This window comes from Lynx canadensis, chromosome B1 (assembly GCF_007474595.2).
Source record: "Lynx canadensis isolate LIC74 chromosome B1, mLynCan4.pri.v2, whole genome shotgun sequence".
NCBI classification, from domain to species: domain Eukaryota; kingdom Metazoa; phylum Chordata; class Mammalia; order Carnivora; family Felidae; genus Lynx; species Lynx canadensis.
Window position 1 is genome coordinate 87,925,993 of NC_044306.2, and position 144,179 is coordinate 88,070,171.

The 144,179-nt window shown below is 37.3% G+C and overlaps 1 protein-coding gene across 1 annotated transcript; it reads left to right on the forward strand.

Annotated features, from left to right (window-relative positions):
• Nucleotides 1-7,875: 7,875 nt before the first annotated feature.
• Nucleotides 7,876-94,371, forward strand: SLC7A11 (solute carrier family 7 member 11). The gene is given in 21 exon segments (XM_030314478.1): nucleotides 7,876-7,948; nucleotides 11,320-11,435; nucleotides 17,600-17,720; nucleotides 18,861-18,985; nucleotides 19,071-19,365; nucleotides 19,368-19,388; nucleotides 19,391-19,420; nucleotides 19,423-19,473; nucleotides 19,476-19,505; nucleotides 23,277-23,403; nucleotides 28,180-28,295; nucleotides 36,483-36,608; nucleotides 40,093-40,155; nucleotides 40,158-40,191; nucleotides 47,738-47,782; nucleotides 75,802-75,925; nucleotides 77,822-77,925; nucleotides 78,812-78,908; nucleotides 80,417-80,566; nucleotides 81,822-81,999; nucleotides 93,952-94,371. Coding segments are annotated over 21 exon segments (2,094 nt in total). The 3' UTR covers nucleotides 94,020-94,371.
• The last annotated feature ends 49,808 nt before the right edge of the window (nucleotides 94,372-144,179 follow it).

Sequence of the window (144,179 nt, forward strand, 5' to 3'; positions counted from 1 at the left end):
AGGATGACTAAAGGATGCCAGCAATAATTTTTTCCCAATTTATCATTTTCCTAAGTGTGCCACTGGAGCTGTTCTCTCAGGAAGGCTCTGTATGCCACAGATTGCCTGTCCTTCATCTTTGAAACCAGCAAAAGTATTTTGATACTGCCAAAATAATAAAAATGGTTGATTACAATTTCTTTCCCTCTTATACTTAAAATGTGTCAGAGGAAAATGAGTTCTTGTAATTGGACACTTTCCTCGTGTGGCATTCTCAGTTCAAATGACCACAAAACACGCAGTCATGTGTATATTTTTAAAAGGATGAGTTTCGGGGCGCCTGGGTGGCGCAGTCGGTTGAGCGTCCGACTTCAGCCAGGTCACGATCTCGCGGTCCGTGAGTTCGAGCCCCGCGTCAGGCTCTGGGCTGATGGCTCAGAGCCTGGAGCCTGTTTCCGATTCTGTGTCTCCCTCTCTCTCTGCCCCTGCCCCGTTCATGCTCTGTCTCTCTTTGTCCCCAAAATAAATAAACGTTGAAACAAAAAATTAAAAAAAAATAAAATAAAAAAAAATAAAAGGATGAGTTTCTTCTTTCTTCCCTCCCTTCTTCCTCTTCTTCCTTTCCTTTCCTTCCCTTTCTTCCTTTCTGCTTTCCTAAAATGCAAACTAGTGTTGACTCAGTTTATTCGAAAATGATATTTGACACCAACAGGAACAGCTTGAACCCTTATTTCTTTGGCATGTTGAATACCAAAACTTCGAAGCTATAATTGCTCAAATTTCTACCATTCTTATCAAGAAATCTAAATGACCAAGATGTGGTCAAATAATCAGTTATGACAAATGCACTGAATGTTGCAGACATTCACTAAAATGGCTTCACTAAAATGGCTACATTTTGACTTGACGTTCGTGGAACGAAATGGTCTCTTTGCCAAATTAAAAACTTGCTTCCAATTTAGAGCTTTGCAAATTTAAGTTATTGTCAATCATGCTGCATTTGAGTGTGTAATCCTAAGCGTAGCGTAGCTACCTGCATTATTTCAAAATTTCAAACATGCTCTGAGTCAGCTTTACTCTCTCATCTTCCCTTCCTTTTCAGCCTTCTCATGAACACCTGTAGAGTCTTGATACTTTTTCCTGTAATTTTTTTTTTTTTTTCAAAAAGTGTTGGTTCTGATTTCATTGACACTTTCCTAGGACAGGATATATGCTTTTGGTTAGCTCTAGCCTGGCTTTCTTTCTTGGTTCTTCCACAAGACATTATGCATTTGATCATTGTAGGGTTGGATGGGACAGACTGCTAGGTTGCAGTTTGCTCATTAACTTGGCCAATAATCAATCAAATTTCTCTTAGACTTTCCATGAAGGCAAAACGAGTGCACCACATTGATATGTTTTGCATGATTGTCGCTCAAGTGGCTACTTCAGCAGTTCTCATGTTTACTATCCTTGCCTTTTCAACCAAAACTTCCCTACCCCTCCACACATAGACTTACACAATATATTTAACTCTCAGGGGTCATATCTATGCCTGTATTCCTGAAGGTTTCTGCTTATGTGTTCCTGTTAGCCAAAGACTTACCATTCTTTTTTCTTTGTCCTCACATTGTGTTCTGCCATATATTAGACTTTTATTACTATTTTAGAAACTGATTGGTACACACACACGTATACTGTTATCTATAAATTTGTATTTGTTGGAGAGAATTCCATTATAATTATTTTAATAAAGCACTGTTACTATAAGGTACTGGTCAGAACTTTTAAGCATATTTATGACAGCACCTTTCACCTTTCAACATTACTCCTTTAAAATTGATTTGTTCTGTTTGTTTTTGCTTTATTTTTTATTTACAATAATGCTTTCCAAATTATAGTTAGGAGGAAAAAATAAACTGTTAGCTTAAGAATTCCTCTTCAGGGAAACAAATGAATTTCTTAAGTGTTGTGAGGAGACATTTGGTTTGTGGAATGACGTCTCTCGGTGTAAGAGTAGGCTGGGCTAGGAGTAAGGCAAAAGCAAACTAGTTGCTCTGAATGGCAAATTAAGAAGTTGAATTTCTCCAGGCAGCCTGACAATGAGAGAGAAGATGAAACTAAGTGAGGGGAGACAAGGCAGTTAGCAACTTCCTACACAGAAGGAAGGTAGCCAGGCAAATTCTCCAGTGTCAAGAATGGCTAAGAGATTTTAAAAACAGGTATATCTAATGTTTAATTTCAAGTTGTTTTCTATGTTGCCCTGATAGGTAACCCCCACCTCCAAGTCTGATTGCACCAAAATTCACTCTGGTCTGCTAGACACATGTAAAATATACAAGTTTGAGAGGTTGCCATTTGGGTGTGTGTGAAAGGGTAGGGCAGAGCCCAAATGGGATGAGGTGAAGAGGGGAGGAGAATCAAAATAAATAATAAGCAAAAGAAGGACAGTAATATAAAATTCAGAAGAATAAACAGTGCTGATGACAGTTGGCAGAAACATAAACGCTTCCTTCGTCTCATTCCAAATCTGTAACATACAGGAAATGAGAGGTTTGGTCGGTTTTTTTTTAATTTTTTTTTTTTTTCAGCGTTTATTATTTTTGGGACAGAGAGAGACAGAGCATGAACGGGGGAGGGGCAGAGAGAGAGGGAGACACAGAATCGGAAACAGGCTCCAGGCTCTGAGCCATCAGCCCAGAGCCTGACGCGGGGCTCGAACTCCCGGACCGCGAGATCGTGACCTGGCTGAAGTCGGACGCTTAACCGACTGCGCCACCCAGGCGCCCCGGTCGGTTTTACTTAAGGGACCAGATGACCTCAATACCATGAAGCACTTACTACATCTGGGGGCTGACTATTGCATTGCTGTGCAATCTATGGAGGAAGGATCTCTGATGATATTAATACCATGATATAAGTTTAAAATTTTTCATGTATGTTTACTGAAAGCCACAGGAGATAAAGACGAACATGGGGAAAAGGTGAAAGGAAGAAGGGAAAGACGAACAATGAGAGCGAGGAAAGGAATGTCAAAGTTCTCCTACGCTTTTAAAATTGATCATGAGCTTCCTGGTGATGTTCTTCTCCTTTTCTTTCTTTTTTTCTTTCTCTTCTTTCATTCCCTCTTCCTCTGTGCCCTTCTGCTCTCATTTTCTTCTTTGAAATCAAAGAACACATTGACAGGTCAGAGTTACATGTAAGAATGTGGGGGAAGAAAGGTAGCTTGCCATTGGCAATTACTGCATTGTCTTTGGTTTTACTTATATGACAGAAAAGAACAGCACGAGTGCCCATTATGAGTCTTTGTATATTAAGTGGATGAAGTATATTTGCCAAAATTTGGAGCTGGAGGCCAAGTATGGGCTCACCTGTAGAACAGATTAGGATGTGGGAAAGAAAGGGGTAAGAGGGAAGAAAGGGCTGAGTAAAGTCTGTAGGGGAACAGCATTGGCTTCCAGAGACAAGAAGTATTACACAACTGGAACAAGATAAGGTGATTAGTGGAAACTAGGAGTGTTCCTGTGCCTTCTCAGGGACATCATCCCTGAATCTCAGATCATCTCCCTGTCATTTTGACTCTAATGGGATTCCTTTTTAGTATTTATTATCATTATAATCAATTTATTAGTTGTTTCTCCCCTACTAGTTGTAAACTTCATGAAGGTAGGGATTGTAAAGTGCTTATACAGTGCCTGGCACATAACACATCATCATCACCATCACCATCATCATCATCATCATCATCATCCACTAAATATTCTCACCTAATATAATGTGCAGCACATGGTAAATATTTACCAAATATTTGCTGAAGGAAGAAATGAATGGACAGAGGCATGGGAGAAAAGCATAGACTGAAGAGGTCAGTGAGTTGTATTGGGTCTTCCAAAGTGGCTGTATACAGTCAGGACATGACTTTGTATTTCATTTATATGCCTCCAATGATGTTCAAGTGGAAAAAAGTACTTGTTTTGCAAAATTAATTAAAAATTTACTAACAGAAACAGATTTGAAAAGTAATTCAATTTTAGCAAAAGAATTTCATGTTTTTTTGATTTGACAATTTATTTATTGTTGTGACACCTGCTATAGTGAGTCAGCCATTTTATTGAACTTGTTTTGGTAACTTCTGGCCCTGAATCTTACATTGAGATTTTCATACAACTCATAACTGAATGAACTAGGTTTGAATTCAGTTTGTTAGTTGTTTTGTTTAATAGGTAAAGTATGTGAATTTATTTATGTTAGAGACAGGATTCCACCCTTTCCTCCTTTCAGGAAAGCTTTTATTTTATTTGCAACTATTCTCTGGCAAATTCCTTTAATAAGCCTTTTTTTTCACCCCAGTAAAAAGTATGAGATACGGGGCCTCTAACAAGTTATTCTCATGAATGTTGACATAAGTCATATTACAGAGATGCTGTCAGTAGTAATGAAGGGTGTATCCTTTTCAGAGATTATAAGATTTCCTGCTTCTTAAAAGGACAAGGAGTGGAAATCCAAGTTGAGACTTGCCTGTAGCTATGTTGTGATGACTCATTATCATGATGGAAATCAAGGCACATGATTTTTTTTTTTTTATAGTGTCAATTCTTGAAATGGAAATACCATAAGAATCATGGTGGTTCAGTTGTACATCTGACCCATATTTAGATGTATACGTTATATTTATAATTTTCCTTCATTGCTTCTGAAATTTTCTCTGGAGCTCAAACATTCTCAAAAAAATTGCAGTACAAAAATCTGAAGATTTAAGTACCCTGGGTGTTTTGGAATTGCTCATATATGAATGAATTTTGTTTGTCAACCGTCTGTTACAAAAGAGTACTCTCTGGAATTCCCTGATGATTGATAAGAATTTATATTATAGAACACTAAGTACTCTTCCCCAAATCTCTTTCATGTCACAATTTAGGCTTAGTTGAGTAAAAGAGTTACAGGCAAGACTGGACACATCGTATTATTCCAAAGATTCCAGTGGTTCCCTTATGTGTGTGCTATGAATTCTTACTGGAGTTGGTGGTGCTCACTGGACTTTAGGTAGAGTCTGAGGTATGAAATTATTTTGTTATATAATTCAATTAAATTTATTGTTGAAATAATTCAAACCTACAGAGAAAGTTAGAAAATATATAAATAAAGATGGGATGGGATGTATGATTTAGATTTAACAGATATTATTTTGCCATGTTTCCTTAAGTTCATACCTTATTTTTATTTGAAAGAGATGAAACATTAAAGATCCCCACAAAACCTCATCCTTGCAACCCTTTTTTCTTTTGCCTCCTCAAAGGTAACCACTCTTCTAGAGTTAGTTATATCCCCACGGTGTTTTCATTCTTTTACTACGCATGGAATAGATTCATAAACAGTATGCAAAATTGTATTGTGTACTTTTAAACTTTACATAAATGGTATCATACTTTGTGTATCTTACTGCAACTGCCTTTTTTCTCATGTGAGCTTGTGTTTTTGAGATATTAATGCATGCAACTTTAGTTCATACTCTTTCCAGTTGTATTACGTTTTATAGGAATAAACTACAACTTATCCATTTCCTTATGATGAATGCAGGAGGCATTTCCACATTTTTGCAGTTGTACACAGTACTGCAGGGAAAAGATCCTTGTACTTGCTTCCTTTGAGCAGTTGCATGGGGAATTTCTTTAGACAGATTTCTGGAATAAAATTCATAACTCATAGGGCAAGTGCAACTTAACTTTTCTAGATATTTCTACATAGTTCTCTGAAGTTGTTGTATAAATTTACACTCTCAGATCAACATGAAGGTTTATTTTCTCTCATATCCTCACCAACATGTGGGTGTTATCCATCTTAAATATTTGCCAGCCTGGAGGGGTGAAACATGAACCCCTCTTTCTCATTTCCCTGCATAAAATAGCTGGTTAAGATTTGTTACTATGACACCAGAAGGTACAGTTACGTTCTCTTATTTCCTTGAGGATCTCAAGCAGAAGGAATACATTTATCATGTCCTAGGTTCATGATACAAAATCATTAATAGTCCATGCATGATCAGATTTTTATTTGCCTGTTTATTTATAAATAATGCCATGGACACCCTTGAACTTTTAAACCTCTCTCTCTTGCATCATATAATCCTGAATTTTATTTTTATTTAAAATATTTTTTTAATGTTTTGTTTATTTTTGAGACACACACACACACACACACACACACACACACACAGAGTGTGTGAGCGGGGGAGGGGCAGAGGGAGAGGGAGACACAGAATCTGAAACAGGCTCCAGGCTCCTAGCTGTCAACACAGAGCTCCACTTGGGGCTCGAACCCACAAACCACGAGATCATGACCTGAGCTGAAGTCGAACTCTTAACCAACTAAGCCACCAAAGCGCCCCGTATAACCCTGAATTTAAAAGTGTTTATCATTTCCTTGCTTTTTTAGGAATTGTGTATTTGTGTGTGTGTGTGTGTGTGTGTGTGTGTGTGCATGTGTGTGTTGTGTGTTTGCTTTTTGAACTTCACGAAGACAGTATCATATTGAGTGATTGTGGAGACTTTATTTTACTTAACATTATGTAAGCTTCATCCATGTTGTTGCAAGCAGTTTATAGTCTCATCATAATCACAGCCCATTGTGTGAAGAAAACATAGTTTTTAAAATATTCTCCAGCGAAAGGAATTTGAATCGTTTGTGATGTTTTGCTTTCTGATTGTTCTTGTGGACATCTCATGGTGCACGTCTGTAAGCCTTTCTCTTAGCTAAATTGCTATGAGTCAAATTGGTGGGTTGTAAGGTGTGCACATTGGCAGCTGTACTAATCTTTGAAAGCTTTTGTAAGACTCACCTGGAAAACCATGTTGATCTGTGTTACTTTGTTATGCTTTTGCAGCTCTCCAATTTCTTTAGCAGTTACAGTGCCATTCAGACATTTTTGTCTTCACAGGTGAGTTTTGTTAAGTTGACTTTCTCGAAAAACTTGTCGCCTAGGTTTTCATTAAGTTTGAATAAAGTTGTTGATAATAGTCACTTATTGTAAAATTTCAATTGCATTGTTAGTATTCTGTCTTCTTTATCGTCCATATTATTTACGTATTCCCTGTCTGTTTTTATGCCTCAGTATTCCTGGAAGTTCGCTTTTATTTTGTCACCCTTCAAAGATCTGACTTTGGGTTTATGGAAGCTCACAATTACATGGTCCTATTCGATTTCATTATTTTAATGATCTTCTTTACTTTCTTTGGGCTTGTTGTTTGTTTCTAATTCTTTATATTAGACACTTTTTAATTTTGTAGTCTTCTTTTCCAACATGAGCTGTTAAGGCCATACATTCTCTTCAGTGAGGCCTTAACCCCTGTGTCTAAATTTAAATACAGCATTTTGATTTTTATTAATCTCTACAAAGTTTAAAATTTCATACCATGCATTTTGTGACCACTGAGTTCTTAATGGGGATTTTATTTTTTCCTGCTTTCAGCTTCTAACTTAATTTTGTTGTGGGCAGAGAACATGACCTGTATGATGCCTTTCATCTGAAAAGTTGTGGGGTTTGTTTTATGGCCTAGTGTGTGGTCAACTGTGGTAACCCTTTCACATGTATTCAAGAATAATGTGTTTTTCTTCTGACTCTATTTTGAATGAGACTATGTTAGCCTAGGGTGGGTGAGAAGTTGGGTGAAGTTTCTTCATGTCTAGGCATAATGTAGGTAAATTGCAATCAAATTGTAGATTGTATACTTCTGAGATTGATGAGATAAACCTGGCCCAGATGTGGTGGTTTTGGCACTTACCCAGATTAGTTTACATGTAGAATTACTCAGGATTATTTAGGTCAGGTGAGGTCTGGAGAGTAGATGTCATGCTAACAGAAAGTCAGGGGGACCTCACTCATTTATATGTTATGTTCTGCACCAGGCAACTAGAACCTCCATGGTGCTGGAGAATATAGCTGAGATCTCTAAGGAATGTCTGAGTATACTTGCTTCCTCCTCTATTGCTTCAGGTAGGTAAACCTCATTTGATTCTTCCAAATGGTGCTGGAAGTGGCAAATTTCTTATTGCCATTTGTCAGTAAAGTAGTCGTGTACCTAAGGTGGTACACATTTTCATGTTTCTTGCCAGTTAGATTTTCTTTTCCATGTATAGTTTGATTAAATCATACCTTTGTTTTCCTTTTCTTATAGATTTGCACATATCTTTATATATTCTGAACTTGAAGTCTTTCTCTGATGGGGAATAGAAAAGATCTTTCAGATATGGCCTATTTCTACATTTGTGAAGACTTTTACAGAAAAATTTCAACTCACTGTGGTAAATTTAGAAATCTTTTTCTTAATTTTTAAATAATTTTTGTAATTCTACAAATGTTATTGAGAGAATACTATGTGCTAGGTACCTGATCTTGGGTAGAGACGAGTGAACACAATAAAGTCCCTACTCACATTTGAGCAGTGGTATAATTTCTATGATGACAAATAAAGCAGGGTAATAATATAGAGAATATCAAGCATCAAGTATGAGGACTAGTACTCCTCTATCTGGTGGACAAAGATGGCCTTACGATAAGGTGACATTAGAGCAGAGAACTTATTAGGTGAGGAAAACAAGTCATGTAGATATCTGTATTGTGTAAGAAATCTGTCACTAACTGGTGATACAAAATTTACTTCTATATATTCTTATAAAAAAGATATATTTTAAATTTGCTTTTCATTATTTAGGGATATATCTGTCTAAAGTGTGTGTGTTTGTGTTTGTGTGTGTGTGTGTGTGTGTGTGTGTGTGTGTGTGTGTGTGTGGTGTGAGGTAGGGGTATCATTTAAACTTTTTCTGCATGGACATCTTTTCCTACACTGTGCCTTAAATAGGCCACTCTGTCTCCGCTCTTCTGTAATGCTGGCTGCCATATGCCAGTAGCTCCTATATATTAATTAAGTCTTTTTTATAAACTCTTTGTTCTCTTCCATTGGTCTACTTATTATTTTTTTTTTTTTGGAACTAACATCACATGAATCGAATTACCTTGTTATTATAATAAGTCATGATTTCAGTTGGTTGAATCCCCTTCTTACTAACACTTTTGGTTGATTGTTCACTAGATGGAAACAATATATTTTTCCATGTATTAGCTTATTTAGTTCTCTGCCACAGAGCCATCATTTAGCAAGTTTCAATTAATGATACTATTTAAAAGAGTATATTTTATAATTCTTTATGCTTAGAAATGTAAACTTTTTATATAATGATTTCCTATACAGCAACCTTACTAAAACATTCGTATTACTTTTAATATATTTATTGGTAGGTTCTCTTGGGCTTTCTATTTACATAATAATGTCATCTGTGAATAACAAAGATTTTTTAAAAAAAATAATTCTTAAACTTTTAATTTCTTTTTCTGTCCTTTTCTGGTTGGTTAGGAAATTCCAATAAAACATTGAATAGAATATGTATGTGTTTATCTTACTATATATGCATATGTAAAAATAACATATATAAGGAAATGAAATTTATATTTTTAGCATCCACTAATTACATAATTTAATAATTGCACTGATTTTTCATTGTTAAACTAACTTTATATTACTGAGATAGCATGGCTTGATTATTATGAATTATTAAATACATTGTTGACTATAGTTAATAATATTTTTTATGATTAATGTGAATACTTTAGCATGCACTTACCTGTTTCAAGTAAAACTGGACTCTCACGTTCTTTATTTTCACTGTCTATTTTTTGATATCAAGACTACACTAACTTATAAGAAGAGTTGAGATTTTTTTTCTCTTTGCTACTTTGGGTAATAGTTTGCTTAAGACAGGAAATGGTTCTTTGAATGTAGATTTTCCTACAAAATTACCTTTATATTTCTATTCATTTCTCATATATGAGTTTTTAAGCTGTTAATTAGATTCTAACTCTTAAAGAGGTCAAAATTTCTATTCCTGAGTCATTTTGGTAATATTATAAATAATATTTGGAAACATAATTCAAGATCATGTGAATATTCTCTTTTTCAACACGATTTCACCCAGTGGTGATCTTTATCTGAATCAATTATTGCATTGAATTGCAAAATAATTGATTTTCTAATTCTTCACTCTTTTTACATATTTTAGCTGTGAGTTATTAAAGAAAAACTTTCCTTTTTTTCTCCTCCCTCTTCTCTCTTTCTTTCCTAGGAAAGCTATACCGTCATTTTTTTTAATGATTTAAACATATTTTAAAATTTATTTTTCCTTGCCATCATTATATTTCCTGATGCTCAAATTATTCCAAGTTGGCAAATAAGAGCTGCTTCAAGAAAGCGTCTCTTTTTGATCAGCTCTACTTATCAATGAATACATCCTTGATTTATGGAACTGCATTCTCTCCAATATGAGTAAGCTTCAGCATCTTTCATATGTATGGAGGGCATTTGTATTTCCTTTTCTGTGAGTAATTTATTAATAGCCTTTGCTAATTTTCTGTTGCATTGCATATCTTATTTCCTATTGATTTGTATAAAATTATTAAGTTTAAAGAGATTAGATCTTTAGCTGTAATATTAAATATATCATCCCCATTTTAGTTTTTGACTTTTTGATTTTTTTGTGACACGGATTTTAAAATTTGTATCTTCTTAATATTATCATTTTATGGCTTCTGAATTCTGTGTCAGTTGGATAAACTTTTTGCACTCTTAGATTCTATAGAAATTATACTATGTTTTGTTACAAGACTTCTGTGATTTCATTTTTACATTCACATACACCCTGGGACTATTAGGATTTTATTTCTGTTTATGGCGTGTAGAACTGATTCAACTTTATGTTTTTCTAAATAGATATCTAGCTTTCTTTGCATCATTATTGAATTGTTCATATTTTCCTCTCTGGTTTGAGATGACATTTTTATCATGTGATAAGCTCTGAATGTATTTAGGACAATTTCTGTGTTTTATATTCTGTTCTATCACTGTATTTTTAAAGTACTGATGCCTCAATTTTTAAAATTTATTTATTTATTTTGAGAGGGACAGAGAGGGAGAGAAAATCTCAATATCTTTTTATTTGATCAAGCTGATTTTTTTTAAATATAGGTTTTACCAATTTCTTGTTAATTTCATTATTTGGTTTTAAACTCGTTATTATAAATGACATAAGTACTTTGGTTATTTTATAAAATTGTTTACATATATACATATATATGAAATCTGCTTTTCTATGGATTTATTTTTGTTCATTACCTTACATGTACTTTGATTATAGTACGGATTTTTCATTGTTGTTGTTAAACATTTTGTTTTTTCCAGTAATTATAAATAGTGAGCAATTTCCTTTTGATTTTTCGTGTTTTTAATGTATAAGTTCTTTTTTCTTATCTAATAGCAGTGGCTAGTACCAAACAGATAATGTTAAATGATAACAGTGACAGTGAATTTCTTTGTTTTATTCCTGACATTAAGGGGAATGCTTCTAGTGTTCTCAAATACCAAAGAGTTTGTGTAAGGCAGTGCATCCCTTTCCAACTGGTTTTATCCCAGTTCATCTCAAATGAAAGTCTTAGTAATTGCAATACAGCAGCCTGATAGGGGCTATTAGGACTCTACTTGATACTAGTCTTGGGGTCCTTACTGCCATTTGACAGGTGAGTGAGTAAACTACAAATCTCTCTCTTAGAGTTTGCATTATAGACTACTTTCAATACCCACCATCTTAGGTCAGATTCTCCATAAAAAATACTGTAAGATAAAGAATCATATGCAAGTGATCTACTAAAGAATGTTTAATGACTACTTGTAAGGGAATACAGAAAGCAGGTCAGAGAGAGAAAAGAAAACAAAGATACAATTTCATGTAAAGTTCCAGCCTGATCCTACAGGAAGAACTCTTAAGACTCTTAAATAACTTCTCTAAGAAAGGATTACTTATTTTTTGAAATTTTGGTAGGTTTTACATGTAAAACAAAGGCCTAGTTTTTTCATTTTTGTTTGTTTTTTGTTTTTTTTTGTTTTTTTATTTTTTGAGTCAAGTATATCCTTGAGTACACTTTTAATTGTTATTCATTTTTTCAATTTTTTTTATTTACTCAATTTTTATATTTTTCTAGTGCCATTTCAGAGTCCAATATTTGTTTTCCAGAAATATGTCCATTTATACTAGGTTTTCATATTATTTGGCACATAGTAATTTATATCTCTTTATTATAAAAAACTCTCTAGCTCTCTAAGATAGTTTCTCTTTTTCATTATAGATTTAATTAATTCCCTAACTTTTCCTTGCTCACTTTTGTTAGACTTTTATCTGTATTAGTCTTTACAAATCATTAAAATTTGCTGGTGGAAATGTTTCCTATTGCCTTTTATTCTTACCTCCCTGCCTCCTAGAATTATCATTTTCTTCTTTGAATATAGTCTTTTTCTCTCAAATTTTGTGTTGGATAATTGGCTTATTTGCCTAAATCTTTCTTTTTAATTAAAAAAAAATTTTTTTTTATTAAAAATTTTTTCATGTTATTTACCGACTTCAGCCAAGTCACGATCTCGCGGTCCGGGGAGTTCGAGCCCCGCATCAGGCTCTGGGTGATGGCTCAGAGCCTGGAGCCTGTTTCCGATTCTGTGTCTCCCTCTCTCTCTGCCCCCCCCCCATTCATGCTCTGTCTCTCTCTGTCCCAAAATAAATAAACGTTGAAAAAAAAATTAAAAAAAATTTTTTTTTTCATGTCTATTTATTTTTGAGAGAGAGAGCGTGAGCAGGGGAGGGGCAGAGAGAGAGGGAGACAAAGAATCCAAAGCAGGCTCCAGGCTCTGAGCTATCAGCATACAGCCTGACATAGGGCTTGAACCCATGAACCGAGAGATCATAACCTGAGCTGAAGTCAGATGCTTAACTGACTGAGCCTCCCAGGCACCCTTAATTTTTAAAAATTTTTAAACATTTTAATTCAAGTATAGTTAACATACAGTATTGTATTACTTGTAGGTATACAATATAGTGATCCAATAATTCCATACATTACTCAGTGCTCATCCTGGTAAGTGTAATCCCTTTCACCTATTTCACCCATCCCCCCTTCCACTTCCCCTATGGTAATAAGTTTGTTCTGTATAGTTAGGAGTCTGGTTTTTGGCCTGTCTCTTTTTTCTTTCTTCCATTGTTTTGTTTCTTAAATTCTGCATATGAGTGAAATCATCTGGTATTTGTTATCTCTTATTTCACATAGCATAATACTCTCCAGATCCATCCCATGGTGTTGCAAATGGCCCAATTTCATTCTTTTTTATGGCTGAATAATATTCCATTGTGTGTACATATTATCTCTTCTTTATCTGTCTGCTGATGGGCACTTGGGTTGCTTCCATAATTTGGTTAATGTAAATAATGCTGCAATAAACATAGAGATCCATATATCTTTTTTGGATTAGTGTTTTCATATTCTTTTTCAAAATTTTTAAAAAAATATTTATTTATTTTTGAGGAGAGAGACAGACACAGTATGAGTAGGGGAGGTGCAGAGAGAGAAGGAGACACAGAATCCAAAGCAGGCTCCAGGCCCTGAGCTGTGGAGCACTGAGCCCAACATGGGGCTCGAACTCATGGACCATGAGATCATGACCTGAACTGAAGTCGGATGCTCAACCGACTGAGCCACCCAGGCGCCCCTAGTGTATTCATATTCTTTGAGTTAATACCCAGTAGTAGAATTACTGGATCATATGGTAATTCTATTTTTAATTTTTTAAGGAACCTCCATACTGTTTTCCACAGTGGCTGTACAAATTTGCATTCCCACTAACAGTGCATGATGGTTTCTTAATATTTTGATTAATGCAACTTACAGCTTTAAATTTTCTTCTTATAATTTTTTACTGAGTCTCACAAATTTGAACATATATCTATTATTTAATTTTAAGTATTTTGTGATTTTTTCTTATGTTTCTTCTTTAATGTAATGATAATTGATAATATATATACACACACACATATAATGTAAAGGTAAATTGATAATATATGTATACACACACACATATAATACACACACATATATGTGTGTGTGTATATATATTTTTTTAATTTCCAGACATACAAGATGTATTTTTTTTTAGTTTTACAATTGTTATTTTTAATTTTGTTGCATTATGGCAGGGTGTATAGTATGCATGTTAATTCTTTGGAACTTATTAGGATTTCCCATGTATCTTAGACATGGTTTTTTTTTTTTTTATGAAAGCTTTATATATACTTCAAATGGTCTGTATTTCTATTTGGTGGACAGGAAGTTCTCTATAGAGCTACTGTCCTAAGGTTGTTAATCATATTCTTCATATTTTCTGTAGTTTTGCTTATTTGTCTGCTTGGTCTGCTTTTGACAGGATATCATAAAATTTCAACTAAATGTTGTTTTAATAAATGAATTTTTTATATAAATAAAGTAAAGTACAAAAATATATGTGTACAGTCCAGTGAATTATCTCAAAGTTAAAAAATGAATGTAATCACTCCACAGGTTGTTTAAGTAGCACATTACCAGGACCCTAGAAACTGCTTTTGTGCCCTCTCTCAATCACTAGAATCCCACTTATCTCCAAAGCAAATCATAAGAGTTCTTACCCATAGAGTCATTTGCTTGTTTTTAAATATGTAATTAAATCATTAGTATGTATCTTATTTTGCATGTCTCCTAACATTATATGAGAGTTATCTATAGTGTTGTACACAGCCATTGTTCCTCTTTTATTGTTGTCTTGTATTTTGCTGAATAAGGGATACATCTATCCATTCTACCCTTTATGGACATTGGTGTTATTTTTATTATTGGCTATTATAAATAAAGCTACTATGAATATTTTCATCTATGTCTTTCATTTATATCATCATGGATATCCTGAATTTGGGAAATGGAATTTATTGGTCAAAGAATACGTGTATGTTTAACTTTAGTAGATTATACTAAACGATTTTGCATAATGAATGCAACAGTTTGTACTCCCACCACCAGAGTATTGCACCACACTCTTAACACTCTGGCTGTTGTCACTCTTTCTTATGTGAGCCACTATGATGATAGGAATTAATATCACATTGTGATTTTAGTTTAATCTGCCTAATGAGTAGTATGGTTTTGCAATTTTTTTAAAACACATTGACCATTTTATCAACTGTCCTGTTCATATTTCTTGCCCATTTTCTATTGGGTGGTCTGTCTTTTCCCTATCAATTTGTAGGAATTTATTATTTATTCTTAACATGAGATCTTTGCCAGTTGCAAATACTTTCTCTATTTTGTGGTTTGCTTTTGTAATCATTAATCATGTCTTTTGATGAGTCTGAATTCTTAATTTTACTATATTTAAATATATCTTCTTTTATGATTAGTACTTTGTATGTTTTCCTTTTTAAGAAATCCCTGCTTACACCCATTGAAGAATATGTTTTATATTTTCTTTTAGATCAGCAGTGTCTATTAGAACCATAATGTGAGCAAGAAATTTCATACCAAATATTATTTTTAATTTTAAGTAGCCACATTAAAAATAGAATGAACAGGTGAAATTACTATGAATAATACAATTATTAAGGAGATTATTTGTTCTTTTTTTTAAAACAAGATTTCAAATTTAGTGGATATTTTACACTTACAGAAATCCCAGTTGGACTAGCCACATTTCCGATGCTGATACCACATGTGTCTAATGACTATCATATATTATATACCAACCCAGTTTAGAAGCTTTAATGATACGCCATTTACATTTAGCTACACCATTCCTGTTTGCTGTGTGTGTGTGTGTGTGTGTGTGATGAAGTAGCTTATCTAACAAGGAAACTATGTAGCTTATAGAATTGAAGGAAGATCTTCAGGATCTAGAGCCAATCTGGGTCCCTGAGGAACTATACCTGGCCTTGATGATTGCTGGGATTTTGTAAGTGTCTCTTATCTCTGCATATTCTCTTTTATGTCATGAGGATTTACTAACATGGCAGGACACATGGCCACCAGTGTTCTGGGTCACATCTTTACAACTTCCAATAGTTGAGAAAGATAAATCTAATTTTGTTTAATAATATCCTGGCTCAGGTCACATTCCTAAACCCTCCAGCCAGGAAGGGTATTTTTTTAACTTTTTTTTTTTTGTACCGTTTATTTATTATTGAGTCACAGAAAGAGGAGAGAGACAGAGCATGAGCATGGGAGGGGCACAGAGAGGAGGAGGCACAGAATCTGAAGTAGGCTCCAGGTTCTGAGCTGTCAGCAACAGAGCCCAATGTGGGGCTCGAAACTCACACACCACGAGATCATGACCTAAGCCAAAGTCGGACGGTTAAGTGACTGAGCCACCCAGGCGCCCCTAGGATTATTTTGGCCAAGTCATTACGTGTCCATATTTATAATCATGAGACAAATTATACCTGAAAAGGGAGCTACCACAGTATATCACATCTGCTCTTATATAAGATAATTTAGAGATCTGGGGTTATCCATTGTATACAAAAAGCACTAAATAAATATTTGTAAATAGGGATAAACCTGGGATAACCTCCTGATTTGACAGGAATGCTTAAAATAAGGACTGACGCAGGTGGAAGAATATAAATGCATTTGCTTGGAATTCGTTTTTATGACACACACATATTTGGAAGACTATAATTTTTAGTTTATAAGTTTGGGACAGTTTGATTATAAGGGTTTGTTAATGTTGAAGATAACTTAAATTTACTGTGTAACCTGAATTTTCTGCCAAATTTGTGGGTGGCTGGATGAGGTATGCTCATGTCTGCAGCTTTGCAGAATTTTTGAATATGACTTTCTTACATGACAGTAATAATCCTTTTGGCCACTAGTCTGACTTCAAGTTTTCTCTGTACATATGTTTAAAATACTGAAAGGAGGAGAATGTTATTTATATCGAAAAAACCATTTTTTCTTCTTTAGAATTGTCTAACTTCCTGTCTCAGTGGGATCTTAGTCTCAGCTTATTAATTCAGTCATTTAGCACAAAATTTAAAATTGAAGTGTGGTTTGGTGTGAGGTACAGATAAAAAGTTATACCCTGGGATTTCCAGTGTTCTACTTTAAGTCCTATTTCTTCAGCACTAATCTATTCTCCTTTTGGGGAAAAAAAAGCCTCTCCGTTCACTTGTGTGAGGGGAAAAAAGGTAGGGAGGAGGAGGAGGAGGAGGAGGAAGAGGAGGAGGAGGAGGAAGAGGAGGAGGAGGAGGAGGAGGAGGAGGAGGAGGAGGAGGAGGAGGAGAATTTAGCTGTCTCTTTTAGGGATATCAGCAAGGGTTAATGAGGGAAAACTACCCATTTTTACTTTATGAAAGGCATAACGACAGGGAACAACTATTTGGGCTGTATAAAAACCCTGACTTGGGCTACCTAGAGCCAAATTATATAGGAATTAGGTGGAAAATATGAAAAGGAATGATACGGCTGCATGTATTTGGATGACAGAGCGCAGACATGGTATAATTTTCTCAGGTGCCAAAGTAACAGAAAATGGTTCTGACCTTCTTTTCTCCACGCTGCTTTCCTAGTGGCTATTTCTTTCTTGCATCCTCTGGACCTCCCACCCACCTCATCCCCCACCTCTTGCACACAAGTTTTTTTGTTTGTTATTCTTGTTCAGACATTTCGAAGTGTATTTAATGGTGTTTGTAAACGTAGCTTCAGGATAATGATAAGGTCAAATTGTTCCCACTGCATCTAAAACCACCTACAACCACAGCCCAAGTGACATCTAGAATGAAATCTGGCCATTTGCAACAGTATGGACAAGAGCTGGAGGGTATTATGCTAAGCAAATTAAGTCGGTCAGAGAAAGACAGATACCACACGATTTCACTCATATGTGGAATTTGATGAACTTGACGGATGATCATAGAGGAAGGTAGAATTCCTTTTCTGTTGGTATTTGTTTTAGGGACACTAGATTCAGAAAATTAGTAGGGTTTTAAAGTGTTTTGCCTTTCTTACCATTTTAAGTAACATTTTAATCTTAGCTTATATTTCCAATTCATTTTAAATTTATAATCATGATATAACAATACTTCATACATGTTAGAAAAAAATCATACCTAATAGCATCACCTTCCCAAACTATTATTCTATGTATTCCTTTTTAAGTTTTTGCTATATGCATAGTTTTATGTCCTTGTAACTACTGCTTAATTTTAAAATTACTTTTTTTTTTGGTAATTCAATTGAAACAACATGCAAATGAAGAATATGTATCTTTTACTTTAGGACAACACCTAGAGCTGATGAGAATCAGAAAACGCTGTTTTCTGGAGTCACTGCGATTTTTTAAATTTGTCACACTCAGGTAGTGACTTTAAATACAAGTTACTACTGGTAGCAAGAAATAATATTATCTTTTAATGTTGAGTAAGTCTCACAGTGGTATGTCTGACAGCAACCATACAGAATCAGTCTCGCTTGACTGTATTGTTCAGAAACCCAAAGTAAAAAAAAAAAAAATAAATAAGCAGAAAACATGAAATCTCAAAATGTTTTGTTATAAAGAATGCAGCTTTGGGTTACGCTCTATTATCAAAACAGCTGTGCGTGACATGTCTTTATACGTAAGTTAAAAAAGAAACTCCTCGCAGAGCAGTGATTCATTTCCTGTTTCATTTTTCATTTTCTTTTCGCGCGAAGAGTCCCTCATTCTTCGCTTTTGTCCCTCACTAGGAGTTGCTTTAAATCTCTGGGAAGGTCTGTTCCGAATTTACTCCTCCTGGATTGGTTAAGATCCCTTTTAAGTGTGTGCTTTGTTCTCTGAAAAGCTGAGGTCAGTTGAGCAACATGCTGTTAATGTTTGGGGGAAAAAAAAAAAGAGCTGAGTAATGCTGGAGCCTTCTCATGTGGCTGATGCAAACCTGGAGAATTTGCATCATCATTAAGCTGGAATAAGTTGGTGTGACAGGCAGGAGCTTAATACCAGCCCATGAGGAAGCTGAGCTGGTCTGTAATGATAGGGCGGCAGCAGCAGCCGCAGCCGCAGAGGTAGAGTCGGAGGTGGTGGAGGAGCGAGAGCACCTGAACACACAGGTTGTTTCTGAGCAGTAATCAGAGAGCTGGGAAGGAGAAAAAGGCACCTTTGAGTTTTTACCTGTGAACACATAGCCCATGAGAGAGACAATCTGAAAGCAAAGAGGAAGAGATTTGGTCAGTCACACCAAGAGAGACCAAAGTGGAAAGTTTTGGGTTTTGTTCTTGTTTTTGTTTGGTTTGTTTGGTTTTGTTGTTGCTTTTTTTTTTCCTGGTGGTTTTCCCTTTTTCCCCCGCGTGTCACTACAATGGTCAGAAAGCTGTTGTGTCCACCATCTCCAGTGGAGGTTACCTGCAGGGGAATGTTAATGGGGAAGCTGCCTTCTTGGGTGGCAAGGAGCCACCTGGGCAGGAGAAAGTGGTGCTGAAGAAGAAAATCACTTGCTGAGGGGCATCTCCATCATCATGGCACGATCATTGGAGCAGGAATCTTCATCTTCCTAAGGGCGTGCTCCAGAACACGGGCAGCGTGGGCATGTCTCTGATTATCGGACAGTCTGTGGGGTCCTGTCTCTGTTTGGTGAGTGCAGCTTCTTCTCTGGGGGGTATGTCTGTGGAGCGGGCAGTTTGCTCTCTGGGGAAAGCAAAGAGTACTTTTTAAGGAGTGAATGAATGGCAAAGGCTACGCCAGAGGCTCTGATTCTTGTTGAAGTATGCGAACTACCCAAACACAGCGTCCATGTTGGCAGGATCCTGCATTCCACCGACTTGCTTCCACAGCCCCTACTCTCTTCCCCTGACTCCGGCAGACTCTTTTCTGACTTTCCCTGTGGCCAGGAGAGCAAAGGCTCACTGTGATGACCGGGAAATAAGATGCGAGCTTTCTGTACCGGGCAGTTGTTCTCAGTGACTTGTGTTTGAGGGATCTTGGCAGCTGGCCCGCCGAATGAACACCTGTGAAGTGAAACCCGGCATGGCCTATTTAGACACAGAGCTTAGTATTCAGCAGAAGTTTGACAGTGTTTTGATTGGCAAAATAAACCGCGGGTGGGGGGGGGGCAGTCTTCTTCTTTTTAATTTTTTAACTTGGCGTGCTTTGTCCATTGCTGCTATTATTTCAAAAAGTCCTTGCCGTGGAAATACGTGTGGTGGCACATAACTCAATTCCTGTGATAAGTGGGAATATTGCAAGGGTCTGAGCGCATTTCAAAGTTTTTTCAATCTCTCGTCTCTCCCTGTCACCCCTAAATGTTTGCAACATGAATAGTAAAACCGGAACTGGGTGCTAGTTTGCTGTGCTTGCCCAGATCTACTTTCTTCATTTATAGTTCAGTGGGTCTCGCGGATGTAGATAACGTGCCCCCTGTTCACTGAGTTAACCTGCACAGAACTAGCAGTAGAAGGATGGACTATTATTTTGCCTTCAAGTTCTAGATCTCTTTTGTTGATTTGATATTGCCAGCAAAGAGGTAATAGATACCTTTCACGGGGTGCGCAAGTTACTAGAAAGCTACCTGAGTTCCTTACAAAGGTGACAAAAGCTGGTGAGTGGTCAAAAAAATTAAATTTTATCTACACTATGGGGGAAAATGTCCAAGATGTATCTGCTCTTTCGTGGCAACCAGTATATTTTAATTCCAAAAGGCCCTGCTCTTTAAAGGCACTAACAGAAAGCTTTGTCCTAACTCTAGGACTAAGTACTAACTCTTGGTCCTACATGTACCAATCCATTCATTCTTAAGGCCTTGTGGTGTTTTAGTGCATTGGTTTGGGTATTCATCTAGAGAAGTCAGATTTCCATCAGGAAGAAGTAAAATTCATTAAAACAACGCTGTGGTATAGAAAGATGTGTAGAAGAATTATTTTAGGTTTTTAAAAAGAGTTGGTGGTATTCTGTATGGTTCTGGCATGTACATTTATAGACAAAGAGAAACCTATTCATTGCTCTTCTTAACTGACTTTGTGCACCCTCAGTCTTTACTCTTCTACAAGTACTTGTAAATTGAGAATAAATCAATGTCTGATAGGAAAAACCATAACCAATTTCCTGGACTTTGCATACTTCTATACATGCAGCTCCCACTATGTGATTCAATTTTTATACATAATAAAAGGTTATTCACATATAGTAAAATGAATTGCTGTGAGGATTGAACTAGTTAAAATGCTATTCCACTAGGAAAATATGGTTCTGCGTAAGTATATCAACTCAAGCAGAAGCTCAGGAAAAAAAAAAAATGTTAAAAGGACTAGTTCAGGTTACATTTGAGTTGATATTCTTTGATTACTAATACCAGGGAGCATGCTCCTGTATTAATCTTCTTATCTGTATTTACATTTTATTTGTCACTTAAGTTCCTAGGAGCTTTTTGACAGGAGTGCCTTCCTAACAGGAAGCAAAGCAAAATGTAAGGAAAACAAATACTTTCTCTTAGAACTCTAGAACTCGGGGACTACGAGTAAAGAATCTGTATATTTGGTTTACAATTTTTTTAAAGCCGGGGTCAATACATGGATTTTTACATCTTGTTTTGAACTTTTTTCATCTGGGTAAAATGGTTATGGAGCTTGAGACTTTTAAATGAAAATCTCATTCCTCCCGAACTCAATTTAAACCTAGGGCAACCATCCTGGAGTTTCAGCAAAGCAGACACAGGTCTAGGTATTGATTGTCTGGCAATAAATTCTGAGGTACTTAAGACTTTCCAATAACATTTTATATGGGAAGCTCTTTTATACAGGCTACCAACATGGCGACTGGTTTCCAACAAAGTGAATTGCAACCAGTTACAATTAGTTACAAATAGGCAAACTATATTAGTGGTCCTTAAATATTAATCTGCAGACTAGGTGTTTTAAAATCATCTGTATAGGGGTGCCTGGGTGGCTCATTTGGTTAAGCATCTGACTCTTGACTTCAGCTCAGGTCATGATCTCACGGTTCATGAGTTCAAGCCCAGCATGGGAGTCTCCTTGGGATTCTGTCTCTCTCTCTGTTTCTCCCTGCTTTCTCTCTCTCTCTCTCTCTCTCTCTCTCTCTCTCTCTCTCAAATAAATAAAAAACTTAAAAAAATAATAAAAATCATCTATACAAAATTTAAAATAATAGACTTGTTTGGCTCTCTCTGTTGGAGAGTTTGGACTGACTTGGTAGTGAACAAATTGTAGGGTATGGCCTTAGATTCTGTTTTCGTGTGTATGCTTTTGTGTGTGTGGAAATTTACTTTCAGGTGATTCTGATACAGAGCTAGGTTTGGGAATAGGATCAACGGTACTAAGATATAACTGAATATCCAAATTTTATACATGTTGACAGTTCTGCATGAAGCTTTACTATAATAATTTCCCACACTTCTAGTCTCTGAAGTAGTTCAAGCAAGAATTTGTGTTACATTTGAGTACTTTGCAGAATGAATAGAATTTTTCACATAGTACCAAGATGTATTTTTCATTTTCTTGGTAGTTAATTGCTCAAATTAATAGGCATATTTCATGAGGTATTCTCAATGTATCAGGCCCAGTACTGTCCTTGGAGCCCAATATTGCATTTATAAACACAACTCCCTTATGAGGTAAGAATTGAGATCTCATTTTATAGATAAAGAAACTTACATTTGGGGAGGTTACATAACTTGCTTAAGCCCATGTGGATTGCATTGCTAAATGTTAAGATGGCTAAATGTTTATAATTAATTTTACCTAATATACATAAGTTATAGCATCTCTTTTTAAACAGTATGTTCTTTTAACTACTCAGAAGTGTACTCTTCAAAAATATCCAAGAAAATCTTTTCTAGAAATAGAATATTGGAGTCAAAATTCATTTTCTTGACAAACCATATCCTACAAATTAAATGAAGTCTTGCAAGGCCAAGAGTCTATACTTTTCTGAAGCACAAATAAATTTTGTTAATTTTGATGTGCAACAGAAATACTATTTATTAAAAGGATTCATATAATAAGGTCAATTTGGGGTAATTCCTTGTCTTGGTGTGTAGTTCCTTTAAAAATAGGTTGGTATTATTGGCATCTATCTTCTCTTTTTCTCAGGTTTGAGATTCATAATTCTTAATAATATGATATTATTTTAGAAGTTTGTCTTTACCATTTCAAATAAAATTACATTGTTTGAACAGGATGAACTAGATCTCAACCATGCGGAACTTAGAAAAGGAATTTGATGGCTCCTAACAATCAGATGACTGTTACTTCTCTTGAAATAAACACCTCACTCAGACCAAAGGATGTAGTAACATGTTACCTAAACATAAATATTGTTGCATCAACTCTACCTTCGGATGACTAATTAATATTTTAATTTTGTACCTTTTTTATTATGAATACTTCACAGGAGCCTTGTCCTATGCTGAATTGGGAACAAGTATAAAGAAATCTGGTGGTCATTATACATACATTCTGGAAGTCTTTGGCCCATTACCAGCTTTCGTACGAGTCTGGGTGGAACTGCTCATAATACGGTGAGAGCATAGATAAGAAAACAGTTAAGGAAAAATAAATCCATTCATTACACCCTTCTTTAAATCATCTTGATTGTTTTTAACTGATTAGAAATATGTGTGTCATGTGACTATGTTGTAAACATGTCTATTTCAGGATGTGAAATCTATGATAAGATACCTCTCTCAATGTTTTGAATGCAGTTTTCTCACTGGCAATAGTTCTCCGTTCCTGCCAAACTTTTAAAGTGTCTGATTTTCTTTAATATTCAATTATCTTCTGACATTTCTAGAAAGTATGTTGACTCGAAAGGATATGAAGCATCAAAATCCACCTTGATAAATCATGCGTTTTGACTGGCCAGACAAAATTAAATGTTATGCTAGTAGGTGGAGTTTTTCTTCTTGTAGATTCCATTGTCTTTTAACTTTCCTCAATTGTCGTGACTAGGAAACTTCTGTGCCTAACAACTTAAGTGTGTCACTGAGTTTTATACTTTGCACACAAAAATGACTTGACATGAATGACTCATTTCCTCTTGTTAAGCAAATCAGCGAACTAGTTGCCAAAAAAAAAAAAAAGTTTTATTGCTGTAAAAATTGTCTTCGTTTAAAATCCAAACAAATATTGCTAAGTCACTCTGAATAGCAAATTTCCTTTCACATTGTGGGAAACCTGTGATGTCATGTGTACAGTTTAGAGTAACACGCTTCCTTAAGGTAACTGCTACCATAAGATGTGACTTACACATCCTGATTGTAGAGCTTAACGGTAATAACTGGAGAAACTTGTTCTTACTGTAAACTTATCAGACATACACAGCTGAGAGCGCCAGTGAGCTTTTATCCTAATATTTGGGGCATAAGTGGCAAATGCAAAGCTAATAAGTATCGATTTAACACTAGCCATGATTTTTATAGTCATAGGCATTTCTTTTTTAACAAAGAGCTTAGGTTGGTATTTACTTGTCTGTTAAGTCTGTTCTCATTTTAGACAATTCTGCATTATTTAAAACCTGTTATAACGAAAATAGTGTTAAAGAAGTATTTTGTTCCTTTTCTAAAGTCTGGGATTTGCTTAGGATGTACCTTCTGCTCTTTTTTGATTTATCTGAATATTACTCTTCAAAGGTTAACCTAAATCTTACCTCTTCCACAGTTAATTTCCTGGTTACCCTAGTTTCTATTTCTTTTCTCTCTTAATTCTTCTGAAAAAAATTCAGTCTCCCATTTTTATTTGGCATTCAACATATCTTGTGTTCTTACTTAATATGTCAGGTGTCTTTTTTTTTAATTTTTTTTAACGTTTATTCATTTTTGAGACAGAGAGAGACAGAGCATGAATGGGGGAGGGTCAGAGAGAGAGGGAGACACAGAATCTGAAACAGGCTCCAGGCTCTGAGCAGTCAGCACAGAGCCCGACGCAGGGCTCGAACTCACAGACCGCAAGATCGTGACCTGAGCGGAAGTCGGACGCTTAACCGACTGAGCCACCCAGGCACCCCAATATGTCAGGTGTCTATGTTCTATTTACCCATTAGAACTACAGGCATTTTAAGTGCATAAGACCAAGGCTCACACTTTTGAAACCATTATACTTCTTAATCAGTGTCCTGAGCATTACAGACAGTAAATTCTTTTTGAACAACAATATTAAATTCTTTTTGAATAATTTAATTCTTTTTGACTGAAAGTTTAAGGTTACAATATTTTGGATTTGACATTCTCAGCATTCAAATGAAGACACTTGGGGCACCTGGGTGGCTCAGTCGGTTGAGCATCTGACTTCAGCTCAGGTCATGATCTCACAGTTCACGAGTTCCAGCACTTTGTTGGGCTCTCTACTCTCAGCGAGGAGCCCACTTCCGATCTTCTGTCTCCCTCTCTCTACCCCCTCCCTTGCTCTCTCTCTCTCTCTCTCAAAAATAAATAAGCATTAAGTGAGGACACTACTTATTCAGGGTGCTGGGCTGTTAGGATGGTGGGCTTTGGAGCCTGATATAGCTGCATCTGAATCCCTCTTCAGCTAGGTATATGTGGCATGGCTTTAGCTAATTACTGGGCATTATGATGAACGTGATCATTGTGTTCACAATAGCACAGATACAGTGTTCATTCACTTATTTATTCATTCCTTAAACAGCTACTGAATGGTGAATGGTAAGTTAAAGAGACTGTAAGTGGAATGACCCACAATTCTTGCTCCCGGGTAGCTCATAATCAAATGTTATTTACATTGCAAGACAGCTGCTTCATGGGGTGTGTGTGTATGTGTGTGTATGTACTGACAGAGGAAATTATCCAGATATACTCTAGAAGCTTTTTTTAAAGGGTTCATATATTCCTTTGTAATAAGAGACTCCCATTGCCTGGTTGGTCTTCTAAATAAACAAAGTAATGAATGACTTGTGGAGTGACAAGATACCTAGGTACTTTAATATTTCTCATCTGCTCATAACACCCAGGATGCCTAAATACTTAAAATTTTGCTTGAGGGTAAGTCACTCTTGTCAGAAATAATCTGTAGAACACAGATTTCAAGAAAATAAATTTCATATATCAGTACATAGCAGGGTCATTAGATGATTGAATTCACACATTAACCATATATTCAATGTTTATTTGGTTTCTACTTATGATAGATACTATACTAAACACTGGCAAATAATAGTGACTAAGATGGACACAGTCTTGAACTCATGATCCTCAGTGTCATGCTAGGGAAAGAGTTATCAATCAAGAAATCACATAGTGAAGATAAAGTCGCTACCGTGATCAGCACTATGAAAGGGAAGCCATTGGCCTTCGTAAGGGAGTATACTCAGAAACCTCTCACCCAACCGGAAGGGTAAAGGAATTTCCCTGGGCCAAGAAAGACTGAACAAAGGTATAGGGTATAAAACACTACCAATGAGTTGTAGGGGCTCCCGGTAAAGGGTGTTCAGCTCCTTCCAGTGAGAAGAAGCAAACTAAGAGGAAGGGAACACTTAGACTAGATGGAGCCTTCACGGAAGGATTTTGCATATTCTGAGCATGTTTTGAAAGCACTAAAATGAGGTGATCAGATTTTAATTTATACATCAAAAATTTACAAATGATGAAGAACAGGAAAAACAGTCTGTTGGGGTAAGGGAGAAGAGGGGGTCCTTGGGAAAAGAAGAAAATGAAAAAAAAAAGTATGGTGCTATTGAGTACAAGCAGGCCAAGTTTGGAACGTAGTTGTGGTTGGTTTTCTGACAATCTAGAGTGTTGGGCAACTATGAGAAGAGAAGCTGAAAGAGAAGAATGGCATGAGAAACTAGATAATTTCATGAACTTGCCTGTGTATTTAAAGAATATATATTCATACATACATTTATTTATTTATTTATTTATATTATTTATTTTTTCAACGTTTATTTATTTTTGGGACAGAGAGAGACAGAGCATGAACGGGGGAGGGGCAGAGAGAGAGGGAGACACAGAATCGGAAACAGGCTCCAGGCTCTGAGCCATCAGCCCAGAGCCTGACGGGGGCTCGAACTCATGGACCGCGAGATCGTGACCTGGCTGAAGTCAGACGCTTAACCGACTGTGCCACCCAGGCGCCCCTCATACATACATGTATTTAAAGGCACATGTAATTTTCTCATAGAAATATTTGAAGAATTAAAATAGAATGGTTTCTTACCTATTTACTATAAACCTGCACTTATTTCATTTTCTCATTCATGTTTTCTCAGTTGTATAAAATTACAAGAGCATTTTTACTTTTTGACTTTTACTTTGCATCTAAATATTTCTAAGAAATTAAGAATAATCACTTGCCTCTTCACATTTTTGTCTGTACTAGAAAAATAAGAACATAATGTTAAGGACATAAGCATGTATTTTCAATGAATACTTATTAATACTAATTTTTAAATCTGAATTTTGGGTGCCCCTGGGTGGCTCAGTCGGCTAAGCATCCGACTTTGGCTCCAGTCATGATCTTACGGTTTGTGAGTTCGAGCTCCGCATTGGGCTCTGTGCTGACAACTCAGAGCCTGAAGCCTGCTTCTGATTCTGTGTCTCCTCCTCTCTCTGCCCCTCCCCTGCTCATGCTCTGTCTCTGTCTGTCTCTCAATAATAAATAAACATTACATTTTTTTTTTAATCTGAGTTTTGTATTCATTTTCTTGACTGGGCTCCAACTCATTAGATCTACCCTTAACCCATTCATGCTGTGGCTGGAGTTTAGTTGTTGACTTATTTATTTTTTTAATGTTTATTTTTGAGAGAGAGAGAGAGAGACAGAGCACGAGTGGAAGGGAGCAGAGAGAAAGGGAGACACAGAATCCAAAGCAGGCTCCAGGCTCTGAGCTGTCGGCACCGAGCCCAATGTGGGGTTCGAACCCAGGAACTGTGAGATCATGACCTGAGCCAAAGTTAGACGCTCAACTGACTGAGTCACCCAGGCACCCCTAGTTGTTGACTTATTAAGAATACTGCTTCTTGTATAGCCCAGTTCTTCCAGGATCTCAAATAATAAACTAAATTTTTAAGGAAAAAAAAGTCAAATATAGGAGAGCAGGGGCAAAAATGATAGCACCCAGTCTTGCTTCCATGAATATGTGAAGTGTAAGCTAGCCACCAAAGTTATAGGCAATATTTCATTTGGACTATCTGTGACAACCTAATCAAATGTGGAGTTTGGAAAACTATAGGCTTTCCTATTTAACATGTTCTATATGTTGAATAACATTACCTCAAGGTAGAAAAAGTTTAGCAAAGATGCTATTTATTTTTTCCTTTGTTAACCTGAATATTCTTTTCCAGCCCTGCAGCCACTGCTGTGATTTCTCTGGCATTTGGACGCTACATTCTGGAACCATTTTTTATTCAGTGTGAAATTCCTGAACTTGCGATCAAGCTCATTACAGCCGTGGGCATAAGTGAGTATCATAGGTCTAAATATGAAAAGAAAAAAAAAAAAAGAGCAAAAGTGATTGATAACAAAGCTTCTTTAGACATATATGATGGGAATGCCTTCCACATCATGCTCTTTTCCCTTCAGTTCCTTGCCAAATTTATGTTGGAAAATAAAGAAAAGATTAAGGATTTGGAGTGATCCCTGGTATTACATTACATGTCAGTTTTGCATTGGGTCAATAGATATGATGGCCAATCTTCTGATATAGGCAAACAAAACCACCTTATTAGTAAAATAACAGTTCTCGTGGAGTACATGAGAAGAGAATTTTACAGATGAAAACCCAATTATTTCATGGGTTTTTGAATTAGAATTTTATCCTTTCTCACTGATAACATGTTACGTGATAACTCATTGTCACGGAGTGCTGTTCATGTGTAGGGTGGTGCATTGTGTTGATATATTTTATACTGTTAGCAAACTGTCACGCTCAGTGTTACGGTTTTAGCTGCCCGTTGATGGTCACGATCAAAAGTCTTCTTTTTCATATTCGCTTACTAGTAGCACTTCTCAAATTGGATCTCCAAGTTAGAAATTTGTTCACGTTTATCACCGTGCCCAAATTCTGGATATTTTTAAAAGAAATGGAAAAGGGGAACATGTACAACATTACCTAAGCAATATGAAGCCAAACCTTCGAATAGTATGGGAAACAATAATACTTCCAGATGATAATTGACTCAGTTTGAAGAATCACATGATCATGTTTGATTAAGTTTGAACTATTTGGAAATAGCAAGCAATGCAGGAATAACTAATTGTATACTTATGAAGAATTTTCAGTTAGGCGTGTCTAAGGTGTTTCAGTACAACGATGAAGAGAATGATGTACAGTGAGTGGTTCGTTTGCAGGAATTACACGTAAAAATATCTCTAGTGTAGATACATGTATTTTTGAACTTAGGTTCATCCCGGATTTCCTACTTTATCCACAACATGTACCCATTCTTCTTCTGTGAAATCTCTGAAGAAAGACAAAGAAAAATACTCAAAGTACATATATCTGAGTTTGGGAGAGGTAATGGCAAACTGAACTCATCATGCCCTTCATGCACACTGTAGTTGTGAGACTCAGGGACAAATCATTTAGCCTTTCACATCTCAGTATTCTTACCTGCAGATCCTGTGGAGTCTCAGAGAGTGTTTTGTGAGGATTGAATGATATTCACTGAGACAATGTATGTGTAGTGTTTAGGTCATGCCCGCAATTTATTCAGAACAATTACAAATGGTAGCTATTTATACTCTTGTGGGAAAACATCATTGGAATTTCCATGAGACCGGGGCCCTTTTACTGCCATATTTCCAGCCCTTCTCATGGCTCCTAGTATAGCGTTTGTGTTCAATAAATATTTGTTGCCTGATTTTTATGCGGAGAGATCTACGAAATTTTCTCTAGCAGAAAAGTCTACTCGTTAAACCTGGAGGATTACACGTGTTCAGTTTTCTCACGCAGCAGGACAATGGTGGGAAATGAAATACAGTTTGCTCAATGTGATATTCAGAACTAATACCATGAGCTTTTGTGGGATGAACTATCTTAGCATAGTAGTTACAGCTTAGGCTTTGAAGGCAAACAACCTGGAGTTGAAACTTAGTGTCACAATTTCTTAGTTGTGTGATTTGGAGCTAAATATTAAACCTTCTTAAGCATTACTTTATTTATTAGTAAGATACCTGTGAAAAGATAATCTGTCTTGGATGGCTGCGGAGAGGTGAAATTACGTCAGGTTTTTAAGGCCTTTAGCAAAGTGCCTTGCCCATAGAAAGTACTTAATATATCTGGTGTCCCACTGAAGGATTGGACTAATAGCCATTATTGTAACCATTATCTTGTCCCTCAAATAACTGAGGCAGAATCATACCATGATTATTATATTTGAAAAGAAGACAGAGGTCATCTCTTTGAGAGATTTGTAAATTTACAATAAAAGTTTTAAAAGGTATCTCTTGTGTGGGCATACGTATTTCTCAACTTAAAAAAGGTTATAATTAGCACGGGTTCAGTAGATTTTATGTAAACATAAATCTATAAATATTACCTGCTTTGGACTTGAAATGAGATAGATAACAGCAATATATTACTATTTTGGTAAGTCTAGATGGCTCTTTTTCCTTATCCCAATGCTATTACACTTTTTTGGAGGGAAAATCTGTATTTTGGAGGAGGAAATGGACACTGTACAGACCAAAATTTTGTCACTATTATAGGGAAGGATAACTACGTGTGTTCCAGTTTACCAAACTCCAGTAGTAGAGATTGGTGGTAAAATAGTTCACAAAGCCTGTGTTAATCTTGGATGAACCTAGACATTTTCTTCCATTTTTGCCATTGTTTATAACATTAGCTTAAAAGTTTTGATGTTCCATTTGCAACCTTGAGACTGTGAGGAATTGGGTTCCTATAATTTGGAGATTTCACTGAAAGAGAAAACAAGGTATTGTTATGACTCAGTGGTAGGTAATGTAAATCAGTGGTCTGTCTGGGACCCTGAAACTAACTTTAAGAAGAATTTAGCTTTAATGGGGCAACCAACCAGGGGTGGAGATGGAGACAGAGAAGGAGAAATGTACCGGGGGCAAATCTTTCACATTCCAAGTTGTTACATGTGAGTATGTGCTAAGGGTAGAGGGTTGGTGAGATGTAGAAAATAGAGTTTAACTGCATGAATTGCTTCCGTGTATTCTTTAGGGAAGGAAAGAGTTTGTGATCATTTGAAATGGCTAGTTCAAGTGTAGAAAAGAGAGGAAACCTGAAAGATCTTGCTACAATCAAGTCACAGAAAGAAAGATTTCAAGTTTTGTGAAATGTTGACCAAGCATTTGAGAAGGGACGCTGGGGTAGGAGTGGGCAGTTACTGAATGCTAATCGATCTGCCCTTTGTTTAAAGTACTGGGCTTCCTTGCTGTCAAATTAATAAAAATGAAAAGGTTTTGCTTATCCCAAATCCTTTCCATTCGAGTAAACATGTCAGGCACAGGGAAGTCGAGCTGGGAAATCTTAGGCATTTGCATCAGGTGCTCTCTGCTAGCCCAGTGTGGACATTACTCCCTTCTGTGCGACACCATCAAGTTTCACTGTCCTTGTGGCTTTGGTAAAAATTGAAGGATGTTCAATACTTAAAATGATATCCAGTCTTTTGTTCTGGTCTCCTGAAACTATTCCCTATGTAGGTATACAATTCAATGGCAGAATATTATGGTAAAAATACTTTCTTTAAAATATGAAATCTAGTGCCAGATCCATTCCTAACAATCTTCAATCCCAAGCTCCTTCCTGGCTTAGTGTGTATAGGTGAGTAAAGAGCCCCACCCTGCTTCTCATACCTTGCGGGAATAATTAGAGGAAGGAAGAAAATAACACCGTGAGTGCATTATAAGAACAAATTAGCCACTTCCATTACTATATGACTGTACTTTCTTTTCCCAAACTGTTTTCCTGCCATCACTGAATTGCATGAAAGAAAATCCAGGACCAGTTCTGAGCTAGCATTTCAAATATAGCTTGTGGAGTGGTTTTGCTTAAATATTCTGAAGACTGGCTATGCCTGCACCTTTTTTCACCATAGCTAAATTGCCAAGACAATGAGTTCTTAGGTAGGTATACATGGTATTGAAATATATAAGGACTGCAAAACAATAACCATATCCTTCTGGAGGATGACAAACAAAATGTGGGAAATTGCTGCCAAGGTAAACATGAACCTTAACAGCAAGAGGCAGAGCCACTAGGAGTTTGAAAGGACTAGGTGTATTAGTGAGATCATGTCTTTTGAGCTATTCCTGCATTATCACCTGTGAGCTAGGGGTAAAAGTGTGGACTCTGAGGTCAGTTTACCTAGGCTCCAATCCTGTCTTCACACTTACCTGTGTGAACATGAGCGAGTTAAATGCTATCTCAAGTTTCAGCTGCCCATCTGAAAAATTATGCCAGCAATGACGGTGACCACATCAAAGAGAGATAAGGATTAAATAACATTATCCACTAAAGTCTTTTGTACATCATCTGCCATATAGTAATAGTTTACAATTATTTGATGCTTGCATTTTTATCCCAGGCATTGAGATCCTAGATCTCTCTGGTTTTTAAAGATGTTTATAGCTAGAGGGGCTTATCCTCTCTGACAATTAGTTTGTTCAGGCAATGAATGCTAACAAAGAGAGTGGTAACTCAGGCAGATGTTATGAAAACCAGTGGACTGATCGACTTTAACTCACCATGCAGCATCCCTATATTTTCGATTTAGCATGAAACAGTCAGAAGCCAGAAGCCAGAGAGAACCTGAACCTGAGAGAAAACCCAGTATACCCAGCTGCAGTAATCTCACTCTGCAAATCCAAGATAGACTTGAATAGAGAAGTACGACAGAAACCTTGTCAGTCCTTAAATCCCAGTGTAAGTCCTTTGCGTTCCCCTAAACATCTTCTTCAGATACAGCTCCCTTCTAAAACATGTATTTCTTATCTCCAGGGCCGGTTGGTTGGTGGGTCGGTCAGTTGGTCGGTCGGTCTGTCTGTCTGTCTACCTATCTATCTATCTTTCATTCTTGCATTTCAGTTCTTAGCAGACTGCACTGTAAGTAAGTAAATAAAAATTATTATCACGGTATTTTCATTTGGGCGAGAGAAAAAGCCAAGTTGATATAAATATTTTCTAATTGTGAAATTTACAATTATTATTCAAATGAAGTAAAGCTAAGTAGGACCACAGAACTTACTCAAATTTCTTTTATTACAATGTGGGTAGATAGTCTGTAAAAACAAAGAAGATATGATGTTTTCAGAAACATAGAAAGCTCTTGCATTTAGTGAATCCCAAATCCCCTTTTCAATATTGTTGGATAAGCAACATATGTATTAAATTTCTGTGTAAAGACACATGATGAAGCAGCATTTCTAGTCACTCGAGGACCTTCACAGTGCCCTGTACTTGCTGCCTTGTTACTTGTTAAGCCTTATCCTTCAGGGTCATAAAGGTACATCTCAGCTGGAATTTGGTGTACCAAATAATGAGTGCAATGTCTGCATGTTCAGATAATGTGAAGTTTTGAGAAACCTTTGAGAGAAATCAGTTTTAACCAGAATTTTTTCTTCAGCTGCCTGAGAGGAAAGCAAGGTGAGATTATCAATTCATAAGATTGCTTTGATTTTTCTAAGAACACTTTGCAAAGTATAAAAGAAACCCAAATGCTCACTTTTTTTCTCTTTCAATAGACATTAAGACTTACACTCTTTATGAAAGTAACAAATCCTCTTTCCTCTTCTCAGATAGAGGTTCCCAAAATAAGAATGCCTCTTTCTCTCTCCCCCCTCCCTCTCTTTCTTTCCCTCTCTCCCTCTCTCCTTTCTCCCATCCACCTTTATTTTCTCCTTCCTCCCTCCTTCCCTCCCTCCCTCTTCCCTTGTCTTGTCTTGCCTTCCCTTGCCTTCCCTTCCTTCCCTTCCCTTGCCTTCCCTTCCCTTGCCTTCCCTTGCCTTCCCTTGCCTTCCCTTGCCTTCCCTTGCCTTCCCTTGTCTTGTCTTGCCTTCCCTTGTCTTGTCTTGCCTTCCCTTCCCTTCCCTTCCCTTCCCTTGCCTTCCCTTGCCTTCCCTTGCCTTCCCTTGCCTTCCCTTGCCTTCCCTTGTCTTGTCTTGCCTTCCCTTGCCTTCCCTTCCCTTGCCTTCCCTTCCCTTGCCTTCCCTTCCCTTGCCTTCCCTTCCCTTGCCTTCCCTTCCCTTGCCTTCCCTTGCCTTCCCTTGCCTTGCCTTGCCTTGCCTTGCCTTGCCTTCCCTTCCCTTCCCTTCCCTTCCCTTCCCTTCCCTTCCCTTCCCTTCCCTTCCCCTCTTTCTCTTTCTCTTTCCTTTGTACTTTTTTTTTCCCTATATACAACTCTTTTCTATTGTGGAGTACTTTCAGAAATAGTGTTTCAGGTTTTAGGAGCTCTATTTAAAAGAAAGCAGTGCTCTTTTGTTGGTGGTAGGAACATAAGTCCAGTTTTTTTTTTAGGTCAGTGTTGTCCCTTTAACTAAATAATGCTCTTCATATGATGACTCATTTATCACAGTCATTTGTATAGAAAAAAAGAAAGGGATAAGTGGATGATGAAATGGGGAACAGAGCTGCATTAAATTATTTCCAACATGTAAGTGCTTTATGTTGGAGAAAGAAAAATAATTTATTTTTTATCCTTCTCTGACAAAGTAATGCACTCTGCCATTAACAATGGACCTGCTTTTCTTCATGTTTTTAGCTTCAAACATAGGTAAAATACTTCCCTTAGCCTCGCATGGATCCTATATGGGTTCCAGCCTTCCTGATCATTCTTATCATTACTCCTTTGAGGACATTTCTTCATTAGTAGTCTCCTGTTTAACTTTGTGTGGGATCTCCTGATCCCTTATTTTCCCATCTTTGAGATTTTTCAAAAATGAAAATTGCTTTATTGATTTTCACTTTAAAAAGCTGCAGGTCCATTATAAAAATTATTAAATGTAGAAAAAGAATACAAATTGAAAATTACTGGCTATTCCATCATCTATAAATACCTTCTGTTAATGTTTGGTAAACACTGTTTCAGATTCCCCCCCCCCCCTTTATATCTCTCTGCCTTTGTGTCTCCATTCATCCAACCATCCATCCATCCATCCATCCATCCATCCTTCTCTCTGTAACTTGCTGTATTGGTCAGAAATATATCATGAATATCCTTTCGTGCAATACATATTTAACTGCATCATGATTTTAAATGGTTACATAACAAATCATTAAAAAAAGTGTACTTAGTCTTCCTTTAGGGGTCTAGGTTATTTTTAAATTTTTGCCATTACTGTATATGTTGTATGTCGATAACATTTCACTGATTCTAAAATTCTGAAATGAGCTAGTGATTATATGAAGCAGTGGAAAACTATGGAGATACCTGATTACTGTAGAATATGAATACTTCCTATTGCAACTTGAATTATAAAAATCCTGTGTTTTGTTTTATCCCCTGAGAAGTATATTCATACATTTGTGTTATTTGCTTAGGAGGGATACACCTTTTTAAAAAATAAAGCTTAAAGATAATACCTGCAAATATCAGGTATGAAACAGCTTTGGAGGGGTGGTATAACACTGAATATTAACTATCAGAAAGAGCATAAAGTTGAATTCCATGGTCTAGAAGAACCTCTAGAAGTTACTCAGCAGAGGATAGGAGGCAGAGTCAGAGTATCGTCATTCATTTCATGCATTCTTGCCTGAAGGTAGTTTTTTTTTCTTTTTTTCTTTTTTAACTAAGGATCCAACTCAATCATTTATTCAATAAAACTGTGTTGATTATCTTTCCAGGGTCAAGTATAGAGTTGAACACAAGCAATACAGAGATCAAATATACTTGTTCTAGTCTCCAGATTCTCATGGTCTACCACATGGGAAAAGTGGATAGTTGAGTGCTACTCAGGAAACTAGACAGCATCAGTAAGAAAGGGAAATTCTGCTGGCTTCACACCCAAGGTGTGTCCTAGACTGGGAACTCTTTTGGACTCATTAACTTACAACTTTTTTTTCCAAGTTCCCCAAACACATTTTGGAAGCCTATATTTTTAAGGAAGGTTGAAAGTCAGTCGTTCATGTGCTGATTGGAAACTGGGGAGGAAAACCAAAGAGTGCTAGATAGGGCTAGTTTTGAGAGTGAAGAATAGAGTTGTAGCCAACTTCTTGACATCTCACCCCTTCTTGAGTGGGTCCATACTGGCAGGTGCATATGGGTAACATCATCACAGAAGGAAGTAGTTGTCTGACCTACCAAGCTAGAAAGTCATATTCAGCAATTTGATTGAATATTGTGATGACTTCAGGGTTTTGTTAGAAGATACTTTTATCTGATTTTTAGGAAACTATAATATATGCCCAATCTTATTGACATATACAAAAAATGAGATAAATTTTTACTGTCCATTGGTTTTATTTCGAGCATCTCAAACTTCAATGTGCATAAAAACCACCTAGAGATCTTGTTGAAAGGTATCTATTAGGTCAGGGGCAGTGCCCGAGATTTCACATTTCCAAAATGCCTCTAGGTAATGCCAACTTTGCTGATTAATGGATGGCACTTTGAATAGCGAGGTCTTCATGTCTTCATGCCAATGAGAATTCACCTTTGTAACTTTCATTTATTTGTTGCAGCTGTAGTGATGGTCCTAAACAGCATGAGTGTCAGCTGGAGTGCCCGGATCCAGATTTTCCTAACCTTTTGCAAGCTCACAGCAATTCTGATAATTATAGTCCCTGGAGTTATGCAGCTAATTAAAGGTATGGACTGGAAAGTAAATGCTTTTTAAAATACGTATCTGCTTTTGATCTCTTCTAGCCCTAACTTTTGCTTGTACTAGCAGAATCCCTTAATTAGTCTCTGCTTGTGGAACTTAGACTCTATACTGTCATCTAATTGATTTGAAAGACGGTTGCGTTGGGGTGTGTTGGTATTTACAGCTGAATGGCAACAAGAAGATTAAGACTGGGCCAAGCAACAAATAAGGCGTTAATGAATTCTCTCCATCTATAACTCTTTGGAGTGAAACTCAAAGTGGAAAAAAAAATTGCAATTAGTTTTAACTACAGATACCTATATCCTCTTAGTTTACTTTAAAATAGTTCAATGATAGTAATAAAGACTAGAGAAGACAGGATATCTGGAAAATGATGAAAGATGACCAATAATTCTCTTACTCTATGGCTATTACCTGCTTTTATCTTGAGAATAGAGTCTTGACAGAAAGGGAGTCAGATATGGGACTAGCATTCCTAAAAACCAAATATTATCTGACAAAAAAAGTTGTAAAACTTAATTTTATTGTTACATTAACAATAATTAGGAGCTGCTAATTGTCCATTTATGAATAGAAGATCTTGGAACTGTCCTGGCTCAATGTTTGCATCAATCCATCAACTTCAGCCAACTCAGAGGAGATACGATAAAGATTTTAATGCCATGGCTTACACTAAAGAAAGAGAAGACATGAGCTCGCTCTTCCAATTCACATTGGTCCCCATAGAGCTAGCCTGCTCATTTTATCTGATCAATTAGAAATGCAGAGAAAATAATCTGTTTTATTGCTGCTTTCTTTTTCTGGGCTAACTTGTTAGTCTTCTGTAAGGGGTTTCTTCCATTTGTGGAAAGTGCAGAGACTCTGAGTTGTTGACCCTACTTTAGTTCTAGTTTAGGTTCCAAAAGATGATGTACTATCCTTTAAAACTAAGATCTTTTTTTCTTTTTGGTGTAATATAAGACTATAGTCATTTTTTTTTCCACCTATTGATATATGTATGAAGTGAGGTTTTCCAAAGGTTATTTTATTGCAAATTCCTTAAGAGCAGAGATCAGAGTGTATTTTTTGGATCGTTTTTGACACTTGAAATAGTATGATCTTTTAATTAATACGTATGCTATCAGTGCTTAATGTGAACAGGCTTCCTCTTCTAGTTCACCTAGTAGAGAAATACCATAAGAATATTACTACATTTAAAGTAAATTTTAATATTTTGGAGATCATTTTTAGCAGGTGTATTTACTCTATTACTACAAAATGTTGATTTTCTTTCTAACTTAATCACATATTTTCACATTAATTTGAAACTCCAGGAAGAGAAAAGCTTTATAGATACAGATTATGCACTTATTTACACTCTAATAAGATCTTGAAAATATTTGTGTGGTCTATATTTATTTATGAGGATTTGGTAAACTTTCCTTTGAATATTATGATTTTCATATTCCGAGACCTCTCTTATGCAGCCAAAATATTCCTGAAGTTTAGAAAAGCCTGTCTTTTGTAATATTTTAAAATGACATTTTTTAGGATTTATGTTTTAGGACCTGGTCTTTAACAAAGTTTAGTTCTTTTCTTGATTATTCAGTACTGTACTCTTAGAATATTATCTCTTTTGGCCAAGGAGACAATAGGTCATGATAAAAGAATATTCAATAGATATTTTTATCTGAGCCCCAGTATTATATTTCCCTTCTATGAGGCATTTCTAATTCACTGTGTCATTTTTTTTTAAATGAACTATATTTTGGAACTGGACACTTTGAGGGAAAAATTATTTAGCACACAATCAACTTTCTCCATTTTTAGTCTCAAACTCATACTTATTATATTAATATATATTGTTGTCTGGGCAACCCAGGTAAGAATTGAGATTTGAGTGAAGAGAGGGTCGTAATCACATACATCATCCAACTTCCATCCTCCTTTTATTTACTTAAGTGAAGACCAATTTTGAAACAAAGTCACATTTCCACTTTGGGTGATCTCATTTGCTATTTCTTTGGGAAAGAGACTTTTTTGTATTTAACTTTGAATATGGCTGAATAAATCTGAATTTTGGTAGGGTTTTTCTTGGTAGTTATCCAAAGATACACATGAAAAAGGCCCAGTATCATTCATGAAGTAGGGAAAAATGTTCAGAATTAAAGCATTCAGTCCACATGTTGATGCTAATTTGTTAAAATCTATCCATTTTAAAATTTAGTATAATTCCTTTTCAGTGTTTGTAAAAGGAAACTACGTCATTCTCTAAGACGTAGTATTAGTGGACTTTCTCCATAAAGGCCAGACAGTAAATATTTTCAACTTTACGTGCTATACAGTCTGTGTCACGACTACCCAATTCTGTTGTTGCAGGGTGAAATCAGCCATAGACTGGTAATATCAATCCTAATACACAAACAAGTAGGCCTAGCTGTGCTCCAATAAATTTTATTAACACGGAAGCTTTGAAAGGCCAGATTGGGCCCACAGGGTTTACCAACAATGGTGGATGCCTAATAGATTACAGGTTGAAAACAGAAAGAAGAAAGAAAGTTAAATGATAGGATATGAGAAGGTGGTTCTTAGGGTTTTTTGCTACCCTCCTCATTGAGAGTAGACCTGTTGATATTTCTTTCCAAGTATAGAAGACAGAGCAGTCTGCCAGCAAGATGAGACACTTTGGCATGAACATTATTTTGTGTTAAGAACAATCCAAACCCAGTAGATCAGGAAACACTTTTACTCCATCCCCCTCAGCTACCTGTTTATACCAGGAAGAGAGCTATTAACAGAGATTCTTTTTTACTTAAGAGACTCATGTGCATAACAGGGCACTTTTGTTTTCCAAACATCTCCTTTATCTTCCTGCAAATGTCTTTCCCCCCTTTGTATCCTCAGAAATGCTACCCCTCTTCTTAGCTCATTTAAGTATCATATTGTCTCACTGTCTTTGGAATCTCCATGTCTGTGGAGGGTTCCCCATACGTACGTTTACTAAATTTGATTTTCTCCTGTTAATCTGCCTCATGTCAGTTTAAGTGTTAGTCCAGCTAGAAGGATATGGAAGGGTAGAGGAAATTCTAGCTTCCCAACACAAGCTTTACATTATCTCATTTAAAGAATTCTACTATACTCCTATGAACTATAGCTTACAGAGAATTCTTTAGTCTTCTTTCATGCTCAAACTCTAAAAGAGCAGAGGCACCTCAAACAAGGAAATGGTTTTTAAATGCTATTTTCCTCTTTGCTATAATTTTATTAGAAAAGAAATGTGAAGTAGTTAGTGTTAGTGGTGATCCATATACTTTTTGGGCCTCCTCCTCTAGAATGGAATAAAGTATTAATAGATAAATCTGGCAATGAGCAGGGAGTGAGAAATCTGGACCTGAACAGCATAGTTCATCCCCAACCCTCCCATTTCCTTCCCCATGTTTATGGCTTATTCTTTGAAAAGTCCTAAAATCTTTCTATTCTCATTGCAGGGCAAACACAACACTTTCAAGATGCCTTTTCAGGAAGAGATGCAAGTATCATGGGGTTGCCACTGGCTTTTATTATGGGATGTATGCATACGCTGGCTGGTAAGTTGACATCTCTAGATCTGGTGGGTTTGTATGGGTCAGTGATTCCTTCAAGTAGTTTGGCTAAGTGCCAAGCAAAGTGCTAGACAGTGTGAATAACCACAATCCAGCACAATCTACTTTTTCTTAAAGTGAGAAAGATGGTGTGGCTTCCTCCACCAGGGCAATTACCGTGCATATGACAACGAAAACATAACTGAGTTTTTCAGTCAAGGTGACTATTAGATTTAGCCTGGTGTTGTAAAAAAACAAACAAATGTGGGCCTTAATGTTACTGAAAGATCTATCACAGCCATTAAGTCAGGAAACAATGGGTGAGCCCTGGTGCATGTTGCCAAGACCAACTACTCCATCCTGGTGACTCCTGAGGGGGCTGGACAAATTGAAAGTACACCTCCTGTGCTGAGCTTGCCAACACTGTTGCCGAACAAACTTGGATAAACGTGTCACAAGAGAAGCCAAATGCAATGAGGGTTTGGAAAAGAGGAAGAGAGAAATTGTTTTGGGTGCTGGCAGTGGGGGGAGGTGACAAGCTCAAGTGTTAACAATCCACCTCTCCACCGGTAAGAAGGACACCTAGAATTTTATAGGGAGAGGTTGGAGCATCTGTGCAAAAGAGCGGACAGTGGGTATGTTTTCAGTCCATGATCATGGGTAGGGACGGGGGATGTGTGGGGTGTGGTCTTCTAGGCATTCCGTTGCTATCAGGGGCTTTTCTGGTCTGGTGGTTAGAATGTTCTGGTCATTGCAAAATGTCTTTGTCAATGCCTCAGAAAGTGCGATAAGAAATAAGCACAATGGGTTTTAGTTAGAGCATGAGTTAAATGGTCTTATCTATTTCCGGTTTAACTGCTGGGGTCTATGAGCAAGAGGGCTTGCTGACATTAAGAACCAATACAAATCACTTAGAAGTCTGTATCAGTGAGGACATAACAGTGCCACGGGAAATTAGAGATGAGTTCTTTGCTTGTCAAAAGGCCTTTCAGCTGAAGCTCCAAGGTTGTTTGTGATAGTGATTAATTGATTTTTCTCTGTTTTCCCATGAGAATGAAATAATTCAGATATAGAAATAAGTAAGATGTACCCAGGAGGTAAAATGGTACTCTAAAGGCAGGGTAGGAAAACTAAGATAATGAATCAGGCATAGTAGATAATCTACGTTTTACTGGTTCTTACAAATTCCTTAAATTTCCTCCACATTTGAAAAATAAAGTATGCAGCAAAAATGATTAAAATCACTCTGCCAGGGGTACATTGCCTTTGTGCTTTCCAACTGTGATAACCATTCTGGTTGAAGCATTAGAACTTTGTTCTAATTTATGCCTTACTTTATTCAATAACTTGAATAACAATACTCATGGATAAGAATGGGATTTTCTCTAATTAAATTTTATCGATGTAAGATTCAGTTGAAGTGACCTATTACGAGAAAGCCTACCAGGTAGCAAAGTATTGCTTAAGCATCAAAATCTTTGCAGTAAAATTACATTTCACAGTTTTGGCATAATTAGTGGCAAAATCTCATTATTATTTTTGGAGCTTACTAGTGTACAATTTTAGCTATGAGAGTGTTCTGTAAACATAAAAATAGTATCAGGAAACCACACTAGCTCAAAAATTATGTAACTGCATTACAAATGCAAATAAAATGTACTTTCATTCCTTTACTGTTTAGATTCGTACCTTCCAGCTAGTGCATGGAATATAAAGATGCATTTCAAAATAAATGGAATGTTTACCAGATAAATCTCAATGAATTATGAAAATATAGCATTAGAGGAAAATCAGGAGGGTACAGGAACTTAAAAAAACTTTAACCTAGCTTTGAAAGACATTCAAAGATTGTAGCTCTAAGTAGTATAGTGTAAAATATTTGTATATTCAAGAAATATTCTTATAGCCATTGTGTGTGTTAATCTTGAATCACACAGCATGTTGAAATCTTTTTAGTTTGTCCAAAGCACAATGTGATGCTGGGCAGAGAGAACAGAGTTGTGATCATAGGGTTCGTAGCAGAATCAACTATTCTATGGCCATTCAGCTTGGATCAAAGCTCTGGTGCCCTGGGGCAGCAGCCAAGCTACTGGGAAGGGCACCCAGAGACCAGAGTGAAGTGGGGAAGTGATAGAAGCTTTCAGCTAGAGCCAAGTGTTGGGAGCCCAGCAATATTCACTCAGGAATGTGGAATGTGGAGATAGTCACAAGGGAGATTTGAGTAATTCTATTGAATGAAGTTTCTTTTGCCTGTGACTACCATGCATCTGTTCCCACGGATCTTAAAATACTCTTCTACCCAACTCACTCTCCCACTACCAGCACCAAATATTCAGGTCACCTGCTTCATGTAGAGCAAACCTTCTCCACTTCTGTAGGCTTTGAGAGCTGATCGATTTCTCCATTTCTCTCACTCTTTTCATTTGAATTATCTTATTATCTGAATATTTTGTTTGATTGATGGCTGAACCCAACATGTGCCTCTCGTTAAAAGGAGTTAAGAAAGCAATTTAGGTGATACGGATCAACTTTCTTTAGCAATTCATGAAGTGGGTAGTCTCCACTTTCAAGAGTCCAGAGAAGGGCAAAATGGGATGGAAGACAGGGAACTTTTATAGGATGGGCTTAAATTAGAATTAATTAGAATTCTTAGAATTGTTTCAAAGAATAAGGAACAAGAAAGAGAAAGATAGAAAATGAATAAGGAACAAGGAAATAAAGATAGATCCCAGAGTTGGTGTTTGGGGACTGAATGGCCCTGTCTTGGGCCTAGAAGTTATTTCAATTTCTGTTTACAGGGAAAGTGGGGTTTACGTGAACTTTTGTTTATACTTTTACGCATATAATCCTCATATCCACTCCCTATTTTAAGAACAGAAAACTGTTGATTTTCTCATATTCTTAAGGGATCAATTCTAGTACTAGAAATTAAGCCAGGATTTTAAATGGAATGTTATCTGATACAAGTGGTTTGTGGAGAGACAGATAAGTAACTGTATTTCTATAACAAGGTTTTTATGCTACCTGAATGCTGCTTTGTGGATAGGCAGAAATAATCTGGTTGTTAATCTATGGCCATCAGTCTTAGAAAAAGGAAGCTGTGTTTAGAAGAACAGTCTGTCGGTTTGGAGTTCCAGAGGAAAAGTTAATATCTGGCTGTAAATGGAACAAGATGGAGACTAAAAGAGTTCACAGAGAGGGGTATTATTCCCTTCCCAAATGTGATCCTGCCTCTCTGACCTCTGTCTGTCTTTCATGGTATAATTACAAGACTAGGTGGCGGAATTATAAATGAGGCACTGTAATGAGCCTCTGCTCTCTGTGCTGCTGCTGTGACAACGTTTGATGCAAACAAAAGTGTGGGGGGCATTGCAAATAAGTCAGACAGAAGCAGCCACTGTCATCAGAACTCAACCACCTAGGGTGTAAGTAAAAGCAGCAAGACCTTTGTTGTCCAGGAGGCCTTGCTCTGTTAGCAATTCAACTCCTCCATGGTGAATGGGAAAAAGATCCTGCCAAACCTTGGGTCTGAATAAAGTAGGCTTTTGGCCATGAGGAGTGCAGAACCTTTTTAGAATGATGAAAACTCCTTCACAGAAACATGATTAGGGGGAAAGAAATCATTAACCCAGCCAGGTCACAGAGTTGGGTCAGAGCAACTTTAATATCATCGCCAATGTCTGCATTCAGAGAGATAGGTCTGCCAGTGTTCCCTGTGGCCCAAGGGAACTCAACCAATTTCAGTCCCATATCCTGATCCAAAGCTAAATATTGCTTGGTGGGATTTTTTTTTAAACTGTGTAATAGAAAGTTTTCCGGTGTCTTTCTTCTCCCTTTTAAATCCTATCCTCTAGTGGATTTAGTCTTTCGAAAGCACCTGCTGGGATTATTTTGTACCATTGTGTCAAATCTAATCTAAAGAATAAGCTTCTTTTTAAAATAATTCACATAGTTGGGTACTGGGATGCATTCACAGCTTTGTGGTGCTTTTTATACACAATTATGGAAGAGCTGAAACAATAGATCTTGTGAACATTCTCTAGAGGCCTTGAGGAGATGTACAGCAAGGAGAATGCTATGGACTCATTGCTGGAAACTAGGAGAGCATAAAGGTGTATTTCCCATAGGATGTGAATGTTTGGACCAAAATAGGAAGCTTTCTCCTTTGCACCCCCACCCAGCCTTTTCCTTTTCTCTATTCTCTGGAGCTATGGCAAATATTTGAAATTGTGGCCTCCCCCCCCCCCCACAAATATTTCCTTTCTTGCTGTAAACATTGTTGGAAAACACCAGTTTCTAAAACAACTATTAAGAAGTAACTGGATATTTTTGACGTGAGAAACCTGGAAACTCTCTCTCTCTCTCTCTCTCTCTCTCTCTCCTCTCTCTGTGTGTGTGTGTGGTGTGTGTGTGTGGGTGTGGTTTGTTTCATTTTGGGGGGATTTTTTTTTCTTTTTTTTCCCCTGCATGTTCTTCCTGTATTTCCCATTGCTTTGGCCTTATAAAACACATGAAATCCCTCAGAGTGCATATTCCAGATATAAGTATTGATTGTTACTTGCCTTCCTGGTATAACTACAGCCTCTATTTTTAGAAACTTACTCTCCAGTCATTAAAAAATATCCTTGGCTGCTAACTTTTTAGATCACCTTTATTGCTACTGTTCTGTCAGCTATTCAAATGTTTCTACTTAAGACACAGTCCTTAAAATATTAGACGTCTTCACCTTGTTAAAAGATAAACTGAAGCGTATTAAAATTTTAAGACTTTATTTGAGCAAAAAATCAATTTGAATCAGGCAGCATTTAATCTAGCAGATAGAATGGAGCTCAGAGGAACTGTACAAAATGAAAGACTTTTACAGGCAGAAGGGAGAAGGAACAAAGAAGTTAGTGTAGGCAAAAAAGCAGTTGGTTTTTGCAAGGTTACTTTCATTTAAACGATGACAGAGATCTATCAGGCAGATTACCTAACTAGTACTAATCAAGTGATTCCTGAGTGGCTGGTTTAAAGTTCCGTTATTGGGAGAGTTGAAACTATAATTGCCTTGGCTTGGTGTTGTGGAGCTTAGCATAAGTGACTCCATTTGGAGCTTATTGTCTAGTGTTTAACAACCATGAACATCAACTTTCTACTTGTGAATTTAGATGGGTTTTATAAAGATGGGATAAGACAGGTTTTCTCATTCTTGTTTTAAGCTATGACATACTTGATATTAAAGTCTGTTGGGCTAATATTCTAGCCGTTTGGTTTTAGGTTATAGAAAATTCATACTTATAGACCCAAGCTTCTGTGTACCTATATTTAATAGCTATTTTATCTTCCATGGAATAAGAGAAGAGAAAAGTGTTTTGAAAATATGACTTTTTTATTTTGTGGAAATGCCCTAAATGTATGAAATGAAGAAGAGAAATGTCTTTGTCTTCATATGTTTAGCTCTCCGTTATGATCTCTTAGCTTTCCCATCTTCGCAATTAAATTATCTATATTGCTTGTTTGAGGATGGAGTCTGCCTCGGTCATACATCTTAGAGCCTTGAAAAAGAACTATAAGGGCTTAAAAGAGTATCCAGCAATCCCTTTAGATTGGAAAAAGAAGTCAAGGTTGCAAGGTGGTAGACATTTCTGGGTGGGGTGAGTAGAGTCACAAAGTCAAGGAAAGGAATCTGAATTTCTTTCTCTAGGGCCATAACTTTAGGGGATATTTGTAATCCTATCAAACTTGAAAGTGAACTATTTTGTGCCTAGAATACTTTTTGTCATGCAAGGGACCCAGAAAAGCGTTCAGGACTTGGGAAAAGTGTCCGAAATGTTCTGCTGTTTAGTTATCCACTTATAGTGTAATGACTGTATGTCTAAAAATGCAACTTCATAGTCTTGTGACTTGAGGTATCTGGATAGGCACATACCAGAAAACAGCAAATCGAAAGGAAGAAGTGAAGATTAAGAATCTATTATCTTTGATCCCGTTGTCGGTTCCTACTTGCCCTTGTGTGCAAGTATGAAGCCATGAACTCTAAAACTGAGAAATGCTATTGTCACACTTCTATTGTCCTATAAGCTTTGATTGACCTGCCACCACTACTAAAATCTGGATTCCTGAAGCCTAAGGCCATCTGGTACTTAAAGTCTGTTCTCACTACCCCTGGCACACTTTGAGCTGCAAAATACTAAACTGTGGCTTCCACCCCTGTGCTTGTGTGCTATACTCAGTCTGGAACGTTCTTACACCACTTCACTAGGGCTAGACGTTAAGCATTTTTGAGGACTCAACTTGGGTGATGGCTTCTCTAGAAAATCTTCCCTGACTTGCCAGTCTGGGTTAGACCTTGCCTCTGGCTCCCATGGTACCCTGTGCACACTCCAGCACTGGCTCCTATGCTACATTGCACGAGTCTATGCTCCACTGTATATACTATCAGCTCTTTGAGGAGAATTAGTGTGGATTTCCCACTTTGTTTTCCCTAGTGGCTGACATGTGATAATCTCCTATATTGCTGGGAATGCAAAAATGGAAAAAAATAGTTTGACTGTAAACATACATCCACTTGTTGACTCAGTGATTATATTCTGAGTATTTGCCGAACAGAAATGATTGCCTGGTCCCCAAAAGAACATGCATAGGCATATTTATGGTATCTATTCATAATAGCTATATATTGGAAGTAATCTAAAACCATCAACAGTAGAATGTATAGTGTAACAGTACAATAGAAAACATCAATAAAAATAATGAATTATTGTTACATACAATAGCATGGGTGAGGATCATGAAAATAAGGCTCAGAAAAAAAATCCAGACACAAAATAATAAATATTGTATAATAGTTATACAGGCAAATATTAGTCTAGTGTGATGAAACAAACAAAAACTTAGCAATGGTCATTATTCTGACTTAGCAAAAGTCAGAATAATGGTTGCCTTTACAAGAGAATGAAAGAGATGCTATTGACTAGAAAAGGTGATAAGGAAACCTTCTAGGGTTCTAGGAATGTTTTATCTCTTGATCTTTTTGTTGGTTCCATGGGTATATAAATATGTAAAAATTCACCAAATTATAGATTAAGATTTGTGCACTTAAATATTCATATGTTAGACCTCTGTAAAAATATTAAAAAATATAAAATAACTGGGGAAGCCTGGGTGGCCCAGTTGGTTAAGCACCTGATTCTTCTTGATTTTGACTCAGGTCATGATCTCACGATCGTGAGATTGAGTCCTATGTCAGACTCCATGCTCAGTGTGGAGCCTGTTTGGGATTCTCTTTCCCTTTCTCCCTCTGTCCCTCCCCCATGTGCTCTCTCTCTCTCAAAATAAATAAACATTTAAAAAACAAAAAATTAAAAAATAAGAAAAATAAGAAAAATAAGAAATATAGCTTAATAGAAAAATGATTTGTTGGGCTTTTGAGTACTGGAGATTTTCATCTCACAATAATTATTTGTTTATAATTTTTTATAATTCTGAGTTTGATTCTAGATATTTAAAACTTGAAACTTTGGTTTATAGTCATAAAATATTGATAATTTATAATTCATTTATATCTTTTTAGGTTTTATCTCAACTTTGTTACGGAAGAAGTAGAAAATCCTGAGAAGTAAGTGGCCATATTTATTCTGAAATATTTATGAGGAATAAAATGTAAGATTATAGAGTTGAAAAAGTAGACCTAAAGAAGATCCTTAGTGTGGGCTAATTATCATTATCGTCATTATCATTATCATCATCATTTTCTCAGGGAGATAAAATTTTATTTGACTTTGTTACAGATTATATGTAAACAACTTTATTGTATATTCTACATTCAACACTAAATTATCTGATAACCTGAAAATATAAAGTTATCATATAGTTATATTTTAGATAACCAATTTCATAAAAGTCTACATATGTTACATATGTTAGCATATGATAAGTCAGCTGCCCACAAATGTTCTGTAAGACATGAGCTCCAAAAATGGATTATTTCTAATAATTCATGTTTTTTCATAACTATTCTATTAAAGAGAATAATGCAGTTAATGAACAATTAGTTATGAAAGCCTAGAAGTGACTGTAGAATATTATAAGAACTTACAAATTTTAGTAGCTAGATGATTGCTTTTACTTTTTGTTCCTAGGTAATACTTTTGGTGATTAAGTAATTTGATGATGATTTATATAATATTCCTAAGATGAATTATTTTTAATTCAGGACTTAGACAAATGAATTTTGTGATTTGCATACAAACGCTTGACTTTATACAGCAAAACAGCATAACCTATGGGCAGAAGAGGGAAATTTTAAGAAGTACAGTGTAAGATATGGACAGAATTATAAAGTAATTTAATTCATCTGGCATTGATTATACATCTACCATATTTCAACCATTGTGGTAGAAATTTCTTACATGACGATAAAACTTATATTTAAGATTTTATGGTCTAGTCACTTAGTCAAATGTGTAAACAAATGAAAGTAACATAGTATGATGCCATCATAGATTATTTACTCATCTGACAGAGAGTAAAGGAGGAAACACTTAACTCTGTCTGGGGGGATATACCTATACCGAGTCTCAAATGATAAACAGGTATTTTTCAGGGGAGAAAAATAAACAGGAAAGAATGAGAGAGAGAGAGGGAGACAGAGACAGAGAGACAGAAAGAGGGGGGGAGACAGAGAAAGAGACAGAAAGGGAGACAGAGAGAGAGAAAGGGGAAAGGGAGAAAGACTTCTGAGAAACAAACATGTACAAAGATGAGTCAGTATAAAATTGCCTAGACATCAGAGACGAGGCTCAAGTGTTCAACATTCACTTTAAGGTGGACTGAGAAATCCTGGGACTATGTCTGTCTGTCAGGAGATGGTAAGCCAGTTAGATCTGGCGAAGTACCATGTCAGAATTTTGAACACGCACACCAGCAACTAAGGTTGAAATGACGTCTTATACCATCTGATTCAACCGTGACACAAGTAAATATGTAATTTAAACATGTGAAAAGTTTATTTTATTGAGAAATATGAGAAATTTATGATAGTACTTTCATATTTAGAACTGGAATTGTGTTACAGTACACGCATTTACCGGGAACTAGTATCTTCTAGCATTCCTTTGAAATGATAAGCCACTTTCTGGCTCTAAATCTATTGATGACACAGATAAATAGGTTGCCCTGTTTTTACTATTTTTGAGAAGTGTGTAAATGGCAACACAGAGAAAAGGCTGTTCTTACTAGATTTTATATATGTAAAATATTTATTGGATTTCCATTGCAAAAAAGAGATTACTATGGTTTATGTCTTTTAAGTTTAAAGGCATTTTAAAGAGTCTAGTTACTAAAAACTAGTATTGGAGAATATTTCTTATAAAAAAAAAAAGGCAAACTGTAGGTTTGTGGATGTGACCTATAGTGTAACATTTATTGTATGGTACATCGATGGCATAGAGATAGCTCATGTTCTCCTGTAATGGTATTTAACGGTTTAAATATAGGTCTATTTGCTGTGTATACACTACTCTTGTGTATATTGAGTATTTTAAACCTATTTATGCCATAATTACCCTGATCTGAATTTCTGATGTATTCTACAAGAATAGTATACTTTTCAAGATTCTCTCTCTCTTTCTTTCTTAAGGGTCTTATTTTCACACATTGATAATGTCTGTGATTCAGTATGTACAACTACTAAAGAACAGTGATGTATGGATTCAGTGGTTTTTTGTTGTTGCAAAGAAGTTTCCTCGTCTCGAAAAGTGAGAATAATTGTAGCGCTTACCTCATTGGGTTGTGGCGATGAGTTAATACATATAAAGTACTTAGTTAAGGGACTGTACTTTTAATCACTACATAATGGTTGTTGTTACTATAATTATATTTCCTGATTGTAAGAACAACATAAAATATTACTCACATAAGAGTATTTCCTAAGCGACAATATCCTAGCCAATTCTCTCTCTTCAGTGTTTTGAAAGAAAAATGAAAAGTATATCACACCTGTTGAAGCCTGTTCTATAAACTTTCAGCACTGAAATTGAATATGTATTTTATGATCTCTCCTTTTTATGTACAGATTTCATATAACATTTTATATTTAGAGAAAATAAGAGGTTTATAATAATTTAAAAGTAGCTATCAAAACTGATTTAGACTGATTATTATCACTGGTTATACCAGATGAAATGTTTTCATTTTCTGGAAATTATGATTTTGCAAACTTCATTAAATATTCCTAGAATACTTTTAATTTGATATTTTAAGGTCTTAAACTAAGGAACTTCTCCGGAGAAATTAAGTAAGAATCTGTGGAACTTGGGATCGAGATAATTAATAATTGCTAATACTTAAGGTGAATAAGGAAACCTCTGGTACCTTTTTGTTCTGTTATACAAGGTACTCAGATATTCAGTTTTTGTCTGAATGAGTCTGTGTAAAATTTAGCTAACAAATTTATTTTCTCAAAGTCAGAATATGAGAAATCCACAAAATCCCCTTAATGAAAAGTAAAGATTAAATTTGTACTGTGTATTTATCAAACCAAAGAAGTTCAAGCTTTTAAGCAACGTATTCAGTGTCTTAATTTAAAAAAAAATAACATTTCTCTATAATGTTGGCAATCAGTCCAGGTCTTTTAAAACTAAATCTTATTTTTTAAACACAAGGAATGATTTGGGAAATATTTATGGTTGAACATAGAGAACAGATGGTAAAATTATGTGAACCTCATCCAGATGTGTAATTTGTATTATTTTGTAGGTAGATACAGCTCCAAAATGTATTTAGTTACAAGGGAGAGTAATTAGAATTCCATCTCCTTTGTGACATGCCAAGATAAAATGGTTTCCCATCATCAGAGGTGCATGTGTCCAGGGGTTGTGCGCAACGTGTAACTTTCTGGCAGCTGGTGAATGAATCATCAGCTGAACATACAACACCTTTTACTATCCTTCTCCCACCTAGGCAATAAAATTTTGCTACAATTGTGCCCTAATAGAAAAAGTGATCATTAATTTAGATCACAATAACAATGTGATTTAAAATATATAGAATGTAGAATGAGGTTTCATGATCACAATTGACTGCCCTTTACAATACTTTAATTTCAGTGGTGATTTTTTCAGATTACCTAACATCACTCTATGGAGTCATTTCTGAACTGCTATTAGGAGAATGACTTATAGAACAGCTCCCTAAGTGTTACCACAAGTGAGAGGTAAACTGAGAGATTCATGGAATCAAAATAACTAGCTCATGACTTCTTCTTCTGTTAGGTCTCAGTTCCTCTTTAAAGCTTATAAAGCACTAATCCTAAAAATTGGGGCAAATCCCTGCTATATGATTACATTTATAATGTTAAAAATGTTGCCAGTGTCCTTTATAATGTTTTCTTCTCTAAGAGTGGCTTGGATCTATGGAGTAGCAATCTTTTAAGAGGCATTTAACATATTTATGTAAAATGACAGTAATTATCACTGAAACTTTTGTAATAATATAAAATATTACATTTAGAAATTATCTATAGCATGGTGGCTGACTCTCTAAGAGTAAAATAGTATTTTGAGGAGTTGGAATGTCCAAAGGTTGGATCATGAAGGTGATAGAATCCCAAAGAATCTCTGAAATTTAAAATGTCCCCCCATGAAACGAAATGGGTAGTAGTAATGATTGGTAATGTGTACATTTGTTTTTAAAAATCAGTGTTTTTATTTGCAAATATAATGAGTTTTGCCTTATGACATTATTTGTGTGGCGACAGTGCAATCTATCATTGTTCACAAAGTTACACAGTGCAAAGAACATATCATTGAGATGTATAATGTTTGTAATCCTGCCCTTCAATTGATAAATCACGTCTTGTGTTGATGAAAGCCAAGAAATGAATTGCTTTTCTTTGACCTTGGGGGTCTGAGATTAGTCAGTTTGTCTATTAGACTTGTTCCAGTGTTCTTCTCACTTCATTTATTCCTTCTGTCTTGAAGAGTTGGAAATAGTAGACTTGGTGAAAGTCAGTAAAGCTTGATATCATCAGTCATTTTTGAAGAGCAGGCTATCAGCATGGTCTGAATAATCAACTTTAATAGAAGGTTTAAATAATCAGAGTGTCATGTTTAATTAATACTTTGCCTGCTTTCAATTTATATTAATTGATGCCTGAAAGTCATCGCACCTTGTACCAACGATAACTTAGAAGAGAAACTTGGCTTGGGAAAAATGCCCAAAGACCTTTAAGGCAGTGTAATTGATCAGACTGATTCATAATGGGCAATAATCACGTAATTTATATTCAGTTCAATGTTGCCATTCTAAATTCTTGGTATATATGTTCTTATTCCTATTGACTTGTATTAAGCCAGTGTAAAGGCATTTATTAATATATCATACTGTTTTATAAGGCCCATTGCTTATAGGACATGTAAAAACTGGTAACCTGATTAAAAAAAACACGGCAAAGCAAAACAATCTAAAAATCTTGTCCCAATGTACTATAGCTAATTGCATGACAAAACATTAAAGGGTGAGTGAGGTCTTTATTTTGCACTTTTGGCATTTTAAGGATGCAGTTTTCTATTAGAGGCAAATTTCATCTTTATATGCTTTATAGCTTCTAACAGTTGCTAGAAAATAGCATATATGTCTTGACTATGTATGTGTAGATTATAGTAATGTTATGATTTTTTATACAAAGCAAGGTTCTCTGCATTCTTAGACCATTTCTAGAGTTTATTTTACAAATACTCAAGTGATATATGTTCTTAAGGTATATAAACTAATTTCCCAGAAATTACCTCACTGTAAATAAAGGCATTTAGGAAAAATCTGGACTAGTAAGCAGAATTAATTTGTAAAAGTATTTGCTGGAGGAATCTCTCAAAAATGATTCATTCATTTTATGCTAATTGAGTTAATACATAAATTGAATTTATACCCAACTTAACAAAGATTTCTTTGGCAAAATGAGGCATCACTTTATTAATAACAATAAGGAATTGTTAGAATTATCTTAATATGTGACAGTGCTTCTCTTTAATCATTGATAATTGATACCTAAGTTAAGCTCATTCAATTTTGTGCATTTCTTCTGGAAATACATGTAAAAAGTTTTGTGAATCCATTTTTCAATATATTTCAAATATGTGTACAATTATACTGGTTGAGCAACTGAGGCAGTTGGTCGGTATCTGGCCAGACGTCACAGAGAAGAGATGGTTCTATGTTCAGAGAACAAGGTTACCAAGTTACTCTTCCTTGCCTTTGCTCAGTCTAAAAATTTCTCACTGATGGGACATGTAGTTGATATTCCCTAGGATCGAATTCTTGCATTTCTCAGTTTCACATATGTCTTTATTAAGGATGCTAACTCCATTGTGTGGCCCAAAAATTTGAAGGTCAATGCTTTGATTGTTTTACATCCTTTCATAGTACTTGTATCTAATTTGAATTTGAATTTTTTTTTTTTATTTTTTTTTTTTAATTTTTTTTTCAACGTTTATTTATTTTTGGGACAGAGAGAGACAGAGCATGAACGGGGGAGGGGCAGAGAGAGAGAAGGAGACACAGAATCGGAAACAGGCTCCAGGCTCCGAGCCATCAGCCCGGAGCCTGACGCGGGGCTCGAACTCACGGACCGCGAGATCGTGACCTGGCTGAAGTCCGACGCTTAACCGACTGCGCCACCCAGGCGCCCCTGAATTTGAATTTTATTGGAGCTTATATTTTGAGTTTAGAATCATGAACTCATGTTTTAGGTACAATAACAGCGGCTGTCTTAATTTTACTTTATGTTTCTGTTTCCTTTCATTATTTACAAAATAAGAGACCACAAATGGTATAATGAGTAGAATCAAAGAATTTGAGAATTAGAGGGGACCTTGAATACTATGTAATCTAGCTTTCCACCAGATGCATGAATGTCTTCTATAATATCTTTAAACAGATGTAATTCATATAACATAAAATGAGAAACTGACTATAACTTCCCTGAGCTGGGCTACAATTATTTTAACTTTCACATGTTGATTAGGAACCTGCTAATTTCTATGACCATTTAAGGTTTGATGAATGTTGGTTGGGTGGCATACATAGAGTAGGGCAAATGTTTTGACTGTAATAGGTACAACCCAGATGAGAAATTGAATGACATTAAATCAGAGGTTACAGAGTTAGAATCCTTTTATCTGAAAGGAACTACTTTTGCAATCAGAAGTAAACGTCAGTCATTACATTGTCTCCTGTTTTTGAGTTCACACTTTAGCGACTCCCCTCATCCATATTCTCATTTATGGAAATCAGCTACTTTTCTCTGTGCCTGGATTTGAATATTAATGTTTGTACCCATAAAGTGGCTCATAAATACCTTTTACATTCTGGGTTATACTTGGTGAAAAACTTCTTAGACCACTAATATCTAGTCTGTGGCCTGCTGCTTGGCATTCATTCAGATACAACGTTGTTTAAGATCCTCACAAAAATAGAATATCCTGTGTTGTTCTTTAGGCACAGAGACAATATGCATCCAGGCCATTATATCTGCACTGGCCAAACACAAGAATGTTTTGTTAATTTTGTTCTAGTCATTATCAAACATTGACTCAGTTTATCGATCTACTCAGGAAAATGAGCAACTTTTGAATTTGTATAGGCACAAGCTAAAACAGTATTGCCAATGTAAACATCTAAAATGAGTCAAATGAAGTTGAGACTTTCCAGTAAAGAAAGATTTCCTTCACTTTTATGAACTGTGGAAATATTTACTTACTGAGTCTTTGAAAAGAGTACTCATTTAGAAAATCAAAATTCTAATGCTGTCTCCTCTTAACTAGCTGTTTGACCTTGGGCAGGCCTCCACCTTGCTTCTGAATCTTTGTTTACCAGTTTTAAATAGAGGGTGATAATCCCCATATTAAAGTTCTCATGGGGTTGTGAGGATAAAATATGTGAAATTCAAAATGTTAATGAGTTCGGCAAGTAATACACAAATGCCATCTGCAACCAACACCCATATTCTTGAAAGATTACAATATTCATAATTTTTGAAAAAAAATGAGAGGATTAGCATAATTGTTTTATGAACAGGGGTGCCTCTTCTACACACATGACCTATTAATCAGCTTGAAAAGTTGTTCTGCATCATCAGCAAGAACCCAATCATTAGTAGTTAAAAGGTTCAAAAGATGATGAGAACTGCTTTTTATTTAGTAGTCTCTGATCTCCCTTAGGTGGCAATATGCTCACTCATCATAATCAGAATATATTTCTTGGCAGATTTTTTTTCCTTCGAAACCAAATATTTGTATGCCCACACCCTCACTGTCACCGCCACACTTCTGGCTGATGGTGCGGATATAATGGATGGACTATTTGTACTTCCACTGCAGCGACTTATTTTTAGGTTCACGATCTTACCAAGAAACTCCTTTATGAAATCTGCCAAAGAAGGTTTTGACCTGAGTGGCTGGTGTCATGTATTTAAATTTTTATTTTTATTTCCGGAAAAGAAGCTATGGGATTATCCTAAAACAGGAGAAACACAGGTGTTAGTTTGCGCCCCCCCCATATGTTTTTTTTAAGATTTATGCCTAACTTAAAAATGCACAGCCTTCATTAAAAATATAAACAGTGTTTGTTGTCTGAGTGATAGATGGATTACAAGGTAGCACTTCAGATTATTTTTAATAAGATGATGAATTTTATTCCATTCCTCAGTTGAGAAAGTTAAAGCTTTGAGAAGTGAAGTAACTTTCATGGCCCTGTAATTAGTACATGAGAAGATTAGGATTATAATCCATGTTTGATATAATGTGATATAATGCATGGATTGTTTAGCTTCCGAGCTCATACTCTTTCCAGCATGTCAACTAGTCTCTTTGAGAGGCAAAGCAGAAGTGACCCATGGGTGTACAAAGTGTTGTAATGACTAAGAAAGTAACTTTGCTGTGGAAGAGGAAGTTGGAAGAAGAGTAAGATTTACAAAGGTAGAATAGAGAAATAAAACTATTTCAACAGGGGATGGGCATACACAAAGCCATGGTTTCAAGGAATAATGTGTAGACTGCTCTAGCTAAAGCAAAAGATTGTAAAGAAGAGTAGAAGACAAAATGGCGGTACGATGTGGATGCTGGTATGGGATGAGCCTCCATTAGAAGAATTTTGGACCTGATCCAGTAGCCAATGGGATGTGGTGAGTGGAGGTATGGTACAAGTTTTTGGTATATGAAGTTGTGTTTAGGGAAGATGAACCTGATGGCAGGTTCAGTGGATTTTCCTTTTTTTGACATATGTACAGTTTAAGGAGAGTTATAATCCAAAAGGTCACATTTAAGTCTTGTTTTGTGTTTATTTTCAATAAAAGCAAGTGTCTGTGAAAAGTTAATTGCCCCCTGGACATAACCCATTATTACAGTCAGACATGGTGGCAAATCATGTGACAGAATTTTCTGGCAAATAGCATCATAATGGCCACATTGTCCCAGCTCAAAGATATGAACTAAACTGCTTAGAGAACGTGGATGAGTCAACGTGGTGCTCATATACTCTTGAAAAAATAGAGTTGTCTTCTTTTTTTTTCTTTTAATGAAAAAGATCGGATCATTTATTCTCTATGCCAGAGGAAGAACAATTGAAATCAAGTTAAACGAGAAGAAAGTTCATTTTCAGATAAAATTATATTCAAAAGTATGGAAACAAGAGAATTGCATTAGGCATTGGAAATCCCAAAATAGAGAAAAAAAGAACTTACCATTTAGCCGTGATTCTATAGATACTGAGGTGGAAAAATGAGGCAGACCAATGCCTAAGTTTGCTTCTAATTCTATATTTTGGTTCTACATTTAAGTCAGTGAATATATACGAACCAATGTGGGGCATCATGTACTGTGTTATGGTCTGTGTTATTGGGGAGGGATGTCACATGCTAGGGAGATGAAGGAAACCCTTTCTTAAATTTTAAGGTCCAAGAGAATCCTAAGTCAAATTTGGAAATATTTCAAACAAGATGTGTCAAAAACCTGACTTTCACATATTAGGTATTCAAGGGAAGGGTGGGTTAAGGAGGAGAGGGAAATAGCAATGCCATTACAGGAGAAGATTTGGGCTGGGAACCAACAAGCACAGTGAGATTCACGTTGGTGTTGTGGAAAGAGCTCTGTACCTGGAGTCTAGTGACTAAAGTTCTAGTTCTGGTTCTAGAGTTATGTAATTTTGTAATCATAGCTATATTATTTATCCTCTCTGAGCCTCTGACTTCTCAGCTATGGAAAAAGAATGGTAGAGTGTCAAATTATCAAATGTGTGTGATGATGAATCCTGACTTTTGTTTATTGTTCTTTATAATATGTGCCTAGAAGGTATAAAATGGTCTATAAACTTGTGTGCTGCAGGTTGTTGTTAGTACTAGTCTTTTTCTATGTGTTTCTTATTTGTCTCAAGAGTCTAGATATATATTATGAGGGAATTGCCTATGTAAAGAGGTATCTTCTCTGATAGGTCTATTACTTTAAGCATTAGACATTTCCAACAGTCCAGATGGATTTATTTATTCATAATAATAAGTATTTTATGTTGCCTACCTAAGGAGAAAAAAGAGGGAGAGGGAAAGGAAAGGAGGAAAGAGAAAGAGAGAGAGAGAGAAAGAGAAAGGGAGAGAGAGAGATTTGTGATAACTTAAAAATATATATATTCATTGCTTTAGCCATCTGTTAAATGGATATTCTAATGCTTACCTTGCAGAGTTTTTATGAGAATTAGAAATAATATACCGATGCGTCTGACAATACTTTGCTCAGTGAGGACACTTATTTAATGATAAACCATTTGCTTCTTATTTTTGTTATGAAATATGTCATTAGCTCATTTGTAATCAAAGAGGGATTATCAGATCAGGATTTGTGAATTTGGCCAAACTGTTTGTTTGTTTCTTTCTTTCTTTCTTTTGCACTACTTAAATGTTGGGTTTGAAATCCCATCATTATAAGGTAAAAGACACCCTTGTTTGAAATACTTTGCCACGGGAATCACAAATTCTCTCAGTCTCAGAGTTAGGCATTTCTAATCTCTCATACTGGAGGTTGTTTTTCAAAAACATATAGTGCTTTGTTGGTTTTCTAAGGAGACATGCTCATAGCTTTTAATGGTCAGATGGTTTACCCGGATAACTGTTTACTACTGTGTCATTTTCTCATTTGTCCCTTTTCTCATTTTCTATCTCTCTTTTTCTCTCTTTTAAAGTTAGATATGTGGAACAGATAGGGAGAGCTATCTGTGGCAAAAGCTTAATAATAATCAATACTAATGCATAATAGTTGAGAATGCAGTGATTAAATACCATGGCCACTGTTTCATATAGTGAGATATACAATATTACAGGGAAGATAATTTATGAAATTAAGTCTGTGGCATAACACTCAGATATTTCATAATATGTAAAACTAAAGCTTTTGACATATATTCATATATCACAAAATAAGAGATACTAAAGATTATAAAGCATGACTTTGTGAGCAGAGTCATTTCTAGAGCCTCGTTGGTTGCCTCATCACACAGCTTTATATAGACCCTTCATGTCTCACTTCCTCCAGAGTATCTCTCCTGTTTGGCCTTTCATGATGGCACCTTTTTATTTTTCCCTGACATTCTACTGTCACGGTCATTCTTTTAGGGATAGATAGCAAGGGATGCGAAGATGTCTCTAAATTTCCAAGTTGTTTCAGTTTTCACGTTACCTGTGTGCACATAATAACTAGTTCTCCACTCGTTTACCTTCTTCCATTCACATGCTGGCATGGCTGGCCTAGTTTATTAGACTAACTCACTGTTACAATTAAAAACACAGTGAACTTGACCTTGAGAAAATATATCACAAAGGCCTGGGATTTTTGAATCGGGAGGAAAGTAGCCATCAAATTTCCTATCCCTTTCATTGTAAAGATAAAGAGTTGAAGCCAGAGAGATGGATTAATTTGTCTGTGTTTACATTTGTTTATATTTAAAATACTGATCCCTTTCTAGTCCTCTTTTCAAACATTTAGCCTTGTTGACTACAGATCTAAGAGTGATGGATATGGCAAGATTGTAGCCTCGAAATTAGCTGGGGGAAGAATGTAATCATTAGGAGTGACCTGTATGTTATTTGAGAATGGAACAAAACTGCCTTTTAAAATGTATAAAAGCATTAACATTTGCCTGCATTCGACTTTCTAAAGCTGTTTTTCAAACACGTAATGAAAGGGGTCCTAGGCTAGCTGAATTAAATAATCTATTCCAGGTCGTTTATTGAAGGTCATTTGGTTACAAGATTAAAACAGAAGCTTTATGACTAGGAAATGCTGAAATGTTAGGATCCTGTAGGGAAATAGCTACTTTTTATTTTCTCTAACATTTTTACAGATAAAACCGATTCTTAAAATAGTTCTGATATCTCTTCGGGGGGAACAATATTTAATTTTTCTGTATTGATATTGTCAAACAATCAAAATCTCACTTCCCATATTCTGGCCTGGGGCAAGCAAAAGAGAAATTGATATAGAAGACACGATTAACTTCATTTTGAGCCAGAAAATGACAAAAGAAGTGAGTGAGATAGATAGCAAGAGGAGATCATGATTCGAAAAAGCTGTTTTGTAGCTGCTCAGGGTCCGGTGGAAGAAAGGTTAAATGTATTTTAAATGTACGTAAGTGTTTAGCTATTCGATCCTCGTAATGCCACGGCCTCTTGGCCAAGGAGAGGTGATCAGTGGCAAATGCTGAGAGAAGACAGCTGCAGATTGAACTCAGCAACGTCCCTCCCTGGTACACGGAGCCCTTTGTCTTTTTGGGCCACAACCTGAACTCTGAACTGCAGTGAGAGAGACAGCTTCAGCCTGGATATGTAGGTGCTTTCAAACCATCAAGTTTATGATGCAAGTCTGACCAGGCAGGGCCAGAGTTTCCTGTTCTCCGAAAGACAGGCTACTTCTGCTCCCGGTGTTGCTGTTTCTAAGGCATCTCCCTGCACACTTCCCTCACCTCTTGGCCCGGCCTTCCCAGCTCCACATCTCCCATCCAAGAGGCAGCCCAGAGCACGGGACATCCTGACTATCTTGTTCTCATATTTCTCCTAACAGACACATCTTGTCTGTCCCATTTTTAAGTGTCTAGGATACAAATTTCCACCTAGCAGTTACGGTCAGGTGATCCATTTAATCAAGTAATTGAAAGGGAAGCTTCTTTCTACGTATCCTGTACCCTATTAGAAAACTTAAAACTTTCTGATTTTCATAGTATTTTTTCATAATGGTGTGTGGTCTTTCTTCCTTTATTTTAATAATAAATAATAGTTAAATTTTAAAATACCAAAAATTATGTGGAAGAAAAGTAAAACCACCTATTATGTCATGATTACATAAAATAAAAACACTTGTTACTCTGATGTTTTGCTTCCCCTCCCCCCGTGCGTGTATGTGCGTGTGTTTGTTCCACGCACGTCCGTATTGCATTATATTACTTGGGATAAATGCACATATGCATTTTTCTTTGTAACTTTGGCATTACATTATAGATTTATGTGTTTATTTACTGTCTGTTTCCCCTGTGGGGGTCAGGGGGTTTACTGACACAGGACTCCATCTGTGTCATTCACTGTTGTATCCCCCCCGTAGCTCGATGGCGCCATTAAGTCTGTCTGCCTCTAGATTTGCTCAGCTTTAGCTCTTTGTTTTTTTAGGTTTATTATTTATTTTTGAGACAGAGAGAGAGAGAGAGAGAGAGAGAGTGAGTTGGGGAGGGGCAGAGAGAGAGGGAGAAAGAATCCCAAACAGGCTCCACGCTGGTCAGCTTAGAGCCCGTCAAAGGGCTCGATGTCACGAACCATGATGCTTAACTGACAGAAGCACCCAGGCACCCCAAGTTTTTTGCACTTATTATTCATCTAGACCTATACTGCTTTTTTTCACTTAATGTCATTTCATTGGATTTTCCTAGATCTCTAACATCCTTGTAAACGCCATTTTTTTTTTTCAACGTTTATTTATTTTTGGGACAGAGAGAGACAGAGCATGAACAGGGGAGGGGCAGAGAGAGAGGGAGACACAGAATCGGAAACAGGCTCCAGGCTCTGAGCCATCAGCCCAGAGCCCGACGCGGGGCTCGAACTCATGGACCGCGAGATCGTGACCTGGCTGAAGTCGGATGCTTAACCGACTGCGCCACCCAGGCGCCCCATAAACGCCATTTTTAATGGTGGTATAATATCTCATTGGGTAGGTATACCAACAATTACTCATGTTTCTGGGAGCATTAAAATGTTTCCAATTTCTTTTAGGGTGAAAGTGATGTATTATACACATAATATAGAAATCTTTTTGTATATTCAATTATTTCTTTAAGAAGATTGCTGAAAGGGAAGTACTATGTCAAAGGTGATGGACTCTCAAAAAAGTCTCTTTTTGTGTTGCCAAGTTGCTTTCCAAATTGGGTACATCCGTTTCCTCACTCAACAGCAATACTTAAGAACACTTACTCAGCATTGACTATAATTTACAAAAATCTTTGTTAATTGAAAAGCAAAAGTGATAGCTCATTGTTTTAAATTACATTTTTTAAATCACATATAAGGCTTAATACTTGTCCTAAGTTTAGTAGCTGTATGTGATTGCCATTTTGAGGCATGAATATTTGTGATTCAACAGAATTCTTTTTTTTTTTAATTTTTTAATGTTTATTTTATTTTTGAGAGAGAGAGAGTGAGAGAGAGACAGAGTGTGAGCAGGGGAAGGACAGAGAGGGAGACACAGAATCTGACACAGACTCCAGGCTCTGAGCTGTCAGCACAGAGCCCAATGCGGGGCTTGAACTCCCAAACTGTGAGATCATGACCTGAGACAAAGTCGGATGCTTAACTGACTAAGCCACTCAGGAGCCCCAACAGAATTCTTTATATATTATGGGTACTAATTGCTTATTATATTGATTGCAAAATTTGGCCTCAGTTTTTCATGTAACTAAATTTTCTTTATGATTTACCTTATAGAACTTTGAATTTATATGTAGTAATTTAATAAGTTATGTATTTATATTGATTACATTTAAATATGAGTTTTTTAATATTTCTGTATATTGGTTTGATATCATAAATCTTTATTCATCCCTGGATCATTTAAATATCACTCATATTTTCTGTTTGTTTGTTTCTTCTTTTTGACATTAAGCCTTTTAACTTATCTGGAATGGATTTCTTTAGCATGACATAATGAATGTAGGCTTTTAATCCCCCCCCCCCCCCCCCCCGCCCCGCCGCCGGCCAGTTTTCCAATATCCTAGCATTTACTGAATAGTCATATCACCCCTTAGTTTATGATATTTACTTATTTAGTTTATAATACTCATAAAGTATGACAGTTGTTATATATTGTTTTTACATTATATACTGTTGTATTTCAAAGTGATCTATTCTGTTCTACTTGTGTTTCTATTGATACATCAGCCAATTACTATACAATTTTTACTGAAAGTTTTAATATTGTTATCTGGACAGAAAGATGGCCTTAATTATTACTTTTTTTTCTCTGAACAAATTAATATAAATAATAAATTCCCTGAATAAATTAGTATAACGTATTTATACGGAGGTGGCTTTTCATGAATATGAGGAAAAACTGTATCATTCTTAGAAATTTAAAGTTCATAATTTTCAAATTATCTTGGTAGCATTATTTTACAATATAATTTGCCCTAAATCAAATTATTCTACATGTATGGTTAAGTCCTTTATAGTCCCAAAATTTCTTCCCTGTATCCTATAGTTAATTATTAATTTGTTTTCTTCTTTCAGATTTTGAAAATACTAACTAATTAAAGTAACCTACAAGGCATCTGCCAGTGATATGAGTCTTACTTTTCCCCTTTTGGCCTTTCTTTTTTAATCCCTGTACTCTACTAACAGAGTACTTTTTATAATGATTTTCTGTTTTCCAGAATATTTTTTAACTGAATACCAAATACCAAAATATTAATGGAAATATCAGTGGAAACATGAAAAAAAAAAACATTTCCTTGTGATCCTTATAATTGCTGAAACTTCCCTATATGGGATTAAATATGGATGAAGTTAATTATTTTATATATCTCCAACTAGTTGAATTTATATTCCTGAGAAGAAATCCCTTACCACATAGGTTATAAACATGGTAATAAACACAGTTCCTAAGCAAACATACATGAAAAAAGAATAAGATACTTTTTTTCCCCCTTGACATCTTTCTTACCTTTGAACCAAATACCTGTTGGAAAATATTTGAATCATATTTTTATGCATCTTTTAGATGTTTACTACTTTTTTTGCAGGATGAGAATGGCAATGTTGGATTATTTAATTACTAGCCTTTGTTTTCGCGTGGTGGTTTCCACTCCTTTGGTATACTCTAAATTTATGCATAAAATTCAACACAAAAATACACTTGTGCTGCTCTCTCAAATGTCACAACCAGGAAGCTCAGTGTTCTGACCAGAAGTGTGAGCTGACTGCTCTAATAGATTTAGAAATGAGTCTTCCTTGAACTCCTCTCCCTTCCTCATTGACATCATTTCAGCCTGTGTTTCATTTCTATTGGCTGCTTTGTCTAGATTGTGAGGCCTGATCCCTCCCATGGTTCAAACACCCTGTTTGTTTGTATTGCTGACGCCCCACTGATGGCTGGCAGAAGATTGCGCTGTGCTGTGTTTGTGTTTTATGGGGAAATGTTCATGTGTGGCTGCTGTGTTTGATATTAAATCTGAGATGAACTTCAGGAGGTTTCCTGCTTTTATTAAAATGATTTTGGCTAGGGGCTGTGTTATCCTGTTCATAAATCAGGTGAACTCAGAGATTTAATAATTTAGAATTCTCATGAGGGTTTGGTAGAATAAATATTTCTTTTCTGTGTTAAAGCTGCCTCTTAACATTTTTTCCCCCTTTTTTCTCTTCATGGCTTGATTTATTAATTTTTTTCAAGTCTTGTTTTGGGAGGATTGTGCAGTTTTGGTCTCATGGCTGTGAAAACAAGGTAAAAGAAAGAGTCAAGATGATAACATAGTTTGGTTGAAGTAATTTAAATTTATAAGTTTTATGAGTCCTCCCATCACTATTGTAAACAAACTTCTATTCAAAAAATTCCTTAAATCCCAAGTTGTATCTTCTGAAATACTTATCTTCTCTCACTGTTTTAATGAACCACATGACTTAGAAATAAAAGATTGATAAAAAGCAAAAAGAAATAAAAACAAAACAAAACAACAACAACAACAACAAAACCCAGAAACCAAGGAGGCCAGGAACTCTCTCCCTATGTGGTTACAAGCTACACAAAGAGCAGAGGTGTCTTTGAGGATGACGAACAGTCCTGGCAACAGCTCTAAAAAATGTTTGCACTAGAGATTTAGACGCAATACTTTGAGGACACTTCGTAATGCTCAGTGAATGGCCTCCATTTCTTTGTAGGATTTGGTGTATTATGAATGCATAAAGATATTGAAAAAACTATTAGGAGTTAGAAGACATTTTGTTTTGTTTTTCTTCATATTGAAAATGATAGGGAATGGGTAGTTCTGGCATTGGGGGAGGCATACTTAGAAAAAGGAGGGAAGGGGCGCCTGGGTGGCGCAGTCGGTTAAGCGTCCGACTTCAGCCAGGTCACGATCTCGCGGTCCGTGAGTTCGAGCCCCGCGTCGGGCTCTGGGCTGATGGCTCAGAGCCTGGAGCCTGTTTCCCATTCTGTGTCTCCCTCTCTCTCTGCCCCTCCCCCGTTCATGCTCTGTCTCTCTCTGTCCCAAAAATAAATAAAAAACGTTGAAAAAAAAACTAAAAAAAAAAGAAAAAGGAGGGAAGATTTCTCTGAGGGGGAGACTTGGTATGAGCCTAACTGACAGGAAGGAGGCAACCATGTTAAGAATGGGGGATGGGGAGTCCTCTGTGTCTTCTTGTTTGAATTTTAGATTCCATCCATGAGAGAATAAACTTTTTGTTGTGGTTGATGTCATTATCCCTGTACTTACAATGTCTGGCATAACGAAGATATTTGATAAACATTGATGAAATGAATGAAGTCTTTATAAAGAGCTTGATGGATGCAAATGACAATATTGCAACAAATGTCCTCCTAAAATTCAGATGGTTTTTAAAACTGTGTTCGCAATGAAGTTTGGATAAAAGCTGAGGCAGAAAATATGGTGACTTGCAAAGACTTTCCATGAGTGTCTAGGATAATATGACCTTGTAATGTGGCCTTCCAGAGGTCTGACCTGATCCACAGATACCATTTTAGAATCTGGAAGAATGGACGGACCACTTTTCCTTTAAATGATCTTTTGTGATGATCAATTTTTTTCAGCCAGGCTGACACTTTGAAGTTTTAATGATGGAAGGTGCTTTGATGTGCTGGTATTCCTGGTTGAGAATAGAATCATAATCTTCAGTGTTCAGGAGAAGAGATTGTCAAGTCAGCATCCTATTTCTTCCTCTGAATGACAGAACAAGGCAAAGGCAGGCCTTTCCTTAGAATGCTCTGGTACATGAGTTCCACTGAGTTTTTAAAGTGTTCTGTTAAACAGTCTCTATGGATTAGCTTTATTTGCCAAAGTGGTTGAATAATGAACTTTCAAGTAAAATGGACTTTAGACTCTATTAACTCAATACCCTCTTTAACTGTTAAGGAAGTTTAAACCTTGAGAGATCCAGTGATCTCTTGAGTCCCTTGCTATAGTGACTGGAATGTGACTAGACTCCACCTTAGGATTGGAGTCCAGAAAAATTTTCAAAATTCTATGAAGTTAAAACAAAATCAAAGGTAAAACTCCAGAGGAAAGATGTTGCTAAAAGAAAATTTACACCTGGGATGGTATGTACAATTTTTTTCTTGGTTGTAGGTATTTGGGGAATAGGGCCAAGAGAGAAATTATGAAGGAGAGGGTGGGTAAATGTCAGGATGACTTTAATTTTCCTAGTCCCTCAGTCACTGCCCAGTGTATCTGACTTGAAAAAATTATCCCTAGTGAGAGGTTTGCTATGAATGCTTGTAGTCTAAGAAAAGGCGCTAGTAAATATAAACTAAAGCACAAAAGCTTATTGTTGGAGGGGATTAACTTTTGAGCAGAAAGATAAAAGATCATGAAATTTCCATTTCTGCTGAGCGTATGAATCTTTGTGAATAGACAGCCTGCGGAGAGGAGAGGGAGGGCTTGTGGGCGATTCTGCCGTTCTGTGGACCTCTGTGACCTCTTCAGGGAGCTGTGAACAGTTCCAATCTGGCGTCTTCATCACCACTTTCTTGACGGTGGCACATTCTCTCTCTCAGCGGGCGAGGCACTTAGCCCCTCAACCCTACTTCTTCTCATCCTTGCCTCTCCCTACTGCTCCCTCAGGTTGTTGTGTCATGTTCTCTGTGGCCCTACCATGTGGATTTGCCGCTTACTAAAGCCAGGCCATAGCTATTGGCTCCTCTAAGAATTTTTCCTTCAGGACACCAGGGTAGCTCAGTCGGTTAAACGTCTGACTCTCGATTTTGGCTCAGGTCATGATCTCATGGTTCGTGGGATCGAGCCCCGTGTGGGGCTCTGTGCTGATAGTGTGGAGCCTGCCTGGGATTTTCTCTCTCTCTCCTCTCTCTCTCTCTCAAAATAAATAAATAAACTTCATTTTTTAAAAAAGGATTTTTCCCTCAATCACCTTAAGAGTATAAATAGGGACTTGTTGCAGTAAAAAAATTATTTTCAACTTTATAGGGTCGAATATATATACACATACCTATATAATCAGTCACATATGGCTCCTTTATGAAACTAATTCATATATTTTCAAAACTGTACTTTAAGAAGCCAGTATTGGATCCAAAAAAATTGATCCAAAGACATCATTTGACTTGTAGAGTGTAGAGCAGTGATGTTAAAACTATTTGAAAGCCTCTGTTGTGTGGCAGAATATCAGTGCATAAAGTGAGTAAAAGAGGACTGATCTGGTTGAAGTGAGTGAGACCAGGGGGGTCTGTCATCTTACCAGTTGTCCAGTATCTGTTCTGACTCCCAGAACACCCAACTGGAAACTCAGTTATCTACCTGACCAGCAGATATCAAAGTGAAATTATTACTAATAATTAGCTTTGTCACTGTTGGTCGGAAATGTTGCAGACAATTTTTGGTGTAGAAGCAGTAGTCTTTCGTCACGGTTGAACGTCTCCAGGTTTACCTGTTCCATTTCTTACCGTGTGACTGATCAGAAGTGTGACCGGACCTGATTTATGCACAGAGTAAGAGAAATAGTATCAGTTCCTTCTAAGATATGTGTTTATGGCCTGAGTGGGTTTTGACTCTAATTCCCATTTACTATGCCAAAGTGGGTATATTTATTTTATGTTGCCTTGTTCTTGGCATAAGATTACATTTATTTAACATTGCACTGTCTTATTATATGTCCTTGGTCAAAACAAGAGGCAATTGTGCTCTGACCTTTGTTGAATTGGTGGCAACTGGCAGAAGTGTAGGGGATTTTGTATTTTATTTTATTTTATTTATTTTATTTTATTTAAAAAAATTTTTTTTTAACGTTTATTTTTGAGACAGAGAGAGAGCATGAACAGGGGAGGGGCAGAAAGAGAGGGAGACACAGAATCTGAAACAGGCTCCAGGCTCTGAGCTGTCAGCACAGAGCCCTACGTGGGGCTCGAACTCACGGACCGTGAGATCGTGACCTGAGCCGAAGTCGGATGCTTAACCGACCAAGCCACCCAGGCGCCCCAAGGGATTTTGTATTTTAAAGTAGAGAGCGGTGGGGTCTATCTTTGCTCTGTTGAATAATGATGAATTTTCCCTATCCTACTGTTTTCAGATATGAATGTTTTTAGTTGATTTTTATAATTTGGGACCTTATTTTAAGGATTTTATATCTTTTTTTTTTAAATTTTTTTTTTCAACGTTTTTTATTTATTTTTGGGACAGAGAGAGACAGAGCATGAACGGGGGAGGGGCAGAGAGAGAGGGAGACACAGAATCGGAAACAGGCTCCAGGCTCTGAGCCATCAGCCCAGAGCCTGACGCGGGGCTCGAACTCACGGACCGCGAGATCGTGACCTGGCTGAAGTCGGACGCTTAACCGACTGCGCCACCCAGGCGCCCCAAGGATTTTATATCTTAATGTTATATATTATACAACAATATAATGTAGGATACAATTTGGTGACGACCAATTTTAAGTCTTATATGAACTAATTAACTGAGATCTTGATATAATGAGCAGCCTTTCATTCCTTTATTAGGGCAATGCCAGCTGCTACAGCAAACAAATGACAAATTTTCAAGGACTTTAAAAAATCAAAAATTTCAGTTTTGATTTCCAGTTGGTGTCCCTCGCTAACCGGCGGGCTTTCCTACGCATGTTGATTCTGTGACTTCGCTTTCTTCCTTAGTGTGGCTTTGCCACTGTATGGATTCTCTGCAAATGGCTGTCCATTAGGGAGGAGGGTGTCAGGTCAAGTCACTTATAACCACCTTGGCCTTTACTTGCCACATCAATCGACACCAAGAATGAGTCCCATTCCCACCTAGATACAGGAGAGTCTGGCAAATGTAGCCTATCCGGGTAGCTGCTTCTTGGGAATAACTTCTGCTCTGGAAAGAGGGACACAGAATTGTGGTAGGGAGTTAAATGTTTCAGCCATACATCTGAATCTTGGGAACTCCGTTATGATAGAACGGGTCACTGAGATGTTGCTTTCTTCTAGTGTATGTCAGGCCAAATCCTGAGGGAAATAATGAAATTTTAAAAGGCGGGTTGTAAAAACAGTGTAACAGAAATAAGAATTGAACATCAGTGTGAAATTCATTGTTATTTAAATAATGTATCTTTTTGGTAGTTTAATTGCTAACATCTTACTGGAAACCAATTTTGGTTTTGTACGTTCAAACGTGCCTACTAATATTGTTATGCTTACTCACGATAAATACTAATAACTGTAATATATCTAGAAGACATACCATAAATCTCTAGAAAATGAGAAAAAAATGAGATGTAGACAATGTTAATTTTTTTTGTATGAAACTCAGGCAAACAAAAATTTACTCTCAAGCTACATTTTGCTGAATAATTTTATTTAGTGATGAATTTATTCTAATAGGATAAAAAAGTGAAGGGTTCTTTTAGGGATTAAATGCTTATACCAATTCTTCTGATTGCTTATCACCCTGTGTTTCTGAATTGTAAGTTTCCATGTTCTTTTTTCTATTTGCTTTCGCTGTACCTTTCTCCTTACATTTTCCCATGAGCCTTCTTCAGCCCTGCCGCCTTTTAATCTGTGTCTGTTCATTTCTTACATCTCTCTACAGGTCTCTCTGTCTTCTCTTTCTGTTTATGGAGTTCTTCATCTGTGGACAATGGAGAATGGTGAGATTTAGATTAGACCTCAGCGGTATTGAAATTTAAAGTGTCTCAGTGAAAACATCCATAGCCTTGCTGTGATACTTATTGTAAGGAGCAGAGGGCAGGTGTTTAATGCCTGAAGTCAGTGGGATCGCCGTGTACCTTTATATGACAATCTGCTTGTCACATCTCTGTGTTCATCCTCGGCCCAGAAATTGTCATTAAGTTAGAACATGAACATGGTTCTTCCTCTTGCTACGTTTTTTTTCAGTGACAACCCACACCTTTCCCCCCACTACTTACTATGTTTCCTCAAGTGCATTTCTTTCATGTTATTAACAGCCCGATTCCCACTCACAGTGGATAACTAGAGATACAGCGATAGCACTAAATGACAATGAGGCAAAATCATTGAAAACACACAAAGGAATTTGTGATTCCAGCCATCTGTAATCTAATTGTTTCAAGTCCTGGAAAATTATCAAATACACTTATTTGTAATTCAATCCCTGCTAGAAATGTCAGAAATCACATAGCCAGCTAGTACAATTATGTGTCCAGGGCTCTTTGGAGAGTTCGGTATGAGCAGGAATCAGGGAGAGTGTATAAAAAATGTATAGAAGAAAAACCATGTGCATGAAAAATATGGATTGATTTTCTTTAAGGTATACTTTTTACTTATCTTCTTGTCCATAACGTATGACTGAAGTTTGAGGAGTGAGATGAAATCAACAGCAGTGTGTAAACAGAGTGATTCAGCAAAAATTAATTAATTAATTGATCAGTGGATACAAAAAAGGGAAATAAGAGATGCTTGAGTCATTTCTGTGTCAGTTCTACAGAAAAGCTTCCAGGGCCTTCATAGGGCAATTATAAAGAAAGTGTGAAACAAGTATGATTCTAAAATAAAAACTTGGAATCAAAAGGTACTTAATATAATTTTATTTTTTATTATTACTATTTTTTTAATGTGTATTCATTTTTGAGAGAGAGAGAGAAAGCATGAACAGGGGAGGGGCAGAGAAAGAGGGAGACACAGAATCTGAAGTTGGTTCCAGGCTCTGAGCTGTTGGCACAGAGCCCAACGCCAGGCTCGAACTCACATACCGCGAGATCGTGACCTGAGCCGAAGTCGGATGCTTAACCGACTCAGCCACCCAGGCGCCCCTGGTACTTAATATAATTTCGAATACTTGGTGTTGAGATGAATCACAGTTATGTTTCAATTATATATAAATAAATAGTGCCTAGTTTATTAATAGAATTAAAATATTCTGAAAATTAATGTTTTAGTTTTTTTTTTCTATCTCACATATTGAGAAGTTTACCATTTTCTTGTTCTTCTTAATCCTTCCTTTTCTCCCTCCCTCCTTTCTCCTGCATGTCACAAGTGCATGTTAAAATATTAATGATTTTTAAATAGAAAGTGTGAAGCATCAATCACTTCTCGTAGAAGATTCTTGAACACAAAAGAGTAGGCTTTAACAGAACTGACTGTCATCATGTCCAGTTCCACGGCTCAAAGACAATTTTAGATGCCCTAGGATCAGTGAGTTCTGTGGTCCCCACTGTGTGTATCCAACACAGGGGATTGTGTGAAACTTATTTTGGTTCACACAAATCTCAGAAGATTTTGATCAAGTTATAAAACAATTTTAGGACTATCCCAAATTCAAGGGATTACCGAATTACTCATATGGTTTGAAAATCAGAAATCCCTGTAACCTTCAGGTATCCTCAGGTATCTGGAGAATCAAGCTAGATTTACTCATTCTGTGTTTGTAGCAAGAGTTTTTATTTTTAGCCAATGTAAAGCACTAGAAACAATGGTCATTTCTGACGCTCTGTCATACAGTCGCAAAGCATATTAAAACATGCGTTCTATGCTGCATTATTTGCAAGTTTATTTGTGATCACTGTTTGGTGCATGAAGAAATACACTTGGCTTAAAATGTGTCGCATTGTTACATCCAGCCTTCTGATATTTGTGCTACTTATGTAAAATATAACACATCTTTGTCAGCATGTAAGAATCTTAGGGATCTTGTACAGGGAGGTAAAGTAGGCACAAAGCAGCCATGATATCATGGCACGATATACCGTGAATGTGAAACTTGGAGCTGGAAGGTTCAAGTAGCAGCCCTCCCACTTAGGATTGTTGTGGCCTTGGCCACAGCACTTAACCTTTCTGAGCCTTGGTTTCCTCATTTGGAAATGGTGGGAATCATTTCAGGAACCTATTTCATTCGGTTGTTGTGAATTTTGTTTGTTATTTGTTTATACTCGCATTCCACAAAGGATTTGAAATGGCATGTGTATATTTGAAGATAAAATGTATTTGTCAGTGCTTTGTAGATTACACAAATGTAAGCTACCAGCCATTACTTTGGGGACCTTTTGGGTTCCTGGGGAAGTCTATTCCTTAGAATGAAGCATTTTAAAGCAGATGTTCCAGACAGTTCTATTTAACAATTTCAAATAAAACAAATATTTATCCATGTGTGACATAGACTGGTTATAGGTGCCAATTTAAAATAAACCCATGGGAAAAGAAGACTCTCCAAGGCCTTTTGGCTGAAAACTAAGTGCAGCTAATAAAATTATTGGATTCTCACATACTTAATGGCCCTTAATTGAGCAGGTTATGTACAATGACTAGAGGTCTTAAGGAGTAACGCTTCAAAATACATTTGTGTTTTGTTAATCATCCCAAACATGCATAAACATTTGAAAAAGAGTAGAGCTCATAGGTGCGAGTCATTTTTCTTCAGCTTAAAGACAATGCTTTTGTTGCACTTAGAGTTGAAGGATACCTCACAAGAACACAGAGGCTTTGAAATACCACTGGTCTGCTAGTTCCTTTAATTCGTTTTATTATCATGTGCCATTTGCCTTAATCTGGAGTTGCTAACCGTGCTTATCTGCCCTCTGCATCTAAAGCCTCCAGAAAGATTGCTCTGGCATGGCCTAATAGCTTTTATCAGCTCACCCAGTGGCTCTTAAGCTTTGATGCTTGAAACTCAGGAGTTAACCGCACGGTGCCAAGCCCTTCTGAACACGTCAACTGCTTTCCTCCGTAATTGATTGCTGTTTATGCCAAGGCAGCCACAAACCCTTCTCCTCCTTCCCTTTGTCAAAGTGAAATGGAACCTAAGGACAGAAGATAGTGGCTCTTTTGCCACACCCCCTCCAATTCTCATGGCCTAATTTGCTCAGAGAGGAATTACTTCTGGACATATGCATTGCCACAAGGTTGGACCCTCTCTCACTTTTGTCTTCTGCTGTAAGAGCCTTGGATTTTTCGGTCTAGTCTCTATATAGTATATCTGAGCTGATAGTAAAATTGTTAATAATCTATACATTTTGGCTTCTCTGGCAGACATGCTTGCTTTTCCTCCTTTTCTGTAAAAATTGTCTAGGGAAATTTACTTATTTAATTTTTTAGAGAGAGAGAGAGAGAGACAGAGCATGAGTGGGGGAAGGGAGGAGGGGCAGAGAGAGAGAGAGAGAGAGAGAGAGAGAGGGAGGCACAGCATCTGAAGCAGGCTCTAGGCTCTGAGCTGTCAGCACAGAGCCCAATGTAGGTCTTGAACCCACAAACCGTGAGATCCTGATGTAAGCCAAAGTCGGATGCTTAACTGACTGAGCTACCCAGGTGCCCCTGTCTAGGGAAATGTATTAAGTGAGCCTCTATTGTCTTTTAAATCTAAAAAAATACCCCATTTCTAAACATTGAAACTTCTGAAAACATTCACTTGACATTCCAGTTCATGTTGTACAGAAAAATTATAAAAATCATGGAATAACTTTTTTTCCCCACCCTTATAGTAAATAAAGCTGCATTTTCAATGACTGCATGAGACATACAGGCTTGAGAAGAGTTTTGCAATAAACGTTATATTCAGCAATTATGATTTCTCTGAAAATGAATAGTTAAGAGGCCGAGGGTCCACATGCATGAGAGAGAGTACGCGTTAGTGGTTAAAATGCTCTGACTTTAGCTGGGATGGATCGGCTGAATTCTGGGTTCCCATTTACCAGTTGTCTATCCTCAAACAGTTATTTAAACTCTCCAAGACTTCATTTCCTCACATATGAAATGGTGATGATGTTCCGAACTCACAGGATATTCGGGAGATAAAATGAGGCGAATATGTAAAGCACCTAATAAAATACTGGGCACATAATACCCACCAAGTTAATGGCAGCAGCTATTGCTGTGATTTTTGTTGTTGACAAGCTGAGAAAAAAAGTTGCATTTTTTTTTTTTTTTAGTGTTCCTTCTGCTAAAGTCAATTTAGAAAACTTCCCTCAGACATACCATAATCTCTAAGCAGGAAACAGGCAGCCTTGGAAGAGCAGAGTTTGGAGACTGGATTCTATGTGGGGAGGGCCACAGCCCAAATCTCAGACTGCCTTCTCCCTGCTAATTTGTAGCATCATATGATGTGACTGTACTGTCCTGGAGAGGTTAGTGACTCCTCTGCACCTAACAATGTCACCTCAATTTTTATTAACAGGAACTTTACACTTCTTAATCCCATTCTTGCAAGGAAAAGAGAATCTTTCTCCCCCCTTCTCCCTCCCACTGCTCTCCCCCAGAGAAAGAGCTTAACACAACATTTGGGATGTTATAAAAATGGAAAAGACTCAAGTTTAAAATAATATAGCGAGTGGTTGAAAAGCTGCACATCTACCTTCACGTTCGCCTTCTTAGTCCTTTGCGTTTACATGTAGCCTTTCTTTCAAAGAAACAATTCATCTTTAATATGTCTTATGCCATTCACTCCTTTATATCTAATTGGCCCAGTGATTTCCTCCGCTTAAATGTAGCATTTATCAATCACAACTAGCAATGCATGTTATGGTGTTAACAGAAAATTCCACAGGACCCTCTTCATGCTGGGGAAAGGGAACATCTGCTACTTTTATATTAGGATGCCAGGATTTAGAGGTCAATGTGTTTCCCCATCAAGGCTGAAGGCTTTGGGGATCAGGGGAAGTGTCAGGCTCCAAGCAGCATAATGAATGGCAGTTGCTGACTGGCGAGGTTTGCCTGTTCTCAACGGGGGATAGTGCTGTTCAGCATAATGAGCTGGGTCTCTGTGTGCTAAACGTACCCAGCTTGGGGAGGGAGGCAGACTCTGCCTCCCCCACCCCCCACCCCCGCCTCCAAGTTCCGAACTGCATTTTCATCTTGGAAGAAATTATATTGAGATCTTCATTAGTGGCACCCAGCAGGGTTAAGGCTCCATGAGGGCTGATAAGCTCTATGGCTAAAAAACCCATCAGCCTTTGGGCAGGGAGCTGAAGGTTTAAGTTGCTTGAACTGGAAAGAGTCTGAAGAGGTGATTATGTTAAGCAAGTAATGTGTATCGGTAACATGGAATCAAATTATTAGGGTCAGTAACTCCTGGCTTTCCCAGTGCATTAAATGAAGACATAACATTGCATCTGTGCCGGGTTCTTCTTGATGCCACGAGTGTCAGCACTGACCGGTCATATGTACTTCACAGCATGTCACCTCTAATTTCATGGGATTATCTGCACTGTTGCTTTAATAGATACTCATGATCTTCAGCTTCCTTTGAACTCACAGCAGGGCAGTGCAAAGTCATTATTGTGAGCACTTCTGTGCTTTTTGTGTTACATATAAAATTATTATTACTATCATTGAGAAAAGGAGATATATCTTGCTCTCATGCTTCCAAAAGCGTGCAACTTACTTGCTGATGAGGGAAGCTACCGAAGGGGAAAAACTGAATGGGAAAGACCTTTCTGAAGGTTAGTGTTAGAAAGGTGTCAAGGCAGTAACTTAGTATTAGAGAGGTATAGAGGACCATGGTTCTCAAAGAATGGTCCCCTGGCCAGTCACATGGGAATTGCCCAGGAACTTGTCAGAAACGCAAATCCTACTGAATCAGAAACTCAAGGTGGGTTCAGCAAACTGTGTTTTGAGAAGCCTTCCAGGAGGTGGCTGTATGCTCAAGTGTGAGAGACACTGCTATGGCATTTACGGGGGACCAGAATGGGATAGACCCATTTGTTCTGGGGGTAGAGAAGTAGAGAAGACAAATGAAGTACCTGCTCCCATGGACCTTATCAAATTACAGAGGAATATGTAGTACTTCTCCCCAGTAAAACACACATACAACAACAGATCCTGTAATTATCGTGTATACCATTTTAGTCTTTGTCTGAATCAGCCTGTTATCCTATCGTCTTTGCTTTCAGAGAATGACTAACAAAAGATGACTAATAAGCAATTCCTTTGTGCATTTCAGAACCATCCCCCTTGCAATCTGTATATCCATGGCCATCGTCACCACCGGCTACGTGCTAACAAATGTGGCCTACTTTACGACCATTAGTGCTGAGGAGCTGTTGCTTTCAAATGCAGTGGCAGTGGTAAGTCCAAGTTGGGAACATGCCAATTTGAATTTAGGTTAATGAGTTGATGCAATTTTACAGTAGTTCCCTCCAGCAGAAAGTGTTTTGAAATTCAGTAATCTTTTCTTGACCTGAATGATAATGAGTATATAAAAAATTTAGAACACACCTTAGCAATTCCATTTAACTGAGACAGCCAAAGTCCTATATGGTTTCCTGCATTGTTCGTTTCCTGTAAAACATTTCCACATATACGTGCTGGGAAACACATTTCCACATGTGCATGTTGAATAGAAGATACTTTTCCAACGTGACTCTAAGGATAGGTGGGCAGTTACTGAACTTAAATGAATGTATTTTTTGGCATGCAAATTGTGATTTATTCTTTATTCTTTCCTGTTCATAAACTTTTCAAATGCTGAGTTCAAATCTTTTTTCCAAAGTACCACTTAAGAGTTTCTAAAGGACCATACGTATTTGTTTTTTCTAGTCTATCCTTTTGAATACCAGTAATGGGATATTATTAATTTTAGGAAATACTGAGTTATTCAAAGTTAAGCAGATGTCATTGCTCTAGCACTTCTCAGAATACTAAAGATGCTAATGTGCATTTTAACTCCCTAAGAAGTGGATACTTATAATTTTACAACACTTTCCAAAATTTATTTGACCTCAGGACCATCTTTGCTCTCAAAGGTCATGTTACAGGGATGTTATTCTGTGACACATACTTTTATTTTGTATCAAAACTTAGCTGGTAAAGGAGCATTTCTTTGTGACCTCATAACAATGAAGGGTGAAAATATAACTTCCCATGGCTAGATGTCAGTTCCTTTTAAAATAGTCACTATTACCTCATATCGGCAACATCCACAGGGAACAAATTATCTCATTTCGTGTGAACCTCCGTGCGTGTTCACTGTATTAAAACAAGACTTTGCCGCTGCTCTAAGTCCTAACAGACAACCAAATGTACAAAGTTTGCTAATGTCGGGTCAGTCATCTCATCTTCCCAGACAAAGGGCAGCACTTACTCTTTGAGTGCAACATGGCCCATTAATTACATAGCACCAGCTGCATCAAGGACAACTAAAGAATCCCACATAGTGGTTGCTGGGTTTTTGTTTTTTGTTTTTTGGTTTTTTTTGAAAATACATCCTTCATGGAAATTTGCAGTGTTGCATATACTATGGCATGAAAGGACATTTTGGAAGTTTTGTTTATCTTTCGTATTTTCTGTGGCTTGATCTTCTCAAGCTTGTATTTGTATTCTAGCCTTTTTATGGGAAACCACAGAAGGAACTGGCAGATCCCTGAGAGGGAGGGAGTGACTCAATACAGAGAGATTCAGCTAATGTGATTATTCTAGGCACAAGATTTTTGGAACTGCTCGTATATAGGTGAGATAAGCGATTAAGTCATCAATTATTTCTCACTATACTTTGTGTCCTAACAGGAGGATTGGGATATGAAACAAGTTATCTGTAATGCTTCTCAGTGTACATATGTACCTCACTATAAAAATGTGGCTTTCCAGGTTGAAGAGAAGGCATTGAAGGATTTCTGTCTCCAGTGGGAGAACTTCTGAACCGAGCTTTTTTTTACTTACCAGAATCAGAGATGATAGACATCGTAGTTAATAAAGAGTCAATAAATGGATCGTTGCTTTTTGGAAGTAGAGAGAAGGTGCTTATTTAGACCTTTGGCCATAGTTTTGCAAAAAGCAATGCCACGATACTGCTTTTGATTATTGTCTAAGAAGTTAGCCTGACCCTCACCACAAAAAAAGATTATAAAGCATACACGTATCACCAGACTAAAAAAGAAAGTCAGAGAGCGAGTTTGGACTAAATTGTTTCATTTTATTCCACTTTCTGGCAGAGCATTAATTTGCTTCGTTCTGTCTCTCACTAGACCTTTTCTGAGCGGCTACTGGGAAATTTCTCATTAGCAGTTCCGATCTTTGTTGCCCTCTCCTGCTTTGGCTCCATGAATGGTGGTGTGTTTGCTGTCTCCAGGTGAGCGAGTTCAAGCATTTCCAGAAATGCATTTCTGTTTTTGAGATTGGATGTGATAAGAGTAGGCTTAAAAAGAAAAGAAATAGTGCCTCCAAACCTGTTGTTTTTAAAGAGACATGTAAGATCGAAGTCCTCCTCCAAGTATCAGTAGCATGCCTCATTCTGCCCAGTAGAGGGCACTGCTTGTCTACTCATAGCCTACACTGAAGACTGGCAGGGAACTTTTTTCTTTTTCTTTTCTTTCTTTTTCTCTTTCTTTTCTTTTTTTTTTTTTTTTTTTTTTATATAGTATGTCTACAGAGCCTAACAACAGCATTTTATTTCTGGTGATAAAATCTCTGTTTCTCTAAAGGTGACAAGAGAAAAAGTAAAGCCAGAGACGCCAGAAATCACTACCCCACCACGTGCATCCCTTTTGTTTTGTTTGATGCAAAAGTCCCCTTTATTTTAACATGAGATTAAAATCCAATCAGAAAAATACAAATATAAGGTCATACGTGTGCATGTCTGTGTGCGCGTGCACGCGTATGTGTGTGTAGGTGTGTGTATTGGGCTGGATCGGATTGACAGCACGCATACAATACTAAGAATCTAGAACTAGATTCACCGTCAGCTATTTACATGTAGGGAGAGCTATGCTGAGTCGAATGTTGCTATTGTTTCCCCTCAAAGCATAATGTAATGTGTTGGTAGATTTTCTGAAAGTCGAAGTCAGATTTCTCTTGAGTCTCTGCCTTATCCGAAAAGCGAAACCGAAGTAATCTCCTAAGAAATGACAAACCATATGGTATAAAATTAGATGCAAGTGTTCTCTTAGGTTTCTGGATTTTTCCCTTTGAAATGATCAATTATCCAGTCAACTCCATCCACATTTTTCTCCCATCAGGTTATTCTATGTTGCGTCTCGAGAGGGTCACCTTCCAGAAATCCTCTCCATGATTCATGTCCGCAAGCACACTCCTCTGCCAGCTGTTATTGTTTTGGTAATGCATATTAAAAAGTATATCTAGATAGAAGCTTGAATAATGGGTTAGCAAAGAGGAATTCGAACCAGACTGTAGCTAGTGCTTTACTTTCTATTCGTTGCTAAATCGGATCTATATATATCTTGGTGGAGAGTGAGAGGCAAGATATTTTCCATCGCTTCCCAGTATTTCTTATTCAGTATTTCTGATGCGTATTTGATGCTATGGGACAATAACCACATCACTTCTTTTGCACCTTTGTAGAAATGCGTGAGGTCTAAGGGAAGTGATTACCCTGGCTTCTGTCATCGACACAGAGTCTCACAGAAAAGAATGTAGAACGAGTCCCATTTCTACATACTGAAAGTGGAGCTAAAAGCCACAGTCCAACAGCACCAAGATGTCATATCATAGGCCCCTTATAATGAAATGCACGCAAAATTAGAGGAAAAATTGGATGAAATCCTAGACAGTGCAGTGATTCTGTGATAAAAAAGGGAAATATTTGAGTGCACCTCTAAAGAGAAGAAATAAAAGCACCAAACCTGAGATGTGAGTTATAGAATTCATCATGCAGAGAAAAGTAGTTGTGAAGGGTTGGGTACAGAAGACTGTGCAAGGTATAAAAGTCCTCAAATACCCATTGGCAATGTTATATTCACTTTTACCTACTACTTTGTAACATTTTTGTCAAATGGAATCTGCTGTCAGGGAGCAGAGTAGAATACATTGGACACTTTGCTCTATGCATTTAATCTGTTTCAGAATGTTTCCTTGAAATTTCTTTGTAAAGTATGCATCCTCTCTGTGCCGAATCTGGAAGTTAACGTCACTTGTGGGAACAGAATGTATTATTCGGTGAAGAGGGCTTTCATTTTAAGCCTCTGCTATCAGTGGTGCTGTCCTTGGCATGTGCAGCTGCAGAGACATTGCTAAGCTGATCTCTGTGCTTCATTCTTTTCTGCAGTCTTGAGGGTCACACATGGCAAGCACACAGGCAGAGTAAGTGTGGAGGAAGAAAAGGTCAATATTTTGCATTCGGGAGACAGCAGAATCCCCTAGAAGTGGCTGTGTTTCATGTGTGTGCATAGCCAAGGGCCTCTCAGAAACCATTTACAGAGCCCTCTGCGCGTTTTCTAATTGGGTACACTTTTGATCTGGGGCATTAGTTCTTTACCAATCCTCTCAGTCTCTAGATCTTTAAATTTAAGTCATTGACTATCCGGTGTTTTACTCTTTGAAAACACATTCTCTTCTCTCAAATGAAAAAAAAAAAATAAATAAACCGACTAAAAACTAAACACCCACATAAAATTCTCTCTGATTAAGTGGTAATGGTGTTCTTCTCATGCCGCTACTGGTGCGTAACGGAGTATAAGAGCAGAAAATACAGAATATCAGTGTGGTAGATTATCAGTATAAATAATCATGAAAAAGATCATCATAATTTGTAGTGATGTTATTGTTTGTTATCAGCTGTGTTCTCTCTTAACTCACTGAGTGTGGTTTTTCTCCCCCTTCCCCAGCACCCCTTGACGATGATAATGCTCTTCTCGGGGGACCTCTACAGTCTGTTGAATTTCCTCAGTTTTGCCAGGTGGCTTTTTATTGGGCTGGCGGTTGCTGGGCTGATTTATCTTCGATACAAACGCCCAGAGATGCATCGTCCTTTCAAGGTAACCTCAGTAATCTTGATGGGTTTACATAAATCTTTCCCCTAATACCTAGTCCTCCCTTAGTCATAACTTGATGATGAGGAACTTGGGCGGGGGGCAGCATCCTCTGGAATAAAATGCTCAACTCTTGCAGGCAGTGCCTTCTTATCGGATTTATTTTAGCTTGGAAAAATAATTCAGCAAGTTGTTTATGTGCGGTGCCTAACTTTTTATGTCACATTTCTGAAAAGTGGTAGATACATAGGGCATTTGTCATGTTGCTTTCTCTTGAATGTGTCTAATGACCTGATGTGTTCAAAGTATGGGATACTTGTGTTTTTATGCTGAGTAATTGTGGATAGCCATGCTGAGAAAGACAGAGGCAGATACATATGGAATTGTCACTAATTGAAACTCTAAAAAGGATGCTGCTTTACAAAACAGGCACTTTAAGTATTCTTAGATGTTATGACTTGTTATGTTGCTCTTCTTATACATTCTAGAAGGTATATTCTAGAAGGAATAAAAATGTAAAATCAAGAGGGAAAGTGAAGATGTATCAACATATCCTTAATAGAATACCCTTTACTGTGACTAAGCATTTCCTTTTGCGAGAGTTGATGAATATGTTTCTCATCTCCTTTAGCCTTGAACGTTCATGGATTGATTTGACCTCACTATCTATTTGCTTTTAAGAAATAACACAGATAATGTTGTCAGTCATGTTGTCAGAATTTGTTTCTAATTACATCCATTGCCTAATGCTGGCAACATCTTTATTAGCGGTTGAATAGGAGTTGGTCTGTTTTATTCCTGTCAGTTCTTATTGTGAGTCTCCCAAAGAAAATCAATATGCACTGAAAGGCTTTAACACGTAACAAGCAGCCCGTGCTCTTGCCTCTACATTCAAGCAGATTCTAATCATAATTATCAAAGAGCCAACCTTTTAAAATCAAAAACATAAGTCACACTGGTACTTAACTAGTGAAACAATTCAAAGAAAACATCTCTCATGAAACATACTTCATTATCCTAGGTTTGTTCTTTTCAAAGATTTTTTTTTTTAAAGATTTAAGGGAGTAGGTTTGCTACATTCTCTGTGCCCTATTAAAGAGCTGTTGCTATTACGGTAAGGTGGGATGGTGCCTGTAACCTGCTCACATGACCAGCGGGGATCATCTGATCGTATGACTTGACCGACGCACTCTTCTTGAACCCATCTTCTGTCTCTGGAACTGTTTGAAGTGATTTTTTTCCCCCTTGTGCTGTGTTCCAGGTGCCACTGTTCATCCCGGCTTTGTTCTCCTTCACGTGTCTCTTCATGGTGGCCCTTTCCCTGTATTCGGATCCATTTAGTACAGGGATCGGTTTCATCATTACTCTGACGGGGGTCCCTGCATACTATCTCTTTATCATATGGGACAAGAAGCCCAAGTGGTTTAGAAGAATGTCAGGTAAGACTCTTACACAGTTTCAGGACCTCTTGAGAGACTATATTGTAGAAGACCCGTCTATGTGTACATACACACATGCACCTTAAAAGTATAAGTAAGGTAACTGCTAGTTTAAATACATTATGACATGTTAATTAGAACTAGGAGAAGAAGAAGCAGGAAGGATGTTTAGGGTAGAGCCACTCAATCCTTTCAGGATGTTTAGTTTGAGCTGCTCTAATCACTTCTTAAGAGAGCTTTTTTAGATAGAATTTTATCAGCAGTTCTATAAATGACCTAATTGCTTTCTCGAATCCCTTACTAACCTAATTATTTTTTACTCTGGGTTGAGCTCAGCTTATTGATTCTATAGCATAACCTGCTCTTGCTGAGGGATAGGGAGTTAGGCAGAGCCCTACAAAGGCCTCAAATATCATGATTACGACACTACCCTATTTCATAGGCATTGTGAATCGCTAAAGGGTCGTAAGAACAGCAAGAACAATGAAGAGAAGAATTATACCTCACATTTATGTTGTGATTTCTATGTGTTAGCACATATATGACCTTATTTAATCCTTGTAACAACCTTCTGAAGTAGGAAAAATCATTATCTCCATTTTCCAGATACTGAGTTATACAGTAGAAGAATTCATATAACTTGTTCCAAGTCGTGCAGATATTAGGTAGACCAGCTAGAATTCAAATTCAGGCAGTGCTGTATTTTATAAAAATCGTTGTGGGTACAGTGAGGATGGATTACAGAGGGTCAAGGCTGAAAGGGCCCAGGATTGGTAGTTACCACGGTCACCCTGCATAAGGACCGAGAAGGCTCTGATCATGGACGGTGCTGGCAGGGTCCAAGAGAAAGTGAAAGATATTAAAGAGGAAAACCTAAAAGGTCTCAGGGACCAGGTAAATTGCGGGGAGAGGAAATATAGGAGAGGAACTATCGGGGAGAGTAGATAGAAAGGGTGCTTAGGACAGCCTCTGTTGACAGCCTACCTATCTGTCAGGGCTCTGCTGAGTGAGGTTTTTCCTTACCTCATCTTGTTCTGTCTTGCACAAGCTCCATATGTGAGCTGGTGCTTATTAATCCTATGTCTGATGGGAAACAGGACTCAGGGAGACAGAGAATTTATTTTTGAGTGTAAAGATTTTAAACCATTGAGCCAGGATTTGAACCCACATCTGCTGGACGTCAAAGTCCATGGTCTTTCTAGAGTGGGCACCTGAAGGACACGAGAGAAGTGAAAAATATAGCCAGAGGAACAACCATGTTCTTGCTACTGAGTTAGGGGAGTTTAGAAAACAACTTTTGTTCTCACCCGCTTGAATTTACTTCTTTTACTGTAATTAATTTTTAAAAACCTGGTAAAAAGTTCAGGGGGATTTCTGATATCTCTGATAAAATTGTGAACAAATAATGTCAGTGTTATTAAAACTCAAAAACAAACAAACAAAAAAAACCCCTGCAATAATATGTCTACATATTGACTCTCTAGCGTGCTACAGAAACTCATTTAGAAGTCAGCCATTTAAAATAGACTTTTGATACTACTCTTTATTAGCTTTTAATTGGTATTTGGTATATTTAGACCTCACACTGCTATTTATATCTGAATTTTGTTTTCTAGCTGGTAACACTATTCCCTGAAGAGGTATTACTATAAAAATTGGGTTCCTCAAGGCTAACACGGGCACACTGATTGTCTAGCAGGGTATTTAAGCTCGATTTCTTGTTAGATCACACCAGTTTTCTGTGGGATATTTTTAGTTCCGTTTTCTCCATGGTAGGCAGCAAATATAGAAACTTTTCTGAAAGGAAAAAGAATCTTGTTGAACAATAACTACCATCCTGATGACCAACGTTTAAGACGAATTAGCATTCATCGCTGTGAGGACTGGGTCTATCTCAGATCCTGGCCAGAGACAGTTCAAACCCCTGAGCACCATGGAAAAGCCAGAGAACTGAGGAAGAAAGAGCTAGTACTCCTACAGTTGGGCTATGATGAGAAGGAGCATGATGAAAGAGCCAACTCCATGCTTTCCCCCACATAGTAGGGATTGTGGTCTTTCTGTTGGGAGGCAACTCTCAGTGCCCTTTCCTGTTGCTAACATGCACGTATTTTGCACCATTTCTTTGTCAGTGCATACCAGCTCCCCACTTTTCACACTTGACCCCTCTTTGATGGTTTTCCACGCTCATGTGATGCTGAAGTTTGTTGTTGTTTTTCTGTCTCTAATGATGTTTCAAACATCTCCAAGGACTCCAAATTTAGTGTAGCCATTTGTGAAAGCAGCCGCTATGCAGTAGTCCCCTAATGGTTATTTGGATCTCAAAAATGCCATTAAGTCTTACCAGGGAGCATGGCAATTCTGCCTTTAAACTGTGAGCCTTGTAACCCTTTATCTTTATAGCTGCCTTGAAAGTGAGTAGCAAAAACAACAATCCTCCATAATTTTGTTTGATTTTCCTCTTAGGCGGCATTCTTGTAGTAAAATAAAGAAAATTCATAATATTTATTGCTGCGATAGCAAGTATTTTCCTCGCCTTTGGCCAAAACAAAACACTCATACACAGACACACAAACAGCAGAGTCTTGCCCACTACCTTGCCTCTTTTCCCAACTGCCTCCTCATTAGGAAAAAAAAACTCAGTGTGAACTTGGAGAGCATCTGTGATTTGATATCAAATTTTTGTTGTTGTTGTTGGGTAACATTCTTTAGACCTTCTGTTGTCATTTATTTTCACCCTAATATACATGAACACGTTAGCCTTCCGAAATGATAGTTGGTCAAAATACATCTTGCCTAAGGTGCTTCCGCAAACAATGTGAGGTGACCGAACAGCCTTCAGAAAATGGTGAAAAAAGCCACACGGTACAGATAGCCAGGAATGTTCAGAACCAGAGGATCTGAGATTTTCTGAGATTTGATGAATTTCTCTGGCCACAGGATGCCAGTGTTGAACCACATTTTGTTTGATAGCATTCCTAGGGTGAAAAGAAAATGTGCTCTTAAGGGAATAGTCAGATACACAGAACACATTTTTCTGCCATCTGTGACAGAGTAGTGAATTTTTCTGGGTATTTTTTTAAATGTATTTATAGAAACATGAGCTTCTCACCTAAGGAAAATGGGGAAGACACCCCACTGACATACTCAAATACATAGAGGTAGCTAGACGTGGCCAGCCCTGGCTAGGGCCAGCAACAGCTGTCTTACTTGGCTGCCCCTATTTATCAGCCCAACTGTGTCAGGGCTGAGATGAGTGGGGTGACCGGAAGTTGGTCCCTCTTGTCAGGGCAAGATATGGAGGGCGACTGTATTTGAGCAACATCTTTGATTACGAAGAAGGGTACTTGGGAGCACCAGCAAAATGATCCTAGTCCATCTTTGTAGACAAGGACTTTGTAATTCTGGGGTTCTAAAAGCATATGCTTCTTACAGTCTGTCACGATAACTTCGTTTATGATACCTCCTTGAAAGCTGTGTAATGCATTTGACTGGCTGTTCGAGAAGACTGCATTGCCATATTTTAAATTAGTTAAGCTTGCCTACATTTCTCAGGGGCCCAAACCATCTTCACTGTAAGGCTGAAATGAAACCATGCATGAGAAATGTTTTGGAAGCTTTTTTTTTTAAAAACAAAAACAAACAACAACAAATAAAACAAACAAACAAACAAAAAACAACACACATACTGTTATTTTTACTATGGCTTGTGGAGAAGATTGGTTTTGTGCTAATACTTCACAGACTTAGCCCGTTTTGGCTACAGGTCCCCATACTTGTACCAAGTGTTCTTGGGTAAATCAGCTTTTGCAAGGTTATGTTGTTTCAGCTGATTTCAAAAATGACTGAACGTGAAAAGTAAAGCTAAAAATACTGCGATTGCTATTTGCTCTTGGGGCTTGCAGATACTGAAAACACCAAGTGCAGACTCATTGGCTCAACTTTGTTTGAAAGGATAGTGTCATGGAGTTGATTATCTCCAAAGGCAAAAGCCTTAAATGAGCATGGGTGCAGCTGAGTTCCACATGCTCTGCAGCTTTTCTGGGCAAGCAGGAAGCTTCTATAGCGGGTTACTTGGGTCTGCTGAGTACCTCTGTCTGACCCCATGGATGTAGATGACCTAGAAGGAAAAGATGGTTTAACTCTAACAGCTTACTCAGGCCAAAATCAGTCACTTCTGCCCAAACCTCCTTTATGATGACAATTATTCAAATTTTGAGATGCCAGGAGAGAATATGAGAGTCGGAAGAGAGAATGTAACAGAACTGATTGAACACGGAAGAAGGGAATGGGTGTGCAGAACCAGTAGACAGATTCTTTGCCCCTCTGTGTGCTGCTGAATAGAAGATCTAAATTGAGCTTTCAGAAAGGAGAATGTCACACTAGCAAAGCATCAGGATCTCTAAGTTGTTCTCCTTTTCTCTGAAACTGATGCTGTGTTGTGACATGGGTAAGTAAGAGGTCTAAGAAAGCAAAGGGCTGGGGGTCCCAGAATGCAGAAACAGACTTTTGGAAAAGGCTTTTGTTCAGTAGATAAATGTGAGTAGGCAACCCTCCCCCCACCCCCACACATGCACGGAAGTGAGCATGCGCGCGCACGCGCGCGCGCGCACACACACACACACACACACACACACACACACACAAGCCAGTCATGGGAGGAAGAGTTGGGGAGGATGTAAATTTAACCTCACTGCTTTGCAATCCACTATTGCAGATGCCTGAACTCTCCTACTGTTTCAACCTACCAGATAGCCCTGGTTCCTTCTCTGCTTACAAAAGCCATATATCCCATTCTATTGATGGATACTTACCTTCCCACAATCTATTTTTCTTGGGTAATTTTACCACTTCCCTTTTCTGTAAACATGGATTTCTATTACCCTTGAGCACTCCCTTGTGTTCCACACACATCTCAGTGTAGAATAGGCTGTTAACAAATGTAATTTATTCAAGAAAAATTTACATGGAGTTTGCCATTTGCCAGAACTGTGCTGGGCTCTTTATAATTAATGTATATTATAAAAATTAGTGCGTGAAGAAAAACAACTTTGAAGAACACTATTGGAAAGCAAAGGATAAAAAATATACCTTTTGCAGTGACATGAAATACTGCTTGGAAGGGACTATTACAGTTGACAAGTCATGAAAGAGGAGAAAGATTGTATGTCTGGATGAGAGACGATGTGGGTCTGAAACTATCAGGAAGATAGGCTCTAGAGGCTCCAGCATCAGTACAGTTTGAAGAGGTTCTGTAGGGATTGATTACAAAGATCAGAGATGAACAAGAACTAACACGCTGAGAAACTAGCATTGCTGAGTTCTAGGATTGCCAAGATAAAATAACCTTAGAGATCATCCAGCCCGCTAGTTTCTATATTTTAGTGTCTAGTAGAATCACAGATTTCTGGGCCCCACCTTCAGTTTCCAATTTAGTAGGTCTGGAATAAGGCTTTGAAAAGTTGCACTTCTGGTATATCAGCCTATGCTAGTGATCCCAGTCCAGTGATTACATTTTGGGAACTACTTTCTGATCTAAGCCCCTTCTTCTTTTAGTTAAGTTGTTTTTTTAATTGAGTTATACTTGACGTTATGACATTGTATAAATTTCAGATGTAGAATGTGTTGGTTTGATACATTTATATATTGCAGTATTACCACACTAGCATTAACACCTTTTATCATGTCACATCTTTGTCATTTCTTTTTGTTATTGAGAACAGTTCATATTTAGTCTCTTAGAAATTTTTACAATACAATATTGTCGACTATAAGCACTATGTTTTGCATTAGATCTCCATAACTAAGTTTGTACTCTTAAACAATATCTCTCCAATTCCCTGACCCCCTAAACTCTGGCAATCATCCTTTTACCATCTATCTTAACAAGTTCAGTGTTTTAGATTCTGTAATATAAGTGATATTATACAGTATTTGTCTTTCTCTGACTCATCCCACTTAGCATAATGTTATTGCAAATGGCAGGATTTCCTTCTTTCTCATGGCTGAATATATTCCATTGTGTGTGTGTTTACGTGGGTGTGTGTGTATAATCACATCTTCTTATCCTTTTTCTGTTGATGAACACTTAGGTTGTTTCCATATCTTGGCTATTGTGAATAATGCTGCAATTAACATAGGTATGCATGCAGTTATACCTTTGAGATATTGACTTCAATTCCTTTGCACAAATCACCAGGAATAGGATTGCTGGAACATAGGTAGTTTTATGAGGAACTGCCATTATGTTTTCCATAGTGGGTATAGCAAATTACATTGCCACAGTAGTGTGTAAGGGTTCCCTTTCCTTCACATCCCCACCAATATTGGTTATCCTTTGTCTTTTTGAAAAAAAACATCCTAACACGTGTAAGGTAATGTCCCATTATGGTTTTGATTTGCATTTCCCTGGTGATTATTGATGTTGAATACCTTTTCATTTACCTGTTAGCCATTCCTATACCTTGGTATGACATTTGAAAAAAATGTCTATTCAGGTTTTTATTTGGATTATTTTCTTTTTTGCTATTGAGTTGTAGGAGTTATTTATTTTGGATAGTAGTCCCTTATCAGATGTATGATTTGTGAATGTTTTCTCCCATTCAGTAAGTTGTCTTCTCAACTCGTTGATTATTTCCTTTGCTGTGCAGAACTGTCTAGTTTAGTATAGCCACACTTGTTTTAGTTTTTGTGGCCTGTACTTTTAGTAACTTATCATTGTCTAGACCAATGTCAAGGATCTTTTCCCCTATGTTTTCTTCTAGGAATTTTATGATCTTGGGTCTTACACTTAAACCTTCGATCCATTTTGAGTTAATTTTTGTGAATGGTGTAAGGTAGGGGCCCAAGCTAGGGTTTCATTCTTTTGCATGTGGATATACAGTTTTCCTAGAACAATTCATTAAAGAGACTCTCCTTTCTCCATTGTGCGTTCTTGGCATTCTTGTCAAAACTTAGTTTACTATATATGTAGGGATTTATATATAGGCTCTCTATTCTGTTCCCTTGACCTATGTGCCTCTTTTTATGCCATTACCATACTGTTTTGATTACTGTTGCTTTGTAAAATGGCTTGAAATCAAGTATTTTGAGGCCTCCAGTTTAATTCTTCTCTCTCAGGATTCCTTTGGCTATTCAGGGTCTTTTGTTATTCCAAACAATTTTAGGATAGTTTTTTTTCTATTTCTGTGAAAATGTCTTTGGAATTTTGATTGGGATTGTATTCAATCTGTAGATTACTTTGGGTCATATGGACGTTTTCACAATATTAATTCTTCCAATATAGGAACATGAGATATATTTCCATTTATTTGTATCTTCTTGAATCTCTTTCATCAATGTCTTATAATTGTCAGTATACAAGTATTTCACCTCCTTGGTTAAATTTGTTTCTAAAATATGTTATTGTTTTTGATGTAATTGTAAATGGAATTGCTTTCTTAATTTCTCTTTCAGATAATTTGTTGTTACTGTATAGAAATGCAACTGATTTCTATATGTTGGTTTTGTATCCTGCAATTTTACTGAATTCATGTATTAGTTCTAGCAGATTTTTAGTGGAGTGTTTAGAGTTTTCTATATATGAGATCACCATCTGTGAGCAGAGATCATTTTATATCTTTCTGATATGAGTGCCTTTTATTTCTTTTTCTTGCTTAATTGCTCTGGCTAGGATTTCCAGTACTATGTTTAATGCATCCTTGCATCCTTGCATCCTTGCATCTCATTAAGCCCACTTAATGATAGGTAAATGATCCTCTTATTAGGTTGTTGAATTTTATTTGCTAATATTTTGTTGAAAATTTTTGCGTCTGTATTCATCAGGAATATTGGTCTGTGGTATTCTTTTCTTATAATGTCTTTGTCTGACTTTGGTATCAGCATAATGCTGGCCTCATAAAATGAATTTGGGAGTGTTCCTTCCTTTAGAATTTTTTGGAACAGTTTGAGAAGGGTTGGTGTTAATACTTCTTTAAATGTTTGGCCAGTGCAAACCATCTATTCCCAGGCTTTTCTGTGTTGGGAGGATTTTTATTAGTGACTCAATCTCCTTACTTGGTATTGGTTTGTTCAGATTTTTTTACTTCATGGTTTAATCTTAGGAGGTCATATGTTTCCAGGAATTTATCCATTTATTCTAGGTTATTCAGTTTATTGGCATATAATGGTTCATAGAAGTCTCTCATAATCCTTTGTATATCTGTGGTATTAGTTAAAATGCCCCCTCTTTCTTTATTATTTTAATTTTTGAGTCCTCTTCTTAGTTAATTTCACTATATTTCTTGATTTCCCTTTTGATTCCTTTTTTGACCTATTGGTTGTTCAGGAGAATCTCTACATATTTGTGAATTTTTTAGCTTTCCTCTTGTTATTGATTTTATCTTTATACCATTGCAGTTAAAAAGATACTTGGTATAATTTCAATCCTCTTAAATTTGCTAACGGGGTTTTGTGGCCTATCGTGTGATCTATCCTAAAGAATGTTCTGTACGTGCTTGAGAAGAATGTGTATTTTGCCGTTGTTGGATGGAATGTTCTATATATGTCTGTTAGGTTCATTTGGTCTAAAGTATCATTCAAATCCATTATTTCCTTATTGATTTTCTGGTCTGGATAATCTATCCATTGTTGAAATTGGAGTAGTGAATTTCTCTACTATTGCTGTCTATTTCTCCCTTAATAATTGCCTAATATATTTAGGTGCTCCAGTTTGGGGTACATATATGATTAAAATTATTGTATCTTTTTGATGAATTGATCCTTTTATCATTATGCAATCATCTTTTTTGTTTCTTTTTACCATTTTTAGTTTAAGGTCTATTTTGTCTGATATAAGCATAGCTACCCCTGCTCTCTTTTGGTTTCCGTTTGCTTGAATTATCTTTTTTCATCCCCTTACTTTCAGCATGTGAATGGCCTTATGCTTAAATGTGTCTCTTAGAGGTAACATGTAGACAAATCTTGTTTTGTTTTGTTTTTTAATCCATTTAGCCATACTGTGTCTTTTAATTGGAGATTAAGCCATTTATATTTAAAGTAATTATTGATCAATAAAAACTTACTACTGGCTCTTTGTTAATTATTTTCTGATTGTTTTATAGTTCCTATGTTTAGTTCTTCCTCTCTTGCTTGCTTTCTTTATGAGTTGATGATATTTTTGTAGTGGTTTGTTTTGATTCTTTTCTCTTTAACATTTGGGTATCTATTATAGGTTTTTACTCTATGGTTACCATGAGGCTTTCATAATACATCTTATATTTATAGCCATCTATTTTAGGCTGGTAACAACCTAACTTCAATTGCATAGTAGAGTTTTACCCATTTACTTGCCTCCCCCACACAATTAATTTTGATGTCCCAATCTGCATCTTTTACGTTGTGTGTCCATTAACAAAATATTGTACCTATAGCTACTTTCAACAATTTGATCTCTTAACCATATTGCAAATCTCAAAGTCATTCACACAATACCATTGCAATACGAGAGTATTTTCAGTTTGACTATATATTTACCTTCACCAGTGAATTTTACACTTTCATATGTTTTCATGTTACTATTTTATCTTGAAGAACCCTCTTTAGCATTTCTTATAGCCAAGTCTATCGGCTATAAATTCCTTCAGCTTTTGTTTGGTAAAATATTTACTCTTCTTTATTTCTGAATGACAGCTTTTCTGAATGAAGTATTCTTGGTTGATGCAGTTTTTTGTTTTGTTTGTTTTGTTTTGTTTTGTTTTGTTTTTCCTTTGAGGCCTTTGAATATATCACCCCATTCTCTTCAGGTCTGCAAGTTTTCTGCTAAGAAGTCCGCTGATAGCCTTACTGGGATTTTTTGCCCACAGAAGGAAATTCTAGTTAAGGAGTCCTTCCTTGGCACCTGGTCTGACATGCTGGCACTCAGAGCCCCCAGAAGCATTGGAGCTGGCATCCTCAGATAAGACCACTGTGCCTGGAACCTGAGGCATAGGTGTGCTTGCTGTGGCTGTAGCACTGATGTCTACAGTGTGGGCGTCTGCAGATAGCCCATGCAGCTGGTACCTGGGTCTCCAAAGTTCACCAACCGTGGCTCCTGCTGGCAGGAGGGAATGCAGCAGTGACAAAGGTCCTGGCATAACAGAGTGCAGTGGTGGCTTGGGCCCAGAGGGGCAAAGTGCGGTAGTAGCACAGCCTGAGGATGTGGTGAAATTCTCAACTCTGGCACCAGTGCACTCACAATAGCAACAGCATAACTCTGATAGTGGTCTGTTAAAGGCACATGTTGGGACCCAGGGATCCGGGCACAGAGCAGTAGCAACACTGCCTTGGCAATGACATTTCAGAACTACAACCAGAAACCTGGGGGGTAGGGTTAAGGGCAGCGGTAGCCTTGTCCCAGCAGTGATGGATCAGAGCTCTGCCTTGAAGCTTGAGGGGTGGGGCCCAGGGTAGTAGCAGTGTCCCTAGCAATGATAGGTCAGAACTGTGACCTGGAACCCACAGGACAGGGGTCAGGGAAGCAAATGCCCATCTTGGCAATGACAGTTCAGAGTCCTGGGATGGGAGTTCTCAGAGAAATAGTGGAACAGCCCCAGTAATGGTAGCCAAAGTGTGACTTGGGACACAGGAAGTGAGTGACACTTAGGGTAGTGGCAGTGCCCCTGACAATGATGAATCAGAGCCAGGACCTGGAACGTGGGGGCAGGGGGCAGGACAGTAAGAGTCCGTCTCTGAGCAGCAATGACAGTTCAGAGTCTTGACCTGGGCGAGTTGTGAGGGGAGAGCTCAGGGCTACAATAGCACAGTCCCAATAATGATAGCCCAAAAGTAGCTAGGGACTCTGAGGTTGGGGCTTAATGGAGGGGAGCTTGCCTGAGTAATGATGGGATAAAGCCCCATTCTGGGGCTAGAGTGGGCAAGAAAAGTGGCAGTTCCAGTTTAGTGCATGGTGCTGTGCCGTGGCACCCAATGCTTGACAGCAGGGTAGGTACATCAACAGCCAAAGCCCGCAAAGGCAAGTCTCACCTCAGCAGCCCCAGCCTCAGGGAGAAGATGGGGAGTGGGGGCACTCTAGGATGCTGCATCAGCTGGGACCAGCATCACTGAGGACTGTGGGAGACTTTAGTAGCAAAAGCTGCAGTCATTCACAGGATGAGCCTTGCTGGGGTCCTCCAGCTTCTGACTGGGGATGGGGTGATACAGGCAAAATGCTTTCTCTACATTTCTATGTAGACATCAATTTTTGAGCTCTGCCACACTTTTGTTCCTTTTTCTTTGTTGTTTGGAGATCTCCCTGAGCTGTTTTCTTCAGTTTGTAGCTGTTTATTTATTGTTCTTGGGTCTCTTCAGTTTGCGTGCATGTGTGTGTGTGTGCGTGTGTGTGTGTGTGTGTGTGTGTGTGTGTGTGTGTGTGTGTGTGTGTGTGTGTAGAGGCAAGTGTTAGGACTTCCTAGCCCTCCATGCTGCTGATGGCACTCCCAAATCCCTCATTCTGCAGATGAAGTAATAAAGCCCTGAGACATAAGATGTTTTACTCAGTAATAGTCTACAAGTTTGAGACTGGACATTACAGTATGAGTCAGTTTGATTTTGCTGAGGAATTGGTTGTAATCTCACAGGTACTAAAACAACAAAACAATTTGAAACCGAATATGAAGTGTAGTTTTGAATGTTTATTTATATCTTCCTTCTGTTGCCTCAAAATATTTTCAGCTTCCTGGTCTATGAATTAAAGTTCCTATTTGAATACAAAATATTAATGTATTCTTGCCGAGAAGCCATCATGGGAAGTTGCAGAAGTGACAAATAAATTAATTGAGCATGATGGGATTCTAATGAAGTAAATAATTCTTGAAAGCGCTCTGTGAAATAGGCGGTTGTGTATTTTCAGTATTCAACCCCAAATAATTCTCATGTTGCTGTTTTTATACATTTCTGATTTCTGTACATTTTTAATTTCTCTTCTTTATTCCTTTGTAGACAGAATAACCAGAACATTACAAATAATACTGGAAGTTGTACCAGAAGAAGATTGTCATAAATTATGAATTAGTGCATTTGAAATCTTGGCAATCTATGCTTGGCCTTGTTTCTGCCCAAAGGGCTGAAACAAAATGTGGATCTTCACTTCATTTTATGAAAATCCAGAAGATTTCAAGTTTGGTGATGGACTAAAGGAATCAGTTATTTCTATTCGTATCTTTTAGTGTATTCAAACTGGTTTCTAAGAAATTTAGTTATAACTCTATGTAGTTACAGAAAGTGGATATGCAAGCCTTCCATGAGCTCACATGATCTTTGAATCCCTGATACCTATATGAAGTTAGAGGAAAAAGATTACTGCATGAAACATTACTTCAGTGGTCTTTATAACATATGGCTAAGAACCTTCAAACTGAACACCAAGATGTTTTCTGTATATATGGGATCTATAACAGACAATTTTTGCATACTGTAGTTGACTATACTGTGAAAAGTGTTTTCTATTCTTCTGGGGGATAAAAGGCATGCGTCATCATTATGGACCAAGCAAAGGAAGACATTTATTTCACATCAGCATTGTATTGCTTCCCCATAGATACTAACTTAGATACCATCTTGTAATGAATTGTACCCAGAGCATTTTGAACAAAGGGCAGGGGCGATATGCCCAATTTTAATGAATACATTAAAGAGCTTCTAGGGGCTGTTGTTCATGAGAAAAATCCAGGAATTATGTCTAAAAATTATTGATAATTGATGATGTTAGGGTGTTTTCACTCATTATCAGGAAGCTCCATGGTTATGGGCCACTTTATTTTCATGGCAGCCCATTTGATCAGGAAAGGATGTAGCATCTGTCTTAGCAATACTCAGTTTGGTATTAAATACCAGTTTGGTATTAATACTAAGCAATACTCAGTTTGGTATTAAATACCAGTTTGGTATTAATACTAAGCAATACTCAGTTTGGTATTAAATCATCTTAAGCACAGTCACTTGTTTCGCTAATAATTTGCCCCTTGATAACATATCTAAACATGTGCATTTTTGAATCTTCAAATTGCCATGTCCATAAAAGACAGAAATCACCAAGAAAGAAAATACCCAAAATATTATGTCCAACACTATAATCCCATCTATATGCAGTGTTAGTAATTATGAACATTTTTTTAAAATTTCATAGTTATTTTTACATGGTGATAAATTTTGACAGTTTATACCTTTCCTTTATATATTTTATATTCTGTTAAAATATCTCTTCAGATATAACTGTCCAGATTAATTAGGAAAAGGCATATATTTACATAAAAATTGAGGAAGAAAATGTCAGTTAAATAAGTTTTACAACTGATGTTTCTAAAAATTTCCCATTCTTTATCTCAACTTTGTCAGTAATTTCCTCACCTTAATTATCATTCAACTTGCAAAAGAGATAACTGATAACAAATTCACCGAAAGGTGAAAGTGTGTGTGTGTGTGTGTGTGTGTGTGTGTGTGTGTGTGTGTATTCAGACAGGTGTTTTAATGCTAAGTTTGGAAAATATTATGGAATTTTCAAATAAGTGTCAAATAATGGTAGAAAGCATAAATTATTATTTACATACAACCAAGATCAAGTAGTCCATCATACCTGAGTATGTTTATCCTTTAATTTTAAAAGTAACAATTTTGGAAAGAATTACACTGATTAAGATAATCAAGAGCTGATAGTTCATAAACAATTGACAAAAGTAGAAATTATGATTTATAATATGAGGCAATTCCAATTCACTAATTTCAATTTTTTTTTTTTTAATTTTATTTTTTCAACGTTTATTTATTTTTGGGACAGAGAGAGACAGAGCATGAACGGGGGAGGGGCAGAGAGAGAGGGAGACACAGAATTGGAAACAGGCTCCAGGCTCTGAGCCGTCAGCCCAGAGCCTGACGCGGGGCTCGAACTCACGGACCGCGAGATCGCGACCTGGCTGAAGTCGGACGCTTAACCGACTGCGCCACCCAGGCGCCCCTCACTAATTTCAATTTTTGCTCTTGATAACATTTAATACACATCCAAGATGGACATTTTTTTTTTCAGCCAAACCTGTGTTTGGGTCTCTAAGTGAATTCATAAAAATTCCTTCCTTCTTCTCTTACTATATGGTTTTCAAATTTTGATCTGTAGTCTCTGCTTCCTGTATCCATTTGTCTGAATCTCTCCCCACTATATTGTTACTGAGGTAAAAACACATTTTCTTTATTTTCCTTTATTATTATTATTATTATTATTATTTTTTTTTTTTTTTACAGTTTAGGCCCATATATATAAACCAAACTCTTCTTGAGATTTTTTTTTTCCCTAATGAAAAGAAAACTGATAAAATCTCATGGAGAGGTTTGTGTAGTTCTTGATTATTCTTGAGAATAATGTGCCTATATCTTACCGTGGCATGTAGGTCTCATTTTGTTTATCTTTTTTTTAAAATTTTTTTAATATAACATTATACAAACTGACTAGGATACATATTCATTATTTTTTCCATCATTTTCAAAACTGATTTTTGCATTGTTAAATTTCTAATGCTACCGTCATAACATTTTAACCACAGAGAAAGTCAGCCAGTAGTTTTTTGAAAAGTGATGAAGATTAAGTTGTTCTTCAGCTTACTGTTAGGATACATCACAGCAAGATGCAAAGTTTCCAAAATCAGCAAATTGATATTCATTAATTATTATTCAGATGGTATCACATCAAGCCAATTCTAGTTGAAAACTCACCTGCACACTAAAATGTATATTTTTATTTGTGGTAAATAAAATTTTCTTTCTCATATATTTAAAATTATATATAGAGAGAATTATATATAAACCATTATATGCAATATACTCATACCAGTGTGGATATTCAAATGTTTATATACATATTATGAATTTATTATAACGCAAAAAGTCAAAGTGGCCCATACAGTTTAAGACAACTAATATACTCTCTTTCAAATGTATACTCTTTGGAGAACATAGTCTCAAGTATTTCATTATGAATTAAACAGATCTAGTGAAGACTCCTAAAACTAAAACAGTTTGATTAAAAAATGGACTGATTCTCCTTACATAATTTTGAATATTTCACTAAATGTTTTTGACTCATTTTAAAAAATGTTGGATTATTTTCCCGAGATTTTTCTTTGATCAAATGAAGAAAACTGGACTATTGTAAATGATTAGGTTACCTAGAAGTAGACCTTGTTCTTGTCTCTAGGAGATTAAAGACTTGGAATAGAAAAGATGGCAGACTCCATACCGAACATCAATGTTAAGTGTGCAAACGCACAAATACACGCATGTGTTTATACTGTATCTGCCCCATCCCTGCTGGCACAAAAGTAGGACAGGTTCTTAGGTTACGTTAGCAATGCATAGCGGTTTCTTGAACACTAAAATATGTACCTTGAAACAAATTTCGGGATTATTTTATGTGTCTAGTAGAGTTGTTTCTCCAGTTGCTATTTGATAGATTAACAGATGGTTAACATGAGTATAATTACTTAACATAATTTTTTATGAACTGTAATCAGTCATCAGGAAACTCATTATTTTCTCTCTATTTATAGATGAATGTAGTGCTAACCAAGAAAGGGGGCATCTTTGATCGATAGTGGATTTCTTATAATTGAGGTAGAGGTTATAAAAAGATAGAATACTGAACGTCAGAGTAGCAGGAAATGGCAGATAGCACGTGACTGGAAGTGATGATATTTTGGTGTAATTTATTGTGCAGCATAGTCAGAGAACTGTTGGATGTTAATTGTTGTGGAAAGGTGGATATCCCGAGTAGCTAATGGGATGTAGCTTCAGTGCCCTCACTTAGACATGACCCTTTCAAGTCTGTACCTAATTTTGCATTAAGAATTTCTCATTAATTTTCTTGACGGAGATCAGAAAAAGTATATACATTTCTGGCCCTACAAAATCTGCATCTATCCCTGTGAGTAAGGTAAAATAGCTTCCATTATTTTTTCTATTAGAAATAAACATGGGCCGTTTATCGAATGTTTTTAAATAAAGTTTTGAGTTAATTTATCTATATATAAAACTACAAATGAGTTTCTCATAATATATATGACTTGATATAAATGGAGGGAGTTCATTTTTGACTTTTTTTTTTTTACGTTTCAGTTCTGAGTGATAGAAAAACCATGAATGGGGTTTTCATTGTAACTCTCTTTCTTAGTTAGGAAAGAACTCTCGAGAGATTTGGGATTTGAGTGCAGACGAGTAAAAGACTGATTTTACTTACATGTAATCTTGCTTCATTTTACCCTACATGATGTGCTGTATGTTGGTGCTGATGATGTTTACAGAGTCGCATTTTACTTGCTAACAATTCAGAGTCTGGAATTAAAGTATGACATTGTGTAACTGGCAAGAAGCTTGTGGTGGATATAGAGTAGATAATGAGTCATCTTGACAGCTTCTGTTTACATACTTTACATATAAGGTAAAAGAATTGATTACCTATAAGTGTATTTTAGGTTTATTTTCTCATAAACAGTATTTTACGTGTATCTCAATATATATAATACCTAAAAGTGTAACCTCTAGGTAGTATTATTAATGCACTTAAAAAGGTATTTTAAGAGCCAATTTTTGAAGATAATCCTTGCTTCTTTTTGTTGCATTTTCAAATTATTTGGTTTCTAAAAAATGTTTGGCCTATATTTAGATCCTATACAAAGTCACAAAGGCATAAATCATGGTCTCACAGAAAGTTCTCCAGGTTTCCACGTTGTGAGATATTGTCCTTCTTTAGAACTTCCTAAGGATATTAGCTTGATATTTTTGAATCATTCTGGGTTTTTTTTTTTTAATGGATCAATGATTCCCTTTATTTTGTCACATTTTGGCATGATATCCTTTCGATGGGAGTGAGTCTTAATTTGAATTTATACAATTACCTAGATATCCTTAGTGTGAAACTACCACGTGGCTCACATTCCGGAAGTCCTCATTTCTCATCTCTTTGTTACCATTGGCTTTAAAATATCACTGGGAGGTAGTTATATGAAATAGTTATCTGTTACATGTGTGTATTTCAACTACTTGGATCAAGGGTACATTTATGGTATAAATCTCTCAAGAAAACTGTGGAGCAGTAGGCATCTGAGAGCCATGAAGATGGGTGCACTGGTTTGAAAGTGAACATACTTGTTTTTCCCTCAACATACACACTACTGACTTTTTTCAAAGCATGACTTTCAAGTGAATTAATTTATTGGTTAGCAGACTTGCTTGCTGAGTCCTTATTACCTCTTGAGGCCTCTAAAGGTCATGCTGAACGCTAGAGAAACAAAAAAGACTAATGCACAGTTACGTCTTTTGCAGAAGTGACTGTATTTTGAGCACCTTGGGCGACAGTGTATTTTGCACAGAGTCTTGTGGGAAAACATTAGGCTTTTGGGTGTTGCATCTGTATAATTGGTTGGGTTGTGAGGGATCTGACTTGCATGAGGATTGTGAAGATAGACCTCACTTATCCTACTAATTAACCGTCTTCAGCACTTGCTCAGAAGCTCATTTGTAATCACACCTGGAGGCAATGCAATGTGGTTCCCTGGTTCTAGGTTTGAACTGTCTTATTTCAAAGGATTTCTGATTTATTTTTTCCATAGAATTTCTCCTTCATTCCAAATTTCCATATACTGACTAATGCAATATAAAGAAATATTATATTCAAGTAAAATAATGCTTTGGGGAAATAAAACAGATTGTTTCAAATGAATGTATGCTTTTCACAGAATAGAGGTGATCTACATGAAACTGTGTGTTTTAATGATTTCAAACACTACCATATAGCACTTTTGAATTGCTTTGGAAGCAAAAGAACAATATATATCTAGGGTTATTACACAAACCACAAGAATCCTCCAAAAAATTTAAGTAGTCTTGTATTTTTTTTTTTATCCTCTCCCTGGAGAAGTTTTTTACCTAATAGTTTCCCTTTAGGATTATTACTGATGCTGTAAATCTGGATCTAAACTTTTTGATTCTTACATCTTGAAAACCAGATTCTTCTTTTGACACTATCCATGTACAGAGAGTGAGATATGGCTTTACTCTTTTAGGATATTTGGGTCCAATGTTATTTTGAACACAGGCATGGGCCTCAAGTTTCTATTTCTTTGTAGATGGGTTGCAATACAATAGTAATGAGTTTTCAGTGGTACCCTCAACATTTTGAGAAGTTTGCAAATGTACGCATCAGTCGTGTTAAAAGCGCATTGCTTAGTATCATGAAATATAGTGTCTTCTCTCTGTGCCAAATTGGTGAGCAGACATGTAGTTGTGTTTTACTAATGCTGTTGGCTACCTGTGGTTTTATAATAAGTACAAATCAGAAAAAGGCAAGACAAATGGCCTCTCGTACTGAATGCTTGGCAAACTTAATTTGTCCTACTTTTCTGACGAAGATTTGACTCTAGATTTCATAGAACTTATTTTTTTTTTCTACTTATCGTAGAGTGGATTAGATGGTAGTGATGCACTGGTAGAGATAGTGTTTAGTTATCGACTCAGAATTCATTTCATGATGAATTTTTTGCGTCTTCTTATTGTATGTGTATCTGTATTTACTTTATAGGAAATGGGTTTAGTGAGCTTTGTGTTAAAATCTGACCTAGTAACGGTGACTTCTTCTTCAATTATCAAGGGGTAGAAAATATGTGTGTTGGTATGTTTGTATCAACACATTATTAGGTACTGGATATGAATGTATTTAAATGCCTCTGACATTCTATGGCAAGCATCAATAATTTGCACTCATGGAATCAATTAGCCCAGTGAAAAATGGTAGAGTACTCTGGAGGGTTGTGCTGGCAGCCATCTCTTTGATCTATGCTTAAATTGTAATTTACAGACCAGCTCTATCCCTTAACTTGAATCTGGAATTCATCTGTCGTGACCTTGTACCATTCCCCTAAGTAAGGAGCAGGGGGAACAGGGTTTGGTCTGGTGATCTAAAGTACAAGAACAGAGAAATCCAGCTGAGGAAGAATGAGCCTCAATATCCTAAATGGTCCTCATCTGTGGTGGGGTTTCTTCACTCTGGCGTTATGATGATAAAACTTGGTAGAGGGGTTTGTGCATCTTTTATACAAATTTTATACAACGTCTTATATTTATAAATTCTTAAATAACAAAGTTCCTTTTCTGCATCTGTATTCCAACCATATTAGGAGTACTGATTTATTTAGATATTTGATATAAAAATATAAATGGTGTAAAGGGACTTTCATGTGTGAATTGTGTTGTGTTGCTTAAGGTTCTCTGGCACTGATGCCTATGCCATCATATAAGCATCATATGTGAAATAAAATGGATTTTTCTATAGTTTAATGATTTCCCTCTGGGGAGAGTTCTGCTGCAGCAATCACACTGCCAGATGATGTTTATGGGCTATTTGTATAAGTGGTAAGATACTATGAAATAAGAGTGCTTTCATCTGGTAGAAACATGTCTTGACACATGTGTTTTGGATGGAATAAATTTTGGTGCAATATGATGTCACTCAATTTTGCAATGAATTTAATTTCAATTGTATTTATGTATATGCATACCGGTCATGCTTCTAGTTGCTTCAACCTTCATATATGTATTTTTGTCCATATTTTTACTTGAAAATATTTTAAATAGAAATGAAATAAACATTTTATAGTTTGAATAATAAAAGTCCTGCTTTGCTTTTTTTTTTTTATTTTTAAAGCAGTATACATCCCAATAAATCAAAGGCTTTCATTTTAATGATTGACTTTATCAATCATTGACTCTGATTGCCCCAGGATGTTCTTTCTGAAACACAAATATATTAAAAGTCTTCCATGGTTTCACATTTACTTATTTATTTTTCTGGCTGGATAAAATCCAAAAGCCTCTGCACAGTGCAAGACTTTCCATAATCTTCCACCCTTCTTTCTCCAGCTACAAATGACCACTTCTAACATTCTCTGCAGCCATAGTGTTTTATCAGTAGTTTAACAGCAACAGCAACAGCAACAAAAAGATGCTATTATTTCATTAGACATACTGTGGATTCTTACAGGAATTATATTTTCCTCCCCCATTCCTATCTTCTGCTTTCCACATAGCAAATTTCTATCCAATGTTCAAGACTGAGTCCAAAAGTCACCTCTTCCAGAAACCTTCCCCAAGACTGATCCCAGAATACCTCCACCATCTTGGATGCACCTTTTTTGTAGAACTCATTACACCAGTGTAATCAATAGACTTGACTCCCTTCTCTGCCTAAATTTGAAATGGTGTGTGTGTGTGTGTGTGTGTGTGTGTGTGTGTGTGTGGTGTTTTTGTCTTTCACTGACTAAAGCATAATAGGTATTCAATGTTAATTAAATTAATATATTCAGTGAATGAAAGAACAACTTTTATTCATTAGGTTTCATGATAAGCTTTTCTTAAATGCATTTTTTATTACCTCTAAATTTAAGTAATCCATTAGATTCTATGGAAAGAATATTTCTATGGAATACCTTAACTTCAGAATGTAAGAAAACTAGAGAGGTTCAGTCTCTGTCCCCTCTTCCACTCTTCTCCCATCTCATCATCTCCTCCTCTCCCCTCCCATTCTCTCTTTTTCTCTCTTCTCCCCCTGTTCCACCCCCAGTTCATGTAAGTGAGTCTTGATGGAGGAAATAAACAGTGAAATGACCTATACTACAAACTTTTCCTATGAAAAGGCATTTAGGCTTTTATATTTTCAAAAATATATATATATTATTTATGTGTTTCTATTTTCATAATAATAACTTAAAAAATGCTCAGAAATGTAGAGCAAAAGGAACCTAAAGTTCTGATGACCAAAACTCTCTTTGAAGTAGACACAGGAGATTGAGTAACATTTTCCCTGGTGAAATGCTTTGGGAAAACAATAAAAATATTAAACTAATAACTTTGGCGCCTGTTAAATTTAAACAATTTTGAAAAGAAATATAACCTATGGGATATGTAGATGTACTTTAAAATTAATGAATATGACTGGATATATGTTTAATAAAATATATGGAAAATTGAGAGAATACATAATGTATAATAATTTGCTTTTAAACGCTCATTAGGCTGTTACATATACTGGTTTAGGTTCACAAAGACTTTTGCTGCTGAAACACATCTAAAATTTTTCTACTTGAATTTGTAACCTCTGTCTAACTTATAAAGATTTTAGATCTTTATAAGCTGTAATAAGCATTACGTAAGCTGGGATGGGGTGGGTGAGCCATGGATAACTACTATTGCTTTTGCCTCCACATGCCCTAAAGATTATATTTGCAGACTTCCTAGAGCTCTGACTTTGACAATCAAGTCTTCATAGCCATCTTGTTGTTTTTATAGTCTTAAGCCTAAGAACACCTGGTCACCAGCAGGCATGGGATAATGCTTTCAAAAAATGTTTGATGTTTGAAAGAATTCAGAAACAAAAAATGTAATTAGGATTCATTACCTTTTAAAACTTAGGCTTTGAAGATTTATTAATCTCTGAAAGATGTGAAGCAGGACTTCAAAGTTGTTAATTCAGGTTAAATACTACAAAAATTGAAATACCCTCTGGCTATAATAAAATAACTAAGTATAAATGAGTATAACCCTAGAAAAGTGTGAGCAAGCCAGTTATTTTCCTCTCACTTTAATTTTTCTTATAAGAAAATCTTGCTTTTTGTCACAGTAATTAACATTGTAATTATACAACAACATGTTATGATCATCATTCCTTCCATTTCCTAAAAGCTAAAGACACCATAAAGATTTGTTTCATTTTCTGGATTCTGCCTTAAACTTATGTTTACTTCTTACTCCCACATTGCTATGTTTCTTTCAGAATTTCTTGCTTAAGGAAGTAGTGAAAGCAGAAGCACCTCCCCAGCCATATAATGGGTAAGGGGTGCTAGAGATAGAAAACGGTTAGCAGTTTGTATTGTGTCTGCTTCATGAAGTTGGGGTGCTACTTTTTTCTCCTAATCGTTCAAATGTATTGATAACATTAGGGCCTCGGGTGCCATAAACAGTATACCCAGATGTGATCCAGTCCTAAGACGTTGGGAAGGCTTTCCTGAAGATGCAGTATGAAATGATATTGAAGGATGGGTGAGCGTTAACCAGGTAAAGTGGAGGCTGGATGTGGAATGTTGTAGGCAAAGCAAACTGTGTGATAAAGGGCCTGAGCCAGAAAAAGTAGGGCTTGTTTAAGGAAATAAAAGCAAGACCAGTGCAACCAGAGCACGGAGGCATCAATAATGCACCTCTAAGAGAGAAGTAATTGTGGAGGACTTATTTGTCAATGTTCAAGATTTTGGTTTTTACCCAGTATAATGGAGATGGCAGAGACAAATGAAATTCACTTATAATATGAGCGTTCAAGTTTACCAAAGTTTCAAATCTTATCCTCTCCTAAAATCCCTGAAAAGAATCATTTCAAATAGTAAAAAATCACTTCCATTTACTTCTTTTTATTTTATTTTTTTCATATTTGAGAAAGAGAGAGAGAGAGAGAGAGAGACAGAGAGAGAGACAGAGCACGAGCAGGGAAGGGGCAGAGAGATGGAGACAGAATCTGAAGCAGGCTCCAGGCTCTGAGCTGTTAGCACAGTGCGGGGCTCGAACTCAGGAGAGGTGAGATCATAACCTGAGCTGAAGTTGGAGGCCCAACTGACTGAGCCACCCAGGCACCCCTATTTCTTTTTTATTATTGTTATATTCTATCCAATTAGTTTATATCACCAAATAATAAGCTTGAGACATACACTTTGCAGGAATTACATAAGCAACAAATACAGGAAATCTTTTTTTTTTTCCAGAAATTTTATTGTTTTCTCTCCTTAGCATGTTTTCCCTCCTCTCCTCCAAGTTAGATTACATCCGACCCACATTGCTGAGTGCTCACCAACATTTATCTCAAGGACAATCTGTGATTTTTTTTTTTGAGAAATATTTTTCTGGTGCTATAGTTTTTTAACCTAGTGATAATTTCTAAAATGTATTTTTTTGCCCAAATGAAAATATTTAAAAAAATACCTTACATGACATATTATTAAACAGAGTTACTATCTTAGAAGAAAAAAAATTCTTCATTTGAATGTAATGTTTTAATATGAAAAATGCCAATGAAGTAAATTACTTCAATTTTTTCCTGGTTCTATAGAAATAGAATGAATTTTTAGTTTTTTCTACTCTTCATAATTCACAATGTATGACAAGTGACTTTCCTGGCAAGATAACCTGAATTTTGTTTAAAGAATTAGAGAAATAAACATTATTTGGTATCATTTTAAAAATGCTTACATGGAAAACAGGGAGTTATCTGATATCCCTCCCACCCTAGCTTCATTAAGATATAATTAACAAATAATATTGTATAAGTTTAATGTATATAATGTGATGTTGTGATATATGTATATATTGTGAAAATGATTATCACATTAACATTAGGCATCACATCCATCACCTTACATAGTTACCACCTTTTTCGCAGTGACAACTGTTAAGATTTACACTCTTAGCAAATTTCAACTATACATGTTCATTATTCATTCATTTGCCATCAGGCACTTAGGTTGTTTTTATGTCTTAACAATTGTGAGTAATGCTGTAATGAACCAGGTTGTGTAGCTATCTCTTTGAGATTCTGATTTCATCTCCTTCGGTTATATCCAGAAGTGGGGTTGCTGGATCATATTATAGTTCTATTTCTTTTTTTTTTTTTTTTTGAGGAGTCTCTACACTGTTTTCCATAGTGACTGTACCAATTTACATCCCTACCAATAGTGTGCAAGGACTTTGTCCACATCCTCACCAATACTTGTTATTTCTTGTCCCTTTGAAAAAAGCAATTCTAACAGATGTGAGGTGGTATCTCATTGTGGTTTTGATTTGCATTTCCCTGATGATGAATGATGAGCACATTTTCATGTACCCATCAGCCATTTGTGTATCTTTTTGGAAAATGTCTATTCAGGTACTCTGCCCATTTTAAAAATGGATATTAAAATGGATTTTTTTTGCTATTTATAGGAGTTTCTTACATATTTTGGATATTAGTCCCTTACCAAATATATGGTTTACAAACACTTTCTCCTATTTCACAAGTTGCCTTTACATTTTGTTGATTATTGCTTATGTGGTGCAGAAGCTTTTTTGTTTTAATGGAGCCCCACATGTTTAATATGCTTTTGTCACTTTACTTTTGGCAATAAAACTATTGCCAAAACCAATGTCAAGAATTATTTTTTATTGTTTTTTCTAGGAGTTTTATGGCCTCAAGGTTTACGTTTAACTCTTTAATCCATCTTGATTTAATTTCTGTGAGTGGTTCCAGATAGGGGTTAAATTCATTATTCTGCATGTGATTGTCCAGATTTCCCAGCACTATTTATTGAAGATTGTCTTTCCCTATTGAGCATTCTTGGTTTCCTTGTCAAATACTAGTTGGCCGTATATGCATGGATGTATTTCTGGGCTCTTGATTCTGTTCCATTGGTCTATGCAACTGCTTTCATGCCAGTACCATACGGTCTGATTACTAAGCTACATAATAAAGTGTGAAATCAAGACGGGTTGTCCCTCCAGCTTTGTTCTTGTTTCTCAAGATTGCTTTGGCTATTCAGGATCTATTATGGTTGGTTCCACACAAGTTTTAGAATTTTTTTCTATTTCTATAGAAAAATGCCATTGAAATTTTGATATGGATTGTATTTGGTATGATTCCATTTGATATGGAATTCTGATAGGGATTGTAGATTGCTTTGGGTTGTAGGGACATTTGACAATGTTAATCCCTCTGATCCAATAACATGGGGTATCTTCCCATTTATTTGTGTCTTCTTCAGTTTCTTTAATCATTGTCTTATGGTTTTCAGTGTACAAATTTTTCATCTCCTTGATTAAACTTATTCTTAAGTATTGTTTTTGATACTATTGTGAATAGGATTATTTTCTTTATTTCTCTTTCAGGTAATTTGTTGTTAGTACATAGAAATGCAACCGATTTTTATGTTATTTTCTATGCTGCAACTTTACTGTATTCATTTATTAGGTCTAATAGTTTTTTGACAGAGTATTTAGAGTTTGCTGAATGTATGACAGTGTCATCATCAGACAAAGAAAATTTTACTTCTTTTTGATTTGGATTACTTTCATTTCTTTTTCTTGCCTAATTACTCTGGCTAGAACTCCCAGTACCAATCTGAATAAGAATGGTGAGAATTGTTGTTGGTCTTAGAAAAGCTTTCCACCTTTTACCATTAAAGGTGACAGCTATGGTGTGTCACATTACAGCCTTTAATAGGCTGAGATATGTTTCTTCTACACTTAATTTGTGGAGAGTTTTTATCATAAAAGGATGTTCAATTCTCAAATGCTTTTTCTGCATTTATCGAGATCGTATGATTTTTAGCTTTAATTTTACTAATGTGGTTTATGGCATTTATTTATTTGCTTATGTTACACTGTCTTTCCATCCCAAGAATAAATCCAATTTGGTCATTATGTATGATCCTTTTAATGCTGTTGAATTTGGTTTGCTAGTATTTTGTTGAGAATTTTTGAATCTATGGTCATCAGGCTAGGCTCCCCAGCCAGATGGTGCCACTAGCTAGACTCTGTGTTCAGGCTGAACAGCAGGCTGGGCTTTGTGATTAGGCAGTCAGTTGGCTGTGATCCACTCTTTGGCAAGGCCTTTGCCTGGGGTCCCTAATCAAGCAGGGTTCCCAGCTGTACCTTATAGTTGGGTGGGACTGCTGGCTATGCTCCATGATTGGGTGGAGCTACTGGCTGGGCTCTGTGCTTGGAAGACACCACAGGTTATATGGGTAAATACTGTTGGCTCAGGTCCAAGTCTGTCTGGGGTCACTGGCTCCCTTGCGGACAAAGCCAGAGGTTAAACTCTGCAGTTGGGCAAGTCTGCTGGTTTGACTCTTCCTGAGAAGGGCCCTAGGATGGGCTCCACAGTTGCCCAGAGTGTCTGGCCAGGCTTGCCGGTCGGGCAGGATTGGAGACTATTCTCAGCAACTGGATTGGGCACTTTCTTCCCTGCCTAGGAGGGCTCTAGGATGTGCCCGGAAGTTTTCCACAGTATCCCAACAAAAGATTTAAGTCTTTGAGTTTTCCTCTTGATTGGAGGAGATGTGTAAATTTAGGTTATTGTATAGCAGAGGCCAGTACCTGGAAGAACAGAACTATAATAGTATAATAGTCACACAGTGCACAGAGATAAGAAATAATAGTCACACAGAGCACACAGATAAGAAATGGAGAGAGAATGTTGCCTGGTTTCCTGTAGCTTTCCAGTTCAAAGTTTGTAGTTTCCAGTTCAAACTGCATTTCTGATAAAAGATTCTTTAAGACATGGTTATTTCCTTATCATGTTTCCTCTTTTACTTTAATTACTTGAATTGGTATTTGTTCCTTGCAGCCCAAAGAGTTTTAGATAATAGGATATAATACATCATCACAACCTTTAAGGCTGAAAAGTATGTTTTTGACTGCTTCTGGGAGCAGAAGACAATACAGCAATCATCGCCGGACGTATTTTCAATTACCACATACCTGAAACCACAAGTCCAGGGTAGCTGCCAACTTGAACAAAATATGAGAAATAGAGGCTAGCATCAATGGACTACCATACATTGGGTCATCGTCCCAAACAGACATTCGTCTTAGATCCAAAGTCTCAGTAGTTTCCCATTGTGGTTTTCCCTTTTAATTCCTGCCTCATTCCATTCCTCCTCAGCTCGTGCAACCGTGCTCCCTGGAACTATGCTCTTCCCTTTTACATTTTCTTCAATGGAAAACCATCAATTCACATAATCTTCAACTGCCAATTTTATTTGCTCATGCAATCAAAAAGTATCCGTTGAGTAACTGACATTTTCTAGGCACCATGCTTGAGTTGGATTATGGGTGCAAAGTGCAAAAGACATGTTTTCTGAACTCAAGTTTCATTTCTATGTAGAGTACTCCTAAATGTGATGGGGTAGGGGAGAAGAGGTGGTTTGTTCTTATACTTTATATTTACTTCCATGTGGAAGGAGCCATGTTAGGGAAACACTCTTAGCCTCATTCTAAAGGAGTTGTGTCCTAATTTTACTGGTGAGCTTGGAAAGGAAAACAAAAAAACAAAACAAAACAATACTAATTATGTGTGTGTCTTTTCTCTCTTGGGAGCCATCCTGATCTCAGAGGGCATTAATTCTGCATGCCGCTCCATGCCCTTACAGAGTCAGAAATCCTTGGGAAGAGGCCAAAAATGGATAATGCCTGCAATGGGATGGGCAAATCTTTCTAATCCTAGAGTTCAATATTAGAACATCTACTTGCCCTTAGCTATGAATCACATTCTTTTACATTAGCTCTATCAGCAATAAAGATGATGTTTTTGTGCCCTTATCTGCCTTAAAATCTTGACTTATGTTTTCTTGATTTATTAATTTAGGTGGGGAAGAGAAGTGGTATTTATCAGCCTCCCCAAGAATATTAACAATGTGTGTCTCAAATCCTCTCCTCTCACCTGAGCTCTTGCCTGTAATCTAATGATTAGGGGCTGTATCCAGATGGAACTTTCACTACCTCAAATTCAGCACTTCATAAATGGAAATGTGCTCAAATTTCCAATCATTTCATCAAAAGAAATTGGGGGGGGGTGGTAGTAACTCAGGGGTAGAGCATTTGCATAAAAAGAAATCAGGAGTTTACCACCAAACCTGCCTACTTCAGTCCCATGCTCCTTTATTCATCAGCTCATTCAGGCTTGAAAGTTAGGAGTTCCCTAGGATTCTTCTTCGTCATCATCCTCCATAAGCCAGGCACAAACACCTGTTGTTTTTTTCTCCTGAATTTCTAATTCATCTGCCTTTTTTTTTTTTTCAACGTTTATTTATTTTTGGGACAGAGAGACACAGAGCATGAACGGGGGAGGGGCAGAGAGAGAGGGAGACACAGAATCGGAAACAGGCTCCAGGCTCTGAGCCATCAGCCCAGAGCCTGACGCGGGGCTCGAACTCACGGACCACGAGATCGTGACCTGGCTGAAGTCGGACGCTTAACCGACTGCGCCACCCAGGCGCCCCTCATCTGCCTTTTTATCTCCAATCCTAATCTAGACTTTATTGGATTATTGGAAAGCTCATCAGCTAGATTTTGCTGATCCCAAACTTTTCCTCTCAAACTCTAGCAGAGCTAATGATGTAACCTTGCTCAGTAGCCACTTTGACGATATTATTCCCTTCAGAAATACCTTCGATGGCTTCCATATTCAGATCAGACTCACTTTCCTGGCTTACAGGCTTTGCTGTAAGTGGACATGACGCAATCAACGCCTCTGTATTTACTAGCCTTGAATTTACTCAGACTTAACTCTTGTAAACCAAAAGCATGGTATGCTTAGCATAAATGTCTTTTCTCAAATTGCAAACCACATACACATATCATTGAAAATCAACTTCTACCCTCTGGACCATCTCCTCCAGATGCTGAAGGACCAATGCAAAGCCCAATACTCTTGACCTTTAGTGCATTTACAGTTATAACATATAGTTTTACATTTAACCACATACTGTATTAAATTGTATGTTTCTGTGGCTTATCTTTCTTCTTTATATAAGCTGAATTACTGTGAGTTTCTAGGGCTGAAGAATCATTGTATATTTTCCATACCATAACATTTATTGTTAATTATACAGCAGATACAATATAAATATTTAATGACTGATTAACTTACAAATTAAAAAAAAACCTGTCTTCACCTAAGAAATGGTTTGATTTAATAGCCTGAAATTTAAGAGTGATCTGATAATCAGAATCTCTACTCTGACCTCTTTGACTTTCTGTGTTGCTCTAGGCAAGTCATTTTAGCGATTCTGAATGCATTTTCTTAATACAAAATGGAAATAAGACTTGTCATCGGTCTTATTCATAAAGAGTGGTGAGGAGTATCCTAGTCAATGCAAAGCACATGGCTAATACAAAGTTTAATAAAAGTGATAAATAACACCTATTACAAAATTGAACCATTGTTCAATTTCTTCTGCCCTTTCAGTTCTTTGATTCAATATTCTCTCACTAAAATCTGAGAGCTTTAATTTGAGAAAGTGTTTTACTAATAATCATAGACTTTCTACATTAACCTTTTCTTATCATTAGGCACACCTGGATGATATCAAATTATTCTTTTAAGGAAATCAATATATCACTATAAGTGCATAGAGAAACATCTGGTAATGAAACTTCAGATAAGGGAAACCTGGGTGTGAAAAATGTTTATTAGAGCAAGATAGTAAAACAGGGGGCCCCAACTTAAGTTCTCTTCACAGAAAGAACAACTAGCAACGACCCATAGATAAGACACCTTTATGAAGATCCCAGAACCTGAGGTTGGGGCTGACGCAGCCCCTTCGATGACCAAAACCAAGAAAAATCACGTGAGAAAGGTAAGAGGACTGATTTTGTTTTGATTGCATCTACTTTCTGATAGATGTTGCCAGTGCCACACCACACGTAGGGGGTCCCCCCGCCCCCTGCCCCAGGCTATGATTTCTCTAGTGGGAAAAGGAAAACCCAAAGTGGACACCCAGTTTCACCAGCGTTCTGAAGACGCTTACTATGAGCCCCATTTAGGTCTTGCCTCACAGGGAGGGATCGCCAGGGAAACCTGCTAGAGATGGAAAAGGGGAGCAAGGCTCCTAGTCACGGGTGTGCAGACCTTGGCAGACAGTGTTCCTGTTGGCAGAGGTGAGCATATGCAGACCCAAGCTGGTGGTCCTGTCTGGCCATGGAGCTCGGTCAGCAGTTCTGCCCAGTTTGGAGCCAAAGCCATCAGGCTGTCCCAGTGGCAGAGCATATTCTATTGCCCCACTCAGACAATAAAGCGAGCTAGCATCCATTTAACTGATGGACATAGTTTCTACCTCCACCCAACCACAGAGACCCAAATCTTTTCTCTGGCCAGGTACCTTCAGAAGCCACAAGTCTTTTTGTCACAATTATAGGTAACATCTGTAAAATTTAACACCAAGAAGAATTCAGTAATAGCCCTCAAGTCCCTTTACAAGTGAAGGGGTAAATGGTTTTTGAGGTAGCAGGATGCCCAGAGATTGTACCAACTCATAAAGGTTTCCTGTAGATGCATATATACTGGTCCCCCTCCCATACTCAGATGTACATGCGTATAGAGCATGAATAAATCAAGAAATTGGAAAAAAAAATAGGAAGTTAATTAGAAGTAAAATCAAATGCAGCCAGAGATAAGATAAAAACAATTAATGCTTAACAAATGTATACTGTGTGCCTTTAGCACTGCTCTGAGCATTAAGTATATACCGACTCATTTAAACCTCATGACAACTTTATGAGGTCCACATTATCAGGAAGCAACTGAGGTAAGTTGCAGTCAAATAACTTGTTGAAAGTCACATACAAAGTGTTTGGCACATTTTAGATGTCTTTAAACAAAAACATTGAAAATTATTCCTATTCTCCAAACGCCAAAAGTTTTATCTTTTAGTCTGTTTGTGAAGTATTGAAATTTCCTTGCTTACTGGGCAAGAGCAAAGAAACTTCCATCAATAAGAGTATTGATGATGAGTTTTACTGATTCTTTAGGATATCCATAGGTCACAGGACATACTAGTGTTTATCTGGACAATTCTTACCTAGCCGCAAGGAGATGTTAGGAGTAGAAGCATAATTTGTGGCATTCTCTCACCACTGAAAAGTCCTGCTAATAGTAAGGCAATTCAGGCCAAATTGCAGGCATCATCTCTACATCCTTTCATGAAGCTAGTAAAAATAATTTTACTTCTTTAAAAAAAAAGTTTTAATGTTTATTTATTTTTGAGAGAGAGAGAGACAGAGCATGAGCGGGGGGGGGGGGTCAGAGAGAGAGGGAGACACAGAATCTGAAGCAGGCTCCAGGCCCCAAGCTGTCAGCACAGCTGACAAGTTCAAGCTGTGCGGCTTGAACTCACAAACTGCAAGATCATGACCTGAGTTGAAGTTGGAGGCTAAACCCACTGAGCCACCCAGGTACCCCAAAATGACTTTACTTCTAATTAACGATTCCAGATTCCTCTTAGTTTCTTAGTCTCAGAGTTTCTCTTTCTTTCTTTCTTTCTTTCTTTCTTCTTTCTTTCTTTCTTTCTTTCTCTCTTTCTTTCTCTTTATTTTGCCATTTTTAGTGGGAAATTTTAACACTTCCTCAGAAGTTACTTAGTTCAAACCCACAAGATATTAAGATACAGAATGTTTGAAAATCATGGGGCACCTGGATAGCTCAATCAGTTAAGCAGCCGACTCTTGATATCCGCTCTGGTCATGATCTCACCATTCGGGAGATTGAGCCACACCTTGGGCTCTGTGCTGACAGCATGGAGCCTGTTTGGGATTCTCTCTCTATCCCACTCTCTCTGCCCCTCCCCTGCTCATGTGCGCGCTCTCTCTCTCTCTTTCTCCCCATCAAAATAAACTTTAAAAAAATGTTTGAAAATCACAATTGTGTATAAGTAATCATATATTTACATATAATTATATTTATATAATTCGTTGTATATGTTATATATAAAATTATATATATGTAATACCCATTAGGCAAATATTACTTTTGAGTATCCATGGACCACTCATAAAACCTGAGTTTCTATTGGGACTCAATGAAAACCTACTAAATCTCAAGGAGTCAATATCTTGGAGACTATGACAATAATATAGCAAATTTGGAAATCAATAATAAACGGATAGCTTTAAAAAGTTTGTGTATCTTGGGGCACCTGGGTGGCTCAGTTGGTTAGGCAGCCAACTCTTGATTTAGTCTCAGGTCATGATCTCAGGCTTCTGAGATGGAGCCCCGCCTCTGGCTCTGCATTGACAGTGTGAGCCTCCTTGGGATTCTCTCTCTCCCTCTCTCTGGCCCTCCCCTGCTCATGCTCTCTCTCTCAAAGTAAATACACATTTTTTGTAAAAGTTTGTATATCTTAAAAATAACCTGCTAAGAAACTCCTGAGTATAAGCCATGTATGAAATACTTGGTAGGAGAAGATAGCAAAGAAAACAACAATGCAGCCCTCTTGGGTTGCAGCGAAGCATTCTAAGCAGGAAATTTAGGAGGGAGGGGAATGTAGATGTCGGTACAGCAGAAAATAACAAGCACAGTACATCAGGACAGCGGCCACAAAAACAGGAGATGAACTGCACCCACTGATTGGGTGAAGGATCATGAACCGAGGACCAGCCCAATAGTATTTTTAAAAGATAATAGTTTTGAGTGAATTAACCATAATAAGGCAACAATGTGTTCCACTAAAATCGGTTTTTAAAAAGGAAGGGAAGTTATTTAACAAGAAATTTAAATGATGTCAAGGCACTTGACAGAATGGCGTGTCCCAGTGAGATCATTGTCAAGGCGTGTTGCAAAATACCCCAACTCTTTCAGTCATTTATGCATCTGAGGTTCATAAAAGAGAGGATAAAATAAAGAAGAATAAGGATGGTTAATCTATTTTATCCATAGATTAGTGCTATCTGCTATTTCACTGTCCAGGGAATTCACTACTATTATTGAGGATTCAGAGAAAAACCAAGTGTATAACAACCTTTCTGGCTTCTCAGATTGCCTGGCAGAATTTCTGACCTAATAATTGGAAGTTTCCATGTGGTGTGATTTTTAAGTACTAATGTCATATGAATCACAAGATATTCTCCACAAAGTTTTTAGAAGTTTATTTATTTATTTGATGGGGGGGCCAGTGAGTGAGTAGGGGAGAGGAAGAGAGAGAAGGTGAGATAGAGAATCCCAAGCAAACTCTGTGCTGTTAGTGCAGAACCCAAAGCAGGGCTCGATCTCACCAAACATAGGATTATGACTTGAGCCAAAGCCAAGAGTCAGATGCTTAACCAACTGAGCCACTCAGGTACCCCAGATATTCTCCACAATTTACCTTTAATAACCTTTTAGCTACACGATAAAATAAATGTGGCAACGGAAGATCATTTCACTGACTTTCATTTGAGTTTCAATATGAATATGGATTTTAAATTACTGATTTAGCCAATAAAATCTTTTTCCTTCATTCACCAAATGGGAGTCTTATCTCCATTATACAAGTGCAAAGGTAATTTACGCTTTTAAGCTGGAAATTGACTATTGCAACCCTGATTTGCTTTATACAACGTTTCCTGTCTTAGCTGAATTTTCCAGGTTATAATAAATGAATGATTGTGATGTTTTATAACATACATTAAAGTTTCTTTTACTGGTGGCATATGTTTCTATCATAGTTCCTCAATATTGTTAGTTCTATCATAGTTCCTCAATTTGCTGTTAAATAAGTCCCTTCCCTTTGCTAGAAAATGATTTTTATAAATGTGCAAATTATGTAGTTTAATTCAAAAATTTAATTCATTCAACAAAGAATAAGCAACCACAATGTGCCAGGTTGAGTGCTGTGTAGTTAAAGATAAAGCACAGTTTTTCTCAAGTAATTAAGAGTCTGATGATGAAAGAGACCCATAAACAGATACAAGACAGTATTTTAAGGGCCTTGTAGAGGCATGCGTGGGCATTAGGGGAGCATTTAATAGTAACACCGAATTCCAGCTAGGGAGAATAGAGATGAAATCCTGGAGGATTGATTCATAAACTGAGCATTAAAGGTGACGTGAACAAAGGGGTCATGGGAGGGTTGGAATTGTGGAAAACGTTTCAGCATGTGCACTGCCATCGTGCAACATGTATAGTGCCAAGGAGCAGGACTTAGAGATAGAGATAAGGGGATGTATTCGTTTCCTATTGCTGCTATAATAAATTACTGCATACTTAGTGGCTTCAAACCACACGGACGTGTTATCTTACAGTTGTGGTGGTCAGAAGTCTGAAATGGGTCTTACAGAGCTAGAATCAAGGTCAGCAGAGCTGTGTTCTTCCTGGTGCTTTAGGGAAGACTCTGTTTCTTTGCCTTTCCTGGCTTTCCTGCATTCCTTGGCTCATCGCCACTTCTCGGCATCGCTCTGACCTCTGTTTCTGTTGTCACATCTCCTCCAGCTGTGACACTCCTGCCTCCCTCTTGTAAGGACCAGGATCCCATTGGATCTGGCTTACCCACATAATACTGAATAATCTCATCTCAAAATACTTAATTGCACCTACAAAGTCCGTTTTGTTATGTAAGGTAATATATTCACAGGTGTCGGGGACTGGGATGCAAGCGTCTTTGGCAGACCCTTATTCTGTCCACTGCAGGGAACACGTTAAAAAAGTATTGAGGAGGACTGGTCTCTTACGAACATGGTGTGGGATGAGTGAAAAAGAAAGTAAAAACTCTCAGGTGTTTAAACTTATCTCACTTTAAGAAATGTTACCAACTAAAATGGAGAACACAAAGGGGTGCCTGGGTGGCTCAGTCGGCTAAGCCTCTGGCTTTGGCTCGGGTCATGATCTCGTGGTTCATGGGTTTGAGCCCCGAGTCGGGTTCTGTGCTGACAGCTGAGAGCCTGGAACCTACTTCAGATACTGTCTGTCTCTCTGTCTCTGTCTCTCTCTGCTCCTCCCCCACTCATGCTCTGTCTCTCTCTCTCTCAAGAATGAATAAACATTAAAATTTTTTTTAATAAAATAAAATGGCGAATACTGGAGGAAAAGCCTTTTCCTCCATGTGGAGCATGTGGAGGTTGAGGTGCCTGTGGAAGCCAACAGGAGATTTCCAGCAGGTATGTTGCTATCCGAACCCGAAGCCTGGAGGAAAACTGCACTGGAGGTTTAGATTTGCATGTTCCCAGCCTCCAGAGAGCAGGGTTGGATTCATGTTGGATGAAAATACACAGGAAGAGATTGAGAATGAGAAGCACAAGAATGAGAAGCTAGCATTTAGAGGTGTTTGGAAAATGGGCAGCTCTCCATGTTGGCTGGGGAGGACTTGTCAGAAACGGAAAATCAGGAGAAGAGAGTATCTCGGCAGCCAAGAGATCAGAGCAATGGTGTTGACACTGTGCTCCCCCAAAGTCCCACTAGGTGTCACTATACTTCATGGTAGAGAGAGGAGGGAGTAGATGGGGCTCCAAGCCTGTCACCAAAATCAGAGAGGCTGCTTTTATTTGAGTTATTGGCCTGCAATATTTTTTCATGGGGTTTAATTTAAGTAAGGGGTTTTGTGATAAAACTGCCTTTATGTTTGGAAAACCTCTAGAGTAGAGAGTTTGAGGTAGAGTGAATGATGAATGTCACATGGTTGTTTGGCTGAGCATCCTGTGAATGTAGCCAAAAACAGTGTGGCTACTGATTACTTTTATCAATCTGGATAATTGATGGTGAGTGCTATTGGTCCCCTGGGTTCTCAGAGCATCTTTATCTCTCATGGTCCTTTTCACACTCTATTTTCATTTTTGTTTTAACTCCTCTGTGTATCCCTCTCTACTCTGTAAACACACTCAACATCATACCAGTGACTTTCACCTTTGGATTGCCAAGTGTAAAAAGATGAAGGAAAATGTATTCACTAGACTTTGTCTTAAGGAGAACACTGCCTGTCTTCAGGCAGAGAGGACAGACCTCATAAGCATGCTCAAGCAAAATAGGATGCTTCCTAAACTGCTATGCATGAGAAAGAGAGATAAATGTCTTGTTCCTGAGGCAAAAGTAGAGAGAGAGAAAAGAAGAAAGAACAAAGAATCAAGGAAGAAAGAAAGATCGCAAAGAGAAGGCAGATTGTATGACAAAACTCTGCCATACAATTGCCTAAATTGTCAATAATGTTTCGATGCTTATAAACCCTTCTCTTCAATAACAGATAAAAGCTAAGAATTTTTGGCTGAGCTAATATAGAGCAAAATAGAAACAGTGTGTGCGGAGGAGGTATTTGAAAAAAGTGCCACGAAAATGTAATATACTGAGAATTTGAAGCTATCACGAAGAGGCTTTGTACTATAATAGGCCAAGGGTATTTGAAATGGGACATTTTAGACCCGTGTTGCCCAATAAAAGTATTATATGAGTTAAAAAAGCAAGCCACATATGTAATTTTAAATGTCCTTGTAGTCACGTTGAAAAAGTAACAATAAGAGTGGAATTAATTTCGAGAATAAATTTTATTTAACAAAATATATCCAAAATATTTTCATGTAAGCATTCAATCACTATAAGAGTTATCAATGAAATATTTTACTTTTTTGGGGGACTACATCTTCACAACCTGATGGGCATTTTACACTCGTAGTGCATTTGAGTTTGAACTAGCCGCCTTCCAAGGGCTATTTCAATAGTCGCATGTGGTTAGTGGCTTCCATATTGGACATCAAAACTCTAGGTCTCCACAATATAGGTAATCTGCAGCCAATATTAAGATTTCATTTTCATTTCTCTTCTGGAACTGCATCTTGGATGGTGCTTTGTCGTCTTCCCACTTGGCCCGTCAATGATTGCTTATGGCAGTCTGTGGAGTTTTAGAGATTGGAATCTATGCATGTGTGGGCATGGCTTCAAGGAAATGTCAAAAAAGCTATTTAGTATAAAATGCAGATATTTCATAATTAAAATAGATTCCTTCTGTGTAAGCAGTGTCATAACATACATTAGTAGTGACCTCATGTATAATCAAGGCCAGAAGTTATTTTGATATGATGAGGAAGCACCGGGAGCCACACTAGGGATCTTAGACTTCACTTTGCTTTGTCTATGCCATGGGTAATTTTAAAACTCAAAATTATTACTAAAGCTTGAAATTCTTTTTTTTTTAAATTATGTTAATGTTTATTTATTTATTTTGAGAGAGAGTGATAGTGAACAGGGAGAGGGGCAGAAAGAGAGGGAGACTGAGAATCCCAAGCAGTGCAGAGCCTGATGCAGGGCTTGAACTCACTAACCGCGAGATCATGACCTGAGCCAAAATCAAGAGTCAGACGCTCAACTGACTGAGCCACCCAGGTGCCCCTGAAGCTTGAAATGCTAATTCATGTAAGTCTGGTTTGATAATTCAGCCCTTTGTATTTTTTTTTCATTAAGAGGGTAGCATATTTAATATGGAGAAAATGAAGTCTATGAAGATACGCCTAATAACTTGGTTGCTAATACAGCCCTAATTATTAAGCAAGTACTTGATTGTTTGGTGGAGCTTACTTCAGCTAGAGTGGTGCAGTCCTACCTGGGAGCTACTAGCCACAGATGGCTATTTAAATTGTAATTAATTAAAATTAAATAAAAATGCAGGGCTTCATTTGTACTACTAGCCTTATTTAAAATGTTCAATAGACATATATGACTAGTAGCTATTCTATGGACAAGATGAATATCCAGCACTTCCAACGTTGCAGAAAGTTCTGTTGAACAACACTGCTCTATAACTTAGAGGTATGATTGAGACATAGAGTGTCACAAGTTAGAGAGAGACTTGGCTTTTAGTTAGAGCATTCCAGTAAAATAGGCAGAGATATTAAGAATGTACCAAGAAAAATAATTTGTTTTGGTTCTGAGAGATGCAGGAAGGTGCAGGAAAGGGGAATGTCCTAATGGGGAGAGACGGAGGGAATTGGGGAGCCAGGTGAAGCTATATGTTCTGCCATATCATTCTATATTTGTGGGCACTACGTGTTTAACAGCATTACTGAACTTGAGACTAGGCCAATGTGTGTGTGTGTGTGTGTGTGTGTGTGTGTGTGTGTGTATTTCCTGTTAAAACAACTAAGTTTAAGTTTCAGATATGTATCGGTCTGGATGTAGATGGTACCAAGAAAAAATAAGGCTCTGGAATCCTAGCAATTGTGAGAAAGACCTTGACTTTACTAGTATTTTAGAATTTGTGATTCAGGCCATATATCCAGGTTCCTAAGAGGCACAAGGAAGATGGATTTAATATTTTGATTATATTAGCACATGATGTCTAGCAAGGTGTCTAGCATTAAATAAATCCTCAATAAAATGGTTGAATAAATGGATTAATCCAGTACCAGTTAATTGCCTTCCTTGAAGCAACTTTTATTCATAGACAACTATTAGTGTATGGAAGGTTAACACAACCTAATCTTTGACTTGCTTTCATTTTGCAGTGACAGTGTAAATTTAGATTGATGGTAGTTCGGATAGAATTACTTTTAGAAGCTGAAAGGCAGACAACCTTGTACTGGAGGCCCCTTAACCTTTGGAAGTCTAAAGTGTTTCTTTATGTTAGATTTACTGCTGCCTTCAAAACTCTGAAGTAACTAAGTATGTGCTAATCTGGAGCACATCTTCTTAAACTATGGAATAAACCTTATAAATTGAAAAAGACTTTACAGACACCATCAAGTTGAAAAATGCAGAAAGTAGATGCTATGAAGACATTGACCCTTTTGACACATTCCAAGAAAGACAATTCTGGAAGCGCATCTCAGTTTTGATCCCAGGAAACCAGTCCTGAGGTCTGATTTAAGTGCCAAAATTGTCTTGTCTGGAAGCTGGTTTAAATTCAGTGTTTCTAACTGTATAAAAAAGACTTCATTAAGTTGGCTTTCATTCTATTTATGCCTTTGTCATTTCCTTCAGTGTTTAAGTGAAAATAACACATAGGAAATCATTGCTGACAGGCCTAGAATTTATCTTCTATTATTTATTGTGATAGTCTCCTCTCCACCCACCATTACATTCTAACAAGTCAAATATCAGTTAAAGCGATGTTTAAGACCCTGTAATTCACAGCATGGTATCTGTTTTGACTATAGTTAATGGCCAGCACTTACTCCAAATGAGTTAAAGCATATTATTGTGTAAGCATTTATTTTCACTACTTTACTGCCTTGGTAAACAGTTTCCTATTTGTCCACTGCTTTTTCTGTTCTCTTCTAAGTTTAAACCTCAGGATGGAACCAGCTAATGAACAGAATGAGAGCCTGCACCAACTAGATTGATAAGTGTATGAAATTGCTACCACACTGATGTGCATATGTGTGTTTATCCATTTGTCAAACACATTTTTATGCATGGCCATAACTAGATGAGACTTTTCTCCCTTCAACTAAACCCCTCAGCGTGGGTTTCTCTCTCATAGAGAATGACATCACCATTCATCTTATTGCTCATGTCAGAAATTTGGCTATCATTTTTGACCGTTGCCCACACTCTGCCTCCTACATACATTACATTTGGTGACTGTAGATTTAATTGTATAGCATACAAGATAAGTTGAGCAAAGCTAAATTATCTCCCTTGACCCCCTTTTAGAATTATGTAGATTGCATAAATATGTACCATTTACAGGTGATTAATTTTAGAGACCTTAGTTTTTCTTTTATTTACATTACCTTTCTGTTTCACAATTGGATTCATAGTGACCTTGGTTTTGTGAAATCACATTTTGTTTAATAGCTTTAAGTTATTGAATGAGAGAAATAGGAAATTGGATATATTAAAATATTGGCTTTTACTGTTTTCCTTCAATTGTCTTCCAAAGAATTCTGATGAGACCTTGGCCATCTATGTCAAATGTAGAGTAAAACTCAGTCCACATGCTAGAATTAGCTTTCCTCAAATGCATGTAAACATTTATGCAGTTAGATCACCCATTTAGCAGCTACTGTTAAGAAAACAGTCCACCATCCTTTCAGTTGTCCCTATCAGAGTCAGAGAAAAACATGTTTTTGCTCTATTGGGTTAGTTGGCTAGTTATAATTATTATAAGTATTAGCTCTGTGTAATTTACTGGAATAAGTATCAAGGGAAATTAAGAGAAAATAATGAACATAATATGTGCATATAAGGAGCTACAGTCTCATGCAAAGGACAAGACAAAAAGATATTTTAAATAAGCGAAATCTAGAGTCAACTAAGGCTATAAAATTACATTCAAAATTTGAGTGTCAAAATGAAGATGTTTTATAGTATCATTGGCGATGATAAATCATAGGAGGCAACCGAAATATCTTTAGCACAATAAGTAAATCAATGATACAGAACATCACCATTAAAAATGTTGCTTTCCCAAAGTATTTAAAATGTGAAGAATTCTCATAATATTATGTTGAATAAGAGTAATGTATGAATCAAAATCAAATAGTGCAAAACCCGAATCTGTGCAGCTTCCAAAAACGTGTCTTTCACTCTTATGTAAAAAAGAAAATCTTTTTTGGCAGGCTCAGTTCATACAGCTCTGTTTTGCTCTATCCCTTATTATTGGTGTCTTCTATTACATCCCCCATCGGTTTGTGAAAGCTTTGGCACCTGGCCTGTGTCCATCAGAAGAGGTTATTCTGCCTTGCGGTAATGAACAACACAAAAATCTTGTTAACTTGTAATGATAAATTATTATTTCTCTTATGCTACTGTTTATTTCTCCTTCACTGTTTAGCACTAGTTGTAGTCTTGTATTTCCTCTAGAACTCAGAGTGATGGAGACATCTCTCTCTGGAAAGTTGTCACTGCAGAGAGAAAAGAGACAAGGCAAGCCACACACAGGTTCTTAGAGCCTCGGCATCTCATCCACTCACATCACTTCATGCACACTTAATTGGCCAAAAAAAAGTCCAAGCTCAGCAGAGTGAGTATGTGAAGCATTCTTTCAAGAAGGACACTGAAAAAAAGGAAGTAATAACATTTGATCTCACAGTAAACAGCGACCTCGTCTATCATTTCTTCCAGTATCTCCTATTAAATAACTTTCACCACGACTCCGATTTTAATGATCCATACTCAAGTCACATCCTATGCTATGGTTTCAGCCTCTCAAAGGAGCTCAAATCCTCTTTAGCCACACAACCTCCTAACTTCTGATTCAAGAAGAGATGGAAATACTTCATTTAATGAGCCCCTAGAGGGTATGTTGCTGGAAGCCAAAGATGCGTTATCATCCACTTGAAAATGGTTAGGGGATTTCTTTGTGCTGAACTAGAGTGGTTTGGTGCTGTGGGTCAACTCAAGCATCTTCTTTCTTATAGATGGCTGGACCATTTAGATTTACCTTCTCTCCCCCTTTTGGGTTTTTTTCCCACATAACCAGGTAGGATAGGCGTGTGAAATGGGATAGAACCAATTATCCTTAATAAAAATTGAGGAAACTATTCTTTGTCTCTTGAATATCTTTCTGCCTGTTTTTGAGATGGTGGCTTTTCCCTGCATTTACTGTGCAAAACATGTGGCCATTATTTGTGCTTTGGTCTAGAAGTAGAAAGAAATTTCCTATTTTCCTACTTAACACTTTCGCTGCAGAACTTTTAGACTTAACACATAGTAGGTTCTCTCTAAAATGTCGTGATTGTCTCTGTCTTGTGGCATTATACATGAGCTTTCATTTCTCTTATTTTTGTAGTTTTCCAAATTTTACTTTACAACAAACCCCTCACTACTGTCACATTCAGAACAAAATACAATAATTATCGTGCCTTAAAAAAATACAATAAAATTGTAAAAAAAAAAAAACAACATAAGAAAAAAATAAAAAGTACTGCTAGGAGAAACTGGCATCAGGACAATCAGAACTAATTCAAGGTCATTTCTGAGTATATATAATATCTAGTTCATTTTTATACTTTTCATAATTCCCAGTGTTGAAAGATATTCGTGTGATCTTATGATGGTAATAGTGCTAGGGACACACTCAAGAAATACTCCAAATCTACACTAGACAAATCAGCCATTTTTTTTGCACTTCTGGGGAAAGATAAACAGAAAAGCTACCACCAGGGGAAAAAAGCAAAACAAAACAAAACAATACTGGAGATTACAGGGCTTCAGACTCACACTCCAACATAGAATTTGTGTGAGTTATCCTGAACCAAATAGTTGAACATTTTAGATGTGGTTTGTCCAGCTAAACTATCTAGGTTCTAGAACCTAGAAGTAAAGTAGACTACCTGTCCTTTCTTCTTACTTGCTTATTTTTTTTTATTTAAAAAAAAAATTTTTTTTTTCAACGTTTATTTATTTTTGGGACAGAGAGAGACAGAGCATGAACGGGGGAGGGGCAGAGAGAGAGGGAGACACAGAATCGGAAACAGGCTCCAGGCTCTGAGCCATCAGCCCAGAGCCTGACGCGGGGCTCAAACTCAGGGACCGCGAGGTCGTGACCTGGCTGAAGTTGGACGCTTAACCGACTGCGCCACCCAGGCGTCCCCTTACTTGCTTATTGAAGCATAAATGTGTTTAAGAATTTGTAATCAAAAGCATATCCACCAGTAAGCAGAAGAGAGTGCAGGAAACAACATACCAAGCCTTGGCTGCTTGTTTGAATGTTTTCTTAGGCACAGAGAAGTTTTCTATTTTTGTATCTATTTGCATAACAGAGGTAATATAGGGAGAGATAGAGTCAACAGAGTCAAAGACCCGAAAAGAAACACACAGAAGGGGCGGGGGGCATGAGAGAGAGAGAGAGACAGAGACAGAGAGAGACAGAGAGTGAAAGGGAAGGAGTTACTGATTTTCTCAAGGGTTTTAGGTCATGGGACATTATTTTATGATCCTGGAAAAAAAAGCTCTAGGAAAGGTATACCCACGTGGGTTCACTAATAAAATGTCCAATAAAATATCCCAGGAACTGAGCACTTCATGACAACGCTTTCTCTTTCTTGAAGAAAAGTAAAACTTGTTCAAAACAGTCTGTAGTCAAAACTTGACACAATTGTAGAAGCTAGTCACCCAATGTTGAAATGAAGAAATAGAAGTTAAAATGAATGAATCTTCCAATATTTCAAATGGGTTGGAGGTAGATTCTCGTATTTTTTCATAGAGATACAGTCTTTGGCTTTGATTCGTCACAACATTAAATCTTTACCCCAACCAAATGGAAGATTTATTACCAAGTTTTCATGCATACAATTTATGAATAATATTAATAAATCCTAACATGTAACAGATCTTCTAAGGAATATGTATCTGAATGATCAAATTAAGGATCATAAAATGGACACACTTAACACTTCAAACATATAATCCTCTGCCATACTGACAGCTTTGCTAATACCTGCATTATTTTACAAATTGCTTTTAGGGCTGTTGTGGTTTACTGGAGCAATCTGTATCATCCTGGCTTCTCTGGCTGTTACACAATTTCCTCTGAAATGCTTCAGAAAATATTTCTGACAAAAATAGGTGAAATTATGAAAATTAAAACAATTCTAAGGTTGAATCTGACCATGTAAGAAGTGAGTAAAACTTGGGATAAGAAGAAAAGTTAAAGCAATCTGCAATCTCCAAGAGTTTAAAAAAAAAAAACTAGTGTTTTTGTATAAAAAGAGAATTCTTTACCACCTTAATCCATTATTAAAGGTGACCATTCAGCCTTAGTAATCAGATCAACTTGTGCTGAAAATTTAGTTCTATATGTGTGAATTGGAAGTGATCTTATTAGTGTTCTAGTACATCAAGTTTGATAAAATCCCCAATCCATTTCAGTTAAGTTTCTATTGATCCACTTAAGAGATCAATTTGGACTTGTTCGATTCTTTTGTCAAGGGATTTCATCTGGCTTGAGTTTAGCATTATGAAATAAATGTGATTTAGGAATGTAAGATGAAATAAAAAAGAATCCAGATGAGTGTTGACAATTATTTGAACTCAGATTTTTGCACTTGAGCATTTGATAGGGTATTGCCATTTAGAAGTGGACTAGAAGAACAATAGGACAAAGAAGTCAAAGAGTGCCTTTCAAAGTAGTTGGTCATACCTTCCCTCACTTCCACCAGCGATTATGTTTCCTGTGCCATTTAACAGTTTGACATCTATTTGCCAATCAAAATACAGTGTTAGCTTTATTCTTAAATATATTTTACATTTTCTTACACTGACCCCCATTAACCACCTATTTTCTTCATAGCTATTTTTCAGCTTCCTAGAATTTTCCGCATTTCATTATAATTTTTCTTAGAAGAGAAAGAATGAGTTTTGATGTGAAGATCTTGGGGACATTTACAGGAGCTCCACATGATGGCCATTTTTTGGCTTCTTTTCCTTCCTTCCTTCCTTCCTTCCTTCCTTCCAGAATAGTTGTACGAGTGGTCCTAGAAGACAACTTCCCAGAAGTGTTTCTATTTCATACTTAATTCTGTTCTCTTATTCAGGATGGGTGAGGTACTCGTTTTAGCAGGAAGCAGTCTTCAAGATCTTGTCTTCCACATGGTATAAAGAATAGATGTGTAGGTTTGCAGTGATTCTGCATGTATTACATCGTCAGGGAAGTTCGAAGTAAATGGAGAATAAAGAGATTTAAAGGTAAGGACTAAATGTGGTGCAAAACGTCAGAGATTTTATTTGGAGACCGACATGCTCTATAATGCCATTGTACCAATTGGTTTTCAGTTAGGCATAAAGGATTTAGTAGAATTTAGAGAAGAAATTAGACTATGGAAGAATATGGGGGCTTTGCTGAGGGAGTGATGTTCTAGAAGAGGGATGTTGGGGAATTAGAGAAGGAGTTACTAAAAAGCATGAAAGTATGGGTACAAGCAGACAGACTGACGCTTGCAGGAAGCCCAAGAAACTAACCCCTCCTGGTAGCCCAACTGGGACCAGATGTGCTCGTACACACACTGCCACAGGTTCTAATGGTGAAAAAAGAAAAAGGAGAAAGAAATGACGAAGAAAGAAAAGACCATGGGCAAAGAGTCAAATGAAGGTACCCATTTTCACTTTATTTTTATTTCAGTTATTGAGATTATTAAATAATTAAATATAATTAATCAATAATAATTAATTAATTAATAATTAAATATAATCAATTATGATTAAATATAATATAATTAAATAATTATATTTAATAGAATTAAATATTTAATTAAATAATTAAATTATTATTTAATACTTAAGTTATTAAATTTAAATAAATTTAAAGCTCTCTGTTAAAATACTTCTTCTGTTTGTGCGTTTACTAGATGAAAAGTAATAGATGAGTTAGAAAATCCCACCCTGACATGTATAGATTTTGGGGTTCAACTTTTGCTTCATTTTACAGATGAGTAAATTAAGAACCGGAGTTCTTGAGAGATTCACTCAGTATGACAGTCGGGGCAGTGTCCCATCAGTCGACGCCTACCTCAGGGCTCCTTCTGCTCAGCCTTATTCCTCTTTGAAGAGACATTTTGACTAAACTGCTGGTCAGATCTCATACTTAAAACCCTTTGATCCTGGAACTAGCCTTATTGACATTTACCTTAGCAAATCTACTTCTCAAGGCTTAGTCTGAAGAGGGAGGTTGATCTCTTGCTTCCCAAGAGACTGTATTGAAAGGGGTGGGGGACAAATTGTGATTTACTGTATCTTTACAGCACAATACTTACCTTTAACCAATTTCACCCAGAAATTCTGAGAAACTCTTACATGCCATAGACAGTAGTAGGCAATATGAAGAGGTACAAATAGGGTGAGAGCGGACCCCTTTGCTTTAGGATGACAGAAGTTTCGGGTGCTTCTACTATTCCATTCTGTTTGCTGTGTCACATTCAGCTACCTTCACCTTAGCTTGGTAATGATTGAAAATACTTGCTCAATTTGATAGATTAAAAATTCAGCTCAAATTTGTGCCAGTAGGCAGCAAAAAACAAAGGATGTGAAAAGGGGTTAAATAAACTTGGTTGGTTGTTTTTGTTTTGGTGTGCGTGTGTGTGTGTGTGTGTGTGTGTGTGTGTGAAGGATACATAAAGATGGGGGGGGGTTCCAGTATTTGCAGACTATTTTAGCATAAGAAAATTTTACCTTTTTGAAAACCAGAACACATCAGGAACCAAAGTCTACCCTACAATTTGACAATTTAAAGTCCAACTCTGCTAGTGTAGTAGTAATGAAAATCGGGATGCCTAGATTTCTGTGCCATTTAATATCCATTTTTTCTTCCATTTTCATGAGCATTCTAAGATCACCTGAACAAATTATAACCGAATTTAGTTGTGCTTATTAGATTATTGCTATTGCTCGGTTTATGTCATGTAAAGTAGTAAGTTGCTAATGCCATCAATTAATAATAGTGATAGCAACACTCGAAAGCTTAATCGATCTTCAAAACAATGTATTGTCTGTGCAGCTTACAGTCAATGCTGCAACAGAGACTGTTCTTTTCATACACTTAAAAGTCACAGAGAAATTACCTTTCTTTCTTCTTAGCGGTATAGGCTGTTCCTTCCCTGACTTCCTAGAAGTGGCTGCTAGGAATGAATTATTGTCAGCCTTTCAACAAGCTACTGAAGATGGAATCAATTTTTCAGGAGAATAGTGGCCATTTTACTATCCTGTTTCTTATGCCAAGAGAGGGTTGAGAGCAAAAGTAGTTTTGGGTGAATAAAAATATAACTAATGGAAGTGATACAGCATCAATTCCTAGAGTGGAGTTACTGAAGAATAAACGAGCCAGAAGGGAAGGGTCGTGAATGCACGCTGAACATGCAGAGATGATTCTGTTCCAGACTGTGACATTTGTGCCCTGCCTGATTCCTTCTGCTCCCTGCTTCTGGAAGCTCTCCACACACTCATGTGTTCTTGCCTCTCCAGCAACTCCACTCCTCTTTCTTGTCTGCTGCGGCAGCTAAATTAGTCCCCTGTGTTCCGTCGGAATGGAGTTTGACAAGCACATGGATGCAACTTGACTGCAGGCCTGAGGTGGGCGCCAAAAGTTGGCTCCTTTATTTAACATAAAAAGCCAAGGGACAAGAAAAGGTGGGAGAGACTCCCGGTGGAAGGGTCCCCACCATTTCCACGATGGTAGTGTTCCTTCAACAAGCTGAAGAAACAGGGCTTACTCTCTCCTTCATTTCAGTTGGCTTTGTGAGATCTCTTCTCTGTTTCATTTCCTCATAGATTTTCTTGATGTTTATTTTAACCATACTTTATAGGGTAGAAGAAAAACCAATTTTGATTTGCCCCGGGTCTGATCCCTCTGCCCTTTTGAGAGCATCATTACACTGAATTTAAAGAGCTTACAAATGGTCAGGGAAGAGCCTAAAGATGATAAAATGATAGGGAAATAGAGCCCTATGAGAAAATATGTTTACAGAAATTGAATCATTTATTATAAAGAAATAAAAGAAGTGCAAGGATGATGAATGCACGGCAGCAAAGATTCCATCCAACGAGCTAACAGGGCATAAACAGAAACATGAAGCAGCTAAACGCACAGGGGATGGAAACGTAAACCTAGAATTGTATTATGGTACCTTCAGTTAGTGAGGCACTGGAAGGGATTCCCTGGTTCTCACACGTCAGAATCACGTTGTATTTCCCAATCACATTTTTAAGACTCCTCTCCAATGTTACCTTTTTTACTGTCTCTTTTGTTGCTTCTTCCAGTCGGCCCTTCCATCTAGAGCCCCGAGCCTCTTCTATTGCACTCGTAAACTTCCATCAGTTATTATAGTAGCGTGTATTCAGGTATACAGCTTTCATGGTGACTTTCACGGGGACCCTGAGCTCTGTGAGGATGGCAATCATATTCTTTTAATATTTTCATAATTGAAAATCTATCACAGTGCTTCCCGTGTAACTGGTGCTCAATGAGTATTTTTTTTAAATTTTTTTAATATGAAATTTATTGTCGAGTTGGTTTCCATACAACACCCAGTGCTCATCCCAATAGGTGCCCCCCTCAATGCCCATCACTCACTTTCCCTTCCCTGCCCAACCCCTCCATCAACCCTCAGTTTATTCTCAGTTTTTAAGAGTCTCTTATGGTTTGTCTCCCTCCCTCTCTGTTTTTTTCCTTCCCCTCCCCCATGGCCTTCTGTTAAGTTTCTCAGGATCCATGTAAGAGTGAAAACATATGGTGGCTACAATGAGTATTTTTTTAATCAGCTTAAAGAAGTTGCTAGAGGAGTAGTTTGACTCTGAAGCAAAGACTTCTGCGAGAGAGGTTTCACATGCACAGATCTCTGTAGAGCACTAGGAACCTTGCATCCCTGTACCAGCCTTGAGTTTTTTCCCAGCTTTATTTTTTTCTACCATCCTCTCAGCTCCTTCCCGACAATTCTAACCAGCTACAGAGACCTAATAATTAGCAATCAAAATTAACTCAACCCGATGTTTTAAAACCCCAACTAACGGGAGCAAAAATGAGGACATAGAAGTCGTCCACCACCATTTACCCACATGATTCATTGACTTTTCAATAGAATCTAGGGCACCATATGGATGTGCTGAATGACTGATTCCCTGGGCAAGAAGACTGAAACAGCAACTCTTTGTGCATCTATGGGGAACAAAATAGTATGAAGAATATGTTCATTGTTGGAAACTGGTTCACAGGGCCAGAAAGTGTCCGTTTGTTCAATAATCAGTTATTTTTATGAGCAGTCATAATCACTTTCTGTAAGTGGCAATTAGCAATCTAAGTATCCCGAAAAATTCTCCAGTCCTTATCCTGGGTCCACATTACCTTTAGTAAAAAGCAAAACAGGGGCGCCTGGGTGGCTCAGTCGGTTCAGCGGCTGACTTCGGCTCAGGTCATGATCTCGTGGTCTGTGAGTTCGAGCCCCGCGTCAGGCTCTGTGCTGACGGCTCAGAGCCTGGAGCCTGTTTCAGATTCTGTGTCTCCCTCTCTCTGACCCTCCCCCACTCATGCTCTGTCTCTGTCTCAAAAATAAATAAACGTTAAAAAAAATTAAAAAAAAAAAAGCAAAACAGAAACAAAACACTGATCACTTGAAGTTTGTTTTTGACACTCTCATTGTCTCCTTTTCTTTAACATTCTTCACATACTACCCTCACTTTCTGCTTTTTGTGAGCATGGCCGTAATGCTTAAAGTACTTCTTCTGCATAAAGAGTTATTTTTTTATTACTATTTTAGAGTCAGAGGGAAGGAGGTGAGGGACAGCAGGAGAGAGAAAGAGAGAGGGAGAATCTTAAGCAGGATTCATGCTCAGTGCAGAGTTCAATGTGTGGCTCTATCCCACAACCATGGGATCATGACCTGAGCTGAACTCAAGAGTTGGATGCTTAACTGATTGAGCCAACGAGATGCCCTGGAGTTTAAATCTTAAGTCTAATTGAGCAAAGGAAAGGCGTGTTCCCTTCTTAAGGATTTGGGGGAAAAAAAATGAAAAGATCGCACGCTTCAATGAACACATGGAAGAGAAAACAATTTATCACATTGGATGAGGAGCATATACGAGGGCACTAAAGTCTGAGCCCGTAGGTGACCACCTCCTCTGTATAGGCAGGTGACTCATGGCATTCAGAAACAAGGAAAATTTTGAAATACTTGTTCAAGTTTAATGGCTAATTCATTGCTGTGAATAATGGGTTTCTTAAAAAAGTTTTTAATCTGAGTCTTCTTGTATCCTGACTACATGAGGGAATGTGAGTCCCGAAGTAAATAAATAGGCTCTGTATGCTCTAAATGCATGGAATATTGACCTCCACTCTTGCCAGCAGTATGGTGGAGCAGAATGGCAGAGATGACTTATGAGGCTAGTCTACTACATTAATTTCGGTGACATACTCTTCCTTTCACAAATGGCTTCGACGTTCTCTGCCCACACAGCAAGTGCCTTCCTCAGAGTCAGCAGTAATATAACATTTGCTCACTTTCCACACATGTAAATAACCAGTTCATAAACAGGCTCGTGGAGAGTTTGCACGTATTAAAAAAGGATGGACTTTGCGTTGGTGAAATTTCGTATTTAGTGCTGGCCTTCCAATGACAGTTTTTAGTCAAAATATTAAATCTTTGAACATTTTAATTAGAAATGAATTAGCCATTAAATGTGAACTAACAAAAGCAAAATATATGTCAAAAAGGTTTGACAAAATGCTGTAAATCAGCTCCACATCCGAAGTTTTCATCTTAGTTTAGTGGAATAACTACATATTATAAAGGGTCTTTTAAGTGCTGCATAGCCAAGAATGTATCATATTTATGGTTTATTTTCTTGATGCACTCCCATAGCCTTGGAAAGCAAGTTCTATAATGAATATGACCACTCTGCATTTCTTACCATCTTTCAGCTCTGTAACTATTACAAAGTATTTTGAAAGTCAAGATTTCTCACCTTTATATATACTTTATGTTAGAATTATGAAAGTAAGGTAGATGGGCAGATGAAAGTTTTATTTATCGTACCCTTTAGAGGAGAAAGTAAGAGATAAAATTAATAAATGGATTCCCTCAATGTTAGGAGCAAATTAGGAGACCAACAGATTTTTCCTGAACCTTTAAGCCGGTTTTGAATTCATTCTACTTTCAAGAAAATGTACTTAAAAGGGTAAATTTCTTTCTTATATATTAATATTATACTTCTGTGTAACATATTTGACTTCAGGATGTCAAAATGTAAATAACAGTGGATCACTTTAATTTTATGTATTTATTATAAATACTGTTGTTAACATAAAAAGTATTGAAAGGGGCTTATAAGATACTATTTATTTTTATAACTTTTTAATGTTTATATATTTTTGAGGGAGAAAAAGAGAGAGTGCAAGTGGGGGAAGGGCAGAGAGAGAGGGAGATACAGAATCCAAAGCAGGCTCCAGGCTCCAAGTTGTCAGCAGAGAGCCTGACGCGGGGCTCAAACTCACAAACTATGAGATCATGACCTGAGCTGAAGTCGCATGCTTAACTGACTGGGCCACCCAGGTGCCCCAAGATACCATTTTTATTAATTAAGAAAATTGGAGAATGGGAAAGTAAGTAGGAAAAATGAGATAAATTTGGGGATAATATTTAATCATAAAATATATTTTATAATACCCAATAGACTTTGCTAGGAGCTTGGCTGAAATTTTATCCTTAATCTTTCTGCAACCAACACAAGGAGCATTCAAGGATCATTTTATTTTGGATACTGCAAGATTTTTCCTTCCTTAAAATATAGATTTCAAACATATACTTCCAAAATGGTGAACTTAATAAAGGGATAATATAGTGAAAAAGGATTGTTACATTAAGAAAAGCAAACTAGGGGTGCCTGGGTGGCTCAGTCGGTTGAGCGTCTGACTTCGGCTCGGGTCATGATCTCGCGGTCCGTGAGTTCGAGCCCCACGTCAGGCTCTGTGCTGACAGCTCAGAGCCTAGAGCCTGTTTCAGATTCTGTGTCTCCCTCTCGCTGACCCTCCCCTGTTCATGCTCTGTCTCTCTCTGTCTCAAAAATAAATAAAGCGTTAAAAAAAAATTTAAAAAAAAAAGAAAAGCAAACTAAATTTTAATGAAAACATAACCTAAATTAGTCTTGGTATCAGACTTTTAGTTGGGATGAAATGATTTCTTGGCTGTGCCAAGAAAAACTGAAGAGAATATGAAAGTGGACTTTACTATATATCTGTGGTAATATTTATTCCAACATCTTCCATATCCCTTAAGATTATGGTGGATAATTTTATTCTGACAAATTAGCAAATTGGCCCCTGCGGAACTGTAAGTAAATATTGAATATAAGCTAAATGTATCCAGCTATCTCTATAAAACATATTGTAGGAATGCCAATGATACTGGCCAACTAGGAAAGCATCCAGAGAAATATTTGGACCTTGATACCTTTTTCCTTGTTCCATAGATCATGCAAATATTTGTTCCCCATCCAGATGTTAGTTAATGTTAACAGTATTTACTGAGCAACAATTATACGTCAGAGTTTGTAGTTGCTACAGTTGATATTTAAAAAGAGCAGATCCATAATTTGTAGTGCATATAATATAGTAAAGATATGAGACAAATACGCCAAAGACTGTGATCCACAATATGCCTCAGGAAGGCCATCAAGTATTATCAGCGTGTCTGATGGAGTGGCAGAGAGGCAAAGAGGGCCTCTTTTGAAAGGGTAGAAGTTTTCATGGAAGAGATGATATTTGAGGTGGGTCTTGAATCATGGATGTGCGTGGGACTAGTGGGGGGCAATGTTCCATGCAGAAAGAATGTATCAAGCACTGAAGTGGCTTTTAGCTCGACTCACATTCTTACCTCTCTGTCCTGAGCCACCCAGAGAAGCAGCCACTGTAGGAAAAAACATTTCATTTCCCCGCTCCTTTATACAGTGTTAGACTGTGTCTCAATCTCTCCTGTCCTATGTCTGTCCTCCCAGTTCCACCACAGACTCCTTATTTCTGTAGCATTCGTCTAAACCAATAACTTATTTAGATGTCTGCCTGATTTTTCTTATCAGCAGCTCTGAGAGATGATCTGACTCAGATCATGCCCTTAGTGGCATGCTAGCTGCCTCGTGATAAGACTACAAGGAGCACCTCTTCCTCCCTATCCCTCTCCCCATCTTCCCCTGAAGCAGGCAGCCAGCACCAATACTTCGGATGAGTTGACTCTGGGACTCTGATTCTCTGCTTATCTGGGAGGCAGGACCAGATAATGGAAACCAGACCAATGATACAGGAACTGCAGGTAATCTGGTTTACTAGGAATAGGAGATTCACTCAGGAGATTGGTAAAACACAGGCTGCAAAGATAATCTAGGTTCATATAGTAGAAGTCTTTGAATGACAGGCTGAGGAAATTGTATTTGATTTGATAAGAAATGGGAGTCCAACAGAGGATTTTGAGCAGGGTCTACTGTTTGCATGCATTTCTCCCTCTCTAGATGGTGTGTGTGTGTGTGTGTGTGTGTGCGTGTTTTCCATGATATGCTCTTATAGGGGAAAGAATGGGGTCTATTAGATTTTCTTTATGGTGCCATTCACAACTGTGTGTGCACCAGAAAGACTGTGGTGATGAGGATGATGATGAAAGTGAGGAAGTTTGTTATGCCACAGTGCCTTTCAGAGTGTCATCTTCATAAAAGGTTCAAGCATCCTTGAAAGGGAAATGTATTGCTTATAAAAGAGAGTAGACAATGCCAGCAAAAATGGAAACATGTATTTACGCGGTGGAAGTCTTTAGTTTTAACTGGCAGAGACTGGATGGAAACTGAAACAAATCTCAGAGTTTCATGCTCTACTGACAGCAGAGATGTGGTTCAGTTAGCTTCTAGCCGAGTGTTTAAAGGATATTGAAACCCTTCCAGTTTACAGTACATTTGGCAGCTCTCTGTTGGATAATCTTTTTTTATGTGTATTCTGTTTGGAAGTGAATTGTACACCAGTTATTTTAAGTAGTATTTTTTAATCTGCTGCTGTGTTAATTATAGCAAGGACAACGGCAACACAATCATAGACTGATGTGAATGTTTTATTCAATGAAGCAAAGAAATATCCACCAGGGCTGTATAGAAGTTGCAGTGGACTGAAAATAATCAAATATGAATGGGTTTAGGTAGCCAATGGCACTGACAGCTTATGAAGCCGAGCACCAGATTTTTTTTTTTTCCTGCTGCAGTTTATATGAGAGTCACTGAAGACAGAAACCCTTGGCATGATTATATTTTCTTGTGGAATGTAACTAATTTCACAGTGGAATAATTTTGACAAGAGTTCTTAGTTTCCTTCCATATGTTTTATTTCATTTTCTAGAAAAGGGGTCCTTGCCCTGGCACATTTGAGTGCTATCAAGCACCATAGGAAAACTGTTTATTTTTTGTGCACTCATCAGTGGCGGGGAAAAAAAAAAAAGAAAGAAAGAAACACAAAGGGAAGGTGAGTCAGGGCGAACGCTCTTATGACACTGCAGGCTAGCACGGAGACCTAAAAACCAAACAAAGCAAGCAGACATCTTGGCTCCTCATCGAGGTCTGAACCAAAGAGACAATTATGGATGACCATGTGCGTGGGGGTTCCATACCTTCTTTCTACCCCTGCTAAAATAACAGCCTTTATTTTAGAGACAGCCTGAGGAGTTGCTGTGTTTTCAATCAACTGTAGAAACACTTGAGAAGCAATAAAATGAGAAGAAGTGGCTGATACAAAAAAAAAAATCAAATTTTCACTTTTTTTCTATAAAAAGATATCCTAAAATTTGTATTTAGGGTATGCCAGGAAGAACACAAAGAACAAACAGTTGTGCTCTAACTGATGTTGGATTCATTGAAAGGCCGGTCTCTTACTCTCTTGAATTTTCTATTAATTTACTTCAAAGATACCATTTCTAAACAGGTTTCTGGGACTAGGGATCTTGGCACAAAGGGCCAAGCCAGGAGGCTTTACTCTGGTAAAGCCTATTTTATAGACTAAAAAATGAAACTTTATTTTATTTTATAGACTAAAAAAAGAAATTTAGGACCATAAATGGTTATGTGGGCCTGCCTCCTCCACTCTACCCCATACACATATATACACGCACACACAGTCATGACATTTTTTGAATTGTACTCCAGATAGAAGTCAGTCTTCTAAATAATTGCTGCTTATTATTCAGTTTAGCATCACAGAACAGAGGGCGCTTGGGTGGCTCCGTTGGTTAAGCGTCTGACTTCGGCTCAGGTCATGATCTCGCTGCTCATGGGTTCGAGCCCCACATCAGGCTCTGTGCTGACAGCTCGAAGCCTGGGGCCTGCTTTGGATTCTGTGTCTCCCTCTCTCTCTTCCCTCCCCTGTTCTCTCTCTCATTCTCTCAAAAGTGAATAAATATAAAAAAAATTGTTTCAAGTATCATAGAATCAGGAAAGGAGATGTAGAGCCACAACAGAGCAGTGCTGTAAATGCTGTTAAATGTAGCTAACACCAATTTAATCATTCCAATTTAGCATCAGTTTAAACTCAGAAGAAAAAAAATAAGCAAACACTAAAGATTCATTCACAGAAAATTTGTTGCTGAATTTTAGGCACCTGGCATTGTGGTAATGAAGAGAGGCCTGAATAAGACAGCTGAATAAGAAACGATATCTGCTCTTGAGATTTTCAAAGCCTAATAGCAACAATATTTGTGCCTATATAATAGCAAACATAGAAACATTTATGACATAATATAATGAGTTCAGTAATAAATGAATAGTTAATAGGCAGCTAGAGAATGAAGGGGGTTACTATAAACAGAGTTAAAAGCAAATAGCACAAACTGGAAAACATTTGTAGCTCATATAACAGAAAAAGATCCAATTTCCCTAATATATAAAGAGCATCCATAAATGAGCCAGATTACCCAGCAGAAGAATGTGGAAATCATATAAACAAACAATTAATTAAAAAGGAGATACACATGATCCTTAGAACTGTGCAAAGGTACTCAACCTTAATCATAATAAAAGAAATGCAAATTAGTGTTACACTGAAATAAGATCTCTTACCTATCAAGATTGATGAAGATACAGAAGTCTGATAACCCTGTGCTATCAAAAATACAGGTTAAATATGTACTTCACATTTTTCTTGAGAAGGTATAAATTGCTATACACACGTATGTACAGGGCAATGGGAAATGTTTATGAAAATTTCATACTGTCTGGTAGATCAGTTCCAATTTATTCTGTAGGTTTAATAGTCCATATTTGCAAAATGACATATTATGAGGCTATTAATTGCTACAGGACTATTGCTCATTATAGCAAAAATTAGAAACAAAGCTCCATCAGGAGGAGACAGATTAAGTACATCATGCAATAACTCTGCAGTAAAATACCATACAGTTGTAAGAAAATGAAGTATTAATATGTACTTTATGTATTAATATAAAACTACCGCTCTCCAAAACATTTATCATTAAGTGAGAAAAAAGCAGTGTGCAGAACATATTGTATAGTATGCAGCATTTCTGTAAAACCAGAGGAAAATTATGCTTATCTTTGCTTATTTATGCATAAGTATTTTATGAAACACAAAACTCAATCAACAGGAAGAAAAACTGGATGACAGAAAACGGTGGTGTAAAACAGGCTCTTCACTGCACGCCTATTTATATTTTTGGTTTTTGAATCATGTGAATGCATTACCTGTCTGAAAAACTAAACACATTTTTAAAAAAGAAAAGAGGAAGGAACATATCATTCCAGTCTGGATGGTCAGGAAAGACTTTAGAAACGAAGTGGTATCTGAGATGAATCTTGGAAGATGAGACGTTCAAGCAGAGAGGAAGAAAGGAAAGACGATCATGAGCAAATACTCAAAAGTATGAAAATATGTGGAGGGTCAGAAAAGCCATAAAATGGCACTTGGAAGGAAGCTTCAAAGAGCTACGAAGAGAGCAGTGATATATAAAACAAAGGGGATGGAAGGTTCAGGAAGGAGGGCATGATCATTAGCATCAAGAGCTGCAGGGAGGTCACTCAAGGCTATAGCACTCCTGCAGTCAGCCGGCAGCTGATTCTGCTTTTAGCTCTTAACTTTTTGCCATTGGATTCTGTGGTTGAGGGTGTTGGTTTTATGTCTAGTTTTGTTAACCAGTAATCTGCAGATTGTTTTCTATAAACACATCCCTGTTCAAAAAAAAAGCAACAGGAGGCATAACAACAGATGACTTAAAAGATTTAAAAATCTATTTTATGAGAGCCATTGCACATGCCAAACAAATTGTGGCTGGTTACAAAGCAGTCTATCTAAAAAAGCACAAAGCAGGGGCGCCTGGGTGGCTCAGTCGGTTGAGCGTCTGACTTCAGCTCAGGTCATGATCTCACGGTTTGTGAGTTCAAGCCCCACCTTGGGCTCACTGCTGTCAGGACAGAGTCTGTTTTGGCTCCTCTGTCTCCCCCTCCCTCGCTCACTCTTTCTCCCTCTCTCCCAGAAATGAATAAACATTAAAAAAAATTAAAAGTACAAATAATGATTTTCCTAGTATTTGGCTTATTAAGATACTTAAAAATATTTGTTGACCGTCATCAAGTGAAGTCACATCCATGTTAATAAACCACTAGGGAGTGCAGTATAACATAGGGGACGATGATGAAGATGTTGATGGTGACGCAGTCATGGTGATCACAATAGTACTGGTGATCCTGAAATGATCACCAGTGACATTTTCACTCTAGCCTTGGATTTGCCTTCACACCTAAGCCAGATCCCTCCAGTACTTTGCTTCAGACTTTGGTAAGTGAATAAAACTGGCTGGGGTTCCAAAAGGGCTCTGTGGATTTATGCTGGAAAAATGAGTAGGGTGCATCCGGGAGAAAACGAGGATTGGGAAATGTAGACAGAAGAAACAACAACACGAGGAAAGCCGTGGTCTTATGAAAGGGCCTGATGGGTTCTAGCGTCAGAAGTGGGAAGAGCTGCTACTGTTCTGACCTGGTCATTAGCTGGTGGGGCAGGGGGTGGGGGAGGGGGGGTGGTGACATTAACTGGTGGGGCGGGGGCGGGGGGGTGACACTGGCCTCATCATTTCACTTTTCTCAGCTTCAGTTTAGTCACTTATAAAATGAGGAGTACCCTAGACAAGATCCATGGTTTTTTGTTTTGTTTTGTTTTGTTTTTTAATATAATTTGTTGTCAGATTGGTTTCCATACAACACCCAGTGCTCATCCCAACAATGCCCTCCGCCCTGCCCGTCATCCACTTTCCCCTCTCCCCCACCCACCATCTACCCTCAGTTTGTTCTCAGTCCTTAAGAGCCTCTTATAGTTTGCCTCCCTCCCTCTCTGTAACTTTTTTTCCCTTCTCTCTCCCCCATGGTCTTCTGTTAAGTTTCTCAAGACCCACATATGACTGAAAACGTATGGTATCTGCCTTTCTCTACCTGGCTTATTTCACCTACCATAATATCCTCAGGTTCCATGGTTTTTAATTTTTCCCTTAGTGATACTATTTTATTTTTCCAAGAGGACCCTGCTTAAAACAAAACAAAACAAAACAAAACACAAAGGAGGAAAACGGTGGGAGTGGCTCTGAGTGAAGCAGGTGTGGGCAACCCCCTGCTCTCTCTTCTTAGCACCTTGACAGTAGCTTTGGAAGGAAGCATTCTCACCCATTTGTAAATGACTGACTCAGATCGTCTTATGGCCCCTTCAAGTGCTACCTTTTTAATTGTCCGTGGTTGCAGTATTCTGAAAACACTAATAAGATGAATAGTCTAAAGGTGGAGTTAATATAAAAGAACTTTCTCAGGGCACCTGGGTGGCTCAGTCACCTTTGAGCATTGGCCTCTTGATTTCGGATCAGGTCATGATCATGGCTCAGGTCATGATCTCAAGGTTTTTTAGATGGAGCCCCAAGCCCAGCTCTGTGCTGACAGCACAGAGCCTACTTGGGATTCTTTCACACACTCTTTCTCTCTCTCTCTCTCTCTCTCTCTCTCTCTCCTCCTCCTCCTCTGCCCCACCCCGCTCATGTTATCTCTTTCAAAATAAACTTAGAAAAAAAAAAGGCAAGAGAGCTTTCTCAATGCTCCCCTTGATCATTTTAGTAGTTTTCCAACTTTTCATTGTAATAAAACTATTCACCTGGATGTTCTGGTGGTTTCGGCTACCCCAATAACTTTACTGAAATATCTACATACCAATTTCAAAATCTCATAACTGAAAAATAGATGGATTGGCAATTATTTATTATATAGACTGTAAAGGCAAAGACAATGTGAGTCATTTAAAACAATCTCATCTTAGGGGCGCCTGGGTGGCGCAGTCAGTTAAGCGTCCGACTTCAGCCAGGTCACGATCTCGCGGTCCGTCAGTTCGAGCCCCGCGTCAGGCTCTGGGCTGATGGCTCAGAGCCTGGAGCCTGTTTCCGATTCTGTGTCTCCCTCTCTCTCTGCCCCTCCCCCGTTCATGCTCTGTCTCTTTCTGTCCCAAAAATAAATAAACGTTGAAAAAAAATTTTTAAACAAACAAACAAACAAAATCTCATCTTAATATCAAATTATATTTACTGGCACTGTATTTTTCTCCTGCATTATGTTATTCTCCTATTATTCTCTTATTGAAAAAAAAATTTTAAACAAACAAACAAACAAAAATCTCATCTTAATATCAAATTATATTTACTGGCACTGTATTTTTCTCCTGCATTATGTTATTCTCCTATTATTCTCTTATATCTGCAAGATGATCAATTATTTAAAAAAAATTTTTTAATGTTTATTTTTGAGACAGAGGGAGACAGAGCACGAGTGGGGGAGGGGCAGAGAGAGAGAGAGAGGGAGACACAGAATCCGAAGCAGGCTCCAGGCTCTGAGCTGTCAGCACAGAGCCCCATGTGGGGGTTGAGCCCAAGAACAGTGAGATCATGACCTGAGCCAAAGTCAGACGCTTAACCAACTGAGCCACCCAGGCACCACAATGATCAATTTAGAACAGAGAAGTAATGGATCAAAAGTTAATTTTCCGGGGCGCCTGGGTGGCGCAGTCGGTTAGGCGTCCGACTTCAGCCAGGTCACGATCTCGCGGTCCGTGAGTTCGAGCCCCACATCGGGCTCTGTGCTGATGGCTCAGAGCCTGGAGCCTGTTTCCGATTCTGTGTCTCCCTCTCTCTCTGCCCCTCCCCCGTTCATGCTCTGTCTCTCTCTGTCCCAAAAATAAATAAACGTTGAAAAAAAAAAATTAAAAAAAAAAAAAAAGTTAATTTTCCTCACAGTGTGGCTATATTTCTATTTTTCTAAGTGTTTATTTATTTATTTATTTAGTTTTAAAAGAGGAAGAGGGACAGGGAGAATGCAAGTGGGGTGGGGGGGGGAAGAGAGAGAGGGAAAGAGAAAATTCTATGCAGGCTCTGCACTGTCAGACTTGAACCCACAAACCATGAGATCATGACCTGAGCCAAAACTACGAATCAGACACTTAACTGACAGAGTCACCCAGGCACCTAGATTTCTACCTATAATTGATTAGGGCACACATGTGAAAGTTCATGAAATTAAAAGCTTAAATGTCATGCTTGGGGCTAAACTTGTAGGCTATATTTGAAGCAGTCCAAATCAGTTTATTATAAAGAAATGCTATCACACAAATAGTTAATTAATCCATATCTCTATCCCTTATATGATGTGTAACTCGAAGTTAGTAAGCCAGCTTCTTGCTTACTGGAAAGAAAGATGGATTGATTCTACTACCTAACTGAAATTAATCAACATTCTCAGTGCATTTGCCAAAATGGATCGTTTAGGAGAAAAACTCATGGTGCTCAGTGCTCGCTTTATTCAATAAAATTGACTGGAAAGGGTTAAGAGCTGGTGAGTGAGGACTGCGGTGGCTTTGGCTGCCCTCTGATAGCTTGGGCAGATGTGCATCAAGCCTCACGCTTTACTTCATGCAGGGGAATAAAGGATGTCCCCTCATGTATACGCCCATGATTGGCGCCTGCTGCTGGAATAAATATTGGAATATTGTGCAGTCCTTGTAGTTCCTAGTAAATGATCTGCCCGATTGGCATGTGCTCCAGAAAGTAGCGAGACTGGATAGGAGACAGAAGGGAAAGCGAGAATGATATCAACAGCCTCCATGGGGGATTTATTTTAAAGCCTGCCATCTTGTCAACATTGTTTCAATATGACAGCTGAGGCTTTTGCCAAGTATTGAACATCTGACCCATTTGGCTCATCACTTTAAGCTGTGCCTTGTTCTAAATGGAAGGGCTGACCCTCTGAGAAAACCATACTCTGAATCTGCGTTTGGTTCATCACCAAGTTCAAGATGATTATCTGAAGTTTGTTGAAACCTCAAGGGAGAATAAAATTGAACCGAAATCTCACCAGAGCAAATTTCTCCAGTGATTTTTTGGCCTTTCAGCTTTGGCTTAGAAATGCCATGAAAACAACCTTTGTCCTCTGGCCATTTGGGATTGGACAGTAGATTACAGATATATCATGTGCCAATCTGGTGATATTCCAGTAGGGAAAGGAATTTATTCAATCACTTTTGAAACGCGAAATAGGACGTGGAGTTTAGTGTCAGGTTTAAGCATTGTTTAAATTGTGTTTCTTCAGCCGAAAGACACTTTCATATACAGCAGTTTATATATTTTAGCTCCCAGAGACTGAGATTTTCTTCCTACTAAAACTTCAACAGCAAGGATAAGTCAAATATAACTCTCAGAAATAGTTAATAAAAACGTAAACTTTGGAGTTAGACCTGGGTTTAAATTTTGGTTCTACCATTTCTTAGGCAGGAAACCTAGGACAAGTTACTAACTTCTCTGAACTTTGATCTCCTTATCTTTAAAACAAGGCCCGGCATGGTCCCTTTACAAGGCCTGAAATGAGGATTATACAACCTCTAAGAATAGTGCCTGGACCACAGCAAATTCTTTAGAAATGGTTGATTATTTTTATGTCAATAGAGCGCACAGTAGACATGTAATACATGCAATTAACCTACAAACTTTTTAAAGTCCCATTTGCCACCATCCTTTCCAAGGCAAGGGATTTTGTTGAAAACAATAGTGGCAGGAATGCAATGATAATTTTGGAGAGGGATTATGATACTAAATATTGCCCTTTTATTTTAGAACATTTTGTAAGGCAGGGATTACATCCTTACATTTCACTGCGTATTGTTGGTATTTGCTATTTTTCCCTTTAAAAATCTGCCATGCACACTCGACTCCATCGGCCAATATTGTAACTATTTTTAAGAAACAATAATTCTTCTCATAATGATAAGAGCTGACAGGCTTTGTTTAGATTGGAGATGGTAATTTAAGAGCTTTTGATCCTCAGACTTCTGTCCTCCTAAATGGAGGAATATGACCATTCTTAGGATTGTAAACAACTATGCCAGGAATGATAATAGTCCCAAACTGGCGGCGGAATTTGCACTAGTATTGAACTGGTTTAAAGTGGCAATTGCAGACCAAAATACATCCCCAAGATTGTGACATTTAGGCGGGACAGTGTAGGCCACTTTTCTTCCTAAATGTTTATCTGGTGATACAGAGTAGCCCCGTGTAACCAGATCAATAGTCAAGGAGGAGTGGATTAGTGGGTTGACTCATGGGCGGTCAGGTCGTCTCTTCAGCAAACTAGAATGAAAACAATTTAGGAACCATGAATCTGTATTTAAATAAGTAGTTCTAAGAGTTTTATTTTTTACTTCTTCAATATAATTGTATGGCTCTGTCAATAAAATGAGGAGGCAGTAACTAGTCTGAGTAAAGAATATTTATTTTGATATATTGAAAGAGGAGGCGGAATTCAAGCTCTTCCATGGCTTGATATGGGATATGGGAAGTGACAGTGCCCGATTTTCTGTATGACTGGTATTATGTACAGAGTTGATTCCAAAAATGGTGTTTTAAAAATACTTAGAACAAAGTTATTATTGGAGGAATAACTTTTGTGTAGGTTACTTTGAAGAAAAATACCCATTTAAGCGATAGGTAGTTAAGACAAAAAATTTTAAGTTATTTATTTATTTTAAGAGAGACAGAGACAGTGTGAGTGGGGGGAGGGTGGGGGCAGAGAGAGAGGGAGACACAGAATCTAAAGCAGGCTCCAGTCTCTAAGCTGTCAGCAGAGCCTGATGCAGGCTTGAACTCACGAAACTGCGAGATCATGACCTGAGCCGAAATCAGGAGTTGGATGCCTAACCAACTGA